Source organism: Pantherophis guttatus, chromosome 6 (assembly GCF_059756535.1).
Source record: "Pantherophis guttatus breed Tessera chromosome 6, ASM5975653v1, whole genome shotgun sequence".
Lineage (NCBI taxonomy): Eukaryota > Metazoa > Chordata > Lepidosauria > Squamata > Colubridae > Pantherophis > Pantherophis guttatus.
This window is the reverse complement of record NC_142068.1, coordinates 94218554-94339384: the sequence shown is the minus strand read 5'-3', so window position 1 is coordinate 94339384 and position 120831 is coordinate 94218554. Positions and strand designations below refer to the sequence as shown.

The 120831-nt window shown below is 44.2% G+C and overlaps 4 protein-coding genes and 1 long non-coding RNA gene across 11 annotated transcripts; 3 read left to right on the top strand and 2 right to left on the bottom strand.

Annotated features, from left to right (window-relative positions):
• The first annotated feature begins 2723 nt into the window (after nucleotides 1-2723).
• Nucleotides 2724-9544, top strand: LOC117676132 (uncharacterized). Its single transcript, XM_034435386.2, has 3 exons — nucleotides 2724-3010; nucleotides 6735-6797; nucleotides 9215-9544. Exons 1-3 carry the CDS (start codon nucleotides 2950-2952, stop codon nucleotides 9352-9354), a joined length of 264 nt encoding a protein of 87 aa, XP_034291277.1. The 5' UTR covers nucleotides 2724-2949; the 3' UTR covers nucleotides 9355-9544.
• Nucleotides 9545-10307: 763 nt separating this feature from the next.
• GLUD1 (glutamate dehydrogenase 1) lies at nucleotides 10308-43665 on the bottom strand. 2 transcript variants are annotated; one of them, XR_015728475.1, is made up of 14 exons: nucleotides 43166-43665; nucleotides 31418-31498; nucleotides 30310-30365; nucleotides 28421-28484; nucleotides 26817-26911; nucleotides 21771-21950; nucleotides 20241-20378; nucleotides 19406-19543; nucleotides 19196-19276; nucleotides 16211-16334; nucleotides 15788-15879; nucleotides 14268-14330; nucleotides 10581-11781; nucleotides 10308-10471 (listed from the first exon to the last, which is right to left on the bottom strand). XR_015728475.1 is itself a non-coding variant. In XM_087872266.1 (13 exons), the coding sequence occupies exons 1-13, from the start codon at nucleotides 43590-43592 to the stop codon at nucleotides 11662-11664; spliced, it is 1659 nt and encodes a 552-aa protein (XP_087728392.1). In that variant the 5' UTR covers nucleotides 43593-43665; the 3' UTR covers nucleotides 10308-11661. The 2 variants fall into 2 exon arrangements, 1 of the variants encoding a protein (XP_087728392.1); XM_087872266.1 differs by having other exon boundaries at nucleotides 10308-11781.
• A 148-nt stretch (nucleotides 43666-43813) lies between these two features.
• On the top strand, nucleotides 43814-97379 carry SHLD2 (shieldin complex subunit 2). Of its 4 annotated transcripts, none has more exons than XM_087872264.1 (10): nucleotides 43814-43892; nucleotides 60871-60926; nucleotides 75947-78126; nucleotides 79245-79352; nucleotides 81473-81667; nucleotides 83648-83782; nucleotides 85416-85622; nucleotides 90448-90682; nucleotides 94642-94753; nucleotides 96248-97379. In XM_087872264.1, the coding sequence occupies exons 3-10, from the start codon at nucleotides 76686-76688 to the stop codon at nucleotides 96332-96334; spliced, it is 2520 nt and encodes an 839-aa protein (XP_087728390.1). In that variant the 5' UTR covers nucleotides 43814-43892; nucleotides 60871-60926; nucleotides 75947-76685; the 3' UTR covers nucleotides 96335-97379. The 4 variants fall into 4 exon arrangements, with proteins under 4 accessions (XP_087728390.1, XP_087728389.1, XP_087728391.1 ...); XM_087872263.1 differs by having other exon boundaries at nucleotides 94642-94757; XM_087872265.1 differs by having other exon boundaries at nucleotides 43815-43892; nucleotides 75960-78126.
• Nucleotides 97380-100153: 2774 nt separating this feature from the next.
• LOC117676137 (uncharacterized) lies at nucleotides 100154-105175 on the top strand. Of its 2 annotated transcripts, none has more exons than XR_004594355.3 (2): nucleotides 100154-100410; nucleotides 101963-105175. It is a non-coding gene; the product is annotated as an uncharacterized LOC117676137 (long non-coding RNA). The 2 variants fall into 2 exon arrangements; XR_004594356.2 differs by lacking the exon at nucleotides 100154-100410 and adding an exon at nucleotides 100420-100590.
• On the bottom strand, nucleotides 102850-109127 carry NRBF2 (nuclear receptor binding factor 2). 2 transcript variants are annotated; one of them, XM_034435391.2, is made up of 4 exons: nucleotides 108984-109127; nucleotides 106848-106932; nucleotides 105732-105772; nucleotides 102850-104263 (listed from the first exon to the last, which is right to left on the bottom strand). In XM_034435391.2, the coding sequence occupies exons 1-4, from the start codon at nucleotides 109029-109031 to the stop codon at nucleotides 103538-103540; spliced, it is 900 nt and encodes a 299-aa protein (XP_034291282.2). In that variant the 5' UTR covers nucleotides 109032-109127; the 3' UTR covers nucleotides 102850-103537. The 2 variants fall into 2 exon arrangements, with proteins under 2 accessions (XP_034291282.2, XP_034291283.2); XM_034435392.3 differs by lacking the exon at nucleotides 108984-109127 and adding an exon at nucleotides 107453-107960.
• Between the last annotated feature and the right edge of the window lie 11704 nt (nucleotides 109128-120831).

The following is a 120831-nucleotide window of genomic DNA, read 5'->3' as shown; positions in this document are numbered from 1 at the left end:
CTTGCAGCAGTCCTTATTGGCACTGAAGATGTTAGATAGTTAGGGTAATAAAATGTCTGCAAGGAAACAAGAAAGCTCAGAGAGCACCAAGTTTCCCCCAAAATATTCTCCTTTATTGGCACACGGTTATCTATTTTCAGATCACAGAAACAGCAGGATCCAACCTACCAATTCCATGACATCAGCCCCGTAAACAAGAGGTAAGATAGCAATTGGCAAATTGCTATCTTACCTCTTGTTTACGGGGCTGATGTCATGGAATTGGATGAATACATACATACATACATACATACATACATACATACATATATATGTATGTTTTCTGAGGTTTTCGCGGGTGTTTGTATGTATATATGTATTGTATTGTATTGTATTGTGTGTGTGTGTATATATATATATATATATATATATATATATATATATATATATATATATATATATATATGTATATATGTATATATATGTATGTATATATAAACTGTGTGTGTGTGTGTGTGTGTGTGTTTTCTTTCCTTTTCGTAGGCTTTATGTGTATTTCTCTTTAGCCAGATTCTTCCTACATAAACCAAGATTTTTATGCAGCCCTAGTTCAGTGAAATCCCAATCCACTAGTTTCTAGGCTTTTCTTTCTGGCAGCCAGCAAACACTCTGCTGCCCATTGGGAGACTAAGAGAACTAGGGCTCCATAAAAACACACACACACACACACACACACACACACATTTCATATATATATTTCCAGATGCACCCAGAGCCTTTGCACTCTGTGGATGAAAACACTGTTTTTGTAAAAGAGAGGCACATTTTGTAACCCAATGAAAACTGGAGAAAACCATCCCAAATATTCCAGCAATCCAGCAATTATCACAGAAGTCAGGTCGTCCAGCTCCTGCCTGGGCAACTTCAGAGATGTGGACTACAAATACCACAATTCTCAGCAATGGCTGGGCCGGTTATGGAATTTGGGGAGCTGGTTTGCACAATTTGCCCAGATTGGGAATGGTTTTGTTTGTTTGTTTGTTTTTCAATTATTTTATGTTTTCAATCAAAGCTTCTCGTGCAAGATTGGACCCGTCAAACCAAGATAGCAAAAGCCATAGCATTTAGACTTATATACCGCTTCACAGTGCTTTACAGCCCTCTCTAAGCGGTTTACACAGTCAGCATCTTGCCCCCAACAATCTGGGGTAAAATGACCTCGGAAAGATGGAAGGCTGAGTCAACCTTGAGCCTGGTGAGATTCGAACTGCCAAACTGCTGGCAGCCGGTGATCAGCAGAAGTAGCCTGCAGTACTGCACTCTAACCACTGCACCATCACAGCTCATAGATCCCATCAAGAAGACCCAGAAAACAACTGCATGGAAACCATTCCGGGTTACCGCCTGATAGTTAAAACTCAGAAATAACATCTAAGAGTTACAGTCTTTCCTGAACAAGATCCTTCCTTCTGTATTTGCTCACCCCTTCCAATCCTTGCATCTTCTCATCAGCAACGTCAGAAAAAAGGACAGGGTCTCCAGGAGACTCAAAGGCTGATCAGGTTTCCAGATCTGCGGTAGCAAAACTGGGGCTTCTGGGAGCCTATGTGAGACCTTCTGCTTCAAAACCCCGTGTTGTACCAACAAGATCCTTCTTGCCAAAGAGAAAGTTGATAACCAGAACCAGAATCAGAATAGAGCTGGAAGGGATTTTGGAGCTCAAGCAGGAGACCCTCTACCAGGAGTCTGCAACCTTAAACACTCGAAGAGCCATTTGGAGCCATTTCCCACAGAAAAGAAAACACCGGGAGCCACAAAACCCTTCCCGTGCCTGACTATTTCTTGAGCAGCCACAAAACTAGCATATGTAATTGAATTAAATGTTCTTTTTTCTTCTGAAACTTTTCTTTTCTTGGATTTCTCCATGGTTGGTCTACTAGGGGGTTGAAAAGCTCCATAAATCATGTGCTGGAAGGTGTTGCACTTTGGTGGTTGTGACACATATTTTGAGTGATAGGGAGCCGCAGCAGAGGGGTGAAAGAGCCACATGCAGCTCCAAAGCCGCAGGTTGCTGACCCCTGCCCTATACCATTTCAGACAAGTGGCCATCCAGTCCCTTCTTAAAAGCCTCCAGTGATGAAGCACCCAGAACTTCTGAAGGCAAGCCATTCCTCTGATTAATTGTCCTCACTGTTAGGAAGTTTCTCCTCCAATCCCAGGTTGCTTCTAACCATATCCATATACATCTTAAACACAAGGTTTAAGCTGTATAATTTGCATCCTACCAGATTCAAAGAAGGTCTATCAGATCTTTTATCAAGGGCTTGACTGTGTTCCTTCCATTTTTCTCCCTTTTCCAGCCCTGTTAGCAAAAGAGCAAATGATATTATCCGCCAGGCTGCGTTTCATGGAATCACGAGACTGCAAATTTGATTTAAAGTTGAATCTTTGCCCAGATGAGCAGATCCCAATCCTTGGCAGTTGTGAGCCTCTCTCCACACCTTCCGTCCGTTGGAAAGAAAAATATTTTTATTTTTATTGTGGCTGTAGAGTCTCCACGTCGTAAACGTCACACTGGAAATATTTTTGAAAAGCCAGGAACTTTCCAACACTCTAGATAAGAATCATTTTCCTTTTGTGGCTATGGAAAACTACATTTCTCTCTCTCTCTCTCTCTCTCTCTCTCTCTCTCTCTCTCTCTCTCTCTCTCTCTCTCTCTCTCTCTCTCTCATGCTTTTAAGCCTAACCACACCCTCTTCCTCCAAAAGGGAACACTGTAATTTCAAACATCCCTGCTTTGCTTTTGAAACTGGAAACTAGTTACCAAACAAGAGCTTGGCGAGAGCTTCTCCGCGTGCCCTCTGGGAGGGGTTCTCTGTTATATAAACCCCAACCGGCCCCGGGCTCCATTTGGGAACTGAGAATCTACTGCTGAGCAGACAGCAAGACATCACCCAACGGACAGAAAACATGTTTAAATTCAATTTATCAGAGGAAACATCCAAGATAGGCAACACTGCACAGGATGCAGGTAAATAGACTCTGCTTCTCCTTTTGTCGTTCTGGAATCTTTTCAATCTTAGTTCATATCTAATCCTTCTGGATGGAGAATTGGTTTCTATCCTCAACTTGGTAGAATAACAGAGTTGGAAGGGACCTTGGAGGTCTTCTAGTCCAACCCGCTGCTTAGGCAGGAAACCCTACACCACTTCAGACAAATGGTTATCCAACCTCTTCTTAAAAACTTCCAGTGTTGGAGCATTCACAACCTCTGGAGGCAAGTTGTTCCACTGATTAATTGTTCTCACGGTCAGGAAATTTCTCCTTAGTTCTAAGTTGCTTCTCTCCTTGATTAGTTTCCACCCATTGCTTCTTGGTGTTGGTGTCCACATCTTTGGACACCAGGCTTTGGCTGATTTGGAGAATGGGTCAACCCGGGTATTACAGGACGGGAGGTCCCCAAGGAGTTGAGAGTTGCAAGCCAGATTGGGAAGCTACAAAGACCTCCCAGAAAAAGACAGTGGCCAACCTTGTGTAGCACGGCCAAGAAAAATAAACCAATGTGTCAAGTCATAAGGACTTGAGGTCAAGGGAGACTTCCCCCCCCCACACACAGTGTCTATCCCTAAGTTGGAGTGTGCAAGTTAGGATAGAAAAATGTTTATTTCCAGGGTGTAAAAAATAGGTTTGCTTGGAGAAAGGGCTTAGTAGGAGAACACTTCCTGATATATCCAATATAAGGAATATGAATTAGACCTGGGAAATCTTACCTTGTCTGCATCTTTGGGGAGACTCAGATAACACCAGATAACCAAGACCCAGTGGCCTAGAGGTGGAGCTCCTGCCTCACAATCAGGAGGTTGTGAGTTCGACCCTAGGTAGAGGCAGATGTAGGGTCTCCGGCTTGGGTAGGGGGTTGGACTTGATGACCTGCAAGATCCCTTCCAACTCTGCTAATCTGTTACCCTAATGCGACATGCTTGCCAAACAGTTTAATTTGGCCAGTAGTGGCCAAGATTACGGAAACCTTTTGGGAAAAGTGTATTTTCTAAAACTAGCTAATAACACCGGTTTTTTTTTTTTTTTGAGTAGTACCATAAAATTATATATCAGTGGAAAGATAATTTAATCAAGAGTGTAATGCCATAAATGTTATGAAGGATTTGCTGTTAGAATAGCAGTTATAAAGAAGAAAAGTGAAATGAGATATACAAAAATGATCACCATTGAAAAAACGAGATATACAAAACTGATCCCCATGTCAGTTAATACTGAGTTGGGTAACCTTCAGCATGAATTATGGCCTTACAACGTTTTCCCATGGAGTGAACCAAGTTTTTTAGTTCTGCAGCTGTTATCATGTGAAACCAAGATTGAAAGATTGCTTCTATTAACTGGGTTTTATTGCTGGGTGGCTTCTGACTAACAAGTTTCTTTAGTCGGCTCCATCGATTTTCATTTTTTTAAAAAAATTTGATTTATATGCTGCCCTTCTCCGGAGACTCAGGGCGGCTTACAATGCGCTAAGCAATAGCCTTCATCCTTTTGTATATTTTTTTATACAAAGTCAGCTTATTGCCCCCACAACTGGGTCCTCAATTTACCTACCTTAGAAAGGATGGAAGGCTGAGTCAACCCTGAGCCTGGCGAGATTCGAACCTGCAGTAATTGCAGGCAGCTGGTCTTAATAACAGGGTGCTTTAGACCACTGTACTACCAAGGCTCTAATTGGGTTAAGGTTCCAAGCAGTGGAATAGGATTATCTTGAAACTCAAAAAAAAAAAAAAAGTGGTGTTATTAGCCATCAAACCTCAAAAATACACTTTTCCCAAAAGATTTCCACAATTTTGGCCACTACTGTCGGTGAAGCGGTAGCTTATATATTTTTCCCTGCTGATTTTTTCATACCGCTAGATTCAAAACATGGAACCTCCCTCCCTCTCTTCCTTCCTCCCTCCCTCCCTCCCTTGGGATCTTTTGTTTCTTCACCATTGATGTCCTCAGATTCTTCCTCCTTGTGGTATTTTAGGATGTAGAGAAGTGAAAAGAAGTAGAAAAAAATAAGGGCTTTGCAGGGAATCATTTTATAGGCCTGGTCCTTTATGTGAGAATTTAATGGGAGGCGAAGTAAAAAGAAAAAAAATATCTGCCTTTTCCCCTCGAGTTTTTTTTGGGGGTGGGGTTGGGGTGGGGTGAGTTGTTACATAATATGAGTACCCATTTCAGATGCTGAGGCCGCCATGCCGCCATGTAGATTTCATAAATTAAGATCTGATCATAGACATGTGGATGGAATAGAAACCCAAGAAGTGTTTTAACAAAGAATTTCTTGTTGATTAGAAACTGAGAATGTTTGGTTTTGATCGTCATTCTCCCAGAACTGTGTCACCCCGAGGCATTATCTTGCCTTTGACTCTCTTTTTTTTTTAAAAAAAGGTGTGGTTCAGAAAATTGAAAGACGTTCTGTAGCTTTCCACTCAAGTCCTCTCAAGTCACAAACTGTTATTTTAAACTTCGCCAAAGAGTAATCATTATATACATTTATATACATTTACCAACTGATCAGAAGTCAAGGTGACTTACAGAATTCCCTAAGCGGCAAATTTTACAGCTGGGAGACAAAAATCAGAATTAAGAATTAAGTAGTACCTTTTAAAACTAATAAATCTTATTATAAGGCCCAGGCTGGTCTCGGATTCCTTGTTTTTGACTTTCACTGACTAATGCAATTTTCCCAGAGTTCAGTGATGACTGAAGACAAGATTAGCCCTCATAAACATAGATTTTGGCACAAGGAGTCTACCAGTTATATTTTCTTAAAACACAGCTTTCTCATAGGTTTTTCTTCTTCTTCTGTTTAAGAGTTCATTCTGAGCCTCTAGCATCTGTTCACCTAATTCTTTAATTTGGAGAATTTCTGCTAAACTATGCATGGGGGCAAATCTGCAACTTCTCAGTTGTCCTATGCTATATTTATTTTCCTGATCCATTTTTTTAAAAAAATAATAATAATAATGACATTTTTATGCCAGAAAAGCAGTGGTGGGGCTGTGGTTAGAATGCGGTATTGCAGGCTAATTCTGCCCACTGCCAGGAGTTCGATCCTGACTTGCTCAAGGTTGACTCATCCTTCCATGACTCATCCACATGTGGCCCTCCCAAGCTCCGTTTTCACTGGGAGAGGGTTGCAGGAGGCTGTGGCAGCTGAAAACGGAGCTTGGGAGCCTGCTTTCGCTGGCAGAGCGCTTGGGCCACCACAGGTGCCCCCGACACGAGTGATGTCAAGCTGGCCATGCCCACCCCGGCCACGCCCACCCCAGCCCTCTGAGGTCAAACACAACCCTGATGCGGAAATCGAGTTTGACATCCCTGGTTTAGAGAGTTGGATTTTTGAAGTGTGGATATTTAGTGCCACTTTAAAGATTCTTCTGCAAAGTTCCTTGAAAGTTTCACCCAGTTATAAAATAGAACTTAGCATTTCCAACTTTCTCTGTCAAAACCAGACAGATCAAAAAATGTATGCACAAACGTAACTCTTTTTGAGAAAAATTGGAATGTCGATATTAGTAACCTAATAATTTATTCCTACTATTGAGAATTTTTATGCTAAATAGGCCTTTCGAAATAGTATTGTTCTTACTATACATGCTAGTTTGGCTATTGTTATTTTAAAATGTAAAATGAACTGTTTTTGGCAACTGGTGTATGTAATTTATGACTGTGACAGTAATTTATGTTACTGTTTATGATTGCAGTTAATTCAGCAGGGCAGGCTGTGCAGCACGTTCTGGATCAAGCGACAGAAACTGGTCAGAAAGGTAAGACAAGACAGTTTATATTAAGTTAGGAGCAGCACCTTCACTCTTACAATAAAAGAAAATGGTACATTTTTTCCCAATTTGGAGCAGTTTGCCTCCTGTACAGACTTCTAACTAGAGAAGTCAGGTTTGATCTTGCTTGTAATAAACTTGTCTTCAGTTAGCCTATATCAATGTTGGCGAACCTTTTCGGCACTGAGTGCCAAAGCAGGAGCATGCGTGCACACGTGGGGGAAACTGGAAGAGCAGTTCCCTGGCGCACATGTGTGGGAGTGCCGGAAACCGGAAGAGCAGCTCCCCGGAGCGCATGCACGCTGGTCACCTGGTCTTCTGGTTTCTGGCGTGAAGACCAGCTGGCCGGCACAAAACTGGAAGCTCAGCTCAAGGGGCTGCTCTTCCAGTTTCTGGCACTCCCATGCCAGCTGCGTACTGGAACCCAGAAGAGCAACAGGCAACAGCTAACATGCCCGGAGATATGGCTCTGCGTGCCACTTCTAGCACATGTGCCATAGGTTCGCCATCAATGACCTATACCAAGTAACAGAAAACTTCAAATCAAGAAATTCTGTTCTTGAAGGAGAGATTCAATGTTGTTTTTTTAAAAAAAAATCAAACGCACTTTCTTAGGCAGGTTTTTATACTAGGCTCCTCCTGCCACCGATTGATCTTGGTTGATCTCAAAGACCTAAGCAGGTTCAGGTTTGGTTAAGACTTGGATGGGGGACCCATCTCAGGATTATGGGTGAGATTGAGAAGCCAGAAGAATTTTACCGATGAAGAAGTAGCAAATCACTTCTGGATCAGTGCCAACTTAAGCTATATTATTTAATTATTTTAAAATTATTTTAACTTTTGTGTACAAATGTTTTATTTTTGGCTGTTCACTGCCCTGAGTCCGAAAGGAGAAGGGTGGTATAGAAATTTAAATAATAAATAAATAAATAAATAAACAAACAAATAAACAAATAAATAAATAAATAATGGGAGGGTTACCAGGAGTGAACTTGATTAATGGTGATCTTAATTTTTACTTCTTTCTGGAAAGCCAGAAACAGCCTCAAGTTTGTAAATTGTCCTAGAAACTAACAAAACTCAGAGGCAATGGGAGATTACCTTAACAATAACAGAGTTGGAAGGGACCTTGGAGGTCATCTAGTCCACCCCCCTGCTCACGCAGGAGACCTGTCCTAGGGATTCAAACCGCCGAACTGCCGACCTTTCTGATCGACAAGCTCAGTTTCTTAGCCACTGAGCCACCTAGTCAGGCTACATTGCATGCATATTTCATTATGAACAGGATGAAGTAGGGTTCAGGGATGAAATCATTGAGAAGTCATAGAAAATAAAATCCAACGATGACAGAAATTTTCAAAAGATAGAGAAATTGAACCATTGACAAATTGGTTTGGTCTGGTCAATGTTTAATTATTTAGGACTTTTATTAAAAAAAACTCATTTTGAACAAATCAGATGTTAAGATCAGATCGGGGAAAGGCCAAATTCTGTCGTTAGCAAGTTTTCTGTTAAGGGTTGAATGCAGTGGTGAAATCCAATTTTTTTTTACTACCGGTTCTGTGGGCGTGGCTTGGTGGGCATGGCAGGGTAAGGATTCTGCAAAATCTCCATTCCCACCCCACTCCTGGGGGAAGGATATTGCAAAAACTCCATTCCCACCCCACTCTGGGGCCAGCCAGAGGTGGTATTTGCCGGTTCTCCGAACTACTCAAAATTTCCGCTACCGGTTCTCCAGAACCTGTCAGAACCTGTTGGATTTCACCCCTGGTTGAATGGGATGGTATCTCTTGATAAGTATAATTTGTTAAGTGAACTGGATCACGTTGATCTTGGAACCTTAAGAATTATCAGCAGCGTCCCAAGATTACGTGGTTTGGGGTCAGATTATAACAGCGGTGTCAAACTCAATTTCATTGAGGGACACATCAGGGTTGTGATTGACTTCAGGGGGCGTGGCCAGCTCAACGTCACTTGTCAGGGGGCGCCTGTGGTGGCCAGAGCACTCTGCCAGCAAAAACAGGCTCCCGAGCTCCGTTTTCGGCTGCAACGGCCTCCTGCAATCCTCTGCCAGCAAAAGCAGAGCTCGGGAGGGCCCCACGCGACCCTCCCGAGCTCTATTTTTGCTGGCAGAGGCACTGCAGGCTGGTCCTTCAGTGTTTCCAGGGAGGCCCCGTGGGCCAGATCTAAGAACCCCGAGGGCGGATCTGGTCTGTGGGCCTTGAGTTTGACACCCCTGGATTATAATATAGAAGAAAGGGCTCTGGGCATCTACACTCTGAAGAAACCTCAGAGATAATCTATTGCAGACTTCAGGAAATGTCAGTTTTGCTATATCCCCAGGGAGGCGAAGTTGTATATTAAGAGACCCTTAACCATCTCGTGATTTCCCTTTGTTAAAAAAGTTATTGACGACACCTGCAAAACGGCGCAAGATACTGGCGAAAAAGCCGTGCAAAATGTCACAGGTCAGATAACGGCGTGGGGTAAAAGCTTCGGCGAGAGCGGAGAGAAGAAGGAAGAAAAGAAGAACGTTTCAACCTAAATGGGCAGGTCTTTCTTTTGGTTTGCCTGGTGCATTTGAAACGATCCAACTTATCTTTTTATGCATTGGAAATTATCTTCCCATGGCTACCCTATTAGATGTACTTTACACCTTCATTGAAGGTTAAATTATATATTGCGCAAACTTTGTTGTTGTATCAAAACATTAAAAAAAATTGTTTCAAAGTGAATTGGTGACGACTTGTTTCTGATCATTGCTTTCTGTGATTATATCCTGCCGAGTGAAAATACTAAATCGTACATAATTGCCAAGTCAATTATGCTTTGCCTATCGAAGGATATGGGGTGACATGATAGCTCTCTTCCAGTTATTTGAGGGGGCTATCACAGAGAAGATGTGGGCTCTTGGGGTTTTGGGCAATCCTCTAGGCAAGGATTGCCAGGATTCGGCGAACCCCCAAATGCCACCTGACTGGCCACACGCACCCTGTCCTGCCCCTCCTAGGAGTCTCCACACAGCCCATTCATCATTCCAGGTAAGTGCAGGGGCTGCGCGGAAGGTCTGGGAGGGCAAAAAATGGGCCTACCGGAAGTTCCGGAAGTCCAGAAATGGGCCTATTTCCAGCCTCCGGAGGGCCTCCGGGCCCTGGGGGGAAGCTGTTTTCACCCTCCCAGAGGCTCGAAGAAAGCCACTGGAGCCTGGGGAGGGTGAAAAACGGGCCTCCCGGAAGTTCCAGAAACGGGCCCGTTTCCGGCCTCCGAAGGACCCTGGGGAAAGCAGTTTTCTTCCTCCCGGAGGCTCGAAAAAAGCCTCCGGAGCCTGGGGAGGATGAAAAATGCCCCCCCCCCCGCCATGGTGCAGGCAGCCGACTAGGGTATTTTTCATTTTAAATATGCTTATATGTATGTAATTTCTGGGAATGACTGTGGGAATTTTCAGTCAGATCCCAGCCTGTCTCCACTGACACGGAGTAGAAAACACACAGACCAGAGTATGTTTCAAAATGTCAACTTTTAATAATTGCTTTTGTTGCCATGTTATGTCATGAGTTATAAAGGAGCTAGAAAAAAAAAAAAGCATGAATTTTCGGGACGGGCTTGGGGTGTATTTTAAAAACATCCTGACTGATTAGATTAGGGGTCTTCAAACTTGGCAGCTTTAAGACTTGTGGACTTCAACTCTTAGAATTCTCCAGCCAGCAGAGTCCACAAGTCTTAAAGCTGCCAAGTTTGAAGACCTCTGGATTAGATAAATACATCTGGCACTTTATAGAATTCACCTGGACATAAGACCATGTCAAGACCCTCAAGGCAGCTATGGGAACAATCTAATCCTGATTCGAGACACCCCCCTCTAACCAATTTTTCCAGGTTCAGCATTTCCAGATGAACGGAGCAAAAATTATGTCAGTGCGCCTGCCAATCTTCTTGGGATATCAATAATTTCTACGTTTTAATTGTTCAACGGGCTAATGCTAAAAGCACTTCAAAAACTAACGTACAAGAAGAATAAAAACTTACAAAAATTCTTCAGACGTCCCAAGGTTATCCTCAAGTACGTTATCCTTTTTTTAAAAAAAAAAATACAGAAGCTAAGTGGATGTGTAGTGACAAGAAGCCATTCTCCTATGGTTTTTGTGGACATCAACGATGCTTGTTCAGCTTATAAAAATAATCCATTCCTGGAACTCCTCTCTTTACGCACAACCAGACAGTGCTTAAATCGAGGGGAGGCTAAGTACATGATTTAGAGGCAGGCCTGTAACTGAAACATGTACAGGCCTGTACATGAAACAAGGGAAACGAGGCTTCTGGCTCTCCTGTTAACTGTAAAAATGGGGGGGAAAAAATCTAGATTATTCCCTGAAGGTCACCCATTCAGCCTTCAGAACCGATCCAAGAGCTTTTACTCAAAAGTGCCTAAACTACAAGTGTAGCATTGCCTGAAGCCAAAGTGCTTGAACAGTTAATATTTCCTTCAGCATTATACATTGCCAGAAGCGATGCTAAGTTTGCTTATTGTGGCAAGGTCGCACTTCCGTAGAAGAATAAAAGGGAACAGGTTTAAACTTCTCAAGATGAAACCTACAAAAAAAAAACCTCTAGGCGGTGCAGATGAGCTGGTTATCTGTAGTCGTCTGTCTCAACTCTAAATTCATGGATTCCCGCCCACCCCCATATTATATATATATAAAAAGGACTAGCTTGAACGGAAGTTAACTGAGAATCATATCCGCTACGGCTAAGTGAGAAAGGGGGTTTTCTGTGTAAACTTCTCGTAAGCTTTTTTTTTTTTTTCCAACGGGACTCAGAACACGGGTGTGTCAGGCTGAGACGGAGGAGCCGTTTATGTGAAGGTCAGACCGGCTTCGTTGTACACCTTGAAGACTTTCTCAATCGCGTTGACGTAGGCGGCTGTTCTCAGGTCCAGTCCGAGGTTGTACTTCATGGCGGTACGCATGATTTGCTACGGGACATTAAAAACGGTAGAGTTAGGACTCCCAGAGACGTTTGCTATGCTTTAAATATATATATATATATATAATACACGTAGGAAGATTACTGGGAAGATTACTGCTGGAGTCCAACTGCTATTAGCTTTAGCTAAAAACCTGGTTCAGAGAGTAGAAGCTGAGGAATATCTAGAGCAATGTTTCTCAACCTTGGTAGCTTGAAGATGGGTGGACTTCAACTCCCAGAATCCCCCAGCCAGCACTGCTGGCTGGGGGATTCTGGGAGTTGAAGTCCACCCATCTTCAAGCTACCAAGGTTGAGAAACACTGCTCTAGAGGGTTACCCATTATGCTTTTGTTCAAAGATCTATGCCAGGGGTCAGCAACCTGCGGCTCTGGAGCCGCATGTGGCTTTCACCCCTCTGCTGGAGCTCCCTGTCGCTCAAAATATGTGTCACAACCGCCAATGTCTGACATCTGCTGGTTCGTGATTTCTTGAGCTTTTCAACCCATCTTTTTTTGGGGGGGGGGGGGCGGGGGGAGTTCAAAATGTTTTTGTTGCATGCAGAAATAAAACTCTGTAGCAGTTCATTGATTTCATAAATGCAACACATTATAGTTTCTTTATACACAGCATAAAGGTAAAAAAACGATATATGCAGCATTATCTTCATTTTAGCTGTCAAAAGGGTTTTGTGGTTCCCGGTGTTTTCTTTTCTGTGGGAAATGGGTCCAAATGGCTTTTTGAGTGTTTAAGGTTGCTGACCCTTGATCTATCCATTCCATTCTATTCTTTTTTTTTTGTTGTTTTAATTTGATTTATATGCCGCCCTTCTCCGGAGACTCAGGGCGGCTTACAATGCGTTAAGCAATAGCCTTCATCCTTTTGTATATTTTATACAAAGTCAGCTTATTGCCCCCACAAACTGGGTCCTCAATTTACCCACCTTAGAAAGGATGGAAGGCTGAGTCAACCTTGAGCCTGGTAAGATTCGAACCTGCAGTAATTGCAGGCAGCTGTGTTAATAACAGGGTGCTTTAAACCACTGTACTACCAAGGCTCTTTTTTTTTTTTTATGGAGGAATTCAAAACTCAGCTAGTTGTGAAACTGCATGAAAATAAGGACGCAGTTCAGGATAATTTCCAATGGCCAACTGGAGATTTTTAAGAAGAGATCTGAAATGGTACAGGTAATTCTCCACTTACGACAGTTCATTTAGTGACTGTTCAAAGCTACAATGGCAAAGCTGAAAGAAGTGACTTATGGCAGTTTTTCACATTTACGCTTGTTGCAGCATCCCCATGGCCATGTGATCAAAATTCAGATGTTTAGCAACTGACTCATATTTACGACAGTTGCAGTCTCGGGGTCATGTGATCCCCTTTTGCGACCTTCTGACAAACAAAATCAATGGGGGAGCCAGATTCACTTAACAACCGTGTTGCTAACTTAAGAGCTGAAGTGATCCACTTAACAACTATGGCAGGAAAAGTCATAAAATGGGGCAAAACTCACTTGACAAATGTCTTGCTTAGTAAGAGAAATGTTGGGCTCAATTGTGGTCGTTAACTCGAGGAATACCAGTGTATAGGGTCTTCCTGCTGGACTAGAAGACTTCTAAGGTCCCTTCCAACTCTGTTATCCTGCTTGTCACAAGACAGCAACCAAGGGAAACTGCCACGTCCTCTGGCTAAGTTAACACGTTGAACAATGCAATTACCGTATTTTTCCGACTATAATACACACCAGAGTATAAGACGCACCAAGATTTCAAAGAGGTAAACAAGAAAGAAAAGGTGTTTGCCCTCCCCAGGCCCCAGGAGCACTCTGCAGGCCTCCCAAATCCTCTGCAAGCCTCTTTTTTCACAAAAACAGGATGCACAGAGGGTTTGGGAGGGGGCTGGGGAGGGCAAAAACGCAGTTTTCGTGAAAAACGAGTCCCTTTTTGGCCTCCCAAACTCCCCACGCATCACGTTTTTGCCCTCCCCAGCCCCCAAGGAGCACTCTACAGGCCTCCCTAACCCTCTGCACATCCCATTTTTGTGAAAAACAGGCCTGTTTTTTGCGAAAATGGGACGCATGGGACGGGGTTTCAGGAGGCCAAAAATGGCTGTATTTGGTGTATAAGACACACCAACACTTCCACCCTCTTTTAAGGGGGAAAAAAGTGTGTCTTATACTCCGAAAAGTACGGTATATATATGCTTATATAAAGCTCTGTCCTTTCCATAAACTTCATATCCTGTTGCCTCAAGTCCTTTCCCCAGTCGTGTTCCTAGAAATCCTACCTTCTCATATCTCTAAATGCAGAAAGCCTGACTGCTAATGGCAACATTAATAACCATGGCTTCCCTCTGCTTTTCACTGCTAATCTTTCCGCCATAAGGCAAGCAAAATAAGGCAGAAAGAGCTGACAATCAGGAATAGACCAATGACTCCGACCTCTCAGATGACCATCCATAGTAGCATTTAATGTTTCATAGCTGCGCCATACGTACCCGTGCGGATCGCTCCATGGTGTAAGCCAAGCCCGAATGCACAATGTCTTTTTCAGAGGCACCCTGTGTGGAAAAGAACAGCCATCAGAACCCAGTTTAAAGTTACCAACCAGAGGCTGGTATGGTTTAAGGGGCCAAATTCCCCTTTTCTAATGTCACTTCTATGTACTGCCTTTTGGTGGAAATTGGTTAATTGAAAGAGCTGTGGTGGCGCAGTGGTTAGAATGCAGTACTGCAGGATAACTCACTGCCAGCAGTTCGATCCTGACCGGCTCAAGGTTGAGGCAACCTTCCAAGGTCGGACCCAAAATGAGGACCCAGATTGTTGGGGGCAAGAGGCTGACTCAGTAAAGTGCTTGGAGAGGGCTGTAAAGTACTGTGAAGTGGTATATAAGTCTAAGGGCTATTGCTATTTGAACATCAGGTCAAAAACAGGGTTGGTAGAGGTACATACCCGCCAAGCTAAAAAATTTTCATATGAAACGTATGTATTGCGTACTGGAATTAATGCACATTATTCTAACAATATTAAGTTTAGATTTCACCTGGGAAAATTGTTTCTGATTTCTAGTCAGAACTGTAATAAGGGTAAGTCCTTGACTTACAACCATTCGTTTAGTGACTGTTCAAAGTTACAATGGCACTGCAAAAGTGACTTATGCCCGTTTTTCACACTTGCGACCATTGAAGCTTCCCCATGGTCGCATGATCAAAATTTAGATGCTTGGCAACTGACTCATATTTATGACGGTTGCAGTGTCACGTGATCATCCTTTGTGATTCTTTGACAAGCAAATTCAATGGAGAAGCCAGATTTGCTTAACAACTGTTTTACTACCTTAACATCTGTAGTGATTCACTTAATAACCGGGGCAAGGTAGGTCATAAAATGGGACAAAATTCACTTAACATCTGTCTTGCTTAGCAACAGAAATTTTTGACTCAATTGTGGTCATAATTCAAGGACTGACTGTCTTTGAAATTCTTATTAGTCCATTTATTTATTATAAATACGAACCGAGCCAAAACTTCAGCCTTCAACAGAGTTAGCAATAGCACTTTATGGTTAATGGTGTTTTTATGACTTTGTGTCTTCTGATGTTCTGCATGGAGCCACACGAACTGGATAGCACTAGCAATAGCACTTGGTAGACTTATATACCGCTTTGTAGTCCTTTTACAGCCCTCTCTAAGCAGTTTTACAGAGACAGCCTCTTGCCCCCAACAATCAGGGGAGTCCTCATTTTTACTCACTTCGGAAGGACGGAAGGCTGAGTCAACCCTGAGCCTGGTGAGATTTGAACTGTCAAACTGCAGGCAGCCGGCAGGCAGCAGCAGTTGCTTGAGTACTGCACTCTAACCATTGCACCACCGTGGTTCATAAATTAAATAAGTTAAATGTTATTAAATGCATTTTAGCTTCCCTTCTTCAGAGTTCCCTGTGGGTTTTGTTGCTGCATGATGTAAAGTTTGCTTAGGCCTACATATTAAGAAAATAAAATTTTGCAAGAGCTACTTACAGATATTCTATCCTGGAATTCTGCAGTAGGCACAACCGGAATACTTCCCCCGTGTTTCCCAAACTTTCTTTCCAAGCTCTCTTGAACCGACACTAAAAGAATGAAAACAGCCAGCAGTGAAAACTCCTAGCCAACTGGATGATCAAAAGACAGTTCTTCTCAAAGTAGAATTAACTTCCTTTTTTTATTGTGCTGCCTAGGTACATCTATTTCCATGTAAAGGGGGGGGGGATTTCCTCTTAAATCCATTAATCTGCCAAAAACATTCAGCAATGCAATGCCAGAAACCCACCAGCATAGTTTCCAACCAAAACCAGCTAAAACCATCGGGCACGGTGTGCCCCTGAAAGCAATTAAGGAGCCCAGACATGCCCATCGGTGGGCGAAGGCTAGTATACGAAGGATGGAACCCATGAAACGTACTTAGTAGATGGTAGTTTGAGTCCCTTTCGTACTTGAAGGTCAAGCGGCCGTAGCTGACATGGTTCAGGTTCTTCAACCATTCAAAGTAAGATACAGTCACACCACCAGCATTTAAATAAAGGTCCTGTGGAAAGAATAAGTGAGGAAATGAAAAAGAAGCACCTTCGGATAGGTTAGTAATGATCTAGACCAGTGATGGCCAAACTTTTTGCCATCGCGTGCCAAAAGTGGGAGGAGCGCGGGGATGGGGGGTGTCGCGTGTGCGCCCTCACCCATAATTCAATGTGTCCCACACCCTCACTCATTTGCGTGTGCCCCCCCCACGCTCCCGGCATGTGATGCCACAGTGGGCCCAGTAGGCCCGTTTTTCGCCCTCTCCAGGCTCCAGAGGGTTTCTTGGAGCCTGGGGAGGGCAAAAACAGCCTTCCCCATCCCCATGGAGGCCCTGTGGAGGCCGGAAATGGCCCGTTTGCCAACTTCCGGTGGGACTGGAAGGCCCATTTTTCACTCTCCCCAGGCTCGAGCCTTTCTAGGAGCCTGGGGAGGGCGAAAACAGCCTTCCCCATCTGCCTGGAAGCCCTCCGAAGGCCAGAAACAGCCAGTTTCCTGACTTCCAGAAGTTGGGAAACGTGCTGTTTCTGGCCTCCGGAGAGCCCCCGGGGGGTGAGTAGAGTGAAAAAGGGGCCTTCCAGTCCCATCAGAAGTCAGCAAATGGGTCGTTTCACGCCTTGGGGCGGGGGGGTTGGGGAAGGCCGTTTTCGTCACCCCCAGGCTCCTAGAAAGCCTCTAGAGCCTGGGGAGAGCGAAAAACAGGCCTTCCCCACCCTCCCGAGGCTCTCTGGAGGCTGGAAACAGCCTGCTTCCTGACTTCCGGTGGGCCCGGAAGGCCTGAAAATCATGCGCGCCGGAGCTGAGCTAGGGCAATGATCATGTGCCCACTGATATGGCCATAGGTTCACCATCACGGATCTAGACAGAACAGGCAGGTAGATTTAACAGGCAGAACATCACTAAAGTGTACGTCTGATATGGGCTTATCCCGAAGGAGGGGTAAAATGTGTCATCAGTCTCGAGTCCCTTGGTGCCCACAAGAGATCTAAATCCAGCCCACCGAGATTCTTAATACGTTGACTCTTATCTACCGCCAATTTGCTTTGGCCGTTAGTAGTTCAGATTCTTATAGAGAGCCTCAACTTGAAATAAACCTACAGTATATATTCATTTGAACTGCCTGGATTCCTGATTTTACAGTCATCGACTTAAAAGTGAAATGACAACTATAATTAAACACTTATTAACAGGTACATCAAATTTATGTTTGGCTCCAGGTGAGATCGAGAAGCTAAATGAAGAGCAAAGAATTCAAAAGAAAAAGAATTCACTGTTGATAGAATCTCAGGCGTGTCTGATGTTTATTTTTATACTGCTTTCATTGTATGCCACGCAGTCGCTTCTTGTGAGATGGATGGCCGCACATATTTGATACACGACTAAGTAAATAAAATTCAAGGCATTGAAAAAGGGCAAGGAGGCATCACTCTGCAAAAAGTAGCAGAAAGGAATGAGTAACTGCCTTCGCCATCCTGTTCAGCAACCCAGGAACCAGTTTCATGGTTTCAGGGAATGCATTTTTACTCCCACCCAATTGGCTGGATTAGTAACTTGCCTGCATTCCTGGCTCTGAGCCAGCATTCAGGATGTAGTTCTCAACAACAAGAAAGTCTCTCAGAAACAGTTTTCTTCACTTTGTTCAATGGCTTGAAGTCTCTTCAGGTTGAAGAGCCTCCCATCAACTAGGTTACCCAACTAACACTTCTTGGAAACATGGGATGGAATTATCAGGAATCAAGATGAAGGTTCGGTCCCATCCACTACCTGAATAGCTGAGGAATTTTGCGGGAGTCAACCAAGCAAGGAGATCATGAAGATCCAAAGTTCCTATCTCTGCTTTATGGGGCTGACAATGGCTGAGGAAGACTCATTCCTGCTTCCAAACTAAGCCATACCCAAATAGGAAGAGTGGGGTGAGTTCAACAGAACTTCCTTCCTTGTAGACCAAGATCAAAGACTTGCTAGGCCTTCAAGGGTCTCCCACCTTGGCAACTTTATGGCTTGTGGACTTCAACTCCCAGAATTCCTCAGCCAGGAATTCTGGGAGTTGGAAGTCCACAAGTCATAAAGTTGCCAAGGTGGGAGACCCCTGTGCTAGAGTATAACTGAGGATAAAACAAAAACAGATTTTTTTTTGTATCCAACCCAGCCAAAGGCAGACAACCTTCATAATCTAATTTGCTACTAATAGAGCTATTTGCCAGTTACATTCCTGAAAGCAGATTGAAATCCATTCTATTTCAGAAAAGTCCTGCTGAATAGTTATGTTTTCTTTTTTAAAAAAATCAGAAGTTATCTCCATCAACCAACTTATTTATTTATTTATTTATTTATTTATTTATTTATTTTATTAATTTAATTTGTATACCGCCCTTCTCCCAGAAGGGACTCAGGGCAGTGAACAGCCAAAATTAAAAAACATACAAATACAAAAGTTAAGATAATTAAAAAGAATTAAATCACTAGCTTCCCAATTTAAAACCCCCAAATCCATAAAAATTAAAATCCCAATTAAAAACCATTTAGGCTAGGCCGGCTTGATGGAATAAAAACTTATTCAGGGCTTTACGGAAGGTCCAGAGGTCCGGGATCAATCGTATTCCAGGAGGCAGCTCGTTCCACAGGGCAGGTGCCCCCACAGAGAAGGCTCTCCCCCTGGGGGCCGCCAGCCAACATTGCCTGACTGACGGCACCCTGAGGAGGCTCTCTCTGTGAGAGCGTATTGGCCGGTGGGAGGTTATCGGTAGCAGCAGGCGGTCTTGCAAATACCCTGGCCCTAAGCCATGGAGCGCTTTAAAGGTGGTAGCCAACACCTTAAAGCTTAACTTAACATTGTTTTTCACCCAAGACAACAACTATCAAAAAGAACCTTACTGGAATAACCATGATGTTCCGTTCCAAGAATATCTTATCAGCTTCAGGGGTCGTGGGTCCATTAGCACCTTCAGCAATGATCTGGAAAGTAACAGCAGAGCATCACCGTTAAGCCCAGGAAATCTTTAACAGAGGCAGCGATAGGAGCTGGTGGAGAATAAAGTCTCAGCTGGAGGAACTGAGAAAGCTCAGACGATTCATCCATCTTACTTTCGCTCTGACGTTGTGGGCGTTGGCTTTTGTCAACTGTTTTTCGCTGGCTGCTGGGATGAGGATGTCACAATCGGTTTCAAGAATGTGGCAGTCAAGAGCCTGAGCTTTTGGATAGGTGAGAATGGATCCATGTTGCTGTTGAGAGAATGGTGGGAATTATGACGCTTTAGTCTCTTAGCAGAACAAAATAACAGAATTGGAAGGGACCTTGGAGGTCTTCTAATCCAACCTCCTGCTCAAGCAGGAGACCCTACACCATTTCAGACAAATCCCTGCCTGATCTCTTGTTGAAAGCCTCCAGTGATGACGCACCCACAACATCTGAAGGCAAGCCGTTCCACTGGTTGATTCTTCTCACTAATAGAAAAATTTCTCTTTAGTTCTATATTGGTTCTCTCCTTGATCAGTTTCCATCTGTTACTTCTTGTTCTGCCTTTGGGTGCTTTGAAGAATAGGTTGGCCCCCTCTTCTTTGTGGCGGTCCCTCAAATATTGGAACATTGCTAGCACGTCCCTTAGTACTTCTCTTCACTAGACTAGGCATAACTCAAACACACCACACATTTTTTCCCAGGGGAAAATTTTGCTCAGCTTCCTCATTTTTGTGTGCTCCTCCTCATTAGTCAACATCCTACTTGGGAGTTTCGTCCCCTATTGATATTTTCTAAAGACCTACAGCTTGACTGCCTCACTCAAGCAAATCTAATTTAAAGTTCTTTCCAATCGGAAGCCTTTGTTTTACCATAAAAGCTCCTAATACAGTAACAGAATGACTGCTAAGCTTCATAGCCAGTGAAACAGGACATTAAACAATGCTAAACCATTTTGCATACCAGTTTATAATCTTCCAACTCCTTTGGGTCAAGTCCATCAGGATTCCAGATAGCACCTTCTTTTTCTCCAATAGCTATACATTTTGCTCCATAGCGATGAAGGTATCTCATAGAATGCAAACCTACGTTGCCAAATCCCTATTTATAAAAAAAAAGTGAAAGGAAGTTTTGAATTAGCCTCTCTCGAACCTCTATTTTTCTTGAAGCAGCTTCATGAAGCACAACTTTCTAAAGAGCCCAGGTAGCGCAGTGGTTAGAATGCAGAATTGCAGGCTGACTCTGCCCACTGTCAGGAGTTCGATCTGACTGGCTCAAGGTTGATTTCCATCCTTTCGAGGTTAGTAAAATGAGGACCCTGATTGTTAGGGGCAATGTTTTGATTCCATAAACCGCTTACAGAGGGCTGTAAAAGCACTATGAAGTGGTATATAAGTCTAAGTGCTTTTGCTAAAGGAAAGAATCAAAGCCACCCGATTCATGGCCATTCATGGGTAGACAGCTGGTTCAATGGCTGGACATGACAAAAATGCCATTTACATGTTACTTGTAATAATCATTCGGCTAACATGCATTATGCATTTAATGTGAGAGAAATATTCTCCCAATATTTTATTTTTTATTCAAAAATCAAAGCTTGATTCTTAGTAACTCTTAATGATAAGGATATACAGCGATACTGAATATCCATGCCATTTTCTTGCCTTGATATGGCGATAATTTATCACTGCCACCTCCCAAAATGTATTTTTCCTCTTGTGACTTCCTAGTTTAGGATACAGTCCTAGATCATTTGATCATAAATTTATTACTGAATAGGTGCATTCATTGTGTTTCTGCACAGAACCACACAGAACAGCATTCCTCCAGTTTTCAGGAAGACGGGTCTAACAGTGGTGGGATTCAGCCGGTTCGGGCCAGTTCGGGCAAATTGGTTGTTAAATTGCTGGCCGCCCTTTCCAGGAGTCCCCACATGCCCCGTTTTGGCTTCCAGGAAAGTGCAGGGAAGCCTACTAATCCCAAAAGGGGGCGGTGTGTGTGTGCAGCGCAGGCCCCCCGCAGCCTGTTTTTGCTCCCAGGAGGCTGCAGGGAGGCCTACTAGGCCCAAAACGGGGCGCAGGGGGGTGCAGCGCGACCCTGTGGTCCGTTTTTGCTTCCAGGAGGCTACAGGGAGACCTACCAGGCCCAAAACGGGCCGCGGCAGCCTGTTTTTGTACCCAGGTGGGTGCAGGAGACCAAGTGCTGCCTGTCACATGCCCTGGTCCCGCCCAGCCATGGCGACGCCCACCCATCCAGTCATTAGGGCAGAGAACCGGTTGTTAAAATTATTTGAATCCCACCACTGAACATATATGTTCCCGATTTAAAGCTTGGGTGTCTCATGTATATGAATAACTGAGCAGAACCCCTAAAACAGCGACTTTCCTGCCTGAAAAATAATTAAGGATATCAATGCCTTATCTCAAGGCAATCTAAGTCTTAAGGCTTCATTGCTCCCTTTCCACCCGCATGTGACTCTTGTAAGTCCAGTACCTGGATGGCAAAAGTTTTATCTCCAAATCCTGGAGTCATCCCCAAGAGGCTCATGTATGACGCTTCATTGATGAAGTTCTCAATCCCGTGAAAGACGCCACGACCCGTGGCAGAGATGCGGCCGTGGATGCCACCCTGGCTGATGGGTTTCCCCGTCACACAGGCATGGGCATTGATGTCCTGCAAAAGAAAGAAGGACGTTCAGAAGGTGGAATGGGATGGGCAGAGGTTCTCAAAACTTCTACTATCTGGTCTGCCAGGCTCAGCTTGGTGCCTCACAGGCATCCTGCCATCAAAGGCTACAGGGAGAGGGGCAATAAAGCTGTGTGTGTATGTGATGGGAAATAGGGAGGTGGTAATGACAGGTGATAAAAACCAGGGAAGCTCAGAATCAGTTTGTACCAGCATTCAAGGCAAGGCACCCTGAGAAAGAATGTGGATTACCCCAAAACAGCTCAGCGTTCTCAAAGCACTTCGGGGAGTTCTGATTGGCTGAAGATGGACTGGTCATGGGACGAGAGCTGGGATAAGGGGAAACCTTTCTGTATCTTTTGAATGCGGGAAACCCAGATCTAGCCTCACTTTACTGCAGCCAACATCTTTTAGTAAAAGAACCTTTTGCTTCAACCAAGTGGAGTCGAGGGTCTTTCTTTCCTAAGGAATCAGATTGGGGCAGGTCTGACATCTACCCTGGCATGTGTTAATGCCTCCTCTGCTGAGTTTTATCTTTACTGGATTTCGATATCCAAGAACGGTCATATTTACATCACAACCTATGCGAGGAATAACTTTCTACACTGTGTTATCAGACTTAGGAGAAAGCAAAAAATGAAAAAGTCCTCCAGGTTTTGTGAAATCATTTCTTCTCCAGGTTTTGCTGACGTGATTTTTCAGAACACTGGGCATTACTTCACTTCGCCCTTGCTGGAACCAATTCCACATGTAGCTGGGTTATTTCTACTTTCGCACGTGTTGGCATTCTTCAAAGAACAGTGAATTGCAAATTCACTAGAAATGCAAAGCCACTCCCAGAAATGGAAATTGGGGTCTGTTTAAAACTCTATCTTACGATCCAACTTTACACACTAAGGCACAATTACCAAACTATATTCCAATTTAGGAGTTGTGGGTTCACACATTGCGTCGTGCATTTCTTCATCCTGGCTGCCACTAATGCAGCAAGATGGAGAGAGTTCCATTTGCAATTTTAACAATGTTCTCTGAATTTCCGAGATGAACTGGATGGACCGAAATTCAGGAATCCATCATATAAACAGCCAGCTGCGAACTTCCTCCCTCCCCCCTCTTTCAGTAGTGGATCACAGCAGGGCTGTTAGAAAGAAAATAGAAACATCTCGGCTCTACAGTAGAAAGGCATAAATTGCTTCTTATTGAAGAACAGGACAACAGTTGCTCAAATTCTTCTCAAAAAGGCTTGCTAAAAAGAGTCCTTGAGAATTATGCTTAGATACATGTTTTTTTTTCCATGTCTTGGCAGCTGCCAAAAAGATGGACACAGAATGTCCCAAATTTATCTCATATTGTATTTGCTTTACAGTTTTTGCTCTTCTTTCGTTTACATTAGATAGGAATTCTTTCAAATTGGAAATGTTCTTCCTTCTTGGCCTTGTCTCGAGTTTTAAAACATCTGACTCACCGCTTCCAGTTATTATTTTCTTTGGCTGATGAGTCAGAATAATACAAAAATGAAGCTCTCGCTTCGTTTGTAGAAAGTGTATGATGCTGTTGTCATAGTTCCCACATTATACACCGTAAAACTCTGTGGGGTATTCTGCTCTGCCGTGTTGAGCCTTGCAATTTGGGGCTTAACCAGGGAGAAGAGATTGCAGGGCCTAACCTGTGGGAAACAGATGCTGAAATTTTATCTACGTGGACTAGAAGCCTCTGTGCCCCATTCAGGCTCTGGCATACTATATTGGATGGTAAACATTGCATCTACAATTCTTCAGTTTCTGTGCCAATCTTAATTTATTTAGCACCTTGGAATAGCAAAAAAAACAACAAACTGTTTATCTAATCTTAAACTAATAAACTTTCAATCAGAATCCCAAAGGTGCTTTTTCAAAAGGCAAGTGGACTTTCTTTGTTTTTACTTGAAGACTTTTCGCTTCCCATCCAAGGAGCTTCTTCAATTCTGACTGAATCAAGAAGCTTCTTCAGCTTGCCTGAATCAGAATTCAGTCATAACTGAAGAAGCTTCTTGGATGAGAAGCAAAACATCCTCAAGGAAAAACAAAGTAAATCCACTCGCCTTTTGAAAAAAAGCCCCTTTGGGACAACCATGAGCTGAATGATTGAGAATCTCCATTGACTTTCCATCAGAACATCCTATAAACTCCGTATTTTTTTTATCAACTCTTGTTAGCAGCTTTGGAGTGTCACAAAAATCTTTGAAAAAGCAAAGGAGAGGAAATCTTACACTTCAAATAAACAAGCATTTTATCATACATGGGTAATCCGTACAACAACAAAAAATCACTGGCTTTTAAATTCACAAACTGCACCAGTCGCATGAGCAATAAATTAATTCCTTTGGGCAACGAACCAATTATATTCCCAATTATGATATCAAATCAGGAGTTTTCAGTGAATTCTCAATTGCATTAGATCCAAGAACAAGAATATGCCTATTTTTAGCAATCTGCTACACCCAGAGAAAAATGCCAGTGCGTCAAGGCAGGAAAACCTCTCTTAATAAAACTGGCCAAAAAGGGGAAAAAGTTATTTAGAGCTGCAGCTTCGCTGACTAGAATACTGACGAGCAAATTATTTTCTCTTCTTTTCTTCTCTCCACAATGTGTGTGCAGAAAAACAAACGCCATTTGTCACTTAGTTGAAACTTCATAGTCTTGTAATCCGGAGTGATTTTTTTTGCCAAAGTTTAAAGTATCCATCTCAAGTAAAATTATGTGAGAGAAGTCCATGGAGTCACTCAAGAGGCTGTTTAGAAAACTGTTTCCATGGTCACCCTGAATAAGCAAAATGTTAACTCAGATGAACCGAAGTGGAATAATTCAATTGCTTGCTCATGCATGAATAATTAAAAGAATTTTGAAAAGAAGGACTTTCTCTTGGTGGCCAAACCTTTCCCTCCCTAGTCTCCAATTTTCCCCTGCCTTCTAGTTGAAAACGATTACCGTGTTTCCCTGAAAATAGGACCCTGTTTTATATTTTTTTGAACCCTGAAATAAGCACTTGGCCTTATTTTCAGGGAGGTCTTATTATTTTGGGGCACGTGGAACAAGATGGGGCTCCTCCTGACATTTTATCTGAGTCTTCGGAGAGGGGCGGCATATAAATTGAATTAATTAAATTAAATTCCAGCTCTGTCTCCCTTATCCTAACCAGAGGAAATGGCGGGGACCAGCTGCACGTGTTTAAATATTTTCGGGGAGGGCTTATTTTCAGGGAGGGCTTATTTTAGCGCATGTGCTCAAAAGCCCAATTGGGCTTATTATTGGGGGATGTCTTATTTTTGGGGAAACAGGGTAGGTACAAAACTGAATTTAAAAGAAAAGCTCCCTGGCACCGTATTTCGAAAAAGATTATATCTTCCCTACTCGATGAGAACAGTTGTCAAAATCAGAAAGCAGAACTTGTGAGTATTATTAAATATTGTCAATTTTTAGAATTGGGCATGGTCTCATTTCAGGGCTAATACAGCTTGGGATGTAATTTATGTCAACAGACTCACTGTTTGCATAATTTTATGCCAGTTTGTTAACAGTTAAAAGTGCATATCAACACTGCAAAAACAACCATGTCAATACATGACTGCCAGTTATATTGCAAGGAACTACCTACAGATTACTAGTACAGTTTATTATGGATTGGTTTTCTAGAAGTCTATTATTTAATCTCAAATGGCCAAAGCTCGGGGCATCAGTCTTTGCAAACGTGCCAAGATCTCCTCCTCAATGTGCATCTTTTATTAATTTATGGCTCCAATACAGAGAAACTAGCAGAGGCAAGGGAAGAGAATTCAGTATGGCCTTTGAATTGGAGTCAATATATTATATTAAACTGTTTGAGGAGCCTTGTGGCGTGGGGAGAAAAAGGATGCGACAAGGGCTTGCCCTACACAATGGCAGCTTACAAAACAAAATAGAAATTAACTGATTTGCAAGCTTCCAAGAACACGCCGTGGTAAGAGAAGCTCTTGAATCCCCTGTGCTAGGTGACTCCACTCAATCACCTAGCACAGAGGTGTCAAACTCAAGGCCCGGGGGCCGGATCTGGCCCGTGGAGTGCTTAGATCTGGCCCACGAGGATGCCCTGGAAACAGCAAAGGACCAGACTGCGGTGCCTCTGCCAGTGAAAATGGAGCTCGGGGGTGGGGGAGAGGGCGTTGGCAGGAGTTGCAGGAGTCCATCGCAGCCGAAAACAGAGCTTGGGAGCCCGTTTTTGCTGGCAGAGCACTCAGGCCCCCACAGCCCCCCCCGACACGAGTGACGTCAAGCTGGCCACGCCCCCTGGCCACACACCCCGCCCCCCACTTGAGGTCAAACACAACCCTGATGCAGCCCTCAATGAAATCGAGTTTGACACCCCTGACCTAGCACATTGCTAAGGAGGACAGCAGACGCACAGATAAGACCTCCCCTGATAATAACCCCAATCGGGCTTTTGAGCACATGTGCTAAAATAAGCCTCCCCCCGAAAATAAGCCCTCCCTGAAAATATTTAAATGCAGAGCTGAAAATCAGATAAGAAGGCAAGAGGAGCCCCATCTTGCTCCACGTGCCCCAAAATAATAAGACCTCCCCGAAAATAAGGTCAAGCACTTATTTTGGGGTTCAAAAAAATATAAGACAGGGTCTTATTTTGGGGGAAAACATGGTATTTATTTGGGGAAAGACACTCATTCAACAGTGATGTTTGCAGACATATAGACCTTATATTGATCTTATGTTGCTTGTCCAAAGAACTGCAAATCTGTTCTAGGTCGATGCTAGGTTGTAAGCAACTTGAACAACAGGTCGTAAGGCCACTGTGCCATAAGTGAAGCTTTTGTTCAGAACTTACATAGTGCCCTATGGTATTAGCATAGGTGTCTGCAATCCACGACATCTCCCGTTCACCGGTGCTCATGTCAGGAGCTGGCACATCCACACCGGGCCCTGTTTGGCAAAGCCAGGAACAAAGCGGGGACACCATTAAACATAAACCAGTTCCGCGCATGGAAACCAAAAGAATCAGCTGGGATATTGCTTACGGTTATGTTAGGGTTACGCTGCAAAGCCATTAGAAATAATGTTGTCTTTATTCATGGATGCAATGATTCATGGTCTAAATCAGTGTTTCCCAACCGTGACCCTTTGAAGATGTATGGACTTCAACTCCCAGAATTCCTCAACCAGCCATACTGGCTGGGGAATTCTGGAAGTTGAAGTCCAAGCATCTTAAAATAGCCAAGGTTGGGAAACACAGGTCTAAATAGAAAGAAACGTCTTCATTCAATCACTTAGAAGACAAAAAGAAGCAGACTATCCCTACTTCATGGGGAAAAAAAAAATCTATACCTTAAAAGATTTTTTTAAAAGATAGTTGGAAGGTGGAAATAATAAACCTATTGACTTGTACCCCAAGCTACCAATGTTTATAAATTGAACATTTTTCTTTTTTCCCCTAGCTGTTTGCTCTGCTCTATCATATCTTGCTAAGGAATGACCCCTGGCTTCCAGAAGGGGTTCAGGCAGTGGTGGAATTCAAATTTTTTACTACCGGTTCTGTGGGCGTGGCTTGGTGGGCGTAGTGTGGCTTGGTGGGCGTGGCAGGGGAAGGATACTCCAAAATCTCCATTCCCACTCCACTCTGGGGCCAGCCAGATGTAGTATTTGCTGGTTCTCCAAACTACTCAAAATTTCCACTACCGGTTCTCCAGAACCTGTCAGAACCTGCTGAATTTCACCCCTGGGTTCAGGGTCCACAGATAGTTGCAGGCGGAAAGAAGGGAAGCGAATTTTATTCCCATGATTCAAATGCTGGAGAGATTATTAAAGAATGAACGGCGTGTTTACAGCAAAAAGAGAACAGGATAAAATGGGTGTTTCTCCCATCAGCTATGAAGTGAACAAACAAGACAAATTGGTCTTTTGATTTGACAGCTTGACAAGCCAAGTATGAGCAGATCTCTTTAATATGATTTTCTAGGTACTCTCGATGTGGAGGGTTTGAAGAGAGAGGTGCAGATTCATCAATCTGGAAGAATTCTGTTCCCAGGTGAATGGATTTTTTGCACATCCCTGGAACCGAAAGCATCAAGCATGCAAACCTACAGCTCAGACGCCCTTGGGCTTTGCTGTAGCTGATTAATTAAAACTGGGGTCTCCAACCATGGCAACTTTAAGACTTGTGGACTTCAACTCCTAGAATTCCTCAGCCAGCTTTGCTGGCTGAGGAATTCTAGGAGTTGAAGTCCACAAGTCTTAAAGTTGCCATGGTTGGAGACCCTGAATTAAAACAAGGAAACACAAGCACTGTTGTCCTTCCGAGTGTCTTCACAATATGCACCACCACGTTCAAGTTACCAGTGCTACTTTGGGGGGGTGGGGGAGGGCACAGTTTTACTATCTAGTACTGCTGATTCCTCTCGCCCAGATCAGTACAGATATTCCCGTTTTACATACCGATGAAGCCTTTCTTTGCGAGTTCTATGGTAAACCGCCTTGTGATTTTTTCCAATTCATTATCCTACAACAACAAAGGAGACAGTGAATATTCAGGAGGTGAGTAAGCAACGCCCAAAGTCAACACTTGTGATTTTAGCAAAGGTTTAGCTGATAGCTCCTAGGCCATCTACTAGTCTAGGCTTAGCCACCATGCAAATAACAGGTGAGGTACCAGCCCAACCCATTGTTTTGGATTGTATGTGAACCTTGGAAAGTAACTGCTGCTATTAATCTTCCCAACCTCTTGAAGGCCAGGATCAATTTGTGAAGTTCATCTCTAAAGTGTTGGCGAGAGAGGAGGGAGCTATTCCACAGCTGGACAGCTGTGAGGTCAGGAAAAATATGCTTTGTCTCTTGGAGGCACAACAGATTGCAGGAAAATGTGTTTATTCTGCTGTAAAATTCCCTCCCTCTTCAAGTAAATAAATAAAATAAAATTTTTACTCGGGTTTTTGTTTAATCTGGTGCTACCAGCGCCCCTGTAGAGTTTAATAGGAGCCGTGGTAGCACAGTGGTTTTAATGCAGTAGTGCTGGCTAACTCTGCCCACTGCCAGGAGTTCAATTCTCACTGGCTCAAGGTTGACTCAAGCTTCCACCCTTCTGAGGTCGGTAAAATGAGGACCCAGATTGTTTTGGGCAATATGCTGACTCTGTAAACCATTTAGAGAAGGCTGTAAAGCAATGTGAAGCGGTATAGAAGTCTAAGCGCTATTGGTCACTGCGGTGAAATTTAGCATTTTAATGCTGTTTAAGATTTTTAACCTTTCTTTACATCTTTATGGTCTCATTGTTAACTTTAACAATGACTTTTAATGACATCAACTGCCACTTTAGGATTGCTAGAAACACACCATAACTAAAACTAAGGATTACAATATTCTATTGCAATGATTCTGAACCACCCTTTATCTTGAAACCTTGCGATTGGAATAAATCCTTTTTATTTAATTCTTCTTATCCTGAGTGTCCATCACTGCACAGCACATACCCCCAAAACATAAGTTGGCTTGCAAAGTAGACTCAAGTTTACATTCTAACTTGTGTAGAATGAAAGCATTCTAAGCAAACTGATCTTTTATTGGCATATTGGCCAAAACATGCAACATCTGACCAATACTGCATCCTTCCTCATATACAGGGAGTCCTCAACTTACAACAGTTCATTTAGTGATTGTTCAAAGTTACAACGGCACTGAAAAAAGTCACTTGTAACTGTTTTTCACACTTATGACCGTTGCAGCATCCCCATGGTCACTAGATCAAAGTTCAGATTTTTGGCAACTGATTCATATTTATGACGGTTGTAGTGTCCCGGGGCCATCTGATAACTTTTTGCGACCTTCTGACAAGCAGAGTCAATGGGGAAGCCGGATTCATTTAACAACCGTGTGACTCACTTAACAACTGCAGTGATTCAGTTAACAACTATGGCAAGAAAGGTCGTAAGACAGGCCAAAACCCACTTAACAAATGTCTCACTTTGCAACAGAAATTTTGAGCTCAATTAAGGTTGTAAATCAAGGACTACTTGTAGTGACATGGGTACAATTTGGCTGCTAACTAAGTCATTCCTTTTATTTCAGAAAAAAAGGTGACAGCCTCAATTGACCAAAATAATTGCAGGCAGCATTCATACTGTAATCTTATTTGGCAACTTTTCCTGTGATTATTGCTTATCTGAAAGGTATGATAGGTATGAATGTATGCAATTAATCTCTCCAGACCAAGAAAATATATAGAATTCTACTGCATTGTCTTAACTGGTCTATGTTAAGAAAACAGCTCCTCAGATATCTAAGCCTAAACATGCCGATTGAAAGCATATTTTTCTGGAATTTGAACTTACTGTATATAGCCTAGGATTGATCTTAACACCAGCCTTTGCACCACCAAATGGCACATCTGAAAACAAATGTTCACGCTTAAGTTAAAAAAAAAAAACAAAGGACAAGAATGTAAAGATGGTAAAGATTTATCGTATCGCTAGCTCTGATGCCTGTCTGGTCTTTTCCACTTTAGGAATTAGACCCAGAGATATCAACAGAAAATGAAAAAAAAATGCAAAAAAATAAAATAAATACATAAGACAATGATTTATTTTAAAATAATTCACCATGCCCTTCAACATAACGAAAAGACAAGATTCAGAATTGGGTTTTTTTTACAAGAATTATTTACCTATGAAAAACAGGATATTTCTTTTCTATAGTATTACATCTAATTAGGTGTGCAAACTTCTACAAAGGTTTATTTGTGCTACTTGATGGTAGTTGAAGAATTGTTTGGATTCAGGCCTCTTTAAGACCAGTGGGACCAACCACTCTACTCAAGGGATATGCTCACCATTTCTTGTTTTGCTAATTTTGATCAGCTAGGAGATCAGACAGGAGTTTTAAAAGCTTGTATTACATCAGATTTAATCAATTTTTCTCTGTTTCATAAACAGAAAAGGAGCTGCACGCTGAGGCTGGATGAAGGCTAGAAATGTTATTTCTGAAATGCCCTAAAATTGGCAAAGTAGATATCTCTACTCCCAGGGACATCCTTCATTTTCAGGCACACCAAGAAAACAGAAAAGAAAACTTAAAAATCCCCAGGAAAGCATAGATCAGGTGTCTCCAACCTTGGCACCTTTAAGCCTGAAGGACTTCAACTCCCAGAATTCCCCAGCCAGCTGGGGAATTCTGGGAGTTGAAGTCCTTCAGGTTTAAAGGTGCCAAGGTTGGAGACACCTGGCATAGACAGGTGCTTTACAAGCTCAGCCCACCCACACAATCTATGGAGAGAGGTCATTTCCCCCACAGGCCATTACTCCAAATACCTTCTCCAGGAGCTCACCAAAGCAAGGTAGATCTCTCTCGCTCCCCAAAATTCCTAGCTCTTACATGGGAATAATGCTTATAAACATCTTTCTGACAAGATTAAAAGCTCTGGGGCATTTTAGAATTACTTACCAACTACTGCACATTTATATGTCATAAGAGAAGCTAGAGCTTTCACTTCATCAACACTCACTTCCGTGCTGTAACGAATACCTGTTTTAAAAGAAACATGAATGTTAGCGACTGATGCATGTGTGTCGCCTGCCAATAAGAAATCAGCCACGAGCACAAAAGGAGCACAAAAAGAAAGACAACTATTTTTTTTTTTAAAAAAAGGCAATTTACCGGGGAGGCCAAATACAATGCAATTTATTTTGCCCAATCTTTTGGCGATAAAAAAAAAAGCCAAATTTGTAACTAATTCTATCAGCTCTCATATTTGTTCCACCGTGCAAATCCACAATGTGAGTCATTTTGTTCAACGATTGAATTATCATCTTCACATCTGGTTTTAAGCAGGAATCCAATCCAACTACAGACCTAGGTCCCCAAATTTGTTTCAATTTAATTAATTCAATTCAATTTATATGCCGCCCCTCTCCGAAGACTCAGGGCGGTTTTCATAATTCTGTAAATACTTTTTTTTAATTAACCTAGTATTATTCACAAGGGCTCATTTTTTCAACATTGTATATGCTGTTCTTGGTCTGGAAAATCCAACTGTGAGCAAACCAGCACTAATAGGCAGCTATTATGCAATATTTGAAGTAATAAGCAGAATACTGACAGAATAATATATACAGTTGGGTTTAAGGAGACGATCACTGAATGAAGAAATCATTTCAATGAAAAAAGCTGTCAAATGATTTGAACAGAGAGTAATAAAATCAAGGATACAACCCAGGGGTGGGATTCAGCTTATTCGGACCGGTTCGGGCAAACTGGACGCTAATTTTACATTTGGTTCGCCGAACCAGTATTTGCAAGGACTGGCTGGCCCCTCCCACCCCTCCCCTCCCAAGAGTCTCCAGGTGGCCTGTTTTGGATGCCAGGTAAGTGCAGCGCCCACACAGAGGCTCTGGGAAGGCAAAAAACAGGCCTCCTAGAAGTTCTGGAAGTCTGGAAACGGGCTCGTTTCCGGCCCCCAGAGCCCGGGAGAAACTGTTTTTGCCCTCCCAGAGGCTCGAGAAGAGCCTCCGGAGCCTGGGGAGGGCAAAAAATGGGTCTCCCGGAAGTTCTGGAAGCGGGCCCGTTTCCGGTGTCCAGATCCCAGGGGAGGCCATTTTCACCCTCCCAGAGGCTTGAGGAAAACCTCCAGAGCTTAGGGAGGGTGAAAATGTGCCCCCCCCCCATGGTGCAGGAGGCTGAGTAGGCCATGCCCACCATGGACACACTCACCCAGCAAATGGGCAGACAACTGGTTGCTAAATTTTTGAATCCCACTCCTGAGACAACCAAACTAGAAATAAGGAGAAATTTCCTGACAATGAGAAAAATCAATTAATGGAATGGCTCCTCCAGAAGTTGTGGGTGTTCCTTCACTGGAGATTTGTAAGATGAGATTGGACAGCCATTTGTTTGGAATAGTCTCCTGCTTGAGCAGAACCAGAAGGCCTCCTCCAACACGTCCCTTTGAACTCGTTATTCTATATTCATAAATGATATTAGTGCTTGTTCAGTAAGATTTACAACTCCATACCATTCATAATCGTTAGTGGTTTCCACTGACTGATCTAAAACACATGTCAGGCTCAAAAGTCCACAATATCCCGGATTCAGCTGCTAAAATATAAAAAGGTAAAGGTTTCCTCTTTCTGGTCATGCCCGACTCAGGGGGATGGTGCTCATCTCCGTTTCTTAGCCGAAGGAGCCAGCATTGTCCAAAAATATTTCCGTGGTCATGTGGCCAGCATGACTATAAGCTGAGCACACAGAACCTATTACCTTCCCACCCAAAGTGATATCTATTTATCTACTTGCATTTTGCATGCTTTTGAATTGCTGAATAGGCAGGAGCTGGAGCAAGGAACGGGAGCTCATCCCATCGTGCGGCACTCAGGTTTTTAACCGCTGAGCCATCGTGCCCCCATTGACTAAAATATAAACATACTAATACAGGTGTAGGATTTCTCTGGTATATGCCAATTCTATTCTGTGTTATCTGGTCAATCAAGTATTTACTTTTATGAAAAAGAGACAAATTACTTTTTAATGCCCGCAGCGAACAACTTCATTTTGCAAAGTCTGCTGTACAGGAAACGATCGCTTCCTCATTTCAGCTGTCTGGAAGCACGTTAATCTGAGGCAGCCTGTTTCCTGCTCTCTTATTTAGTGTTACCTAACCTTCCACAACTAAGTAAGGAGCAAGTTCACAGCCATTCTCATTGCGCTCTTCTTTTAATGATTAAAATTTACTAAGTTGGAGCCACAAAGCATTTAAACATAGCATTCCATGCTATGTTTCCATTTAAGAGCAATGGCAGGTCACTGAACTCTTGACAACATAATGGAAGTCTCCCATTAACTAGAAAGAAAGAGAAAATGAAGGTACTTTGTTTGATAGGAACCAAGGATTTTAAATTTTATGGCCATTAAGAAATTGTTCTTGTATGTAATGGAAACTTTGATTATGCACACACACACAAAAAAAGGCATGTTAAGATAATATATTATCAAAATGGTATCTGGAAATAAATAGGAACAATTTTGAAAACAAAACTTAATAACCGGGCCTAATTTACGCTCATCCATCTTTTACTCTGCCTTAAATCTGTTTCACGATCACTCAAACTGATGTTCCCTATTATAATTGCAAAAAGAAACATCTGCAAGTAAACAACCAAGCTCAGAGTGTACCAAGAACTCCAGAGCTCAACTCTGAGCTATGTTTATTCTCTTCCATTGCCAAGTATTTCATTTCAGAGGCTAAGGTATTGCTAAGATTCAGTGCATCTTCCTAATCAAATTTAATGCAATTGGACTCGTCTCCAGAAGTTGTGGATGCTTCATTATTGGAGGTTTTTAAGAAGAGACTGGACAGCCACTTGTCTGAAAGGGAATAGGGCACGGGTGTCAAACTTGATATCATTGACAGCCACATCAGGGTTGTGTTTGACCTCGGGGGTGGGGGGGGCGTGGCCAGGGTAGGCGTGGCCAGCTCAACGTCACTCGTGCTGGGGGCGCCTGTGGTGGCCCAAACGCTCTGCCAGTGAAAATGGAGCTCAAGAAGGCCGTGTGCAGCCTTCCCAAGCTCCGTTTTTGCTGACAGAGGCACCGCGGCCAGATCTAAGCACCCCGCGGGCCAGATCCGGCCCCCGGGCCTTGAGTTTGACACCCCTGGAAGAGGGTTTCCAGCTTCAGCAGGGGGTTGGATTAGAAGACCTCCAGGGTCCCTTCCAATTCTGTTATTCTGTTCTGTTCTTTTGTGCCTTTTATTTCAAGAGATGGAATAAAACAGCCATTAGAAATGCGAGAAGAACTGCACCAAAGTTAGCAGTATTCTTGCCCAACCAAGGCTAAGCTTCACTTTGTCTAAATGCTCAGGCGATTTGCTTTTCTGTTATAAAAGCCTCCTACTACAAAATGACTCACAGCTATGGTTAAACTTTCCACTGGAACTGGCACAAGATGTTGTTTGTTAAGGATTTTCTTTTCCTCCGGCACACCCGAAAAAGAAAGTTAACCAACAGTCTGCAAAGAACAGATTCGTTTTTTTTGTACTGAAGCAGCAATGAAAAAACCACCAAAGAATCCTGAAAAAATGTTCAATTTTTGAGCTTTTAAGTCCCTTCTGAAAAAGACAGGCTTGTAGGTAAAACTGTACTCACACACACAATTTAGCAACTGCTTACACAGAGCAATAATTTTGTGAGTAGTGAATACAATACAGTTTGTGAATAGTGATACAAAAACATGGTGAAGTAAGGATCTTATCTATCACTATTAGGAATAAATCCAAACAATTTAGTAGTAAAGTAGCTAAACCCAGGTGCGTTAAATAAAGCTTATATGATGGAATATTTTATAGCAAAGAACAGAGCCATCTTCAGGGGATCAGCAACCCCATAAACCACAGGCTTCAAGATATTCCCGGAAAATCCTTACTCCTCTGCCAGAAAATGCCAACAGTTGTGTTTTCTTGCCAAATTACTAGATATTTTTAAATGGGGTTGTTCCTGGAAGATAAGACACCCAGATCCTTGAGTCGAGTTTGGGATGGAGAAAGGGAAGTGATGAAGCAGAACCAAAACTGAAAGCCATCACGCATGGCATAGACCAGGGATGGCTAACCTTTTTGCCGTCATGTGCCAAAAGTGAGGGGAGCGCGGGGGGTTTGCATGCATGCGTGCCCACACCCATAATTCAATGTGCCCTACCCCCCTGCACATCTGTGACCCCCCCTTGTGCTCCCCCCGCTTTTGGCACGTGATGGCATGGAGGGCCCGGTAGGCCTGTTTTTTCGCCCTCCCCAGGCTCCAGAGGCTTTCTAGGAGCCTGGGGAGGGTGAAAACTTTCTAGGAGCCTGGGGAGGGTGAAAACTGCCTTCCACACGCTCTCCGGAGGCTGGAAATAGCCCGTTTTCTGACTTCCAGTGGACCCGGAAGGGCCGAAAATAAGGTGACCGCCGCGCACATGTGTGCTGGAGCTGAGCTAGGGCAACGCTTGCGTTGCACACAGATACAGCTCTGCATGCCACCTGTGACACGCGTGCCATAGGTTAGCCATCACGGGCATAGACTCCCTTTTCTTTACACAGGCTGGGTTTAGGTTTAACAAGAGTTTTGGACATTTTGATTTTTTAGCAAAAACACAGTAACTGGGAAAGCAAGTGTTAGTTCATTTGTTTATGCGCTTCTCAAGAGGAAAAGACAGCCACTATTAAGAAGCTAATAGGGGTTTTAAAAATTAAGGATGCTTGCAAATGACAGAGATGACCATTATAATCGGGCTTAAGGCTCTAGTAGTAGTTGATCCAGAGGTACAAAGACAAAGACAAAACGTCAACAGGGCTATTTATTCAACATGAGTGTTTCTACAGGAACAATGGCCTCCTTTAAGATTAGGTATCTCTGTTAAGAGTCTGGATAAAGCACAGAGATTAACATATGTTGCTCCATTACTAGAAGGTCATTCCTGTTTCCTGTACCTTGTTAGGATACTTTTAGTTCTCTGGACAGCTGTCCATATGATGAATAGGAGCAGCTGTAGTTTCTTCTGAAGCACAACCTCCAAGCACATGATCATACAGGCAAACTAACACCAGTGTACTCTTTACTGTATTATGATTGATTGTGAATTGTTTGCATGGTTTTCTTTATAGCTGGGGTGGGGGGAGAGAAGGAGGGAGAGAAAAACAGTCTTTAAAAAAATCTAAATCCCAGCAAAGAAGTCCAAGACCCATAGACCTTACAAAATTAAGGTTGAGTATTTTTAATCTATGCATGATGCTGCTACTGTTTCTTTCCGTTACTGAAAATGTGTGGGGTTTTTTTAGTTTTTAAGAAATATTTAGGAAGTAAAACTGTTTCTATTAGTTAATTTAATGGCATATTTAAAGATGCTCTTAGAAGTGACAATGTGCAGGGTTTGGATAACCACAGCCGTTTAAAAATGAAATCCAAAAATTCAGAGAAGCATAGTAAGATATATAAGGTTCCTAACTAGTCCAGTTGACTTGGAAGACAGATTGAAAATATTTTTCAGGTGATGAAACAGCCCTGAGCAGTTTCTAAAAGCACTGCCAAAAAAAAAAAAAAAAACCAATCTTGGGATTTTGGGCAAATATATCTGCTCCGAAACAGTCATGCTTACATTAAAATCATCAACTATAAATACGCCAAATAAAATCATTGATAAATATGAAAATGCACAGATTTTACAAAACGCAAAGAGCAGTTTACTTTTTATCCTACATTTTCATTTTTAATACTTGTTCTTGCTTCTTGCTAAATGTAAAATTTACTATGGTTTAAAGAACAAGTATCTGAATTTTCAAAAAATTAGGCCATAATTTATTATCAATGAATACTCAATAAAGTTTGGAAATAGATTCCTGCTTCTTGAAGTAATTTACAAGACATCCTTCCAAAAGTCAGAAAGTATGATAGTCAAGAATTCGACTAGAAATCTCAACTTTGTTCAAGGTTTTTCAACACCACAACACGTACCACTTCTAAAGACAGGGATGATGCATGGACCAGCAATTCAAATTACTGGTAGTTCAATACCCCAATGGAATTATTTAAAAGATCTCCAAAGATTCAAGCTTTAAACTTTATTACAGATGATCAAGCTTTAAAACATAGCAATTTTTAAAATAATTTTATCTGTCAAGGAATAATTCAGCAATACCCCAAATATACCAAAATCCAAAGCATGAGAGATTGTTATATTAGAGGGGTCTCACTATTGTCAAACCCATGGACTATACCAGAAACTGCTTCTGTTACTTACACATTATGTAAAAAAGGGATAATATATAAATTGGTGTGAAGTTTTAATGTTCCAGAGAAGGAAGACTACCTTATCCCAATTTGAAATTATCAACAAGCCTTATTAAAAAGACAGTAACATTAAGCAATTAACAAATTAAATACAGAAAAAGGGAGGGTATGAAGTCCCAAATTTATTTATTTATTTATTTATCGAATTTCTATACCGCCCTACTCCCGAAGGACTCAGGGCGGTGTACAGCCATGAAATAAAACACATAAATATACAAAATTTAAAATCGAATAAAAATGAATTAAATAAATTTGGCTGAATTAATACCCATAATTTAAAATACCCATAATTTTAAAATACATTAAAAATTTAAAAATGTGCTTTTTCAAGAGGCAACCGGACTTGAAACTTCTTGGACGAGAAGCAAAACGTCTTCAAAGAAACAGACAAAAAGTCCAGCTGCCTCTTGAAAAAGCATCTTTGGGTCAACCATGACCTGGATGACTGAGAATCTCCATATGGAGGCTGTTAAGAGAACAAACAAACAAACAAACAAAAATTGGAGCAAATCCACAAAAAGCAAGTGGATGTAGGAGATGACCAGGCTGAACCCGAGGGAGGGGGGAGTCAAACAGGTCATTAGTCTCAAGTTCCTTCACGCCCACAAGAGTCCAGTCCACCTTGAATTCTTCTGACTGTTACCTACTGCATATTTGCTTTGACCATTAGTAGTTCAGATACTTGTAGAGAGCTTAAACTTGCAATTAATCTGTATACCCATTTGAACTGCCTGGATCTTTTGATTTCCCTGTCACTTGACAATGGGTCTATCTCACTCTTGGATTATGTGTGTCTTATAAACAAACCTAGCCCAAAAGCAGCAATGTCCATAGGTATGTCATATCCATGTTATGAATCTACTCTCTTTCCCAACGTTCCCCTCTTCATAGAAAACATTCATAAGCAAATAATTTGAACACTCTAAAGCTGCTTTGGCAGCCCTGAGAGCGGTACAGGAGAGTAATGAAGTTCACCACACTAAAATGCAGAATATCTGCAGGGTTCTTGGAAGCTGCTGTTATTTACCAGCACTGGGGAACTCATAGAAGCCAGTCGGATTTACTGGAGCTCCTCACACAAGACTTTTCTTTTTTGTTACAAGGATTTGGAGATCGATATTAAATGGATTTTAGTTGCCTACATAGGTTGGGAAAAAATAATATGGTTCTTAGGAGAATAACATTGGGACGTAGAACGTTGTCAGCAACTTTGAAAAGATTGTATTATGTGGCAATAATTATTTTTCAAGATTATTGCTACAACAGAGCACACCAAGAAACCAATCTGGATGGCAGAAACTGCAAGAAAATATTGCATTTGTCTTGGGTGATTCTGAAATTATCTTCACACTATGTAGACATTAAAGAACAAAATATCTGCATCAAAGGAATTATTTTATTCAGTGTCCTTCAGTGGCCACAAAAGAAATTTTTAAACCTTGTATCCAAACTAATCTGGACAGGCTGAACTGGGACCACCCATATTTGAATAATTCCAAAAGAGACCTTATTTCCCAGCCGCATAAACTTCACATCTGAAATCTTACATAGAGGTTCTTCAGTATTTCTTTTGTAAACCTCATGATCAAATAAAACTAGAGTCTTGATAGTACAGTGGTCTAAAGCACCCTGTTATTAACACAGCTGCCTGCAATTACTGCAGGTCGAATCTCACCAAGGCTCAAGGTTGACTCAGCCTTCCATCCTTTCTAAGGTAGGTAAATTGAGGACCCCAGTTGTGGGGGCAATAAGCTGACTTTGTATAAATATACAAAAAGTATGAAGGCTATTGCTTAGCACATTGTAAGCCGCCCTGAGTCTCCGGAGAAGGGCGGCATATAAATCAAATTTTTAAAAAAAACCAAAAAAAAAAAAACCATATGTTTTGATATGCTGGTATAAACCCTGAGTGTTCTACCTACTGAGTCAATCTCTAAAGACCAAGCAACTGAACAAAAACATAGCATCCAAAATACAAATTTCCAGCAATTAATTGGCCTTTGGGCAACTAAGTCTCTTTCAAACCTATGGAATGGCAGGCTCCTGCAAACTCCACAGAAAACTTTATTTTTCTCGTTAAACTCAAACAAGAATGAACTATGGACTGCAGGAAATTGTCAGAACTTGCAAAAAGCTTATCACACGGGGGACTAAAGCAGGGAAGAAAAGAGGGGAACTTCTCTCCTCCAGAGGATAGGTATGTCTCCATTATATAAAAATGCACCTTTCTAACCTTTGGTGCAGGTTTTCTTATCTAAAGAATCAGGTTACATTCTGGGGAAAGGATGTTTTGCAATTCTTACCGTTCTGGCCAGTTTTGCGCTTAACCAATCAACAACTGCCGGATACACTACATATGAACAAATCAATGACTGCACAAAAAAGATAAACAAATATGTCTGATTTTCCAATTCATTTTAACTGCAACCTTCACAGTACGTACTCTAGTGCTTCTGACACTGAATTAGGATTGGGACAAACTCTCAGCCACACAAACCCAGTGCATGGCCGAGCCCCTTAACTCTTTCTCAGTGCAAACTTACAGAACTGCTTTGGGGAGAATTGGAGGAAGATACCTTTGAATTCTTACAGAAAACCTGGGATGCAGGACTAACATGGGTGTGATGAATCACACAATATCCGAAGATGTTCTCTGTAGCCTGCAGGGGTAAATGCTGCCAACTCTCACCTTATTTTTGCCTCCTTTAAGGGTGGGGTGGTTCAAATGAAGAGCAGTGCTACTACACCCCTTTCCGTTGCAAGAATGCCCGTGGGATCCACACAGCATCAAAGGCAATCTTCTTGCCACTGTGTAGCACACCGGTCTTTTTTTTAAAAAAATTGATTTATATGCCGCCCTTCTCCAGAGACTCAGGGCGGCTTACAATGCGTTAAGCAATAGCCTTCATACTTTTGTATATTTATACAAAGTCAGCTTATTGCCCCCACAACTGGGTCCTCAATTTACCTACCCTTAGAAAGGATGGAAGGCTGAGTCAACCTTGTTTACTGTTTAATCATACAATAAACAGCTGAACTACCAAAGAAGCCATTCTGTTTCAAGTATTAAGGCTTTAATTCCCCCTCTTCTCCCAGGGTATATCCCAGTATGAAGCAACTAAGGGAAAATGCTATAAGGTTCTTTAATAGCCGATTCAGTCTTAAAGTGACTTCCATACTCAAGACCCATTATATCTCCTGTTCCTCTGCTGAAAGGAGTACACAAGTGTTTAAAAAGGTTAACCAGGATAATGTAAACAGTGATCCTAGGAAATGTATCTATGTAAGAAGCAGGAAAGAGCTATGAAACAAATTGGATCTGCTGTTACTTCCCTCTTGAAAAAAATCACAAAAACAAATTTGAAAGTTTTTCTTTTTACCGTAAGCAAACCAGAAAAGTCACAAATGCAGACCACTCCCAACTGTCTACCGCACTCGTACACATCTTCTCATAACTGAAAATTTCATGTCAGTAACAGAACCCCTGTAACTATTCTGCAAGAGAAAAAAATAGAAGAATTTACTAGGAGGCCTTGCCAAGCAAAGATTGGAAGGAGTTTGCCATTGATGCGGGCTGTTAATTATTTCGGCAGGACCAACTTTTGGAAGAGATTTTTTCCATTTGTAATCCGCAGTTAACCATTCATATGCAAAAATGGGACATGCGGTCAGAGTGGGAAGGGAAATAAAAAAGAGAATCAGTCTCTGCAAACTGCACTCAACATTTTTAAATAAAAAACAGAATAACCAGTTTCACTAGCCAGTTTTAAGAGGGGGGGGGGGGTGAACCATGGCCAGATTCCTAAAAGAAGGAAAATCACTTCCGACAATGAAGCAGGACAATACTCTATATTCCACAATTACAATCAAATGCTATTGTCCTTGTCCATATGAGAATAGAATATATTTATATATATAAATAGACTATATATAAAAAAACGACAAAAAGACTATAGGGCACTGCACACCAAAACAACTAAACACAAGGACAGCTTCTCCCCCCCCCATGCCATCACTGCTTAACAACTAATTCCCACAACACGCAAATACTTTACTAAGACTGTATTACTATTATTCTTCTCTTCCTCACTAGTATCTATCTCTTCCCACTTATGACTATAACCATGTTTCTTGTATCTCTCAATTTATATTGTTTTTATTTGATTCCTAGGAAGATTTGATAGCTTATTAGTAACCTTGACTATCACTAAGTGTTGCATCTTTTTATTCTTGATGAATGTATTTTATTTTTCTTTATGTACACTGAGAGCATATGCACCAAAGACAAATTCTTTGTGTGTCCAATCACACTTGGCCAATAAAAATTCTATTCTATCATTTCCTAGTATGATTTGATTGCTTATTCGTATCCTATGACTATCACTAAGTGTTGTTATCTTATGATTCTTGACAAATATAATCATTACTATTATTCTTCTCTTTCTTCTTAGTATCTATCTCTTCCCACTTATAACCATGTTTCTTGTATCTCTCAATTTATATTGTTTTTGTTTCCTAGTATGATTTGATAGCTTATTAGTAACCTTGACTATCACTAAGTGATGCAATTTTTTATTCTTGATGAATGTATTTTATTTTTTGTTTATGTACATTGAGAGCATATGCACCAAAGACAAATTCCTTGTGTGCCCAATTACACCTGGCCAATGAAGAATTCTATCTATCTATCTATGTGAAAAGTTAAAATCTGGGGTGTTTTCCTGCGTCATTATAAGTTTGTTAGTTAAAATGTTTAAAATCCTGGCTAAGATCTATCTATCTATCTATCTATCTCTATCTATCTATACATATATATATATATATATATACACACACACCTCAATCACGCTGCAGCAAAATGACAATGGAGAACCATTTATTATCATATCCCTGTAAGACTTCTTTTTTTAAAAAAAAATGTTTGTGGGGCTATTTGCACATTTAGCAAACCAATCGCTCTCCAAGAGACAGGATCCATAAGATCAACTTTAACTCCCGAGCAAAAAAAAAAAAAAAAGCACCACACACACAAACAGCTTCTGCATTTGTGTCAGGCTTGGACCCTAAAGTAGATTTGGGGGGTGGAGAAGCGCCCGTTCCCTTTCTCGTATGCCACACAAGACGGCCGGAAGAAGACCCAGAGACGGGGAAAGGAAATCTCCTCGGCCACGTATGGAGAAACAAAACACCCGTGTTTATATATATATTTCAGAGAAGCGGCGACGCCCCAAAAAAGACAGACCCGCGTCTGGGAAAAGCCTGGCCGCGAAAGGGCCCCGGGATCCTTGGCAGGGAGGCGGGGCTGCTGGCTGCCTGCCTGCCTCCTTCTGTCCCAGACGCGTGTCGGCGAGTGCACGTGTGAAGGGCGTCCTCTCACCTCCCTTGCAGGGCGTGCGGTGCTGGCTGTGCTGGGCGCGGTAGCCCTCCACCACCTCCCACTCGCCGTTGTCGCGCTTGATGGGGAAGGAGACGCTGAGCACGTGGTTGCAGGGCTTGATGATGCGGAGGATGCCGCGCACGCGGTGCCGCTTCTCCTCGGCGCTCTCCCGGGTGCGAAGCCCCGATACCAGCTGGTCCTCCACGATGCCGGCGCCTCGGTCGAAGAAGCCTTCCACCATGCGGAAGAAGTTCGGGTCGTCCTCGGAGGCCTCGTCGCGGCTCACCGCCTGGCTGTAGCCACGGCGGGACTCCCCGGGCACCACCAGCTGCAAAGCCGAGGCCGCGCAGGGCTCCGCGCACGGGGAGGCCGAGGCGGCGGCGGCGGCGCGGGCGGGCGCCAGCAACTCTCCCAAGCGGCGATACATGATGGCGGCGCTCCTGAGGCGGCGACGGGGACGCCCGGCCGGGCCGCCGCCGCTGCCTTTAAAGGGGGACCCGCAGGGGCGGGCGGGAGCGCGCCCCCGCCCCGACGGCCTCTGCGCACGCGCGAGATGCGCCGGCGCCACGGCAACGCGCCGGAAGGACCGCCCCCGCGGCGCGGCGCGGCTCGCCGTTGGCCCGCGCTCGCCCCGCCCACCGTTTCCGCGGCAGTTGGGGGCGGGGGGGGAGGGAGGGGGGAAACACGACCTAGTAAGATGGCGGCGCCGGCGGTGGGTGTGTAGAACGTGAGTCTTATTCATTCGTTTGAGTTGTGTGTGTGTGTTGTGTGTGTAAACACACCATTTTAAAAAATGTATATAAATTTTAAATTCATTCATTCATTTAAAAATTAAATTAAAATTAAATATTATATTCAGTGTGGATTAAATCACTGTCAGTCCGTTGCAAAGGGGCAAGTTTACTGGGAATAGTTTACCATTCTGCAATGGTTCCCACCAGAGAACAACGTCTGCCTATCCCAGATCCTTGGGAAGGACTCAGCAGGGGATAAAATCATGGTCTGAACATCTGGCTGTCAATAATAAAATAATAACAATAATAATTTTATAAAATACATCAAGAAGTTGCAGCTTCCTGCAATAACAACAACGGAACTGCAAAAAACTGCGCTACTTGGAACATCATATATTTTAAGAAGGTACTTGGTTAATTCTAGGACGCTGGCAGCAACCCGTGTCAACCATCAGCACCAGTCAGTGGTATTTGTGATGCATTTTTGAATGTTCAGTTGACTGAGTTTCATGTTCAATGAATAAAGTATATAATAATAATAACAACAAGTTGCAGTTTCCTGCAATAACACCAGTGGAATTGCAAAAAACAGCTACTTGGAACATCGTACATCTTAAGAAGATACTTGGTTGATACCTAGGACGCTGGCAGCAACCTGTATCAACCATTACCGCCAGTCAATGATATTTTTATTATTTATTTATTTATTATTTAAATTTCTATACCGCCCTTCTCCAGAATAGGACTCAGGGCGGTGAACAGCTAGAGTAAAAAACAATACATACAAAATTTAAAAGCAATTTAAAATAATTAAATATTATTGGCCGTAAATTAAAATAACCCAATTTAAAATCAATTTAAAATTAACTCAAGCCAGCCCCGCTAGTTGGAATAAATGAGTTTTCAGGGCCCGACGAAAAATCCGGAGGTCTGTTATTGTACGTATCTCTGGGGGGAGGTTGTTCCAGAGGGTGGGCGCCGCCACAGAGAAGGCTCTCCCCCTGGGAGTCGTCAGCCGACTTTGTCTGGCGGACAGCACCCTGAGGAGGCCCACTCTGTGCGAGCGTACTGGCCGGTGGGAGGCTATTGGTGGCAGAAGGCGGTCTCGTAAGTACCCCGGCCCTAAGCCATGGAGCGCTTTAAAGGTGGTCACCAACACCTTGAAGCGCACCCGGAAGACCACCGGGAGCCAGTGCAGCTCGCGCAGGAGAGGTGTTACATGGGAGCGCCTTGTCGCCCCCATAATCCCCCGCGCGGCCGCGTTCTGGACCAGCTGGAGCCTCTGGGTGCACCCCAGGGGGAGCCCCATGTAGAGAGCGTTGCAGTAGTCCAGGCGGGAAGTGACGAGTGCCTGAGTGACTGTGCGTAGGGAGTCCCGATCTAGAAAGGGGCGTAACTGGCGTATCAGGCGGACCTGATAAAAAGCTCCCCTGGCCATGGCCGTCAAATGATCTTCTAACGACAGCCGTGCATCCAGGAGGACGCCCAAGTTACGAGCCCTCTCCGTGGGGGCGAGTGATTCGCCCCCAATAGCCAGCGATGGCGTCAGCTGGCTATATCGGGACGCCGGAAGCCACAGCCACTCGGTCTTGGAGGGGTTGTTTCTCCCCATCCAGGCCCGCACGGCCTCCAGGCACTGGGACATCACTTCAAGGGCATCGTTGGGGTGGCCTGGGGTGGAGATGTACAGCTGGGTGTCATCAGCGTACTGATGGAACTCCACCCCGAAGCCACGGATGATCTCACCCAGCGGCTTTACATAAATGTTGAACAGAAGGGGCGAGAGGACCGACCCTTGTGGCACCCCACAAGCAAGGTGCCTCGGGGTCGACCGCTGCCCCCCTGTCAACACAGATTGCGACCGGTCAGAGAGGTAGGAGGAGAACCACCGCAGAACGGTGCCCCCCACCCCCAACCCCGCCAACTAGTGCAACATGATACCATGGTCGATGGTATCAAAAGCCGCTGAGAGGTCTAACAGGACCAGGATAGAGGAGCAACCCCTATCCCGAGCCCTCCAGAGATCATCCACCAACGCGACCAATGCCGTTTCCGTGCTGTGCCCAGGCCGGAAGCCGGACTGGAGCGGGTCTAGATAGACAGCTTCATCCAGGTACCGGGGAAGCTGTTGCGCCACCACACTCTCAACAACCTTCGCAACAAAGCGAAGGTTGGAGACTGGACGATAGTTAGCCAAAACAGCCGGATCCAGAGAGGGCTTCTTGAGGAGGGGCCTCACCACCGCTTCTTTCAGAGCGGCCGGCAGGACCCCCTCACTCAAAGAAGCGTTAACAATCTTCTGGAGCCAGCCTCGTGTCACCTCCCGGGAAGCCAGTACCAACCAGGAGGGGCACGGGTCCAATAAACATGTGGTTGCGTTCAGCCGTCCCAGGACCCTGTCCATGTCCTCGGGAGCCACAGGATTGAACTCCCCCCAGATAACACTCTCAAGACCTGCCTCAGTCATCCCGTCCGGACATACCCAGTCAGAGGCCAGCCCTTCCCGAATCTGAGCGATTTTGTCATACAGATACTGCACAAAGTCCTCAGCTCGGCCCTGCAAGGGGTCATCCCGCACTTCCAGATGGAGGAGGGAGCGGGTCACCCTAAACAGGGCGGCCGGGCGATTATCTGATGACGCGATAAGAGCGGCAAAATAGCTATATTTCGCCGCTTTTATCGCCACTAGGTAGGTCTTAATATGAGACCTCACCAGTGTTCGGTCGGATTCGGAGCGGCTGGTCCTCCAACTACTCTCCAGGCGTCTTTTCCGGCGCTTCATCTCCCTAAGCTCCTCGGAGAACCAAGGAGCTAGGTGAGTTCGGTGCTGGGTCAGAGGCCGCAAAGGCACGACACGGTCCAAGGCCCCGGCAGCCGCACTATCCCAGGCGGCCACCAGGTCTTCAGCCGAGTCATGAGCCAGAGTCTCAGGAAATGGCCCAAGCTCCATCTGGAACCTATCAGGGTCCATCAGGCGCCTGGGGCGGAACCACCTGGTCGGTTCCGCCTCCCTGCGGCGGGGTGCAGCAGTTAGAAAGTCCAGTCGAAGGAGCGAGTGGTCCGACCATGACAAGGGTTCGATGGCTATATCCCCTATATCAAGGCCACTCAACCACTGACCAGAGACAAAAATTAAGTCCAGAGTGTGTCCCCCTGTGTGAGTGGGGTCATGAATTAACTGAGTAAGGTCCATGGCCGTCATGGAAGCCATGAACTCTCGAGCCATCTCAGACGTTTCACCGATAGATGGCATTTTTGAATGTTCAGTTGACTGCGTTTCATGTTTAATGAATAAAGAGAAGTAGAAGTAGTAGTAGTAGAAGAAGAAGAAGAGGAAGAGGAAGAGGAAGAGGAAGAAGTGATACCCATTGTCATTGGGGCACTTGGTACCATGTCCAAGAAGTTTACAAAATAAATCAAGAAATTGCAGCTTCCTGCAATAACACCAGTGGAACTGCAAAAAACTGCACTACTCGGAACATCGTACATTTTAAGAAGATACTTGGTTACTACCTAGGAGCTGGCAGCAACCCGTATCAACCATCAGTGCCAGTCGATCATATTTGTGATACATTTTTAAATGTTCAGTTGACTTGAGTTTCATGTTTAATGAAAATAACAATAATAAAAGTAGGCATTGACAGAATAACAACAACAACAACAACAATATAGGCATTGACAGAATCCCTATCAATCAATTGTAAAAGGCAGCTTTACTTGGAACAGTTTGCATCCTTTAACACCATCAAACTTTCACATCTGCCTATCCCAGATCCTTGGGAAGGAAGGACTGGATAAGTGGACAGAATTGCTGAATCCAGTCTAAACATCTGGCTGACTGTGATGAACCATAATGATAATATTGTCATTGGCAAATTCATCATTAGCCAATTGCAAAAGGCAGCTTTACTTGGAACTGCTTACAACCTGTGATGATACCTTTAACACTATCAAATAACAGTACCTGCCCATCACCTGCCTTGGAAAATATTTGCTAGGTGGACAAAAAGGCCAAATCCAGCTTAAACATCTGACTAACTAACTATAATAATATTGTCACTGAAATTTACCATCAATCAATTGCAAAAGGCAGCTTTACTGGAATAGCTTACATTCTGCGACAACACCTTTAATAACTTCTTCCTATCCTTAGGAAGGACTTACTAGGTGGATAAAAATGCCAAATCCAATCTAAATATCTGGCTGACTGTCCAATGAACCATAATGATATTAACTGTAAAAAAGTCAATCACAGACTTGAATTGCAAAACTTGGAACAGCTTAGCTTCTGTAACAATACCTTTAATATTATTAATCATCAACATTTGCCTATTCCAGGTCCTTGGTAAGGACTCAACAGGTGGATAAAAATGCTAGATCCAGTCTGAACATCTGGCTGACTGGATGACCTGCCATAATGTTGTCATTCCTGTCCCGTTGTGAAATGAAAGGGTTTCTTGGTGCAAGCTATGCCTTTTCCAAGCACAAGGACTCCATACAAAGCATCCTGCAGCTCCGTGTTTCTCAACCTCCTAAAATTCAGTTGAAGTCCACACATCTTCAAATGGCCCAGGTTGAGAAACACTGCCCTAGGGCCTGGCAAGCTAAGCCACATTAAAGGAGGAGATGGTTGAAGTACCTGGAGTTCAGGCAACCCGTTTAATCTCGGTTATCCAATTAACTCATTTTTTGGGGATTGTGCAATAGAAGGAACCGTGCCCTAATTAACTGCATTGTGTTGGCCTAATGAATGAAGAGAATAAATAGGGCCCACTATTATCCATTATGCCAGTGCAACTGCTTATTCTTGGAGATCCCCGCCCCCCAGTTCAGTGTCTCAAATGAACACAGCCATGTATGAATGACTAAATGAATAGCAACAGATGAGCATTTTACCCCAGGATGGTAACTGCTGAATTTGTTGGATTGTTTTTACTTTATGTAGTGTTAGTGTGCATTTTCCTGTGACCCCGTTCCCTTGTTTTGGGTTAGGTTGTCTTGGAGGATTTCCTGTTCTTTGATCATATAAATAAATACTGGATTCGATCAATAGCACCCCATGTAATGCCAATGCAACTGCTAGATGAACTGTCCTGATAAAGAGGCTCATCTGAACACAACCACAACCAGTGATGGGTTTCAAATAATTTCACCACTGGTATGCCGAAAATGTGAGCGCTTCCACCACATGGTGAGGTTTGACCGAGCAGCCTTTCGGAACCTGCTCCCCTCCATCTCTGCTCTATGGGGCAGCAGCTGCTTCTCTCTGCACTGCTGGGACAGCGTCTTATGCAATTTAGCAGCTGTGAGCCGCTGCTTTCCTCTAAATCCCATCCGGACAGCACTGCGGGACAGAGAAGCAGCAACCATCTTGAATGCTGTTTCTCTCAGCCACAGCGCTTTCCGGATGGAACTTAGAGGAAAGCGGCGGCTCACAGCTGCTAAATTGCACAAGACGCTCTCCCAGCAAGAGCAGCAGTGGAGCGAAGCAGCTACCGACCAGGAGAGCACATGGAGCGACTCCGCAAGCAACCGAGTCTGGGCAAGGGAGGGAAGAAACGGCTGCAAGATCTCCACTGCAGCGCTTTCCGGATGGGACTTCTTGCAGGTAAGAAGAACCATCCGGTCCATTCCCAATCTGCTTTGGCCCTCCTGCGCCCCCCCCCCGCGGCCCTTTGGCCTAGCGCAGCAGGCCAAATAAATTCCTTCAGCCCAGAGGGCCGTATTTGAGGCCAGAGGGTGGGGGCTGCATGCGGGCAGAGGCCCGGGGCAAGCCTGGAGCGGGGGAATGGCACGTTCCCTGACCAGCCAAGGTGAATGGCGAAGCAAGACAGGCAAGCTCTGGGGACTGCGGGGGAGGGGACAGCTAGCTAGGCCACAGTGCCACGTGGGATGGAGCTGTGGTAGCGAAGCAAGCCAGGCAAACTGGAGGTCGGGAATGGTGGGGGGGGCACCTTGTTGACCACAAGTGCCATGGCCTGCGTGGGATGGAGCCACGGTGGCGAAGCAAGCCAGGCAAGCTGGAGCCTGGGGATGGTGGTGGGGCAGCTTGCTAGACCGCAATGCTGCGTGGACTGGATCCGTGGCGGCGAAGCAAGCCAGGCAAACTGGGGGATGGGGACGCTGGGGGGGGGGGGCAGCTAGCTAGGCCACAGTGCTGCATGGGATGCAGCCAAGGTGGCAAAGCAAGCCAGGCAAGCTGGGGGACCGGGGGGGGGGGAAGCTAGCTAGGCTGCGACTAACAGGCTTACTTATCCAGTCAGGCAGATCAGGGCCACTCATTTGGGCCACAGGCACCGCGTGGGAAGGCAGGCAAGCTGCACAGGCTGTGGTCAACGCTAGCAAAGAGCCACACAGTGTGATATGCCGGGGAGGCGAGATGAATGACTGAATGGGGTGGGGCAGGGCAAGCGGATGGGGGCAGGGCCAGCCAGAGATAGTATTTGCTGATTCTCTGAACTACTAAAAATTTCCGCTACCGGTTTGCCCGAACCGGCTGAATGCTACCTCTGACCACAACATAATGGATGCTGCTGTCTTTTTCTCACTTGCACTGCAGTGTCTTCAGAGCACCTAAGCGAAAGTATATATGGTTGCAGCTGCTATATTGGCTGATAAAGTAAAAAATAAAATATGCAAAATGAATATTGCAGGGAGGGCACACCTAGCAAGGAAGGAGGGATGGCTCACCCCCCCCTCCTTTACCAAATTTGACATTTCTAAGTATTAAAGGGTTGAAACCAACTCTTAATGGGAACTACAGATTGGCTGCTTCAACTTTTAAATTAGATTCTGAGCTGGATATTGGCTTGTTTCACATATCAGCTTCATTACCAGTCCTCAGAGTTTTTAAACATAAAAATGGAGATTTGTAGAGCTATCTTTTAGAATTTCATAGTCAACCTTTTAGAAAGAAAAAGTGAAGTGAGTATTTTTCAGGAACTACCGGTACTAGAAAAAAAGGGAGTCCAGAAACTCGCAGGAGATCACATGTTTTCTGTGCTGTGTATTGTTAGAAAGATAAGGCTGTGGAAACTTAAAGGAGAGTTGGTTCTGATTAAGCCAAAGCTGAATTATTGCACAATAATATAATAAAGCCTATTAGATATATACCTTGATACTGTTTGCTTCCGGTTTCATTGGGCATAGGGGCAGGATATATATAACCCTGACATAAATACACTTAAATTGTTTACATTTCATGAAAGCAGTGTTTATTATATGTTGTATGGGAACATACGTTAATAGAATAGAATATTATTTATTGGCCAAGTGTGATTGGACGCACAAGGAATTTGTCTCCGGTGCAGAAGCGCTCACTATACATAGAAGCAACAAAGTCATAAATCATAAGATACAACCAACAAAGGAATAGTCATATAAGAGACCAATAAAGATAAATGTTCCCCTCGCACATATGTGCTAGTCGTTCCCAACTCTAGGGGGCGGTGCTCATCTCCGTTTCAAAGCTGAAGAGTTAGTGCTCTCCAAAGACGTCTCCGTGGTCATGTGGCCAACATGACTAAACTCCAAAGGCGCACGGATTTCTGTTACCTTCCCACCAAAAGTGGTCCCTATTTTTCTACTTGCATTTTTTGCGTGCTTTCGAACTGCTAGGTTGGCAGAAGCTGGGGCAAGTAACGGGAGCTCACCCTGTTACGCGGCACTAGGGATTCAAACTGCTGAACTGCCGACCTTTCGATGGACCAGCTCAACGTCTTAGCCACTGAGCCACCCCATCCCTTATAAGAAACCAATAGGAGTAGGTAATAGGAAAAGTGAGAAGGATAATAGTAACACAGTCCTGCTACGTGGTTAGATATCCTTAGGCATAAGACCGTGTTGTGGGAATTAAGTGTTTAGCAAAATGATGGCTTGGGGAGGAAAAGTGTCTTTGTGTCTAGTTGTTTTGCCATGCAGTGCCCTTTACGGGATCCTGAGGGGAGTAGTTGAAACAGTTTATGTCCAGGTTGTGAGGGGTCTGTAGATATTTTCTCAGCCCTCTGTAACTTGTGACCTTCGGAATGCTAGAAAGCTGCCACATAGTGAAGTAACAGCTGTACTGATGCAGGTTTTTTCCCCCCCTCCATTGCCCAGCGGAAGAAAAAGGGCATAGCTTGCAAAAAATAAATAACGTAACTGTCATGTGAAGTGGCATTTCTACAGCTGGGCAATTTTGAAAATTCTCCTCTTTCCATCTGTTTGCATTAAGTTTGCTGGCAGCAGTGGCCAAGGCAGGAACGGCTTGCATCAGATATCCCAAGCGATAAGAAGAGCCTAGTTGTCTGTGCCTGTGGACAGTCTGCATCCCCAGCCTCTAAATGGGCAGGAACTGTTTCTCCCCCACCCACCCCCAAAATGAACCGTGCTGTTTTCTCAAGTTGATGCAAATACTTCAAAAGTGGGCTTCCAAATCACTTTGAAGGTGATTTAGCAGCTGTTCTGAGATCTTTAAGGATGTTTGCTGACAACCTACTATACTGCATACTGTCTTTGTCTCAGTCTGGAACATGTGTACTTGAGGGGTGAAATCCAAATTTTTTTTCCCTACCGGTTCTGTGGGCGTGGCAGGGGAGGATACTGCAAAATCTCCATTCCTTCATTTCATTTCATTTCATTTATTAGATTTCTATACCGCCCTACTCCCGAAGGACTCAGGGCGGTGCACAGCCAAACAATAAAAACACATACAATACAAAATTTAAAAAATAGAATAAAATCAAATTAAATAATTTTGGCCCCGACAAATGTAAAACCCCAAACTTTTAAAACCAATTTAAAATTGAATATATAAATACTAAAAGATGTTTAAAATTTTAAAGATCTTTTATAAAAGAGGGGGAAAATTAGGCCAGGCCGGCCTGGTGAAATAGTAAGGTCTTTAAGGCGCGGCGGAAGGTGCGCAGATCCGGGATCCTCCATATCTCTGGGGGGAGCTCGTTCCAGATAGTAGGTGCCCCCACAGAGAAGGCTCTCCCCCTGGGGGCCGCCAGTCGGCATTGTTTGGCTGACGGCACCCGGAGGAGCCCCTCTCTATGGGAGCATACCGGCCGGTGGGAGGCTATTGGTGGTAGTAGGCGGTCCCGCAAGTACCCAGGTCCTAAGCCATGGAGCGCTTTAAAGGTGGTAACCAAAACCTTGAAGCGCACCCGGAAGACCACCGGGAGCCAGTGCAGCTCGCGCAGGAGAGGTGTTACATGGGAACGCCATGTCGCTCCCATTACCACCCGCGCGGCCGCACTCTGCGCCAGTTGGAGCCTCCGGGTGCTCCTCAAGGGGAGCCCCATGTAGAGAGCGTTGCAATAGTCCAGGCGGGAGGTGACAAGGGCATGAGTGACCGTGCGTAAAGAGTCCCGATCCAGAAAGGGACGCAACTGGCGAATCAGGCGAACCTGATGAAAAATCCTCCCGGTCATGGCCGTCAAGTGCGCTTCTAAAGACAGCCGTGAATCCAGGAGGACGCCCAAGTTGCGAGCCCTCTCCGTGGGGGCCAATGATTCGCCCCCAATAGTCAGTGATGGCGTCAACTGACTATATCGGGACGTCGGAAACCACAGCCACTCAGTCTTGGATGGGTTGAGCCTGAGCCTGTTCCTCCCCATCCAGATCCGTACGGCCTCCAGGCACCGGGACATCACTTCAAGGGCATCGTTGGGGTGATCCGGGGTGGAGATGTACAGCTGGGTGTCGTCAGCGTACTGATGGTACTCCACCCCGAAACCACGGATGATCTCGCCCAGCGGCTTCACATAAATGTTGAACAGGAGAGGCGAGAGGACCGACCCTTGCGGCACCCCACATATGAGGGGCCTCGGGGTCGACCTCTGTCCCCCTGTCAACACAGACTGCGACCGGTCAGAGAGAAAGGAGGAGAACCACCGCAACACAGTGCCTCCCACCCCCAACTCTTCCAACCGGTGCAGCATGATACCATGGTCGATGGTATCAAAAGCCGCTGAGAGATCTAACAGGACCAGGACAGAGGAGCACCCCGTGTCCCGAGCCCTCCAGAGATCATCAACCAACGCGACCAGTGCCGTTTCCGTGCTGTACCCGGGCCTGAAGCCCGACTGGAACGGATCCAGATACGTCGTTTCATCCAGGTGCTGGGGGAGCTGTTGCGCGACCACACTCTCAACAACCTTCGCAACAAAGCGAAGATTGGAGACCGGACGATAATTTACCAACATTGCCCCGTCCAGGGAAGGCTTCTTGAGGAGAGGCCTCACCACCGCCTCTTTCAAGGCGGCGGGAAAGTCACCCTCACTCAGCAAAGCGTTTATAATCCCCTGGAGCCAGCCTCGTGTCACTTCCCGGGAAGCCAGTACTAACCAGGAAGGACACGGGTCCAATAAACAAGTGGTCGCGTTCAGTCTACCCAGAATCCTGTCCACGTCCTCAGGGGTCACAGGATCAAACTCATCCCAGATAACATTCTCAAGACCTGCCCCTGTCTCTCCCCCTGAGACTACCCAGTCGGAGTCCAAATCTTCCCGAATCTGAGTGATTTTGTCATACAGATACTGAACAAAATCCTCGGCTCTACCCTCCAAGGGGTCCTCCCGCGCTTCCTGGTGGAGCAGGGAGCGGGTCACCCTAAAGAGGGCGGCCGGGCGATTATCTGATGACGCAATAAGAGCAGCAAAATAACTACATTTCGCTGCTTTTATCTCCACTAAGTAATTCCTAATGTGGGATCTTACTAGTGTCCGGTCAGATTCAAGAAGACTGGCCCTCCAACTACTCTCTAGGCGTCTCTTCCGGCGCTTCAACTCCCTCAGCTCCTCGGTAAACCAAGGAGCCAATTGAGATCGGCGCTGGGTCAGAGGCCACAAAGGCACGACCCGATCCAGAGCACTAGCAGCCGCCCTATCCCAGGCGGCCACCAGGTCTCCAGTCGAGGCGTGTGCCAGAACCTCAGGAAATGGCCCAAGCTCCGTCTGGAATCTGTCAGATTCCATCAGGTGCCTGGGGCGGAACCATCTTACCGGCTCTGCCTCCCTGCGGCGGGGTGCAGCGGTTCGAAAGTCGAGACGAAGGAGAGAGTGATCTGACCATGACAAGGGTTCAGTAACTATATCCCCTATATCAAGATCCCTCAACCACTGTCCAGAGACAAAAACCAGATCCAGCGTGTTTCCCCCTGTGTGGGTAGGGCCATGAATTAACTGGGTCAGGTCCATAGCTGTCATGGAAGCCATGAACTCCCGAGCCATCTCTGACATCTCGCCCACGGACGGCAGGTTGAAATCCCCCATGACCATAAGCTTAGGGGTATCAACCGCCACCGCGGTGATGACGTTGAGTAGCTCGGGCAGGGCTGTTGCCACGTGGCAGGGAGCCAGGTACGTGATCAGCAAACCCATCTGAACCCCATGACCCCATTTCACAAAAAGGGATTCACAGCCGGCCGTCTGAGGAACAGTGGCCTCCCTCGGTCTCAGACCTTCTTTAATGATAACCGCTACCCCCCCCCGCCCCTCCCCTGTGACCTCGGCTGATGGAATGCTTGGAAACCTGGCGGGCACATTTCAACGAGGGGAACCCCCCCCCTCCTGGCCCAACCAGGTCTCCGTAATACCTGCCAGGTCCTTCACCTCCCGGGGGAAGGATATTGCAAAATCTCCATTCCCACCCCACTCTGGGGCCAGCCAAAGGTGGTATTTGCTGGTTCTCCAAACTGCTCAAAATTTCTGCTACCGGTTCTCCAGAACCTGTCAGAACCTGCTGGATTTCACCCGTGGTGCACTTCCTTCTGTTTAGAGGGGATTTTTTTTCAAAAGAAAGAGGAATCCCCCCCCCCCGGTCCCTGATGAACTAGTGTTAACCCTCCATGAGCTGTAATGGAAGTCACACAAGTAGGAGAATTCGTTGAGGAAACTCTTTATCCAAATCTTTGGGCTCTCAATGAAACATTGCATATAACAAGAGACCAATAAAAATCAAATAACAGTAGAAATAAAGGAAGTGTGGCCTAGGTTACTGGAGAATGTGTAGGTCAGCCTACATTCAGTTCCTGTTAGAGGGAAGAAAGAAATGACAGAGAGGGCCTAATCCACTTAGGCTGTCATTGTACTTGACATGTGTCATTAATCACATAAGGCTGCATATAGAGACATAAGGCATTAGTCTTTAGTCTTCATTTGATTTATATACCACCCTACTCTTGAAGGACTCAGGGCGGTGAACAGCCAAACAATAAAATACATAAATATAAAATTTAAAAAACAGAATAAAACCAAATTAAACAAATTTGGCCCAGACAGATTTAAAACACCCCAATCATTTAACACAACCACATATGCAGGTAGTCCTCGAGTTAGGAATGAAATGGAGCCTGCCCATTCCATTCGTAACCCGAAGTTTCGTGGGAGTGAATCTTGTAGATGGAAAGGGATCACTCCCTCCCTTCACCCATGCATTCACTAATCAAATGTGAGGCTCATTAAGTGCGCATGAGGTATTTCAGAGTGGGAAAGCCCATGGGGGGCTTACTGATGGAACAGGCCACCTGCGTAAGACCACCCAAGGCCTCCCCAACCCCAATGAAACATCTCATGCTCCCCACAATTGCTTCATCCCCCCAACCTGCTGCGCCGGGTCACTTACCTTGTGAAGATCTAGCAAGCAGTCGCCTCTTAGCCATGTGCACCCCTTTGCAATTCCATTCAGGCCTCTCCCAGCGAATCCACCCCCTGATGCTCCCTTCGGGCCTCTGCAGGCCTCCCCCGGCCTGTTGCAGGCCAAAATGGAGCTTCCAAGGGATAGATCCGGCCCTCCCATGCACCGTTCTGGCCTCCGCAGGGCTCCCCCAACACATTACAGGCCGAAATGGAGTGTCGGGGGGCGGATCTGCCCCTCAGAAGCTCCATTTCGGCCGTCAACCTGCTAGGCGAGGCCTACGGAATCCCGAATGGAACTGTAGAGGGGTGCATGCAGTTGAGAGGCTGGAGAGGAGACTGTCTTCACAAGGTAAGTGACCTGGTGCGGCAGGTTGTGGGGGAGAGTAATTGTGGGGAGCATGAGGACCAAAGGGAGCTTCTGAGGTGGGGATCTGCCTCTCCGAAGCTCCATTTCAGCCGGCAACATTCAGGACAAATGTTGCAGAGACTGCGGTTGTTATAAAGGCAAAGAACTGCCGTGGTGCTGCAAGATTCATAGTTACGGGACTTGTTTGAAAATGCTACGGGTCATTTATCATGTAACTTTGAACGTTCGCTAAGGAACGCTCATAACCTGAAGATTACCTATACTTATCTTTATTGCAAATCTCAGAGTGCCATTAGATTCCACATATGTTTTTCTATCCAAGGCAAGAATAATGTACAAAAGTTAAAATCCTTCCTTCCTTCCTTCCTTCCTTCCTTCCTTCCTTCCTTCCTTCCTTCCTTCCTTCCTTCCTTCTTTCTTTCTTTCTTTCTTTCTTTCTTTCTTTCTTTCTTTCTTTCTTTCTTTCTTTCTTTCCATGGTGTCCTGAAAGAGATCAGCTGCCACAGTGTCATGGCATGGTACTCTGTACTCCTCAGCTTGTGATCACGTAGGGGCTGGGGCACAAGCTAAGGGCATGTACCTGTTGCCCTTTGCACCTTCCATTTAGTATTTTTTAGTATCCGTTTAGTATTTCACATTTGGTCTCGTGAACAGGGCTGGTACGATTCCAGAATGAAAGAAGTGAGCTAGCGACATAGAGCAGAGATCAAAGATAGGAAGACCATTCCACCCCTGTGCAGCTGAACTCTCAGCTCTCTACACCACTGCAAAATCAGTCAAGGATTTTCCTGTCTGCAAATACATTTATTTTTTTTTTGCCTACTTTGGAATTCCCATTTCTTCTCTGGATAGCCATGTTGAGGCTGGCGTGTTGTCCAGCACTTTCCTTGTGTGGGGTGACAAGGAACAATAAGGAATTCCCAGTTCAAGAAATACATCCAGAGAGTTATAGGTAGTCCTTGACTTACCACAGTTCATTTAGTGACCATTCAAAGTTACAACGGCATGGAAAAAAGTGAAATGACCGTTTTTCACACTTATGACCATTGCAGCATCCCAAGGTCATGTGATCAAAATTCAGACGCTTGGCAACTGACTCACATTTATGACAGTTGCAGTGTCCTGAGGACACATGAACCCCTTCTACGGCCTTCTGACAAGGGGGAAGCTAGATTCACTTAACAATTGCATTGCTAACTTAACAATTGCAGTGATTCACTTAACAACTGTGGCAAAGAAAGGTCGTAAAATGAAGCAAAACTCATGTAACTAATGTCTCACGTAGCAACTAAAATTTTGGATTCAATTATGGTCATAGGTCAAGGATTATCTGTACTGCCATGGGTGGATATGGAACTTTGCATTCCTATAAGAACTGGTCTGGTAAAGTGGAAACTGCTACAGTGGAAACATGCTTGATTTTCCTTATTCATTTTCCTGCTGGGGTGGGTAGGTATTTAAAAGAGAAAAATCCCCCCAATTTCTGAATCTTGTCTGTAAGTCCCAGTGACATCCCTGCTTGCATTAATAGGTACACTGAGAATTTGGTGGCTTCTTTTAAAGATAATAGGAACATGGAGAGATCTTTCATTTGTCTTTACACTTTTATATAAAACTGTACAGGTAATCCTCGAGTTACGAATGTAATAGAGCCTGCCAATTACATTCGTAACTCTGAGGATTCGTAGGAGTGAATCACGTCACTTGAATGTGATCACTCCCTGCTTTCGCCCACGCATTCGCTAATCATTAAGAGCACGAGATATCTCAGGGTGGGGAGGGCCGGGTGGGGGGGCTAGTGATGGAACAGGCTACCCAAGGTCTCCCTGATCCACTGAGATACCACATGATTCCCACCTTCCTTCCTGCCACCGCCGGACTCATCTTGCAAGGATCTCTCTTTGCTGCGGTTTCTTTGCCTTTGAGGGAGAGGAGAACAGGACAATTCCACTTCTAACGTCCGATCAGCTTGTAAATGCTTTTCGTGCTGAGAGTGAAAGGTTCTGATGGCCATGATCTCCGCTTTTGCAGAGAATGGGTGCCTGAAGTCATGTGAGAAGGTGAATGTTGCAGTGCCTCTGCGGTCATTCATAAGGGCGAACAACTGCCGAGGTAATGCAACATTCATAATTTTGGGGCTTTGTCGTAGACACTTGGGGGGGCCTTATCGCGTAACTTCGGTCACTAAGTGAACTGTCGTAACTCGAGGATTACCTGTATTTCACTGCTCATATATTGAATCAGCATTTCTGTTCATTTGCCACGTACGTATCTGGTCCACAGTCAAAGAGCAACTAGATTTTTACCAATTTATTATCTTTGAAGCCAAAAACTAACAAGGTCATATATATTTGTTTGGCAGTATTGGTGTGCTGCTCAGCTCAGCTCCTAGTGGTTTGCAGAATAAAAACCAAATAAATAACCTTAGCACAGATAGAGGAATAAAAGACAAAACCACGCAGATCCCCAAAACGTTAAAACGCCACCCCCACTTGGACACACCTTGCAAAAAATCTGGCCACCACTGCTCAGTGAAAGCCAACAGAGGAAATGCCAGGCAACCTTCAGCACTGCAGTGAAATGCAAATGACAGTTAAACGTTTATGAGCAGAAATCTGGCTGACCTCAGGGTTTCCAGAAAAGGCAATTGGTGGGGGGGACTTAATTGAGTACTTTTTTTGTCTTGCAAATAGCTAAACTCCAGAACCTTTGCGCTGCTGTTCACAGGCAGAAGAGGCGAAGTTTATGGTCTGAATCCTAGATGGTTACAAAGAGACCTTTTGTCTCTTGTGCCGGCCTTTGTATCCTGCGCTATAACACTCTCAAAACTTTGCAATAACTCTTCAGAGCAGAAATATGGCAGAACCATTATCGGCAATTAAGAATAAGCCAGCAAGACAAGTTGCTTATATCCCCCCCCAATCATTTGTTCAACAGCGCACAATTTGGGGGGGGGGGTGTTGTGTTCTGCTGGCCTCATATAATCTTCCGCAAATTAGCATGACACGTTGGAAAGGGACTCCAACTGCTAGCACTTTTAATCAAAATCATTAGGAGAAAATTGGACCCAGAAATGTGAATTACGATTAATAATAATTTATTTCTTTATTTCACAAAGGCTCACAAAGCAGAGGGGTTTATATCTGCTGCTTCTACTGTGTTTCCCCGAAAATATGACCTACCCCAAAAACAAGCCCTAGCCTGATTTTAACACATGCACCTAATTATAAGCCCTACCTCAAAATTAAGCCCTAGTTAAGCCCCGCCCACCATCTGGTTATACAAGGTGGGGCTAGGTGCATGCGTAAAAACCAAGCTAAGGCAGGGGGGCTGGAGCTGTCCCACGCGTTCCACAACTGCTTACCTTAGGACCACCGCAGCCAGACCTCCCACACCCCGACACCTGTCGTGCTGCTGTGTGACTTCTTCTCCGGCCGCTTGCGGCCACTCGCAGCCAGACACCCAGTGGCGCGTTGCGCTGATGCTACTGTTTGGGGCAGGAGGTGTGTAGTGTGTTGAGCCAGTGCCGCTGCTCACATCAGGACCCCGCACAGTGTGGCATGCCGGTGCCACCGCTCACAGCAGGACGTGTACTATGTCATGCCAGTGCTGCCGTGAGTGGCAGGACGCTGCATGGCTCGTCACGCTGGTGCCTTCACTTGTGGCAGGATGCCGTGTGGCACATTGCACCAGTGCCGTGAGTGGCTGTGAGCAGCCGCAGAAGAAGTCGGGCACCAGTGTGACAGGTGTCGGGGCGTGGGAAGCCTGGCTGTGGTGGTCCTAAGGTAAGCAGGTAAGATATCCCCTGAAAATAAGACCTGGTGCTTATTTTGGGGCCTAAAAGAAAATAAGACTGGGTCTTCTTTTTGGGGAAACACAGTATTTATTTTGGAGATATTTGGGTAGCAGTGCCCAGTGCTTTGGCCCACACAGGTATCTTATCTTCCATCATATCTGGAAAACTTTTTTTTTTTTTTACAGACTGCTGGAAGAATGAAGAGAATGAAAGGGAAATTCTTCATTCAAGGTGCACAGAGGTGAGAGTGAGAAAGAAATATTGCCCTTCGTTTCTGATTTTTCACGCCGAGCTGTCATTTCAGCAATCTCGGTTTTGAGCTGTGAAAGACATTATAGAACAACGTGTGCCGAAAGCGCGTGTGTACGCGCCATAACCCCCCTTGCACCCCACCCCCACATTTGCGCGTGACCCCCCTGTGCTCCCCTCGCCCCCCACACATGCATGACTCCCCGGACCTGTGCATGTGTGCGCGACCCCCTCCCACATGCGCCCCGTGCATGCGTGCGCAACCCCTGCATGCGCACGTGCCCCCCCTGTATGCGCCCCGCGCATGTGTGGTAGAGACCCGAAAATCAGCTGGCCAGTGGGAGGTGCGCACACATGCGCGGTAGAGCTGAGCTGGGTTGATGGCTCACGTGCCTGCAGAGGCACATGCTCTGCGTGCCACCTGTGGTATGCGTGCAATAGGTTCGCCATCACGGTTATAGAATAATAGAATCTTTGTATGAGGGCTGGAAGGGACTTTGGAGGTCATCTAGTCCAATCATTTGCCCAGCGCAGGAGTCCTTACTACCCTGTTTCCCCCAAAATAAGACATCCCCTGATAATAAGCCCAATTGGGCTTTTGAGAGCATGGCAATAAGGCCAAGTGCTTATTTCAGGGTTCAAAAAAAATATAAGACAGGGTCTTATTTTTGGGGAAACATGGTATATCTCAGATAATCTTTTCTTGAAAACCTCCAGCGATGGAGCACCCACAACTTCTGGAGTTGATTCATTGTTCTCGCCATCAGGAAATTCCTCCTTAATTCTAGATTGGATCTCCCTTTGACCAGTTTCCACCCATTGCTTCTCGTCCTGCCTTCAGGTGCTTTGAAGAGTAAATCGAGGCCCTCTTCCCGGTGGCAGACCTTCAAGCAGCTCCAGAGGGGTCAGGAAATTCAGAGGAGTTGACCATAGCATGCTTAGGAAAAAGAGCCCATCCTGATGCGATAAAATGTTTTTTTTCTCACTGAACTTTTGCAGCAGAGATGTCGTAAAGAGAATTGGGGGTTCCTTAAGAATACTTTTCATTCATCTTGAACTAAAACACAAAATCCCACGTAATAGCAATCCAGCTCCAGGGAACTCTGGATCAAAGTAGCTTATCTGGATGGGTATTTACAGTCTGCGAGTCTGGGGCACAAATACTGTACTAATATTTGATCTTCGCCAGGGACCAGACAGAGGGAATACATTGCTCTGTCTAGTTGTTGAAGTTTTCGGTGGCTTTTGGTGCCCCTCCTCTTCCTTCGTTAGATTCATATCTGGGAGTTCAAGGCACATTTGGTAGGTGGGCAGAGGGGGAGAATTGGTCCAGTGTTACCCATGGCTGAGGGAGAATCTGAACCTGAGTCTCCCCAATCCCACTCCAACATGTTCATCAGAATACCACTGGAGTTCTCACTGACTGAGTGTTGGCCTTACTATGTTACTCACTGTATTGTCCTTCCAAACTGTCTTCTTAGGAAGACAATGGGAAGATGTTTACCTGAATGCCTGTCTGTTGATAGATAGTTAGATTGTCTGTCTGTCTGTCTATCATCTATCTATCTATCTATCTATCTATCTATCTATCTATCTATCTATCTACCTACCTACCTACCTACCTACCTACCTACCTACCTACCTACCTATCTACCTATCTACATATCTATTTATCGTGTTTCCCCGAAAATAAGACCGGGTCTTATATTAATTTTTGCTCTAAAAGATGCATTAGGGCTTATTTTCTGCTTAGGGCTTAGTTTTGGAGAAATAAGGTATTAAATGCATCCACCTGGCTGACAATCTTAACTGGGTCTTATTTTGGGGGTAGGGCTTATATTACGAACATCCTGAAAAATCATGCTAGGACTTATTTTCCAGTTGGGTCTTATTTTTGGGAAAATATGGTATCTATCTATCTATCTATCTATCTATCTATCTATCTATCTATCGTGTTTCTCCAAAAATAAGACCGGGCCTTATATTAATTTTTGCTCTAAAAGATGCATTAGGGCTTATTTTCTGCTTAGGGCTTATTTTTGGAGAAATAAGGCATTAAATGCATCCACCTGGCTGATAATCTTAACTGGGTCTTATTTTGGGGGTAGGGCTTATATTACAAGCATCCTGAAAAATCATGCTAGGACTTATTTTCCGGTTGGGTCTTATTTTTGGGAAAATACGCTATCTATTTATCTATCTTTCTATCTATTTATCATCTATTATCTATCCATCCATCCATCCCAGGCCTCTGGTCTATCATTCCATCCATCCACCCTCCATCCCAGGCCTCTTGTCCATCTGTCTGTCCATCCACCCACCCACTCATCCATCTATCCATTCTAGGCCTCTGGTCTGTCCGTCCATCCATCTATCCCAGGCCTCTGGTCTGTCTGTCCGTCCGTCCGTCCGTCCATCCATCTATCCATCCCAGGCCTCTGGTCTGTCCGTCCATCCATCCATCTATCCATCCCAGGCCTCTGATCCGTCCATCCATCCCAGGCCTATGGTAGAGGACCCTAGATTGAGGAAGACACATACCACCCATAAGAGTGAGAAAGGATTTTTTATATTTTTCTCTGTCGCTAGGTGTCTGTGTATATAGTACAGTGTGCTGTGGTGTGTGTGTGTAGTATTTCCCACCATTATATTTACTGAACTTTAATTCATAATTTAATTCATAACTTTAATTCATAATCACTGAAATTAAAAAAAATGATGATGAAGAAGCCACTTCATTGCAGAAACTGTATCAGAAACCTACCCTGGGTAGTAATATAAACCTAATAAATGATTTACGCTCCTCCTCAATCCCTTTAAATTCCCCTAGTCGAAATACGCCAAACGTTTCAAAGCTTCTCCTTGACCCCATGATCAATTTGATGTTGCTATTAAAGAGTCCTCCATCTTTTGATTTTTTTTTTCCAAGCTAGCTTTCTGCTGAGCACAATAGCAGTCCCTTCTCGTAGCTGTCTTGTGACAGGCGAGTCCATTCCTTGCTCTCATTCATTGCATAATACGGTCTTTGATTAGTTATGCATTCATTTTTCACATTAGTTACATTTTAACAGGAACACTCCATATTGTATAACTGTAAACTTCCTTGATTGTGCCAAAGGTATTTGTTTACGTTTCAGACCAAGTGTTCTACTTCATAGACTTCTAGGAAATGCAAAATTCTTATTTCCTAACTTCTCTCCGAGTTCCCATTTTTATTGGAATCTGGTTAGAACCTATAATGATGGATGGCTTTTAATTAGAAAATGTGGGTATGGAAAGAATAATTGCGAGAAAGATATATCTTGTTGGACTCCATGGGATTGGTGATCCTATCATAATTGAACATCTACATAAAACATTCCGAAACAAAGTACAAACACATGTCATTCAGAAATAGATCCTTTTCAAGTGAGAGGATTCAATATAAGGAAACTAAATCTTGTTGTGTTGGAAGTTTCATCTTGCAGTTGTCCAAAATAATAAAGAGAGATATAGATAGCAACAAAGAACATAGAGTGAACTTGGTGATAAAGCTGGAAAGAAAAATAGGAGCAAATAGCTAGAAGAATAAGGAAACAGAGTAACAGAGTTGGAAGGGACCTTGGAGGACTTTTAGTAAAACCCCTGCTCTGGTAGGAAACCTTACGCCATTCTAGATAAGTGGCTGTCCAGTCTCTTCTTAAAACCTCCAGTATTGGAATACCCACAACTTCCAAAAATAAACCGTTCCAATGATTAATTGTTCTCACTGTCAGGAAATTTCTCCTTAGTTCTATGTTGCTTCTCTCCGTGATGGAAAATGACTGTCCTCCATTCTTTTTGAAAAGAGTGGCAAAAACACACATGTTTCTCTTATCCTCACACCTAATTTTTTGCCCCCACTCCCTGTTCTGCCCCAGCTATGGACCCCAAAGAACGCAGCACACGCAAACTCTATACAAAGCTTATTTTACTCAAATAATTTAGTCTTTATCAACCAAAGGCTGTTAATGCACTTGGTAGTAAGTTAATGCACTTGGAAGAGCCTTGGTAGTACAGGGGTTTAAGGCACCCTGTTATTAAGCTGGTTATTAAGACCAGCTGCCTGCAATTACTGTAGGGTTCGAATCTCGCCAAGGCTCAAGGTTGACTCAGCCTTCCATCCTTTCTAAGGTAGGTGAAATGAGGACCCAGTTTGTGGGGGCAATAAGCTGACTTTGTATAAATATACAAAAGGATGAAGGCTATTGCTGAGCACATTGTAAGCCGCCCTGAGTCTTTGGAGAAGGGCGGCATATAAATCAAATTAAAAAAAAAAAATGCACTGTCTTAACAGCCTACCAGAATTCTAAGACAAGGTAATTAGAGTCTTACTAGAGTTGGCAGAAAGCGCAGAAGCAATTTTGCAGACATGAAGGAGAGTGAACTAAAGTTGTTCTCTACAGCTTGTTGCAAGTGGTGTTCCTCCTTAAATAGGCTAAGGGAGTGGCCAATTAGCCCCAAGACTTACTCTCGAGGAGACCTCCTCCTGAGGAGCCACTCCTGCCTTTTGGCAGCTCTGCGCGCCCGTGCATTGAGAAGAGGCTCCTCCTCTTCGTCCTCTTCACTTAAAGGAGCTTCTGGAGGTTCTGAAGGCCCTGGCTGAATCCCTGCCTCTGGCACCAAATCTTCTCCAGCCTTCTCACTGTCCGACTCGACTCTGGCGCAGCACCACACCAGCCTCCTCATTGTCAGAATCAGCTACAATCTGCACAGGCCGCTGACACCTGTGACAACACCAACAATCTGGGTCAGGGGTGAAATCTACCTACCGGTTCAGAAGTGCATGCATCACGCGTGCGCACGGACCCTCTGCACATGTGCAAACCCTTCTGCGCATGCGCACAGGGTAAAAAACATGGTTTTAACCAGGAAGTAACAATGACTGGATGGGTGGGCGGAGCTCGCGCTGCCGTCGCTATCGGTTCTCCGAACCACCTGCCGCCATCGCTACCGGTTCGGCTGAACCGGTCCTAACTGGTAGCATTTCACCCCTGATCTGAGTCCTCATGTTACCGACCTCAGAAGGATAGAAAGCTGAGTCGACCTTGAGCCAATGAGAATCGATCTGCCGAACTATTGGCAGCTGGCAGTCAGCAGAAATAGCCTGCAGTACTACATTCTCACCACTGCGCCACCACAGCTCATTAAATGTTGTTGATCCATTGAAGTCGATGCTGGGCCAGTTTTCAGGGTCAAATCTGGTTATGCTACGTGGCATTTTCTTTGTAGACTAGACAACCCGTGACCCGTTGAGTTCCTGCAAGGTCCCCATTGACTTTCTCCTTGCGAACTTCGCAGGAAAGAAATTGCAAGTCCAAATCCGTGCTCCCGCCATCAGCCGGGTCATTGGGTGATCCCCAATGATTTTTTTTTAAAAACTTGCAAGCTTCTGAGGCCTCCCCACTGATTCATGGGAAGATGTCAAGGAACATGAGAATTTGATTCCCATGGAAGTCACAAGTCCTGGCATTCCGTAAAATTAGCCTGTGTGAGATATGTTGGTTGAAAAGGTTTTGCTCTTTGATGCGCTGTTTCACCCAGTTAAAAGTTACAGACATGGGAGATTATGTAGAAAATGTCATGAATTGAATCTCAGAATTTCTTAAAAAGCAGTTCTTCCTTTGATCTAAGATTTTGTCCCAAGTTTTTCTGAATATTCAGTTTTGTTGTCATTTAAACCAGATCAATAACTTTAAAATGCAATCAAATGAGACTGGCCAAAATATATTCCGTAGAAAAGCACAGTACATCTGAGCAAATACCCTAAGGATTTACCAGCTTATTATGTGAATTCCCTTTTGTAGCTTTTTTTATGCAACACCAAACTGAAAAATTAAACTTGACTAATGATGCAGTTGCAACGCAGGCTTAATTTTAAAAATGCACTTTGTAGTTTTGCCTGTTAAATTTTGGCTGCATGAGCTGCATGTTATTGATAACCTAGAGCATCTCATTAAATGGCTTGTTAGTCTATAAAATCTGCCCCTTGCTGATTTTTTTCAGTCAAAAACTGGAATATCCCAGCTGTATTTTAGCTATGACCTGCCCACTTGATAGCCAAGGTGATCCAAATCTTCATTATTATTTTCATGGCACCCAGGTGTTCAGCATACATAGTTATCTAATTTGATGCCTATCCTTATCTGTTGTTCTAAGAAATAACGATTAACTTGATTTCGAGATAGCTGCAGATTTTACAGTGGCTTGTGGTAACCTGTCCATTTCAAACCTAACTCTATTCTTCCTATATAGTAACACCAGCTGGCACGAACACTAACATCCCTGGCGCTAAGTTACAGTGCGAGTTCTGTAATTCTGAATAATTACAATGTGCGAGCCTGGCCTTATGGTTGGTAAAATATAGTTTACAGTTCTCTAAGGTGTAATCCAGGCCATTGAGAGAAGTGATCTGGAATCATAGTTGCAGAAAAATAAATGTTGCATTAAGTCGTCGTCCTCCTTCTCCTCCTCCTCCTCCTCCTCAGGAGATGCAAAGTTTTGGCTCTTGCTCTTTTGCCAGCTTCATCCATTGTTAATTGATGTTGTTGTAGGGCAGTGATAGCTAACCTTTTTGCCATTGTGTGCCAAAAGTGGGGGGAGCCTGGGAGGGTCGCATGCAAGCATATCCACACCCATAATTCAATGCCCCCCACACCCTGCCCCCCATACTTTTGGCACGCAATGGCAAAAATGTTACTGGTAGGCCCATTTTTCACCCTCCCAGGCTCCAGAGGTTTTCTTGGAGCCTGGGGAGGGCAAAAACAGCCTCTCCCCCCACCCCCGCAAGGCCCTCTGGAGGCCGGAAACTGCCGTTTCCTGACTTCCGGTAGGCCCGGAAGGCCCGAAAATCAGCTGGCCAGCTCACACCTGCGCTTTGGAGCTGAGCTAGGGCAACACCCGTGTGTCCACAGATATGGCTCCGCGTGCCACCTGTGGCACGCATGCCATAGGTTCACCATTACAGTTGTAGGGTGTCTTTGATGTGGTCTCTCCATCTTCTTCTGGGTCTGCTTCATGTTCTTGGACTTTCTCTTTTTGTATATGCCTCGAACTGCATTGAATCCCACAATATTAAGACTTGGCTGTATAAATCCTGTAGGGCTGGGTATGTTTCAGAAAAGATTCCTAAGAATGGATCTGGAATGGGAAGAGTGCAAAGACTGGGTTTTTTTCCCTTTTCAAGAAACCTGAAAAAGAAAAAAAAGACCTGTCCTCTTTAAAGAGATGTTCCATGGTGTGTGTCTGAACGTATTCCAAAACCTCTGTTCAAAATCATTTTCAAAACTCGTACGGCCTTAGTACAAAAACGTACCGAACAGTATTGCCCAAACCATAGCAGATGATCAAGAATCGCACGTACAAATCCTTCATCTTATTAACATGCTTGTGCAAGTACTTTTTTTCCTCTCGGTCTCTTCCTTGCTTTCATGTGTTCAAATAGTGTGGTAAGAGCAGTTTCAACAATTGGTTGCGGTTCCTAGCAAAGCTCAAAAGCTGCTGATGCAACTAGTTGGATTTTAATAGATCATTGACCCATCTATAAGACTCTGACCACTTTACAGATAAAGAGGGAATGTTCTATTGGCTACCCATATGGGGAACATATTGAGAAATGGTGTAATAATTAACTGTGCTAATGGAAATGTGCCTTTTCACTTCCAACCAGGATATGTGAGTGGCAGATATTTTTCCCCCATTCAGTAACATTAACCTTTTTTTTTTAAACTGTATTGCACGGTCAAAATGTAAGTTAGAATTTCAGGTGACCATTAAGCCCCCAGGGAGATGCAGAAACGTTGAACCAAGGGGACTCTCAACAGGTGGCAGTAGCTTAGTCTAAAAACCAAAGTAGGGGTAGATTTGATTGGAATTAATGGGAGACCCCACCACCCCAAGACATGCCAGGACTATAGGCTACACTGGCAATTAGAACCAAAAAACAGGAGGAAGAAGAGGAGCAGAAAGGAAGAGGAGGAGGAAGAAGAAGAGGAAGAAGAGGAAGAAGAAGAAGAAGAAGAAGAAGAAGAAGAAGAAGAAGAAGAAGAAGAAGAAGAAGAAGAAGAAGAAGAAGAAGAAGAAGAAGAAATGAGAATGATCATGATGATTCACAAGGAATTCACATTCACAATTCACAAGGAACTGAACAACACCAAAACCAACAGGGAGGCACCTCAAATGTCATTACATCCCCCAAAATCTCCCCTGGCTTGGCTATTGGTAAAACATTCTTTTAATAATAACAATAACTTTTGCCAGGCATGCCATATGGCATGTTTATTGTAAAGAATACTTTTGGGATTCACTAAACCAATCTTGTTAGGTTAGACTTGAGTAGAAAGGCAGGATATTAGTTGATTAAATAATCAATAAAATCCCCCAGAAGGCAACTGGGCTTTCGGATTAATGGTGGGGGATCATGTGTACTGGTCAGCCTTTTGAAAGGTGGCCGCCTCTGGCTACTCTCCGTTGCATGTCTACTTTGACCTTCAGCCTACTCTTTATCCAAGAGTACTGTATGTATATGCGGTCTATAGAAGTGACTAGGCAAATAATCCCTGTCTAGGGATGAAATGACCAACGAGGATGTATGTAACAAAACCCAGGTTAGGCCTCTCATAGCTGCAATTATCCAGATTCGATTTTATCTAAGAACTTGAGCAAATTGTTTGACCAGTGCTGCAGTGTGCTTGCTCAACCCTTGTCCTTCTTGGCTCACAGCGGCAAAGCCATCAAGCCTCCACTGGAGGATGGAGGCTTCCTAAGTATAGTGATCAAACCAGGTTAGAGGCCACCTTTTTTAGGCCACACATGATTTTGGAGCTGGAGGCCAGATAAGGCCAGAGCATACAATTGTTCCACACCTTCCTTTGCAAGACTAAACTTATTGTTAAGCCTACTTCAAACTAAAAAAAGTAGTTTGAAGTAGGCTTAACAATAAGTTTAGTCTTTACCTTAGAATAGTCAGAAACCATAGTACTGATTTTGATCATTGTGCATTTTCCCCTCAAGTCTAGGAGTAGAAAATTTAAAATGATGATGTTCTTCATGTAGAAGACCAGAGCTAACAACTGCTACTTTGACTTAGTTATCCTGTTTTTCACATGGACCAGAGATAAATGCTATCTGGAATATACTGTATTTTTCAGACTATAAGACGTGTATAAGACACACCAAGATTTCGAAGAGGTAAATAAGAAAAAAAAGGTTTTGCCCTCCCTGGCCCCCAGGAGCACTCTGCAGGCCTCCCAAACCCTCTGCGTCCCCCGTTTTTGTGAAAAACAGGTCCATTTTTTCACAAAAATGGGACGAGCGGGACGGGGCTTTGGGAGGCCAAAAATGACTGTATTCCGTGTATAAGACGCACCAACATTTCCAACCTCTTTGGGGGGGGGGCAGAGTGCATCTTACACTCCGAAAAATACGGTAATCAGTATTCACACAAAACAGCAGTGTGATAATATCTGGCAAGATGGGCATGGTTGGCTTTTGTTACTCAAGAAGTATTATTTGACAGGTCTCAGAAGATAACGTCTTTTCTTTCACCATGCCTCTCCTACGGAACGGCCTTCTCACTTTCAGAAGGTTCTCCAAACTTGGCTTGGTTTCCCCCAGGCCCTGGGTTGGGATAGACTTAATTCATCTAGTTGCCCTATTCAGTTCATTTTATTTTTTTATTTATTTATTTTACTTCAAATTTATATACCGCCCTTCTTCCTGGGAACTCAGGGCGGTGTACAGCCAGATAAAAACACATAATACAAACATTAAGAACAGATTAAAAGAAAATATCTCAATTTGGCCCAAAATTTAAAAAGACAAACAAATTTAAAATCATTTAAAAGATTTGTTAGGCCAGCCCGGCTTGTTGGAAAAGGAAAGTTTTAAGGGCACGGCGGAAGGCACGGAGGTCTTGGATTCTCCTTGTCTCTGGGGGCAGCTGATTCCAGAGGGTGGGTGCCCCCATAGAGAAGGCCCTCCCCCTGAGGGTCACCAGCCTGCATTGCTTGGCTGATGGCACCCCGAGGAGGCCTTCTCTGTGGGAGCGCACAGGTCGATGGGAGGTCGTCGGTGGCAGAAGGCGGCCTTGGAGATAACTAGGTCCTATGCCATGGAGCGCTTTAAAGGTGGTAACCAACACCTTGAAGTGCACCCAGAAGACCACTGGGAGCCAGTGCAGCTTGCGCAGAAGCGGTGTTATGCGGGAGCGCCATGCAGCTCCCATAATTACCCGCGCGGCCGCATTCTGGACCAGTTGGAGCCTCCGGGTGCTCCTCAAGGGGAGCCCCATGTAGAGGGCGTTGCAGTAGTCCAGGCGAGAGGTGACGAGGGCATGAGTGACTGTGCACACGGAATCCCGATCAAGAAAGGGGCGCAATTGGCGAATCAGGCGAACCTGACAAAAGGTCCCCCTGGCAACAGCCGTCAGATGTTCCTCCAAAGACAGCTGCGTATCCAGGAGGACACCCAGATTGCGCGCCCTCTCCACGGGGGCCAAAGACTCACCCCCGATAGTCAGCGATGGAGTCAGCTGACTATATCGGGATGCCGGGAACCACAGCCACTCAGTCTTGGAAGGGTTGAGCTTGAGCTTGTTCCTCCCCATCCAGATCCGTACAGCCTCCAGGCACTGGGCCATCACTTCAAGGGCATCGCTGGGGTGGCCTGGTTCATGATTTAGGATTAATCATCCATAACAGTAATCTATATACAGTATATAAAAGCGAAATCCACTCACTCATCACGAAATCTCCAGAACGGTAAAACCTACAAATTTGAAATTTGGCATGTATGTTCCTCTTGGCGTCTAGGTGCTCGCTAAGAAAGGATTTTTCAAAATGATCATAATTAATATTTCATATACAGTATATTCATATACAGTATATTCACACGCTCTGATGCTAAGGAGTTAGACGTCCTACTCCCCCACCCCACCTGAAAATTTCCAACTGCCGGTTGCCTCACATTCCGTTACCTCAGTTCACACTGGCAGACATTCCACTCCTTCACTCAGGAGCGGTCTAGGGTTCCTTCCAATACTAAACGTCCCTACCTCACCAAAATGTCTACGCCTTCTACCTATGGAATTGCTTCCAAACTTAAGGCGCCGGGAGAGATATTCCCTTATGAAGGCTGGGGACAGCAAAAAAGTCACTTCCTGTCAAACCAGAAGTTTTGAAAGGGGCCGTTTTGGGCCTCCGGATGGCCTCCGAGGGGGTTGGGAAGGCTGTTTTCGCCCTCCCCAGATGCATAGAGGGGATCTGGAGCCAAGTGAGAAAGAAAAACGGGCCTACAGGACCATCATGTACCAGGAGCAGGGGTGGGAGGGGGGTCACGTGCGCATGCGCAGGGCGGGATACATAGAATTATGTGTGTGGGCACGCGCACACGCAAACCTCCCCCGCCCCCCCTCCTGGCACGTCATGGCAAAAAGGTTAGCCATCATTGGTCTAGTCTAATGAAGAGAACTAGGAATGACATGACAATTGTCATCTAGAACTTGAGGGTTTGTCACAGAGAAGGGGGTGGGGTTGTCAACCTATTCTCCAAAGCACCTGAGGGCAGGACAAGAAGTAACAGGTGGAAACTAATCAAGGAGAGAATCACCCTAGAACTAAGGAGAAATTTCCTCACAGTGAGAACTATTAATCAGTGGAAAGGCTTCCCTCCAGAAGTTGTGGATGCTCCATCACTGGAGGTTTTTAAGAAGAGATTGGACAGCCATTTGTCCTCAATGGGATATGGTTTGCTGCTTGAGCAGAAGGTTGGACTAGAAGACCTCCAAGGTCCCTTCCAACCTTGCTATTCTATGTTAAACCACTTCTATAAGTTCAATGGGGGATTTTCACCAGCCAAGAGGGTTCCACCTTGTAGATGCAGACCCATCGAAAGCCCAATTTTTTTCCTGTGTCTAAGGTAACATAAATATGCAACTAAAAGTAGCAGCAAGTGATGTCAGACCTGCTTCAAGAGCCCTGCAGAAGTGGGTCTACAGATTAAGGGACCGGTCCCAGAAAACAATTGACAGATCAGAAATGGCCGGCCACGATTTTCACTTTGTTGCCTTTTTGCTTAATATGTGTTCTCCTTCAAGTAATCTTCCAACGGTGTTTTGCTGAGCAATCTCAAGATTCCCAACAGTTCCAATAAATAAATACTAACTGAGGATTCTGAAATTTTGAGAACATTACAAAGTTACAAATCTAAAATGAGCCTTGGTAGTACAGTGGTCTAAAGCACCCTGTTATTAAGACCAGCTGCCTGCAATTACTGCAGGTTCGAATCTCGCCAGGCTCAAGGTTGACTCAGCCTTCCATCCTTTCTAAGGTAGGTAAATTGAGGACCCAGTTGTGGGGGCAATAAGCTGACTTTGTATAAATATACAAAAGGATGAAGGCTATTGCTTAGCACATTGTAAGTCACCCCGAGTTTCCGGAGAAGGGCGGCATATAAATCAATTTTTTTTAAAAAAAATCCCCTTTTTACTAGTAAATGTAATTTATCTACAAATGAGGATGGAGTGGAATTTCAATTTTTTTTTTCCTGAAATATTTACTTTTGTTATTCCTTTTTTTTTTTTTTTTTACTTTTGAACTCTCCCAACAGATAGCAAATTCCATCTTGCTGATAGTAGGTCACTGCCTAAAATTTCATCATGTCTCTTGTTAAACATAGCATAACCTTTAATCTGTGATTGGCTATTACTGATACACGACTGTTTATGGAATTTTCCCAGGATTATAATACAGAATAAACATGTTTGAGCCCAATCAAACCGACTTAACTCACTCCTACAGATTTTATTTAAATATTTAAGCATTAAATTTGTTAGCTGAAACTATTCTTCATTGAATTTAAGAGTTTCTCTCTTTTTTTCCCCCCCTTTACTTGATCCTTGAATTCTCATCTGTTAATTCCATCCTTGGTTTATTTGGTTTGGTAATCTACAAATGTTTGTAGTGATTTCATATTGTACTTTACTGCAATGAAAAAGATTGGAACTCAATACCGTTTTTTTTTCTTCCCCTTATCCTACACCAGTGATGGCTAACCTTTTCTGGAGCGAGTGCCCAAAGCGCGTGCAGCCCCAGAACATGACCTTGTGCCCCTCCTACATGCGCCCCCCCTGCATGCACCTGTGGCCACCACACACACACACTGCATGCGCATGCAGCTCCCCGCACGCCCCACGCATGTGCACTCGCCCTCCCGCCCTGCCCCCTGCGTATGCACGCCAGAAACCTGACCACCAGCTGGCTGGCAGGAGGTGCGCGTGTATGCGCGGTGGAGCTGAACTAGGGCGACGGCTCACATGTCCACAGAGAGGGCACTGCATGCCACCTGTGGCATACGTGCCATAGGTTCACCATCACGGTCCTACACCTTTCTTTTCCTTTTCTTTCCATCCCCTGCTTCCCTACTACCTTTATTTTATTTTCATTTTCATTTTATAGTATGATAATCTCAATAAAATGTATAGGGGGGAAAAATAGGATAGGGAAGGAGGTTTTCAGAATTTTGTCTGAGATGGCTTGTAACTGACCAATGTTGCCACCAGATGGTCTTCGTTGGGACCTGTAGGTTTCTGCATAGGTCATCTTCTGTTCTTATCTCTTCTAGCTTATTACTGTGCTTCCTGTATACTGTAGTAATAAAATATTCCTGGTACCAGTGTCTGTGGAGATTCTCCATCATCCAGGTCGTGGTTGAGCCAGAGTTGCTTTTCCAAAAGGCAACTGGGCTTTCTTCTTATTTACCTTGAGAAAATTTCGCTTCTCATTCAAAGAGCTTCTTCAGTTCGGAATGAAAGAAGCTTCTTGGATGAGAAGCGAAACATTTTCAAGGAAAAAAACCCCAAGAAAGTCCAATTGTCTTTTGGAAAAGCACCTTTGGGTTTAAGGGATCAATTGTCAACCATCCCATTCAGTCATCTAGCAAGGAAAGACTTCTGCCCATTATACTTCTGGAGTATACTTTAACGAAGTTAAAGTTACAGAAGTAGAGTAAGCTGGCTCTGAGGTTTTCCCGTGCAAACAACACAAAGGAAAGTTCCCAGTATTGCTCTCTTTATCTTTTTCGGCTGCATTTATTTAATGACTATAAACCAGGGGTGTCAGATTGGGCCCCCGGGGTGCTTAGATCCGGCCCACAGGGCCACCCTAGAAACAGCAAAGGACCAGCCCGCGTTGCCTCTGCCAGTGAAAATGGAGGTCTGGTGGCCCTCCCGACCTCCGTTTTTGCAGCCAGAGGGTTGCAGGAGGTCGTCGCAGCCAAAAAGGGAGCTTAGGAGCCTGTTTTCATTGGCAGAGCGCTCGGGCCAGCAAAGGCGCCCCCGACACGAGTGATATTGAGCTGACAATGCCCCCCCCCTTCGAGGTCAAACACAACCCTGATCCGGCCCTCAATGAAATCGAGTTTGACACCCCTGCTATATGCAGTTTTAAGAAAGGCCTACTAGAAATCCTTAAATGTTTTTGTATTTGTATGCAATTGTGTAGCGCAAACCAAAAAAATACCATTATTTCTGGAAATCTTTTTTTCCCTATTTTTTTACTTTTTATATTTTATAAACGCTGTTTACAAAAGCGGAATGAAAAAAAAATGTGTTTCCGATGTCCAAAAGTTCAGGACATTTTGCTTGAAATAATGATTATGATTCAAATTATCTTCAGAGGACTTCTATCTTAGTGCTTTTCATTGGAAATATAAACTTTATATTTAACTCTTGAAACTGGAGATTAAGTGATCAAGTTCCTCATTATGGTTGGATGATGCTGTAATTTTCTGCAACTGGATTAAGTATAAAAAATATGCATGGCCATCCCATGGAGGTTTCTGAGGACATGGTGACCTCTAATGGTTAGATAAGCATCAACATTCAACATTTTTGCCTATATCGGGAAAGCGATTAGTGTATGCTACTGAACTCCTATTTTAGAAGACAACTGGAGATCGTTATTAAAATGCTTAATCGGCTTTTTGTATGTTTTTCAGTTCTTCCCAATAGAACAAAACCTCTGAGATTTCTACAAGAGATGTTGGATTCCTGACTCCCAAACTCTACCAGAGTATATTTTGCCATAATAGTCAAAAATTGCTGATGCAAGAAATCAACTTTTTACGCTTGGTAACGTAACACAAAGCTTGAAGTTTCCAGTAAGGTGAAAAATGGTCTACCTCATTTCAACAGAGAAAATTGGGAGATTTTCATCTTTGACTTTTTCATTTCATGGTATTGAACCACACTGGATATTTTACCATTTTTAAAAACAACAATGTTTCAGTGTATACATTGTGTCCCCTTTTTCTTTGTCTATATTGATGGAAGTCAATGGTTTAGGAGGAGCTTTTGACAGTAAATTAAAGAATAAAAAGGTAGAATGACCATTGTATTCTCTAAGAGTTTCAAAATATAAAGTACAAAATAAAATTAATTTTGAAATACAGAGAATATAAACTCCAAGAGCACTATAAATTCAATGTTTTTCCATTGATGAAATCCATTTTGAGTATTTTTATGAATATTTATTATTGTGCATTTCCCCAAAATTCCATGGATGGAATTTGTTTCTTGAATATTTTATGACAGGTTAGCACCACAATCCTTGAATGAATTGTTTGAGAATCTATGAATGAGTAAAGATGATGTTTTAGGCACTATTTATAAAATGAACTGTTGTGTACATCACAACATACATTTTCCCCATAATCCAAATCCTGCAAGGAAAACAAAATGTCCAGAAGACCTCAAATTCACATGTTCTTTGGTGCACCCATTCTTTCAACTGCTCCAAGCAACCCCAAAGAAGAGAATGGTTCTTCGGCTAATGAGAAACCATGGAGAGAATTACACCTTTCATTTACCAATGACACTTTTAACCTTTGTAGCACAAACTTCAGGCCTCTTGACTATGAGACCGCAAATGATGCAGTTTTGGTTGTCAATTCCAAAGATCACTTCCCAGTAAACTTTGAAAAAAGAGGTGGCTCGGTTGATGTCTTTATGACCGATTGTGCAACATCTGTTGGATGTGTCAAATCCTTCAGCCATAAAAAGGAGGTCCTGGGTGAGTCACCTGAAGATGGTTCTTCTGTCTGCAGCGATATAAGCAGAGGGAACCAGAAAAAGCACCATGAATGTCAACAAAGCAAAAAGAATTATACCAAAGGAAATGCTGGTTGTATCATAGATAACCATCTTGATTCTTCTCCTTTGGTTTTTGAGATGAAGGACTTTAAAAATTGTGTGGTAGTTAATCACAACCCAACTTATCTTAAGTCTCAACCTCAGGGTGAAAATCTACTCCTGAGTCAGTATCTGAAAACATGTTCACAAAAAGCAGATGAATTGAAACCCGGCAACCTGCTAGATGCACCTTCAAATCTTGTTCTATCAACAGACAATGAATTCCTTAGTATTCTGACTTTAAGCCAAGTAGCTCTCTGCTCAGGACAATATGCCGTAGGACAGAATGAAATGCAAAATAAACCTGTAGCAGGTGAAGGAGTAGAATTGGCCCTGCCTTGTAGGGAAGACACAGCAGATGGAGAACCTCTACTTAAATCAAATGAAGATGGTGATACAGCTGCTAAGAAAGTTGACACAAACTGTGAAGCCAACTTTGAGTCTTCCATTCAACTCTTTGACTCCGATAACTCAAGTCAAGATAACTCAGATTTCAAAAAACGTAGTCTTCTTTCTTCACCTGTTAAAACTGAAGGACGGGACCTTAAACCCCAACGGAAAAGACAGCTACATTCTCCAGAAGAGCACCATGCTGAAAGATCTCAAGCAACTGATGATAATGTGATGACTTCTCGCTTTACTTTTGGAGATCAGCAGCTATCCAAAAGAATCAAATTAGCGTGTTCTCCTCTTCGTCCGGTTAAAAAAACTGGAAAAACCAGGATCCCAGGAATTGAGAAAGCTCAGAAGCCACTATCATTGCTTAAGGATTGTGTTGAGAAAAGCCAAAAGTTCTCCATCTTGGTGGTGGTGCTACATCCTTGTCATATCAAAGAAATCAAGGTGGGAAGTACCGCATCCTGCAAAGTCCCCTTAGCCACAGTAGTCGTTGCCGATCAGTCAGAAGTGAGACAGAAGGTTGTGTTGTGGAGAACAGCAGCATTTTTATCACTTACCATCTTCCCTGGAGACATTGTATTCTTCACAGGTGAGTCTGTATTTTTTGGAGTATAAGAGGCACCGGAGTATAAGACTCACCTTAGTTTTTGGGGAGGAAAATTAAAAAAAAGCTGATTGGCAGGTGGATGGGCCTACCAGAATACCCTCAATCAACTGTTCCCGGAGGTGAATTTTAGCAACAGGTTCCTTAGATTTGAGCTCTGTGCCTTGCTTTTTTTTTTTTTTTTTTTTGCTTTGCTTTTTTTTCTGCCTCTGAAACTTCTGAAACCCTGTTTCAGAAAAAAAATATATTTCTGCCTCTGAAAGCCTCCGAAACAGAGCTTCAGAAAAAAAGCCTCTGAAGCTCTGTTTGGGGGCTTCTTTTCTGAAGCTCTGTTTGAAGGCTTTTTTTCTGAAGCTCTGTTTGGGGGCTTTATTCTGAAGCCCTGTTTGGAGGCTTTTTTTCTCAAGCTCTGTTTCTGAGGCTTCTTTTCTGAAGCTCCGTTTGGGGGCTTTATTCTGAAGCCCTGTTTGAGGGCTTTTTTTTTCTCAAGCTCTGTTTCTGAGGCTTCTTTTCTGAAGCTCTGTTTGGGGGCTTCTTTTCTGAAGCTCTGTTTGAAGGCTTTTTTTCTGAAGCTCTGTTTGGGGGCTTTATTCTGAAGCCCTGCTTGGAGGCTTTTTTTCTCAAGCTCTGTTTCTGAGGCTTCTTTTCTGAAGCTCCGTTTGGGGACTTCGTTTCTGAAGCTTCATTTCTGATGCTTTTTTCAGCCTTTGAAACCTCCATCTGAGAAGCTGGGTGGGACTACATTCGGAGTATAAGACACACCCAGATTTTCACCCTCTTTTTTGGGGGGAAAAAGGTGCGTTTTATACTCCGAAAAATACAGTACATTTTCAACTGTAAGAGGGATATTTATATATGCTTAGTTTTCACAATTATTATGCTGTTCAAACAAAACCTAAGCCATAATCTTCCATAAACTCTAAACATGACCTGGAAACTCTTCCGTAAGTGCAGATTTTTTTTTTTAAAAAAAGTGCAAAATAAAAATATTCCGATAACTGCATGGACAACGGGGAACAAAACGAGTTACACACCCCAAAACCAAATGGCACCAAGGCAAGTTCATTTTCCATTGATGGATCTCCTCTGTCTTTTTCTTGCAGATGTCGTCGTTTGTGAGAACCGCTGGGTTGGAGAAATGATGCTGCAATCAACTTTTATGACCAAGCTGGTCAATCTTGGAAGCTGTTCAGCTATTAATCCGAAGGAAGGTGAGGATTGACAAATTCCAGGCAGAGAAATCTTATTTCGTCACTAACTGATACTCCCTTCCTTCATCAAGCCATTAACTTCTTGCAGCTTTTATTAATAGAAATATATTTTTCCAAGTCAATTAAACAAATGACAGACAGAATGTAGAAGTTAGAATAAAATAGAGCTGGAAGGGACCTTGGAGGTCTTCTAGTCCAGCCCCCTGTTCAAGCAGGAGAACCTATACTATTTCAGGTAAGTAACTGTCTGGTTTCTTCTTAAAAGCCTCCAGTAATGGAGCACCCACAATTTCTGAAGACAAGCTGTTCCATTGGTTAATTGTCCTCACTGTTAGGAAGTTTCTCCTTAAATTCTAGGTTGCTTCTCTCCTTTGATTAGTTTCCTTCAATTACTTCTTCTGCCTTCTGGTGCTTTGGAAAATAAGATGACCCCCACTTCTTTGTGGCAGCCCCTCAAATACTGAAATACTGCTATCATGTCACCCCTAATTCTAATTCTAGCCAGACCCAAAACCTGTAGCTGTTCTTCATATGGTTTATTCGTTTAGTGACTGCTCTAAGTTCCAACAGCACAGAAAAAAGTAACTTACAACCATTTTTCACACTTATGACCATAGCAGTATCCCCCTCGTCACGTGATCAAAATTTGACACTTGGCAGCCAGTTTATATTTATGTACTCGGGTCCCTTCAAATTCTGTAATAACGAGAGCTTTCCCGATCAAAATTACAAACTAAAAGATTAGAAAAGACAGATAGAATGGATAAGACTTTGAAGTTTAGTTCTTCAAGGATTCAGAGGAAGCCCTAAGATGACATTTACAGTATATCAAGTTCAGAGCAGGACAATTCGTAACGTCTCTGACCTCCAGGTCTTTCGCTGTGCCCTCAAGACGCTACTGTTCCGACAGGCGGGGCTGTCTAACTGAATGATTTTAAACTGGGTTTTAATTGGGTTTTAAAATTTGGCCAAAATTATTTAATGATTTTAATTAATTTTAACTATGATATTGTATATTTATGTTTTTAATCTTGGCTGTACACCGCCCCAAGTCCTTCGGGAGAAGGGCAGTATATAATAATAATTATTATTATTATTATTATTATTATTATTATTATTATTATTATTATTATTATTATTTAATTAATGGAATGCAATTGTCCCTCCCTATTGAAAGGACTAAAGGATTAAACTCTCTTTTAATGGCAGAATCAAACTCCATGATGGAAATCAGAATGTCCACTTCTACTGTCGATAGTAAGCAAGGGAAGTCCACAGAAATTTCAGAATAACGGAACCTTGGAGATTTCCCCTGCTAAAGCAGGAAATGGATGATATTCCCTTGGTGTTCATATTGCTTAAAATAATACCGTGTTTCCCCGAAAATAAGACCCTGTCTTATATTTTTTTGAACCCCGAAATAAGCACTTGGCCTTATTTTCGAGGTCTTATTATTTGAGGCACATGGAGGAAGACGGGGCTCCCTAATCCTAACCCTAACCAGAGAAATTTATTTTATTTTATTTATTTTATATCAAATTTATATACCGCCCTTCTCCCTGAGGACTCAGGGCGGTGTACAGCCAAAGTAAAAACATAAACTACAAACATTAAAATACAATTAAAAAGATATATATATATTTGGCCCCATAATTAAAAGCAATGACAAAACAATTAAAAACATTTTAAAAAGTGTTAGGCCAGCCCGGCTTGCTGAAAAAAGAAAGTTTTAAGGGCACGGCAGAAGGCACCGAGGTCTTGGATTCTGCTTATCTTTGGGGGCAGCTGGTTCCAGAGGGTAGGTGCCCCCACAGAGAAGGCCCTCCCCCTGGGGGTCACTAGCCTACATTGTTTGGCTGATGGCACCCCGAGGCTTATTTTCAGGGGAGGGTTTATTTTCAGGGAAGGGTTTATTTTAGGGGGAGGGCTAATTATCCGGGGAGGTCTTATTTTTGGGAAAACACGGTATCTGTTATCCCTGTTTAATAAAATCGTATCAGGGACATAAAGCTAATTCCACTTGCTGGTAATATTTGGTGGTAGAACCACCAACAGAAGAAATATACGCAACCTCCATAGCCAAAGGTGAGATCAATTATCATCTCTTTTATTTTCCCAAGCCTCCCATATAGTAGACAGTCATCTTCTCCAGGATTTGCTGACCTACGTTTCTGCAAAGCACGGCCCTCTCCAAGCTCTCCCTCCAAGGCAAAGGCAGAGCCTGGACAACGTTTCGTGCGTCCTTCTCAATCGGCTCAAACCAGATACTTTGGTGCATGCAGTGCTGAGAATCATCAACATCACAGTGCTGATAGGTGAGCTTGAGTATCTAATCCAAGAACTTCTTGAAGGCCCCAAATTTGGTGTATGGCATGGCGGTGGAAAGGTATATTTAGAGATGTAATTGCTGAAAACTATAGATTTTGTATGTCTATGGAGATTCTCCGTCATCCAGGTCATGGTTGTCCCAAAGGTGCTTTTTCAAGAGGCAACTGGACTTTCTGGTTTTTCTTTGAAGACGTTTCACTTCTCAGCCAAGAAGCTTCGTAGATTCTGTAATTCCCTTTTTCCCGCTTGTCTTCTCTGAGAAAAACGCCAACCAAGCACTTGGGTCCAGCTCTTTGTGAGGGACATTATCCTGTCTTCCTATTAAGCGTGCAAATATCCTTTCCAGATCTACCTCAGGGAGAAAAAAAAAAGGAGTAATAGCAGAGTACCCTCTATCTGAAATCTTGTTGATAAGAAGAAGGTCATGAGTTGATTTGAGACCACCTGATGTTTCCTTCTTGACAAAACAAGAAGCTTAGCTTCTTGAGTGGTTGTCTTGATTTCACAACATCCTTTTCTGAGGATTGATGTGATACGAGTGACATGAAGTAGCTTGTGCCTAGCATCCGCCTTTATTAACATTAATAATTAACTTCCTAGATAACGAGAAAGCTTTGTTTTTATGAAATCAGAGGGTGTCAAGAATTATTGATTATTTTTGGGACCTTTTCATAGTAGATGAAATAGCCTATTTCCCTCATCAGATAGAATAGTGGCATGGAAACAGGACTATCTCAATCCTCCACATCCAAAAATATGTGTGTATTTTTTCTTATCTTGAGAAAAAAGAGCCATAAAAAAAATTTAAACATTGCGTAGCCCCAAAACGGCACCATAATGTTTGCTATGGTGCAAAGATCCAGAGGGGGAATTTCCAAGGGGATGCCCTACAGATAGTCCTCGACTTATAACCTTTCATTTAGTGACCATTGGAAGGTACAACATCATTGGAAACATCGCCCACCCTTCAGTCAGAGCTGAAGATGATTCTTGGATGAGAAGTGAAACGTCTTCTTGTGGGAGCTTCATCACTGGAGGCTTTCAAGGGGAGATTGGACTGCCATTTATCGAGGATGTTGTAGGGTCTCCTGCTTCAGCAGGGGGTTGGACTAGATGACCTACAAGGTCCCTTCCAACTTTGTTAATCTATCTATCTATCTCTTGCTCTCCATATTAACTTAAGTAACCTTCTTACTTCTCAGTCCTAAATGGAGAGCCTCAGGATACTGCAGGGTTTCTGCCACTCCTAGTTACCCATTAAATAGACTGAAAGCCTAATTATAAACATTCACTGGAATCCTGGCTTTTGAAATTTGGTGGTTTTAAAAATGTAACATCTGGAATCTGTTAATGAATTTGAAGGAAGTATAGCTACCTCTTCCCTCTGCCTGTTAAAGAAATCCAAAACACCACCATCAAAAGCCTTGAAACTCATTCCTTCAAATATCAGGTAGAAATCTTTTTTTTTTTAAACATAAAGTGAGTTATCAGGGCATTTCTTCATTTAATATGAAGTTTTGGGGTGTAAGGGAAGGGGTTAGTTCTTCATGCTGTTGTACTCTGAATAAAATTACAGTGGTATTTTGATATTCAACCGCTTCAAAACTCATTGAATTTGATACTCGACACGTTTTGATGCTGAAATGTTGTCCTGGTACTCATAGTTTCTTTGGTACCTGGCATGCTGCAGAAGGTGGATGGGAAGTAGGAAGTAGGACATAGGAAAAAGGGCAGAAAGTTTTTACCAGCCAAAACAAAGGGTCCTGTGGTAAATCACTTGGCTTGCTTGGCACTCATAGTTTTTAGTACCCCTCGTGCCTCCCAGAACCAATTTACGTTGAGTACTGAGGTACCACTGTGTAGTCAAACCAAGATTGGCCAGTCTTTACCAGGAATGGGGGTGGGGGGGGTGACATCATCACAGAAGGAAGCAAACTATGTTTATTGTTTCCCTTGTTCAACCTTAGAATCTGTGTATAGTTTTAAAGAAGAAAAGCAAAGTAAAATCGTCTTAACGGTGGAACAAATCAAGGGCCAGCCTTATGCCTTGGTTGTTTGGGGTGATGCAGCAGCCCAGTGTCTTCAGCTTCAAAGGAAAAAAGGTAAAACAACCATTCAATATTTAAAAATAATTTTAGGTACATGACTATATCACACTGCCTTGCAAGAAACAAGTAATACAGGACGATCCTCTTTTGTTTTAAAATAAATCAGCTTTTCAACAACGGACTGTTGAAAAGGAGGACAGAAGCAGGAGCCCCAGATGGTGAAAAGTTCATTCATGTTAAAACAACTCCCAGAATTTTAAGCAATGACTCAAATGGCTGGGATTTTATTTCAGTTATTATTACTTAGTTCTGTTGTTTCATAAGCTTTATTACCCTGTTTTCCTGAAAATAAGACATCCCCTGATAATAAGCCCAGTCGGGCTTTTGAGCACAGGCACTAAAATAAGCCTTCCCCGAAAATAAGACCTCCCTGAAAATATTTAATTTCCAGCAGAGCTGGAAATCAGGTAAGATGGCAAGAGGAGCCCCAAAATAATAAGACCTCCCCGAAAATAAGTCCAAGCGCTTATTTCAGGGTTCAAAAAACAAAATAAGACAGGGTCTTATTTTTGGGGAAACATGATATATAGCCACCCACTCCAACAGATTCTGTATTCTTAGGTTCACACATGTAGAACAAGATTGAGATACATTGGCCTAGGCCAGGAGTCTCCAAACATGGCAACTTTAAGACTTGTGGACTTCAATTCCCAGAATTCCCCAGACAGCATAAGGAATTCTGGGAGTTGAGGACCACAAGTTGTCAAGTTTGGAGATCCCTGGTCTGGGCCCTTAACTAGGAGCGGGAGCCATAATATTGCTTCTTCCACTGCTTTGGTTATTCCCCACAAAAAAGAGATTTCCTCAAGCTGTGTAGAAACTGTATATACTCAAAATATAATTCAATTACTATTTTCACAAATAGTAAAATACGAGTTACGACAGGTAATCCTCAATTTACGATTCGTTTAGTGAATGGCACTGAAAAAAATGCCTTATGACCATTTTTCACATTTACGACCGTTTGCAGCATCCCCGCAGTCATGCGATCAAAATTTAGATTCTTAGCAACTGTCTCACATTTATGATGGTTGCAGTGTCCACGGGGGTCATGTGATCCCCTTTTGTGACCTCCTGACAAGAAAAGCCAGTGGGGGAAGCCAACTTCACTTAAAAACCATGTTATTAACTGCGGTGAGTCACTTAACAACCGTAGCAAGAAAGGTCATAAAATGGGGCAGAACTCACTTAACAGATCTTTCACTTAGCAACAGAAATTTTCGAGTTCAGTTGTGATCATAAGTTGAGGACTACCTGCATTTTAAGATGGGGTAAGATTTTGAGCCAATTGGTGCACTGATTAAGGCCCCAGACTGGGAACCAGGAGATGGTGAGTTCTAGTCCTGCCTTAGGCACTAAGCCACTTGGGTTTCCTTGGGCCAGATACTTTTCCTCAGCCCTAGGAAGGAGGCAATGGCAAACCACTTTTGAAAAATCTTGCTAAGAAAACTACAGGGGCTCGTTCAGGCAGTCTCCAAGTGTCAGGCCCGATTGAACGGAAAGGAGAAGAAAAAAAGAATTTTGAAGTTGGCATCTCCTTTATTAACAGTTATTTTATTTTGGAAAGAGCTGTATTTTTGTCCAAAGCTTCACTGATATTAATGCTTTCAAAACTTCTCCTTCCTAGATCATATTTGGGAATTTAAGTATCTCTTTGTAAAACACAACCCTGTCTCTGGTGACTTGGAATTGCACACGACACCTTGGTCGGTCCTCGAGTGCCTTTTCGATGATGATAAAAGAGCTCTGGCCTTCAAAGAGAAGTTTGAAAGGAAGGTCCAAGAGTTGATGAAGATGACCACTCTGGCTTCACATCTGGAAGAAAAACGTTCGGGTGAGATTCCTCCTCCAGGATTAAGACATCCTGTGTTGTAATATAACTCTTGAATACTTTATTTGGCTCAGTGTGATTAGACACGGGACGAAATTTGCCTCCTTTTCACAACCGAAGAGTTTGAGGCAAAGCATTGTATCTCAAAACCAGGCTCAAAACTCCTTGAGAAAGTTTATAACTGACAGGCAGAATGGGATATTTAGACACGGACCCTTGGCTGCACCTCCTTCGTCCCCCAGCCACCCGCCTCAGCCCATTTACAGCCAGCTTTCCTCCTCTGCTGGGCCTCCCACGGCCAATGGGACAATGGCCCTCCGCCCCTTGCCCTTCATTTCTGCCCATTCGCCCAAACACAGTGTTCTGTCCCCGTCTCACACACGCACACAAACAGTCAGCCAGGAGTTAAATAAAACTTGCCGACAATAAATTCCTTCGATAACAGGATTGGCAGCAACCCAGTAGCTGCTTGCCAAGAACTTTACTCACAGAGGGAGGTGTTCCTCCTCTGTCAGATAAACCAAAACAAATACACAAAGCCACAAAATTGTCATTAAATCCAAGGCAGGCAGATAACGTAGTTTCAGAGATACAATGTGACTCGCTAATTGTTTAGTTTTGTCCGTCACGGAGCCTGAATGGCCACCACACCCCCTTTTATCCCCTGTGGGGTGTGGTCCAGTGACTCAGCTTAATCTCTGGCACTCCTCCTTTTCTGCTGCGTGCGCTTGTCTCTCCGACGCTGGCGGAGACTTATCTCCGTCACTGTCCGACTGCGACTGTTCGGAGATACCTGGCTCCTGGCCAATCTCTTCTCCTTCGGGAGACACCTGAGGCATTGCCAGAGAGGAGGGTCCTGGAGAGGGAGGCCTGGCCAACTCCTCTCCTTCACCTTCGGAGTCTTCTCCCTCCGATAAGACGGGCTCGGGAGTCGGAATCACAACACACAGTTTGACCTGCGCCTTTGGCTGCACGGGATAAATAGCGCCCAACCCACTGCTGCCCCCTCCCAGCCCCCCAACCGCAACACCAGAAGCCGTGCTGGCCTTGTTCCTCCTACCCTTTTTCATTAGAGCTGAGTGAGTTGCGAGCCAAGCTGTCTTTGTGAAGCCCCCTTGAGGCGCTCCTTCCTGGTGTCACCCCAAACACACTCTTGCTTATCTGCCACCCCAGTGGCCCCAGCGGCTGCTACTCCCCCTCCCTCCAGTCCAGGTGACAGATCTGGAAGTGTTTTAAAAAATCTTGCATCGCACACTGCCCCCGCAGCACCATTGCTTCTGCCTGCCACCTGATTGGCTGGGGGCTATTTGTCCCATGCAGCCAAAGGCTGTCGAGAATGGCCTGGGGAGGCCCAGCAGTAAACGAGCTGAGGCAAGTGGCTGGGGGCGAAGGAGGCATGGCCAAGGATCCGGCCGGTACGCTCTCATAGAGAGGGGCTCCTCTGGGTGCCGTCGGCCAAACAATGTCGACTGGCGGCCCCCAGGGGGGGAGCCTTCTCTGTGGGGGCACCTACTATCTGGAATGAGCTCCCCCCGGAGATACGGAGGATTCCGGATCTGGGCACCTTCCGCCACGCTCTCAAGACTTTTTTATTCCACCAAGCCGGCCTGGCCTAAATCATTCCCCTTTAAAATGTAAATTTTAATTTGTTTTTAAAATTATTGGGTGTTCTTAATTTGTCTCGGCCAAATTGTTTAATTCGGTTTTATTCTGTTTTTAAATTTTGTATTTATGTGTTTTATTTTGTGGCTATTCACCGCCCTGAGTCCTTCGGGAGTAGGGCGGTATACAAATCCAATAAAAGATAAAGATAAAAGATGTCTAAATGTCCTAAACCCATGAATGCGAGCCTATGACATGCATGCTACAGCTGGCACGCAGAGCCCTCTCTGCGGGCACGTGAGCTGTCGGCCAGCTCAGCTCCACCACGCATCTGCGCGCACGCCTCCCGCCGGCCAACTGATTATTGGGATGGGCAGGGTGCATGCGGGAGATGCACACGCATGTGTGGGGGGCAGGGGTTGCCCGCGCTTGCATTGGGGACGGAACATGGGTAGTGCGACGTGCCCCCCCCGCCCTTTTTTGGGCCCAGGAGGCTGCAGGGAGGCCTGCTAGGCTAAAAACGGGCGGTATGGGGGGCGGGTCGCATGCATGGGGGAGCGTGGGGGTCACGTGTGCATGTGCGGGGGGAGCGTGGGGGTCACTTGCGCATGTGCGGGGGGGAGTTTGGGGAGGGGGTCATGTGCATATGCGCACCAGGGGATAGCCCTCACTGTCCTAAACCCACTGAGAGGGAACTGCATGGACATGATGGCTCGTCAAATACATCACTCTCTGTGCTCTGATTTGACACAGCAATGGTATGATCAAGAATTAACTCTTACACGTGTGAGCATAAGTTTAGGATGGTTTTCCTCTGGGTCTGTATGGACACCGCTGATCTTAAACCTCGCTGTACTACAAATCACATCAGTCCAGATAGCATTTATTTTTAGTTACAGGTAGTCCTCGGCTTATGCCAGGCGGTTTTGCGACTTACAACCCGATCTGAATTTCTTTTTTCTTTTTTTCCTTTTTTTTGACAAGTTTTATTGGTTTTTCCCCCCCAACACACACCCACATATTTTTTGAAATAGAGTATTGACCATATCGTATCATATCATATATAATTCATCATATCCAAATATATTTTACTTTGTTACAGTTTCTGCCAAAGTGTTCTTTTTCCATATTTGTTAATCAAATCTTAATTTTTCTATTCTTATTTTTCTAAACAGTATCTTCTTTCACCATTTTTTCTATATTTCAATATTTTTTCTATTCTTAATTATATACATTCTCTTTAATTTTATTTTTTATTAATTCAATCTTTTTCTTAATATATTTAAACGTGTTTGGGGATTGTTTTACAGCAATCTTTCTTCTCTTTGTCTTCCTCTCCCTCCCTTCTTTTATCCTTCCTCCCTTCTTCTTCCTTCCTCTCCTATTCCTTCTCTACTTCCCCTTCCTTTCTCCCCCTCCTCCTTTCCTCCCCCCAACTAACCTTCCCTCCTACTCTTATTCCCCTTTCCTTTCTTCCTCTCCTCTTCCCTTTCTTCTGTTTCTCTCTCTCCTTCTCCCTTCCTTCAATCTCCCTACTCTTTCTTCTATCTCTATTGCTGTATTCATTTTCAATTCAGTGCTTTTTTTCTATGGTGTCCAGGCATCCCCGATCTGAATTTCTAATGGTCTCTGTCTCTGTCTCTGTCTCTCCCTCCCTCCCTCCCTCCCTCCCTCCCTCTCTCTCTCTCTCTCTCTCTCACACACACACACACACACACACATACACACACACACACACAGTCCCACATAACTGCAATTTGGACTCTTGGCAATAGGGCAGCATTTAAGGCTACATGCGGTGTCCCACAATCACAAGATTGCATTTTGTGATGGTTTTGCTGAAAACTGGCAATTACTTCCGGTTTTCAGCAAAATGGCACCTTGTGGTTCGCCTTACGACCGCCACATGCATTTCACGGCTGCCACAAAAAAGATTGCAAAATCAAGTTGGTCACACGACTGTCCCATTTTACGACCTTCATGGGCAGGCTCCATTATGATCTTAACTCTAGGACTACCTGTACTATACTCTTGCCTCCATAAAAGGCATGTAATGCCTGTACCAATTCTTTTTTTTTTTTTAATGTACAGGCAGTCCTTGACTTACAATAGCTTATTTAGCGACCATTAGTTACAACGGCACTGAAAAAAGCAACTTGTGACCATTTTTCATAGTTACGACATTTGTAGCATCCCCATGATCATGTGATCAAAATTCAGATGCTTGGCAACTGGTTCATTTTATGACCGTTGCTTGCGTCCCAAGGTCATGGGATCACTTTTTGCGACCTTCTGACAAGCAAAATCAACAGGGAAGCCAGATTCATTTAGCAACCGGATTATTAACTTATCAACTGCAATGATTCACTGAACAACTTGAGGCAAGAAAAGTCATAAAATGGGGCAAAACTCATTTAATGTCTCACTTAACAACAGAAGTTGTGGTCATGAGTTGAGGACTACCTGTATATATTTATAATTATTATTATTATTATTATTATTATTATTATTATTAATAATAATAATAATAATAATAATAATAATAATAATAATAATAATTTTATTTCTATACCGCCCTTCTCCCGAAGGACTCAGGGCGGTGTACAGCCTATTTAAAAACACAAGACAAAACAGCGATTAAAATTTAAAATAATGAAATAGATTTGGCTCAAATTTAAAACCCCAGAAATTTAAATACCCCAATTTAAAACTATTATGTTGATAGCCCGGCCTGGCGGAACAACAGGGTCTTCAGTGCGCAGCGAAACACCCGGAGGTTGGAGATCTTACATATTTCCGGGGGCAGTTCATTCCACAGGGCTGGGGCTCCCACAGAGAAGGCCCTCCCCCTGGGTGTTGCCAGCCGACATAACTTGGCCGATGGCACCCGGAGGACGCTCTCTCTGTGGGAGCGGACTGGTCGGTGGGAGACTATTATGTTTTATCAATGGGAATAAAATACAAAACAGAAAAAAAAAAAAACAGAAAAAAAACACACATCTAACAGTAACAACAACAAAAATTATGTACAAAAAAAAATGATCCAAAATCCAACATTAAACATTAAAAAAAAACCCTATCCTGGCTGGATACTGCAAAGAAAAATAATTTTAAAAAACTGATAAATTCTCCTCCCCTTACATAAATAGTTATGCACTTTCTCATCCTTATTTAACAAGAAAAATATATTATCTAAACAAATATTTCGTTCTTGTGGTTTTCCTAGGAATAATCCAAGTGAAGGCCTGCGTTTCAAAGCTGAGCTTTATGGATCCTTCCCTGTCACACGGACAGCTGGTCTTTGACGCTGATACTTCCCTGGAGCACGTATTCGCTTCCCTTCCCCTGATCACCTACAAGGGTTGTGCAAAATGCGGCCGTGAACGACAGACAGATGACAACGAGATCTACAAACAGTGCCCTACCTGCTTACCTTTGAACCAAGTCAAAATCTTCTACAGGTAAATGGGGGAAAAAAAGGGTGGAAGTGTTCTGTCCCCGTCTCACACACGCACACAAACAGATAGCCAGGGGTTAAATAAAACTGGCAGACAACAAATTCTTTCGATAAGAGCAACCCAGTAGCTGCTTGCCAAGAACTTTACTCATAAAGGGAGGGGTTGTTCCTCTGTCAGATAAACCTAAACAAGATACACACAGTTCAAGAATTGTCAAGTCCAGTCCGTATTAAATCCAAGGCAGATAACGTTGTTTCAAAGATACAATGTGACTCGCTAGTAGTTAGTTTTGTCCATCACAGAGTCTGAATGGCCACCTCACCCCCTTTGATCCCCTGTGGGGTGTGGTCCAGTGACTCAGCTTAATCTCTAGCACGCCTCCTTTTCTGCTGCGTGCGCTTGTCTCTCCGACGCTGGCGTGGATCCAGCCAAGACTTATCTCCGTCACTGTCCGACTGCGAGGAGATACCTGGCTCCTGGCCAATCTCTTCTCCTTCGGGAGACACCTGAGGCATTGCCAGAGAGGAGGGTCCTGGAGAGGGAGGCCTGGCCAACTCCTCTCCTTCATGTTGGGAGCCTTCTCCCTCCGATAAGTCGGACTCGGGGGTCGGAGTCACAACAGAAAGATGAAAAACTAAAATCTGTAAAGTTGCTGGCAGCTTCCTGCTTATCGTTCGAACGTTCTCCGTAGTTGCATCGCGTATTATTTCAAGACAGTCTAGCAAAATAGCCCTACTTTGAAGACTGAGTAAATTACGTTCACTATCTGAAGGGTTGGAAGCCTATTCTATTGTTCCATTACTTTGCTACTGTTATGTTTAGTCCTTTTTACATTTCTCTGTTTTTTACTCGGTAGCCCCATGGCTAGATAGGCGGCATATAAATCAATGAATAAACTCTTCTCACAACTCTTCTCATTGTGTTAAGAGCAACTTCTGGTTGGCTGGCACCAAGTGGCAGCAAAGGACAATTTATGGAGGAAAAAGGACTTTCTTCCAGTTCATATAATAGAAATTGGAGGAATCAAATTTGTGGTCTCACTCTAAAAAGCGGAGATGCGAAGACGCCCTCACCTTATTTTGATCCCAAAGTTTTTACAGATAGTCCTTGACTTACAACACTTCGCTTAGTGACCGTTCAAGGTTACAGCGGCACTGAAATAGTGACTTCTGACCATTTTTTTCACATTTATGACCGTTGGGGCAGCATCCCCGTGGTCGTGTGATCAAAATTCAGATGCTGGACTCACAATTACGACGGTTGCAGTGTCCCCCTCGGGGTCATGGGAGCCCTTTTTGCGGCCTTCTGATGAGCAAAGTCGATGGGGGAAACCCGGATTCACTTACTAAGTGAGCAACTGTGCAGCGATTCCCTTAACAAAGGTGGCAAGAAAAGCCGTAGAATGGGGACAGAACTCAGCCAATTTCTCACTTAAGCAACCTAAGTTTCGGGCTCAGTTGTGGTTGTATGTTGATGATGATGTTTGTCCATCATGTTCGAAGAGGACCTTGACATCTAATGGGTTGTGGGTGGTCTACAGTGTGTCCACCGGTGGCTGGTAAGGCCTATATGGGCACGGAACGTTCTGCCACATGTCAGGCAGACGTGTGGGCACCATTGCTGCAGCATTTGCAGCTCTGACTTTGCGGAGTGCTCGCTACTCTTGTGCTATGTGTTGTGACCTAGGCCCAAGTAGTTATTACCAAACACAATCAGTCCTAAACAAACATATTTTATTAGAACAGCTGAGAATTACTTCATTCTCAGCTTAGTCCAAATTAAGTCCAAAACAAATTCTTCATAAACAGTCCTTCGGCCTTAGCACCAACCTTTGTCTTCTTTGGCACCCTGCCAAAGGTTTTTCTTGGCAAAAGTTCAGAAGCAAGAGACGCCAACAAGAAACAAACCGTTGCTGGTCTTTTAAGCCTTCTGGGAGGGGCCAATCATCTCCTGGCTTACTCCCAAGTCGTCCTTTTTGCTTTAGCTGCTCTTGCCTTCTGGCCTTCTTCGCATGCATGCACTAGGCACAGGCTCCTCCTGTTCCTTTGCCTCTCTGCTATCCGCCTCTGGAGTCCACACATCACTCCCAGATGGCCCTGCCCCATCTCTGCCTCCGACGCAGAGCCCTCATCCAGGCCTTCCCCCAGACTCCAGGACTGGCCCATTGTCTTCCCCAGCCTCCTCGCTGTCCGACTCCGTTGCCAGCTCCGCAGGCTGCTGGCGGACCACAACACTATGGTTGTTCTTCTGTCTTCAGATGTCTGGCAGCCTTGATGGATCAACGTGCGTCATGTCGATCGATCTTGTGCTAGGGTTTCCCAGGTGTCGATATCCAGGGACTTGAAGGAGGCTTTCAGCGTGTCTTTGTATCGCTTCCTTTGCCCCCCAGGCAATGGCTTTCCTTGAGACAGATTGTCACTGCGTTTTTGTATTTATCAGATGAGCTCTTATTTTTGAACTTTCAGACTTACCGTAGCTTGCCAAGTTCTTATCTTTAAGCTAACTGCGCATGTCCACATTCCTTCACTTTCTTCAAACTTTTTCTTTGTTCTCCGGCCAAGAGAGGTGGCCGGGAAAGCTTTGCCAAGATGTAACTAATTAGATTAGTAAGATGTTTTATTTTCTTTATAACAAATAAATGAGTTTTTCTTAGAAAATATATCTTCGGGTTTATTTTCTTAAAGTATACTTCAAGGGAAGGTCACGATCCATTCTCTAATCAAGGTGCAATTACCCAAAAGCAGAATGGGATTAATTGCCACCCTGACACAGATCACCATAGAGGAGCTGTTTAGGGATGTGATGGGTCTGGCATCCTTGCAACATGGCCTGCCCAGCGTGTCTGTCTGGGCTTTCATCAGCAGGGTGTGAACCGATGGCAGGCCTGCTCTGGAGAGGACTTCTGCGTCTGGCGCCTTGTCCTGCCACCGGATCCTCAGAACTCTGTGGAGGCAGGTCGTTTGGAAGTGGTTCAGTTGCCTAGCCTGCCTCCTGTATACAGTCCAAGGCTCACTGGCCTACATCAGGGTAGTTAGCACTACTGCTCGGTAGACTTTGAACTTTATAGCAAGGCTTATTCCACGGTGGTCCCACACGTTGGTCAGTAGTCCACCAAATGCAGAGCTTGCCTTGGCGATTCTGCAGTTGACCTCAATGTCAACTGTCACTGCGCGGGAGAGGGTGTTACCAAGGTATGTAAATTGGTCCACTGCTTGCAGCTTCTCACCCTTCACTGTGACGGTGGGCTCTTGGTGTTGGGCTTTCGGAGCTGGCTGGTGCATCCCTTCGGACTTCTTGGTGTTGATGAGGAGGCCGAAGTTGTCGCATGCTGCTGCAAATTTGTCCACGCTGGCTTGCATTTCCTGCTCTGATCCAGCGCTCAGGGCAGTCGCCATCAATAAAAAGAGGCCTCGTACCACAGTCTCCTTTATCTTGGCAACAGCCGGGTGGTTTTACGTCAGCATCCTGAGCAGAGGTTTGGATGACATAACTGGACGTCTGAATAACAGAAACACTCAACCACATTTTCAGCAACGTGCTGAGCGCCTTGGATTTCTGCTTCGAAAGACTTCATTCGTTTGTGGGTTTTAGATTCAGTTCTGTGTGCGTTTGTGACACTTCTGCGCATGTGTAGAAGCTTCTGCACATGCACAGAAGCATCCGGCCGGTTGGGCGGAGCCTCCCCCTGTCGCCGCTACCGGTTCGCCCAATCCGGGCCGAACCGGTAGCAACCCACCACTGATTGAATGAATCGCTGCGGTTGTAAAGTTAGTAACACGTTCGTTAAGTTAGTCTGGCTTCCCCATTGACAGGTTAGAAAAAGGGATCGCGTGATCCGCACTCTGAGATAAACAATATGTATTGGAGACAATAGCATCCTTAAGTATCTTGTAGCAGGAAACATCAAACATTACCTTGAAATTCCACTAAGGTTTCCCCCCTCCCTCTCTTTCCTCATTTAGACCTGCTGTGATGACCGTTGAGGAGGGGGACTATGAAATCTCTGTTTGGGTGGGATCCGAATTGATGGAGAAGATGTTCCTTAACATTCCCGCAGAATGGCTGAAGAAGGCTGTAGGTAATACCTTGGGAATCTGTGTTGTAACTCTGGAGTTTTTTTTGGTTTGTAATCCCTTAATTGCAAGTTCATGAAGCAATGAATAATCTTCTATGTATATAAAAGCCAAATACCACTCACTCATCACAAAATCTCCAGAATGGTAAAGCCTACAAACTTGAAATTTAGCACATATGTTTCTCTTGGCGTCTAGGTGCTCGTTAAGAAAGGATTTTTCAAAATGACCATCAGATCATTAGTATTTCATATACAGAATTATATTAACATGCTCTGATGCTAAGGAGTTAGATGTTTTACTCCCCCTCCCCACCTGAAAGGAACTCTGTTCCAACTGCCAGTTGCCTTATATTAACATGCTCTGATGCTACCCTTCGCTAAACTGGGCATGGGCGTGGCCAGTTTAGAGCTGAAGAAGCTTCTTGGATGAGAAGTGAAACGTCTTCAAAGAAAAACCAGAAAGTCCAGTTAGTTGCCTCTTGGGGGAAAACAAGCACCCTTGGAATTCCATCTCAAATGTCAAGATCTGACTCAACCTAGCCTGGTGCCCTCCAGCCAGGGGTGAAATGCTCCCGGTTCGGACCGGATCGCCCAATCCGGTAGCGATGGAGGCGGGTGGTTCGCAAAAATCCCTGCCCCCCCCCCATACCCAGCTGAGCTGCACAATCATCAAGAAGCTTTTTTTTTTACTTTTAAAAGCATTTTTTCTACAACCTCTTCAGCTGAAAAAATGCTTTTAAAAGTAAAAAAAAAGCCTCTGATGATCAGGCAACTCAGCTTGGATCGTCAGAGCCATTTAAAAGAAAAAAAGCCTTTTTTTCTTTTAAAAGCCTCTGACGATCCAAGCTGAGTTGCCTGATCGTCAGAGGCATTTGAAATAAAAAAAAGCCTCTGCCGATCAGGCAACTCAACTGGGATCGTCAGAGCCTTTTAAAGCATTTTTTTACAACCTCTTTGACCGAACAGATTATAGAAAAAATGGTTTTAAAAGTAAAAAAAAAAAATTGGCCACACCCACCCAGTCACATTACCCCACCACCACCAAGCCACGCCCACAGAACCGGTAGTAACAAATTTTAGATTTCACCACTGCCTCCAGCTGTGCCTTTTAGCTCAGGATGATGGGATCTGTCATGCAAAAGATCGATAGGGCTCCTGCCTAGGGAAAACTTGGTTGGTTGGACTCAGTGGTGGTCTTAAGTCGAGGACTTCCTGCATAGGAATCGCTATGATCCCCCAGAGGCATTCCCTCAGCGGAAACAAGGAATTCAGGGTTCATGGATCAGGGTTTGCCTGGATTACCCCTTGCGGAATGGATTTCCGAACTCAAAATAGGGATGGTGATCTGTTCACCTTCCATAAATTCCCCCCTAAATCAGGGGAGGCTCCCCACACTTTTAGCACGGACGTCCCATGGCCTAGCCAGGAAAAAAAGAGATTTTCTCTGGAGCCTCCTGTGGTTGTGAAGCCCTCTCCTCTTTCTTCTGTTGCAGAACCTTCCTCAGATACCACCTACGGGATGCTGGTGGCCGATCTCTGCCACTCACTGCTCACCGACTCCAAGGCGTCCTACCTTCTAACCATCAAGAGCCATTTCGTCCTGGATGAGAACAGTTTTCCTCTGGAGAAAGACTTCCAGCTGCTAGAGTTCCACCTTGATCTCTGAAGTAGCCACTTCTAATGAGGTTCATCACGCAATTTCACAATCGCGTAAAAAGACATAAAATGGGAGGGACAAGTGAATTGGAGGGGGGTTTGTTTGTGGTGGCGCAGTGGTTAGAGTGCAGCACTGCAGGTGACTTCAACTGATTGCTAGCTGAAGTTTGGCAGTTCAAATCTCACTGGCTGTTGTGGCCCGCCAGCGGCCTGAGCAGATTGTGGCTGGATCCCGACGACAAGGAGGCTGGTGTGGGGTCGCGCCAGCAGCCTGCGCAGCCGGCACTCACGTGGGACAGCGAGGAGGCTGAAGAGGATGTGGTGCCAGAGGCAGAGACTCAGTCAGGGCCTTCAGAACCTCCAGAGGCTCCTTCAAGTGGAGAGAGCAAAGTGGAGGAGCCTCTCCTCAATGCTGGAGCACGCAGGGCTGCCAAAAGGCAGGAGTGGCTACTCAGGAGGAGGAGGAGGTCTCCTCGAGAGTAAGGTTTGAGGATAATTGGCCACTCCCTTAGCCTATTTAAGTCGCACGCAGTTAGTAATTTCTTGCTGGAAACAACGTGTAATTATTAGAGCATTTTGGAGAGTGAGTGTCTTATCGTATCTTGTTTTCTGGGCTGGTTGCCAACCTTTGCCAGACTGTTTATTCTTGGTACGTTATAACTTTGATAAGGACCATTGGTGTGTGTCACAATCCTTGGGAATTCGGAGCTGGGGCAGAACAGCGGCTCAAGGTTGACTCAGCTTTCCATCCTTCCGAGGTGGGTAAAATGAGGAGCCAGATTGTTGGGGGCATTATGCTGAACTCTGTAAACCGCTTAGAGAGGGCTGTAAAAGCACTAGGAAGCGGTATATAAGTCTAAGTGCTATTGCTATTGTCTTGGAATGAATACATGTTATTTTTATAAATACATTTTGTACGATTTCAGAGCCATGATTTCTTCAGACAGTTATTAAAAGCTACTCAAACGATGAGTCGTGTTTTCTTTTGTTGGGCTTTGATCCCCAAGACCCCAGGAATTTCCTGAAAGGGAGTTAAAGACATCTGAAAACCATCCCTGCCAATATTTTTAAATGCGTTGCCTAAAAAAATATTTTTCCTTGCCGCACCCTTTTTCGCCAGCCCCAATTTTTGCCTTCCTGTCATTGTGCTGACTTATCTGTTAGAAGTTCCACTTTTCAAAGTAAATATTGTAATGGCAGAAAGAAGCTGGCTTTAGCTACGTTATCCAACTGCTGGCAGGAATGTCTATATTCTCACTAAAAAAAAATTTACTTCCTGGAGGAGATGTGCCAAATGCAGTCAGCCTGCAAAGCAAATAAATGCTTCAAAGAGAGAAAAAAATAGGGTTTAAATTATGCACCTAATTAAAAGATACCAGGGGGAAAAAAAGCTTATTTCTCAGTCTCTTCCTCTGGAATACAGGTAGATTCAAAGTGCAGCCTTAAGTGAATTAAATGAACACTTTCCTCTTTTTGTATAATTTATGGATTTTAGCTTGGTGGATCCCAGCTGAGCTTTGATTTCTGGTGGGAAGCCTAGATCGTAAAATGTCTGCTCTTGTACTGGGCGCAAACTTCATTCTGCCACTGCCTCACTTCTGCCACTGATGATGTTACCTAGTTGGGTAATGAAACATCTGTAAGAAAACCACCAAGCTCAGAGAGCACCAAGGACCCCACATCTGTCTGTCTGTCCGTAAACAACTGCCTAAACAAGGATGTAGGGAATTGAAGGATGACGTCGGGCAGAACGCAGCACACTGCTTCCGTTTCTGGTGTCATCTATCTTCTTCCTGGATGATCTCATTCTTGGCTCTGATCTGTATTATCTCATCTTACCTAGAGAGGATGGCATCTTGAGAGGGGGGTGAATAAGTTATACAGTTAGAACACTGTTGCTGTCCTACCTTTTATCTGCCTGTATAAAACTGTATAAAAATAAAAGCTCTCGGGGAAGGAAGGGGGAGACATCTTGGAACAGAGCAAAAGCCTTGACCTCTGATTTACAACACAAGGAACCACCAAGAACACTTCCATCAACATTGACAGGGTAAGTCACTTGTATATAAATAGAAAGCAAACCACACTCCCTTCCAGCACTGATTACGTTACCTCGTTGGGTAATGAAACGTCTGCAAGAAAGCTACCAAACTCCGAGGACCCCGCAGTTGAACCCTGAGCAAAAATAACCTCTATTGAGGCTGCCATTGATGTAGGCGGCTGGGAGTTTAGCTGGGCAACATCTGGAGACCTGCAGCTTCCCCATCCCTGATAGAAGATTCTTCTTTCCTCAAAGAATCCAGAGTCTACAGGCACTGCTTGTACAGGCATTGTAAAGAGCCTTGGTGGCGCAGCAGACTAAAGTGCTGTTAAGTAACACCAGCTGCCTGCAATTACTTCAAGTTCAAATCTCACCAGGCTCAAGGTTGACTCAGCCTTTTCAGGTAGGTAAAATGAAGGCCCGGATTGTGGGGGCAATAAGCTGACTTTGTATAAAAAAGAACACCGCTTGGGGGGGGGGGAAGCTCTACTAAGCAGGTATATACAGTACAAAAGTATGAAGGCTATTGCTTAACGCATTGTAAGCCGCCCTGAGTCTCCGGAGAAGGGCGGCATATAAATCGAACCAATAAATAAATAAATTGCTGCTCCTTCAGCCAAAGCACAGCACAAGACGGAGAGGCAGCGTTATCCTTGTAATCAGCAAAAACAATTGCTTGTCTTCTCCAAAAGTATTTACTATAGCAATTTTCACTACTTGAGTGGCTTCCGACGTAGGCAGGGAAATTCCTTTTGGCTTGTGTTAACCTTCCTGGAGCTCCTTGTGCCCAACTCAGTTGTGTACTTTGAAAACTGTGAGGGATGGGTCTTTGAGAAGGTGCGTGTGGGAATCCAGGCAGAACCTGCTACCAGGGTCTAAAGTCTCTGGATGACATGCAACAACCCGGTTCTCCTGTAAGACGACAATCTTCTCATTCAACACAGGTATGACTGGGAAACGGCTATTTCAGAATTGGCCTGTACATTGTGTTACAATTGCACAATCTGTAGCTGGCACCCCTGAACCATTAAAAACCATGAAAATGGCAGCCACTGGATGTAATTTCTCCCATAGGCATGCTTTCAAATAAATATAAATGCAGAATATTCAATGCATAAAAATACTCCCTTAATATTTAATATATGTCATAAATACAATCTATTTACCATCATTAAAGAAACAGCAGTTCAGTTCAAACTAAACCCTGAAGTGTGGATTGAAATAAACGAACTCTATCTCTACGTTCCTAATTTGGCCCGTCTTTTTTCTAAAGCTGAAGGGGTGGGGGGGAGTGCAAAGAGACCCGGCCTCCCAACCTCTGGGAGCGGCACCATCACCGGTTCACAACAGCTTCCTTACAGATGCACCGAAAGGCCAGGAAAAAGCGGGCAGCCAAGGTTATGGGCGATAAGCAAATGAGTGGCGGTGAGGAGAGGATACCCCGCTAACTAGGTAATGAAAATAATCGCTATCTTTGCCTCTACCGCACACTTCAGGGACTATTTCGACCACGATTGCTCAGGAATCAGGAAATGCGGGGCTGATCTGGCTCACTTGCGGCACCGCCAGGCTTGTTGCTAGACGTGCACTCCGGCAATGTAGAGCAGAAAAGAGGACGGGGAAAAAAACAGGGCACCACGCTGCAAATAGACCGGAAGCGGGGGACAGGTAAGACGGACTGACAGGAAGTCGGCCATGCTGGAAAGGTCGTTTTCCAAAGGCCTTTTAGGGGACGGCCGCGGAGGTCTGACAGGAAATCTGCCATGTCTGAAAGGTCGTTAGAGGGACGGCAGCGATGAACGGACAGGAAGTCGGCCATGACGGAAAGGTCGTTTTTAATAGCATGGGGGACGGGCGCGGAGGTCTTACGGGAAATCCGCCACGACAGGAAGGTCGCTGTGAAAGGAAGTTGAGGTTACGGCTAAGGACAACGGACAGGAAGTCGGCCATGACGAGAAGGTCTTTTTTCCCCCAAAGGCACTAGGGGGGCGGCAGCGGAAGTTCATCATGATGGGAGGGTCGCTGTGAAAGGGAAATGGTGGGGAAGTGGCGGAGAGAAGACAGGAAGTCGGCCATTTTGAGAAGGTCGCTTGGAGAGGCAGAAGGTGGCAGCCATGCAGAGGAGTCCAGCTGCCTATGGTGGGACTACACTGTGTGCACGAACGCCATCACTCTGCTAAACAACCAATTCCCACAACAGTCAGATTAGCTACTGTATTACTATTCTTCTCCTCCTTCCTAGTACCTACCTCTTCCCACTTATGTTGTTTGTATCTTTACTTATTTTGTTTTTATTGTTTCCTAGTATGATTTGATCCCTTATTTGTACCCTATGATTATCACCAAGTGTTACCTTGATTCTTGACTGATGTATCTTGTCTTTTTATGTACACTGAGAGCGTATGCACCAAAGACAAATTCACACTTGGCCATCAGACTTGGCCAATAAAGAATTCTATTCTATTCTATTCTATTCATCTATCTATCTATCTATCTATCTATCTATCTATCTATCTATCTATCTATCTATCTATCTATCGTTTCCTAGTATGATTTGATTGCTTATTGGTATCCTATGACTATCACCAAGTGTTATGATTCTTGACAGATGTATCTTTTCTTTTTATGTACACTGAGAGCATATGCACCAAAGACAAAATTCCTTGTGTGCCCAATCACACTTGGCCAATAAATTCTATTCTATTCTATTCTATTCTATTCTATTCTATTCTATTCTATTCTATTCTATTCTATTCTATTCTATTCTATTCTATTCTATTCTATTCATCTATCTATCTTTCTATGTTTCCTAGTAAGATTTGATTGCTTATTGGTATCCTATGACTATCACAAAGTGTTGTTATCTTATGATTCTTGATGAATGTATTTTTTTTCTTTTTATGTACACTGAGAGCATATGCACCAAAAACAAATTCCTTGTGTGTCCAATCACACTTGGCCAATAAAGAATTCTATTCTATTCATTATCTATCTATCTATCTATCTATCTATCTATCTATCTATCTATCTACTATTTATCATCTATCTATCTGTTTCCTAGTATGATTTGATTGCTTATTGGTATCCTATGACTATCACTAAGTGTTGTTCTCTTATGATTCGTGATGAATATTTTTTTTTCTTTATGTACACTGAACATATGCACCAAAGACAAATTCCTTGTGTGTCCAACCACACTTGGCCAATAAAGAATTCTCTTCTACCTATGCTCCCTCCTTTTCATTGGGGCATCCCCTTGTGGACAATTTTTGGGCCTATATTTTCTACCCTGCCTACTTCGGAAGTTCCCTGGGAACCCATATTCCCAAGGTTTCTTCAGCCAACTATTTTAGTTCTTGCATGGTTCGTCCTATCATTCTCAGTGCCTCCCAATCCCACAACTATCCTTTGCAAATCTCCACTATCAAAAAAACTCCATATGAGAATAGTTTTATAGAATCAGTACATTGTTCTCAAATCAATACATATGTCTAATTTGCTTTCCTTATAGACTTTGTGAACTAACAACTGCAACAACAAGCTGAACCTTTTGAGGCTGAAGACGTGTTAGAAATGGTATGTACATTTATGGCAGAGAGGATCAAGGAAAAGTATTTGGAGAGGAAATTAGCGGAGCATGCAGAGACAGACAGCAATAACTGTCATTTTTCCAAAGGCATGTAAAGCATTCCAATTCAAACCATTCTGATTATGAAATTTCACAAAATGGACCCCTGAATGTAAAGCTTGCCGTTTTGAACATGAAACTGTTTTGAGCATCTGGAACATGATCTTAAGCTTTGACGATAAGCTTCCAGAATGCTCAAAGTGGTTCAAAATGAAACTCTTATTACAGACCCAAAGCTTTTTGTTGTCCCACTGCATTAAAACATTTCTTTTAAAAGTACACTTTCTCTGCTGGGCTACAGGTTTTTTACCCAGAAAATAATTTGGTGTTGAACTAGAACAGGGAGATCGTAACGGTTTACTGGATGATTTGGGTGCAATCATTTATCTCTTTTTGTTGGATCTATTGGGGCTGATGTTGCGGGGGAAAACTGAAGGACAAAATGCAGATCAATTGACAAATAATAATGAGAAAGAGAAAGGAGACTTCAATGACCTGATATTCAGAATAATATCCAGATCTGGAAAACTTTAACAGGTGCCTGATTCAATCATCATTTTTTAAATAATAAGAGGTAAAACAAGATTATGATCAAAATGATGTCTGCTAAAACCTTCAAACATCCTGTTGCATCTTACTATTGTATTCTTTTTTTTTTAATTTGATTTATATGCCGCCCTTCTATGGAGACTCAGGGCGGCTTACAATGCGTATTCAGTATTGGCATTCCGAAACGCAATACTTTCATGTTAAAAAGAACAAATACATGATTCGAGATAGACCTGGAATATTTTATTCTTTGTCAACTATGCCTTCCTATCATGCACCAACAATTATTCTTATCTTGTTTCATGTACAGAAAACACATTATGAAGCACCCTGATTATGTAAACAAATCAAAATATTTCAGCAGAACTAAAGTTGGGTCCTTAAAAAATATCTGGAAATTTAGCTTGTTTTTTACTCCCAATTGGCTGGCATTACGCATTAAGCTAGGGGTGCAAAAGTGTGGCACACAGATCCCATCCTACAAAAGGAGGGAAACAAGAATTGTTTACTAGTGTCTGTGCATGATTAAAAGAAACGGCAATCCAATGCATGATAGAAAGTATCTTGCACTGCCAAAATTGTTACCGTGTGCCACATAGGATTTATCTTACGGCATAAGAGATCCGTTTACACCCAAAGAATACTCGAGAGAGCCCTGCACGACTTTGTGACTCAAGACTCCCTCCTTCAGTCCTTTGGCTTGAAGCAAGAACAAAGAGGGCTTAGCTTTTACCAACGATGGTAAATGAAACCGCCTTTGCTTCACCAATTCATAACATCAAGCATTTTTTTTTTCAGCAACCAAGTCACTAGGGTTTTTTCCCTTCAGTTACGGATGTCCCAGCAGCGTCCCCTTCCCAAAGCGCAGGGGGAATCCACGCCTCCCCGCCCCACCGTGGTCCTCCTCCCTTAGTTGTTCATGAGCCCCTTCAGGAGATCTTCGGAGAGCTCCACCAGTGGGAACTCTGGGGAGGGAATGTCCAAGGGGGGAAGGCTGGGGATGGGAATGTCCTTGCCCTTCCCGGCACTGACCGCCAATTTCTGCCAGGGGATGGTGGCTGCAGCGGCGGCGGCAGGTTCCGAAAGCTGCTGGAGGCCCCACAGCTCCGACTTCTCCACAAAGTCAGCATCTGCATCCAGCTCCTTTTCCAGGGGAGACTTCAGCAGCCTGGCTCTCTCCGCTTTTAGCTGCCGGTTCTCCCATCTCAGTCTCTCGTTTTCGGCAAACAGCATCTCCACGTGCTGTTCGAGGACTGCAATTTTGGTGGCCTGCTCTTCCATTTTCATCTTGTCGTCCTTGGGAGGTCTGCTCTTTACGCAGGCGTCCAGGGGAGGCTCCTTCCTCTTCTGAAGCAGAAAGAGCAGTGTGTCCGGATCCCTGTCCAAGACCCCGTGGAACCCCTTCATCTCCTTATCCAAGGGGGCCCTGTACTTGAGGCTGGCGGGCGTTCCGTGTTGGTCCTCAGGTTCCTCAGCTGAGGGCTTAGAAGAGCTCTGCAGATGGGCCACACTCTCTTTGTCCACAAGAGGGCGGGCTTTCAACCTTTCGTCCCTTTTGGCTCTTTTCCATCGCTCTTGGATAAGGGGGATCTGTTTCAGGTGAGACTCCCTTTGCAATTCCAGGGATAACTGGGCCTGCCAAGAAACAAAAGGATAAGTCTCCTTGATCTGCTTTTCGGGGGGAGGGGGGAGGGAGGGAGATAAAACGAGTTTTGGCATCCGAAGAATCACAAGTTCTAGAGCTCCCACCAGTTGGTGCAACGTAACTTCAGTTTTAGAAGCCCAGTTGGGGATCAAATATCAGTACATCTGCTTTGTTGTCTGATTGTTAAGAACAAAGCCAATGATTTTAATCAGAAAATAAAACTTTTTTTCCCAATATATAGAAACTTTTTCTATACATGAACAATTTGCTAAATCATAAATCTTTTTATTTAAAGTTCATCTTTATGTCAAGCAAGCAACGACAACACATAAATTCAGCCTTCCCACCCCAGTCTTTTCCCTCCAGACTGCAGCTGAGAAAGGCTGGTCTTCCTTCCTGGAGAAGCTGGCACCAACCCAGATGGCAAGTTCCACAAGAATAGGAACGAAGAGCCCCCAGTGCCTGATGTTGCCGAGCAGTGGTTTTACTTTCTTTCCCCGATGGCTGCCCAGTTCCTACACAAGAGTGCAAATGGTGTGGAATATTTGCGCTCAGGTAGAAAATCAACTGACCCAACTCAGCAGTGTACCAATTACTAGTAGCTGGCTTGTCAAGCCATACTCCCAGTTGCAGCCATTCTTCACTCCTTCCAAGATAGCCACATTTGGTGCAAAAAAAACCAAGGTAGGACAAGCCATCATGTCCTGATGCATTGCAGCTTCTATGTGGGTAAATTTCTTCCTTTATATGCTACCTTTATTATTTTTTATACACAACTCAAGGTGGTTGTCGAAGCGTGAATCAGCTTTGTTCCCCCCTCGGGAAACTGTAATTAATTAGAGGTGACTGGACCTTGTTTTCCATGGTGCATACTCTAAAAGAAATAAAACCCGAAGTATATATTCTAAGAAACATTTTATTATAAAGAAATAAAAAACAATCTTACTAGCTATTAATTACATCTTGGCAAACTTCCCTGCCTTCCCGGCAGAAGTTCTGACAGACGAACAAAGAAAGTGAAGAAAGGAAAAGAATGTGAACATGCGCAGTAGTTTAGAGATAAGGTGCCCAGCATCTACCGTAAGTCTTAGAATGGGAGCACAGCTGGCAAACACAAAAAAATGCAGTGACAGTGGTGAACATCCCCAATACACTGTCCTCCTCCTATTTTCCCCACAATAATCACCACACAACCCTGAGTTGGAGCAGAGATGGAGTGACTGGCCCAAGGTCACCCAGCCAGCTTTCATGGCTAAGGCAGGACTCAAACTCACAATCTCTGGTTTTCTAGCCTGGTGCCTTAACCATTAGACCCAACTGGGTATTGATATAGCAATAAATATGTGAGGCATACAAGTCATAATCTCCCCCCCCCCCCAATATCTGTTATTTTCTGGGGTCACAGTCACACCTAGGACGGTTCACTGTTAGAGCGGCCATTGAGGAGGGAAGCCTCACCTGATCTGATTGAGTCAACTTCATAGCTTCCAGAAGATACGCTGCATAAGACACAAAATAGTGACACGGTTTAGAGAGGCTGCTTTGTGCAGTTGCCCTCCCCCCCCCATCTAAAGCAAACTGGAGGATGGGTGACCTCGGTCGGGCAGGGCTTCTACAGCCACTTGGCACAGACAGAACGCCCAAGGCAGGACAAAAGGTGCCCTCTTTTAAAAGGAGTCTTCCCCCCCCCCATGGCAACTGTTATTTATTTATTTATTTATTTATTTTTCAATTTATATACCGCCCTTCCCCCTGAGGACTCAGGGCGGTGCACAGCCAGAATTAAAAACATGAAATACAAATATTAAAAACAATTAAAATATATATAAATTTGGCCCAAAATTTAAAAAAAACCACAAACCAATTAAACATTTAAAAATTTTAAAAAATTTCTTCCTAAGCCAGCCCGGCTTGCTGGAAAAAGTGGGTTTTAAGGGCATGGCGGAAGGCACTGAGGTCTTGGATTCTCCTTATCTCTGGGGGCAGCTGATTCCACTTTTGATAAGTGAATGGAAAATCACTTTTACTTTCAAACGTGAATCTTAAAAGCTGTACGTGAAGTACAACTTGATAGCCATACTGCTTCCTGCAACCTCTTTACAAGCAGCATTGCGAGAAGACCTTCACGCTCTGAACTGGGAGTGTTAGGACAATGGGCATAACTGTCGATTCCCTGTAAGAACTGTGATTCCGGTTTCAATGACAATGACACACTTATTTTTTTCCATTTATATCTCACCTTTATTATTTTGATAAACAACCCAAGGCGGCAAACACAGCTAATACTCCTCCCTCCTCTTATTTCCCCCAAAACAACTAACCCGTGAGGCGAGGTGAGCTGAAAGAGAGCGACTGGCCAGTCACCCAGCTGCCATTCAAGCCAAAGGCGAGACTAGAACTCCCAGTCTCCTGGTTTCTAGCCTGGTGCCTTCCCCACCACCCAACTTTTCACTGTGATCCTTATATCCTGACCCAGTAAGGATCTCGCCTACTTACCACACCTTTTGCACTGACTTAGCTTCTGCCCTAACAGGGATACCTGGGGGATTCAAGCAAACACCCACAAGGGCTCACCTGCTGCCTTTCGGTGACAGGACACGGCTTCTTCGTACTTCCCCGCAGCCAGCAAACGGTCAGCTTTTCTGCTCTGCTGATGAGCCTAGAAAAACCCAAACCTTTAAAGCACCAGGAGAGGATGCGGCTGCTTGAATGCCTCTAATGAGAGAGATCTGCAGATTAACTGACCCCGTGGAATGACATGTACATGATTTACAAAAATGGTAAAAGGATTACCTGCCTGGATGCTCACTGTCTGGGCACAAAGCTAAGAGAACTTGCAAAGTTGCTCACAAGATGGGAGAGGCCGAGTAAAACAAGAAAAGCAAAAGGCCACACACACACAAACACACACACACACACACACACATAACCCTTGTGAAACAAGAACATCTAATCTGGACTGCGCCTCTAAACTGAAGCCATTCACACCCCATGTTCTCTATTCATGCAAGATTATTGCTCCAAAGTATTTTAATTTGTTAACTTAAACATAATTTAAGTGTTTGCTTACAAACAACCGGTTCTCTGGTTATTCCTAAAGCAAGAGCACAATAACCCCCCCTCTAAAATTTATCCCCAAAATAGGTTAAGATAGATGTCACAGGTGGTCCCCAACTTACAACTGAATTCCCATCGTAGGTCATGATGGTCGTTGAGGCACTCACACAATCAACCTGATTTTACAACCTTTGCTGCAGCGCTCATTAAGCAAACACCTTGGTCGTTAAGCAAGTCAACGCATTCTTACGGGCACCAACTGGATTACTTAGTTGCTTATCCTGCGATTGATGGAACGCTGCAACTGGCTGTAAAGGCAAGTTGGTTGAAATGCAGGCACCTGAAATGCAGCCATGTCATCACAAGTGTTGTGTATGAGTTCCGGAACTGGGTTGTAAGAACCTTTTGAGGTCCATTGTAACATCAATCGGTCACTAAGCAAGGACCACCTGTACTGTGATCCCAATGGGTGTCTGACCGCTGCATTTTTTGCCTCAGACGTGGCTTTTCTGTGTCCTGTCCAAAGGTCCTCCCGGAGACGGGATTGCAAAACTCCAACCAGACGATGAGCAATCAAAGCCTGCATTGCTGGGATCATCTTGGTCAATGTTACAAGAAACCTCTCTGCCTTCCTGAGAGAGACGGAGGGATGGAGAGACGGGAGAGGGAGAACGCTTTGCCCTGCCCAGACCCATTCCATCCCCCATTTATTTATTTATTGGTTCGATTTATATGCCGCCCTTCTCCGGAGACTCAGGGTGGCTTACAATGCTTTTAATAGCCTTCATACTATTGTATATACCTGCTTAATAGGGCTTTTGGCCCCCCCAAGTGGTGTTCTATTTTATACAAAGTCAGTTTATTGCCCCCACAATCCGGGTCCTCATTTTACCTACCTCGGAAGGATGGAAGGCTGAGTCAACCTTGAGCCTGGTGAGAATTGAACTCGCAGTAATTGCAGGCAGCTGGCAGCTAAATACTACTTTTAACAGTAGTTTAGTCCACTGCACCACCAGGCTCCTGCACCACCCATGAAATCAGCCAGGAGGGCTACAAATCGAGTCAAAATTTAGACTCCCGAGGGCTCCGTCCACTTCCACAAGGAATGGGATCACAAAACAATGCGCCAAATCCCCAGCCGAGAAAAAGGGAGAAACGGCTTTGTCGAGATATCTCCCGATTCATCCCCTGGAAAGCCTCGTTAGACCCCAACAAAGGGGCCAGGATTCTTCCCAGGAGGCTGCCAGGACAGGAGCCTCTCCGAGCGGCGCCAAAGGCCCAGCAGCAGCCTGCGGGCACCGAGTCAGGTCGCCTCCCCGCCCCCCCGAGGCACTGAGGCCCCGTGGGGGGCGGGGGGAGAGTCTCGGAGAGGCTGGGCCTTGCCTGCCCAGCGCCTCGAGAGCGGAGGGCCGCCTGAGCAGACGCCGCCACGGGACCCGCTTCTGACCGGCGACCCCGGGGAGAAGGCCGGCCAGGCTCCGCGCCCACCACCTCGCCTTTCCCGGGAAGGAGGCGCTTTAAATCCTGCTTGGCTGCTCATGGGCCGATATGGGGCCTTAGAAGGCCGGGCCGGCGACGGAGCCAACGGGGAAGCACCGGGCCGGCCGGATCTTCCCCGCTCGCCCGACCAAGGTCCCTCCGAGCGGCCCTCACCAGGTTGAGCGGCGCCTCCATCGCCTCCATGGGCGGCTGCGGGGACATCGGCGGCGCCAGGCGGGACTCCCCGCCGCCCCGCGGGCGTCTCTCTCTCTCTCTCTGTTTTCCCCTCAGCCGCGCTTCCGCCTGCCCGCGACGTCACTGGCGCGCGCCGCCCGCCGCCAATCGCCAAACAGCCACGACGTCACCCCGCGCGCCGCCAGTCAGTCACGTCATCGCGCGCCGGCGGGCCGACGCTTCTGATTGGCGGGATCGCCTCGCCGGCAGCTCCCTCTCCGATTGGGCCCGGCTACCGCTGACGTCACCCCGACGGAGCCTGAAGTATGGGGGCCTCGGGGCCTCCAAGCTCTTTCGCCTCGCGCCCTGCTTGGGGAAATGGCCCGGAGGAAAGCGGCCTCCGTACTAGGCTTCGTCCGGCTATTTCAGCGTCCCTCTAGGCTTCCCAAAAACCCGGGCGCATCCCCAGCTGCCAGCAACACCGGCCCCGCGGGGGCCGTTGGGAGTCGTAGTTCCGCGCGGGCCGCTGGGAGTCGCCCTTCTTCCGCATCCGGAGGCTGCAGGAGGGCAGGGCAGCGAGAGGGCGCCGGAATGAGCGGCCGTGCCCTGGCGGGAGGGAGGGGGCTACTTCCGCCCCACGAGCGGGGGAGGGGGGAGGGGTTTCCCCGGGGCCGCCCCCTGCCTCCTCCCGGGTGGGGGAGGGGCGGTTGGGATCCCGGAGTCCCAGATGAACGTTTGGATTCAAAGCTTGACCTGAACACGTGTCCTACTTCAGAAAAAGCTTTAGATTTGTTGGTTGCCTTTGAATTTAGAATAATAATAATAATAATAATAATAATTCAGCAGTGAGCTGAAAATTGGAAACACAAAGCTCTGCATGGCCAATACTTGAAAAGTATTGAAGGCAAAGCTGACCAGAAACTAACTTGGAACTGGTTAAGATCAGGAGTACTGAAAAAAGAAACAGAAAGCTTTATTTTGGCAGCTCAAGAACAAGCCCTAGCCACAAACTGCATGAAGGCAAACATTCAACATGTTACCACCAACAGCAAATGCCGCCTCTGCAATGAGAAAGAAGAGACAGTTGACCACCTGATCAGTGGGTGCAGCAAAATTTCACAAACTGACTACCTACAACGCCATGATTGTGCCAGAAGTTTGGATTTGAGTACAACAAAAACCACTGGGAACATCAGGTTGAGAAAGTTTTAGAGAATGAGAAACTCAAGATCTTGTGGGACTTTAGGATTCAGACTGACAGGCACTTGGTCCACAACACACCTGACATAACAATAGTTGAAAAGAAAAAGGTATGGTTCATTGACATTGCAATACCTGGTGATGCACGGATTGAAGATAAACAGCAAGAAAATATCACAAAGTACCGAGATTTGCAAATTGAAGTTGAGCGACTGTGGAAAAAGAAATCGTGTGTTGTCCAGATTGTAATTGGAGCCCTTGGAGCAATACCCAAAGGGCTACCCTGCTATTTAGAAATTCTAAATTTGCCGGACTTGAACATTTTGACTCTACAAAAAACCACCTTACTCGGAACAGCTTACTGGTATCCTCCGACGATACCTTAACAGTTCCTAGGTCCTTGGTTAGGACTCGAGCTGCTGAGCTATTAACCAGTCTCAAAGGCTGTGAATCTCACTAAAGATTAACTTATTATTATTATTATTATTATTATTATTATTATTATTATTATTATTATTTAGTTAGTTAGTTATTTTTCAGATTTCTATACCGCCCTCCTTTCGGACTCAGGGCGGTGAACAGCCAAAATAAAACATTTGTACACAAAAGTTAAAATAGATTTAAAATAATTAAATAAAGTTTGGCCCATAGTTTAAAACATTTCAATTAAAATCAATATCAAATTTTAAAAACCCACCATAAAATAAATAAATAAACAAATAAAATAAAATCAGGACATAATAAATATTATATTTAATAAATATTATATTTATTATTATTAATAATAATAATAAATATAATAATAAAATAATAATAAATAAATAAAAATAATGAAAGCCAGAACGAAGAAACACGTTGAGGTGGCTTAATCTATTTTGACATGTGAGTAAAGCACCACATTGAAATAGGCGAAATTTACATCTCAGACTTAAAACTTTCAAGAAGAGACTGGACTGCTATTTGTCAGAGATGGCGTAGTAGGGTCTCCTTCTTGGAGGGGGGTGTTGGACTAGATGACCTACAAGGTCCCTTCCAACTCTATTAATCTGAAAAAAACTGTTAATCTGCAAAACTTGAGAAACTATTTTATCAGAAAATCACATCTGCTCCCTCCCCTGTTCGAACTGTTGTGAATGCTGCATTTGAGACCCGAGTTTTTTGAGCCAGAACTTTCTAGAACACGGGTCTCCAACCTTGGCAACTTTAAGCCTGGAGGACTTCAACTCCCAGAATTTCTCAACCAGCAAAGCCTGGAGGACGGAATTCCCGGGCCAGCAAAGCCTTCAACTCCCAGAATTCCCCAGCCAGCAAAGCCTACAGGACTTCCCAGAATTCCCCAGCCAGCTGGGAGTTGAAGTCCGCCAGGCCGTAAAGCTTAAAGTCACCAAGGTTGGAGACCCCTGTTCTAGAAGAGGTTTGAGCCCTTATGGGATCTCTTCCTTGGAGGTTTTGAAGCTGGCCAAAAGTGTTTCCTTTTTCTGTGTTCCTAACTACCTTTGGAGTGTGAATTTGGCTCTGGTACCCTGCTGACCTTCTTCAGTTGCTTCCGGTTCCACAGAATGCATCAGGGAAAGATGCAACAAAAAAAAGTCTGCCTTTTTCATCTATTGCCTACAATTTATTTTTAACACATTTGTACGGCTGGCCATCTCACATACATGACTACAGACTGCTAACATAAAAAAAAACCCACAGCAAGCCTAATCTTTGGAGGGATGAAGGTGGGCAGAAGAGGCCTGGGCCTTGCAGATGGTAACCCCAGTCTCTCCTGATGGGATCTTTTACAGGACAGGTATGGTTCCGTAGGATATTTATCTAGAAATATGACTCATTTTGCTTCTTAAAGCAGGGGTGAAATCCAGCAGGTTATGACAGGTTCTGAAGAACCGGTTGCGGAAATTGTGAGCAGTTCGGAGAACCGGCAAATACCACCTTTGGCTGGCCTCAGAGTGCGGTGGTAATGGGGATTTTGCAATATCCTTCCCCCAAGAGTGGGGAGGGAATGGAGATTTTACAGTATCCTTCCCCTGGAGTGGGGTAGGAATGGAGATTTGGCAGTATCCTTCTCCTGCCACGCCCACCAAGCCACAGCATGCCTACCAAGCCATGCCCACAGAACTGGTAGTAAAAAAAAATTGGATTTCACCACTGTGTTAAAGGCACATTGTTATTATCTGGCTGCAGACTAATGCATTCTAGTTAGATGCTATGGAGGGAATCATTAGCTACACTGGCAATCAAATTATTACAGTCAGGCTACTTACAATGTTCTCAGCTTTATAAACTCCCATCGGCTATGGCTGATCAAACTAGGGTTGTTTTTTCCCCCCGAAACAAACAGTTCACCTTCTTGCAGCTGCAAAATATATTGATTTATGGCTGGATAACCTTTAGTGTAAAATAGGCAAAGGCGTTCATATGCACACAAAGTCCTTCACCCAAAATTAATATAATATTAAAAAGAAACAAACGTGTTCCCTACAATTCTTTGCCCCTTTTCTTTTATATGAATAGGGAGGCAGTAAAACTAAGCCACTTCCAGACACTTAGCTTTATTGTGTTGTTGTGGGAAAAGAAGAGTGCTGTGCATTTAAAACCTTAACTTTGAATCAAAACCTATTCAGGCAGATGTGATCTATTGAGAACTGGGAGTTCGGCATAGGTTGACCATGTATTCCACATACCAGGAGGCAGTGGTGAAATCCAATTTTTTTTTACTACCGGCATGGCTTGGTCGGCGTGGCTTGGTCGGCGTGGCAGGGGAAAGATACTGCAAAATCTCCATTCCCACCTCACTCCAGGGGAAGGATATTGCAAAATCTCCATTCCCACCCCACTCCAGGGGAAGGATACTGCAAAATAATAATAATAATAATAATAATAATAATAATAATAATAATAATAATAATAATAATAATAATAATAATTTTATTTCTATACCGCCCTTCTCCCGAAGGACTCAGGGCGGTGTACAGCCTATTTAAAAACACAAGACAAAACATCGATTAAAAATTAAAAATAATTAAATAAATTTGGCTCAATTTAAAACCCCACAAATTTAAAATATCCCAATTTAAAATTATTATGTTGATAGCCCAGCCTGGTAGAACAACAGGGTCTTCAGTGCACAGCGAAACACCCGGAGGTCGGAGATCTTACGTATTTCCGGGGGCAGTTCATTCCACAGGGCAGGGGCTCCCACAGAGAAGGCCCTCCCCTTGGGTGTCGCCAGCCGACATAACTTGGCTGATGACACCCTGAGGAGACCCTCTCTGTGGGAGCGGACTGGCCAGTGGGAGGCTATTGGTGGCAGAAGTCTGTCTCGAAGGTACCCGGGTCCTGTGCCATGGAGCGCTTTAAAGGTGGTAACCAACACCTTGAATCGCACCCGGAAGACTACTGGGAGCCAGTACAGCTCGCGCAGGAGGGGTGTCACGCGGGCACAAATGAGTTGCGCCCATAACCACCCGCGCGGCCGCATTCTGGACCAGTTGGAGCCTCCGAGTGCTCTTCAAGGGGAGCCCCATGTAGAGAACATTACAATAGTCCAGCCGGGAGGTGACAAGGGCATGAGTGACCATGCGCAAGGCATCCCAGTCCAGAAAGGGTTGCAACTGGCGAATCAGGCGAATCTCCATTCCCACCACACTCCAGGGGAAGGATACTGCAAAATCTCCATTCCCACCTCACCCCAGAGGAAGGATATGGCAAAATCCCCATTCCCTCCCCACTCCAGGGGAAGGATATTGCAAAATCTCCATTCCCACCCCACTCTGGGGCCAGCCAGAGGTGGTATCTGCCAGTTCTCCGAACTACTCAAAATTTCCGCTACCAGTTCTCCAGAACCTGTCAGAACCTGCTGGACTCCACCCCTGCCAGGAGGAGAACTAAACACAACCACACATCCTGGTGATCCAGGCACTTCCTTTGCATCATGTCTCCCCTCTCTTGAGAAGAATCCTCAGTCCTTGGGCTGGAAATGCTGCAGTCCTAACAAAGCCACAAAGCGCAAAGTGGAGCAGCTTGAATGTCTGTGGAGATTCTCAAATCACCCAAGTCATGGTTGTCCGAAAGGTGCTTTTTCCCAAAAGGCCACTGGACTTTCTTGGGTTGTTATTTTTGTTTGAAAACATTTCGCTTCTCATCCAAGAAGCTTCTGCAGTTGGGCAGGTTAGCAATTTTGGACCTCCACAATCCTAAAAAGTGAAGTAGAGCCATTTTTTTTTTTACACATTACAGGCCCAGGAAGAGAAACTTTTTCCTTTTGCTATGGTGCTTACATGCAGTGGTGGGATTCAATTTTTTGTACTACTAGTTCTGTGGGCGTGGCTTGGTGGGCGTGGCAGGGGAAGGATACTGTAAAATGTCCATTCCCTCCCCACTCCAGGGGAAGGTTACTGCCAAATCCCCATTTCCTCCCAATCAGTTGGGACTCGGGAGGCAGAGAATAGATGGGGTCGGGGCTAGTTTACCGGTTCTCCAAACTACTCAAAATTTCTGCTACCGGTTCTCCAGAACCTGTTGAAACCCACCTGTGGTTTGGGGATCAATTGATGACCCAGCTGAAATGGGGCAAGAGAAGAAAATGCTAAGGGTTTGCAAAAGACCGAAGACCCATTTTTCAGATTCGTACTTGGATCAGAGTCCTTACAAAAGCAAGGCCTCTGATTCAAACTCGGTGGGGCCAGGAAAAAAAGTATTCTTGATAGACTCATAGAACCACTTGGAGATTTAATACTTTCTCCCTCTGTCTCACTGAGTATCCCCCAACTTTAAAATCTCCCCCGCATTCAAGTGTGCAATTTGCCAATAAGTTTTGGGGAGAGGGGTGGGGGGAAGTCCCATGGAGGCGAATTCGTCATGACGAAGGTTGTGCCAAAGCAGTTGCTCTGTTAAGGGTGCTGGAAAACATTCTGCTAGCGATCTTCCCTTCAGTAACAGTAACAGATTTGGAAGGGATCTTAGAGGTCATCTAGTCCAACCCCCTGCTCATCAGGCCTCTTTCTAAGGTTCAGTGTGGAAATGAAAGCACGTGAGATACTCGAGGTGAAAAACAGACACTTCAGATATGAATCTAGGCATTGAAGAAGCTGATTTAATCCATGGGGAAGTGTGGGCATTTCTTGTTTGATCGTCTTTGTGGAACCCGCGTGATTAAAATTGAGCAGGAGGTCGGACTAAAAGACCTCCAAAGTGCATTCCAACTCTGTTATTCGGTTACAATTGTCTCCACTAGTATGAAAAATAAAGCAGGGCTTGAAGTCTTTATAAGTAAAACGATTTTAAAAAATGAGAGCAAATAAGTGCAAATAATTTTTTAAAAAATAAGTGCATAAGTGCACCAGCATGCCTATCGTCCCTGTCCTAATATTCCTTTTTACTTACTCTTTTCATATATTCAAATTATGTTTATACTTTTACCTGTTATTTTATATATACTTGACAAACTTATGATGATTATGATTGCTGCAAATGAAGAGCAGATATTTTTTCAGTGTTCGTTCCTGCTATAAATAGCAAGATAAGCTCTCCTAATTTTTTTTTAAAATGCATTTATTTCTTTTTATTCCTTTAAAACCCTTTGGGATAACAGCCATATTTGTTTAGATTCCGTTGCTGAATTCAAAAGCAGAAGATTAAATGACTAAAATGTTGGTGATTCTGCTTCGGTTCGTTTTACTGCAGCGAAAGAAAGAAACTGTCATTCCACTTCAGAATGGCTGCTGTCCATGCTATAAAATAGCATCATTTTTTCCTCCAACTGGGTGGTTACTACTAGTCAGCATTGCCATTTGTCCCCATCAACAAGGAGCTTCCTGCAGGATTCCACATTTTAGAGAGGAATTTGAGAGTAGGAGGAAAGCGTTTCTTGGCTCTTTCACCTGTCAAAATCCTCGCTTGACCCACAGGATAGAGGAGCTTGCCGGACAGTCCTCTCCTTAAGAGATGGAATTCTTCAACCCACATTCTGCCTGGCACGGACAACTCTTTCTCTCCTCTTTGTGTCTTCAACTTTTGACTGGGTTGGGGGGTTTTTCTCTTCACATGTCGCTGAAGACAAGCTTCTCAGTTGCAAGGCTCCATAACCTCCCACACAGTGTCTTTCTACCCCAAAGAGAAACCGGGGCTTCCTTTCTTTCTGAAGAGCACTTTTCAGACAAAAGAAGTTTCCTTTCTGTTGCTGGCACCAGCTATCTTCCTTGCTTTGTAGCTCTCGGACTGGCTAGGAACGTCCCCTTTTCAGAAGCCACCAGCACCCTTGCTGGTGAAGATAACCATGAAGCGGTCCAGTTTCTGTACAATATTCTGTAACAAAAAATACAGTGAAGGACTTCGGAACTATTTGTTGTTGTTGTTAGTTGTGAAGTTGTGTCCGACCCATCGCGACCCCATGGACAACGTTCCTCCAGGCCTTCCTGTCCTCTAACCATCCTCTGGAGTCCATTTAAGCTCACGCCAACTGCTTCAGTGACTCCATCCAGCCACCTCGTTCTCTGCCGTCCCCTTCTTCTTTTGCCCTCAATCGTTTCCAGCATTAGGCTCTTCTCCAGTGAGTCCTTCCTTCTCATTAGGTGGACAAAATATTTGTGTTTCATCTTCAGGATCTGGCCTTCTAAAGAGCAGTCAGGGTTGATCTCCTCTAGGACTGACCGGTTTGATCACCTTGCAGTCCAAAGTACTCGCAGGAGTCTTCTCCAGCACCAGAGTTCAAAGGCCTCAATTCTTTGGCGCTCAGCCCCAAATTTCACAGCCGTACATTGCAATTGGGAAAACCACAGCCTTGACTATACACACTTTCATTGGCAGGGCGATGTCTCTGCTTTTTAGTATGTTGTCTAGCTTTGCCATAGCTTTCCTCCCCATGAGCAAGCGTCTTTTAATTTCTTGGAACTATATCACATTTTTAAAAGCATCCCATGCTCCCCAGACATGAAAGCCTAACAAGCGATTCAGGGGGTTTCTTACAAAGTAAAAGAATGATTGGCAAATCAATTTAAATTTGCGGGATCAGCATCCTTTCGAAGCTCAAGTTCTACCCAGGCTTCTTGCTTACACGATGCTTAATAAATCCGAGCCAAATTAAAGGCGACAGGATAACCACCTGCCCTCATTCATATATGCTCTGGTACGGAATAAGGCATTATCTTCGGTCACAACTTCCTGGGTTTTTGCTGCAACGCCTGATATCTGAGCTGTGTGGGAGAAAGTTATTCAGAATTATAAAACAGGATAAGCTGAGGTGATAGAGGACATTGGGTTGGGCAGCGGGAGAAGGACATCATAGCAGTAACCTCAGCTGAAATGTCTGGTTGCACTTTGTGGCAGCCCAGCCCTTGGGGAGGGGGGGGTTTCATGACAACCCCCATAATAGGAAACGCATCAGTTGTGCCTTGGCCCAGCTGGGCCTGAACCTTTGAACTGGGCCTGGGAAGGGTTGCATTTCACCGTCTGCCTCTGCGGAGGATGGAGGCAGCGCCCGGCTCCTCTTCCAGGCATCCTTTGGGTGTGAAAGACTTAAGGCTGTAGCGCCTGAGACATCACGGCTGCTGCTTGGTGTGTGCCAGGCGCTCCTCAACTACGGCGCAATATTGCCTCATCCATCATGATTTACTTAATGTTTTCTGAATGTAGCTATTGTTGATTAACATTTAATGTGAACATATCATACGCCTGATATATTATTGCAGCCATTAATCAAGTAATTTTATTAATGAAACGTAGGAAGGAGCCAAATCTTTGGCATACTTCTGTGAGTGATTATTAAAGATGGTAGAAAACTGAAGCCAATTGTTCAGAGTGTCATTAATACCCATTTATTTTCTTTAGTGTACAGTGTCGTTAGATACTTTAACCTTAGTTAAGTTTGATGCTTAATTTGCTGAAGACACTAAATATTAATAAGCCTGAAAAATACAAAGTATGCTATGAGCTCACATAATGGGCAGATGATTCATGCCACTCCTTAATGCTTTGAAACCGGTACACTGCTCCTCTGGCAGAATAGCAAATGTTTCATGCAACACTTTTGCAACCAAATCTTCAGTTAGAACAGTGTTTCTCAACCTTGGAAGATTGAAGATGGGTGGACTTTAACTCCGAGAATCCCCCAGCCAGCAGCGCTGGCTGGGGGATTCTCGGAGTTAAAGTCCACCCATCTTCAATCTTCCAAGGTTGAGAATTTTATTAAAGTTGCCAGGTGTCCACTATTTGAGTGGACAGTCCACTTTTTTCACATTATGTTCACTATTTTTTTTCACAAAATAGAGGACATTTTTTTTATTCAAAAGCTTTATGATGAAATGGTACGTAAGTTTTGCGAGTCAGAATTCCATGAAGTTTTGCGCCATGTTGCAAAACGTTGGTTAAATTTGTTTAAAGCGGTCAAAAGACTTCTTTTAAACTGGATACCTCTAAAATCGTATTTTATTTCTCTTGGATCTGATGAGTGCCATAAGGTTATCTGGAACCTTATTTCGGATCAGGAAAATGAACTCGCAAAGGACGATGAACCAACAATTTCAGAATTGTATTTATATTTCACGCACTTCTTCATGTCAATAATGCAAGACACCCTACTGAAGCTGGAAAGCAAGAAAATTCTTGCATGTGATCTTCACATTATCATGTGTAAGCTGCATGATTCTTTGCAAAAAAAAAATACGATGAGCAGTTTTTTGGAATGAAAGTTTTATTTGCCTTACGTAAAAAACATTTGCCTGAGAATGCCGTGCAAAAGTTCAAGAAAGAAGCCATCAACATGTATCAAAGAGCCATTGCATACCTAGAAAAGTGGTATAATTTCACCGATTCAGTATATGAGATGCTAAGTTGTTTCAATCTAATTGATCGCAATAATTCTCCAACTTTAGAAGAAATGACAAACATCTGATTATTATCACCATGGCGAGAAGAACTTCCACCCAACACTCTCTTCGATGAAATTTCTGCCTTCGAAGAAGTTTATGTTCATCTGCAGGGCGATTCATCCCTTGATAAGTGGACGTACTTTTTCAAGAAAGAGCCAGCTCCGAGTTTACTGAAACTGTTCCAGTATTGTGCATCAATTCCGGTATCAAATGCAAACGTTGAACGAATTTTCAGCATCATGGGAAATTTGTGGACTGACAAACGTAACCGACTGCTTGTACCATCAGTTCGAAGTGAACTTTGTATATTTTTTAATATTTCTCAACGTTGTACTGAAATTAAAGAATTATTCCTTAAACACAAAGAATTGATCAAAGCTGCGCAGTCAAATAAAAAATACACACGACAGCAAAGTAAAATGTAATTTAATATTTTCCATATCATTATAATATATTTGATGTTTTGAATTTTTAGTCAAGTTTTGAAGTAATTATTTTAATACGTGTTAAAATGTTTGTAAGAAAATATATAATTTAATTGTAAAAATTTTTTTAATTTTTTTACTACTTAACACACACACACACACACCCGCTTGTCTGCTATTTTTTGGAAGCAGACCTGGCAACCCTATTGAGAAACACTGAGTTAGAATAACAGGATTTATTTCTTCGTTTCCAAAAAGAGATGGCCATCTATTTCCCTATGTAAGGAAGGCTGACTTACAGGCCCACCAGCTACCCCTGGCCATCCAAAAGAGTTTTGAAAAAACCTTCCAAGAGGCTGTCCATTCAGCAGACATGTTGGCCGCTCTCTTTTATTGAATCACATGCCCACAATAAGCCTTTGGGGCAGACTCAGCCACGATAAACATGTTTGCCTGCTCCTTTCATCTATAAAATTGATGGTGTTGTTGAATCATAACTCACCACAAAGGCAGCGTTACAATGCGGTGTTGGCTAGTGTGTCGCTTGGTGTCCTTTCAGGAGAATACCAAATCTCCCCACTCTGGGTCATTCAGGAGCTAAAATCCCAAAAGTGCTTTTTTCAAAGAGCAACTGGACTTCCTTGTTTTTCTTTGAAGACGTTTCGCTTCTCATCCAAGAAGCTTCTTCAGCTCTGACTGGATGGTGGGGAATGGAAGGATTTATATTCTTTGGTCATTTGAATTATTTTATTTTATTTTATTTATTTATTTTAGTCAGATTTATATGCCGCCCTTCTCCTGTAGAACTCGGGACGGCTCACAGCAATAGAACAACCCGACAATAAGTGAAAATTAAATAATATTAAAACCAATTTAAAATCCCCAAATCCCCAAATTAAAATCCGCGGCAGATCAGGGAAGTTGGTGGAAGAGTCATGTCTTTAGGTCGGCGCGGAAGGTGCGGAGGTCGGGGGCCATCCGGAGCTCGGTAGGCAACCCATTCCAGAGGGTCGGTGCGGCCACAGAGAACACCCTCATCCTGGGGACCACCAGCCGACACTGTCTAGCTGAGGGGACCCAGAGGAGGGCAGCCCTATGTGAGCGCACTGGGCGGTGGGAGGCCGGTAGGAGGTGATCCTGCAAATACCCCGTGCCCGTGCCATGACAATGACTTTAGACAGTCATTGAGGCCACTTGGAGGTTTATCTGTGTCCTCAGGGTCACCTGAGTGGTGCAAATGGGCATGGAGCCTTCTTGGAACTGTTGAAAGGACTGTATTGTAGACTGGAGATAGATGATGTCATATTCCTCCCCCTCTATTGAGAGGGCTGTTCATAGGGCATCTATGTCAAAACT

Bases quoted from the DNA above. Each gene is read 5' to 3' on its own strand.
- LOC117676132 (XM_034435386.2), top strand. From the start codon at position 2,950: ATGTTTAAATTCAATTTATCAGAGGAAACATCCAAGATAGGCAACACT. The intron at 3,011-6,734 runs GTAAATAGACTC...TTATGATTGCAG, and splicing joins CAACACTGCACAGGATGCAG to TTAATTCAGCAGGGCAGGCT. The intron at 6,798-9,214 runs GTAAGACAAGAC...TTGTTAAAAAAG, and splicing joins GACAGAAACTGGTCAGAAAG to TTATTGACGACACCTGCAAA.
- GLUD1 (XM_087872266.1), bottom strand. From the start codon at position 43,592: ATGTATCGCCGCTTGGGAGAGTTGCTGGCGCCCGCCCGCGCCGCCGCC. The intron at 26,912-28,420 runs GTATGTAAAACG...TTTGCCAAACAG, and splicing joins CGCAAAGAAAGGCTTCATCG to GGCCCGGTGTGGATGTGCCA. The intron at 19,544-20,240 runs GTATGCAAAATG...TTCTCTCAACAG, and splicing joins AGTTGGAAGATTATAAACTG to CAACATGGATCCATTCTCAC.
- SHLD2 (XM_087872263.1), top strand. From the start codon at position 76,686: ATGTCCAGAAGACCTCAAATTCACATGTTCTTTGGTGCACCCATTCTT. The intron at 78,127-79,244 runs GTGAGTCTGTAT...TTTTTCTTGCAG, and splicing joins AGACATTGTATTCTTCACAG to ATGTCGTCGTTTGTGAGAAC. The intron at 94,758-96,247 runs GTAATACCTTGG...CTTCTGTTGCAG, and splicing joins ATGGCTGAAGAAGGCTGTAG to AACCTTCCTCAGATACCACC.
- NRBF2 (XM_034435391.2), bottom strand. From the start codon at position 109,031: ATGTCCCCGCAGCCGCCCATGGAGGCGATGGAGGCGCCGCTCAACCTG. The intron at 106,933-108,983 runs GTGAGGGCCGCT...GGGTTTTTCTAG, and splicing joins TGGAGGCGCCGCTCAACCTG to GCTCATCAGCAGAGCAGAAA. The intron at 104,264-105,731 runs GTGAGGCTTCCC...GTTTCTTGGCAG, and splicing joins AGTTGACTCAATCAGATCAG to GCCCAGTTATCCCTGGAATT.